A 144,179-nucleotide genomic window follows, 5' to 3' on the forward strand; every position below is an offset into this window, starting at 1 on the left:
TCGCAATGTAGAACTGTCGGTCATGGAGTGGTGAATCCAAACTCTATGAGAATCTGCTAGAGCCAAATGGTCTCAGTTGCTGCGTTAACAGTGCCTCAATACTCAGCCTCAGTCGAAGAGAGAGAAATAGCATGTTGCTTCTTGCTCTGCCAACAAATGGGGCCCGAACCAAGGTGAAAACTGTAACCAGAAGTAGACTTACGATCAACTAGATCGCCAGCCCAATCGGAGTCTATGTAACCAACCAAGCGAAGTCCTGTGCCTACTGCATAGTGAATCCCACAGTGATGTGTACCCTGGATGTAATGAAGGATGCATTTGGTGGCTTTCCAATGAAGCTCATGTGGTTCCTGCATGAAGCAGGAAACCATGCCAACTGCAAATGAAATATCAGGGTGTGTATGAGTCAAGTAGATGAGACTACCCAAAAGCTGACGATACAAAGTGGCATCAACTGGTGGAGAAGAACACTGAGCCTCAAGCTTGACTCTTGAAAGAAAGGGAGTCGGGGCAGGCTTACAATCAGCCATATGAAAGCGTGCAAGTAGATCAAGAGCATACTTGGGCTGTGATAGTGTAATCCCGGAAGGTGACTGTGAAATCTCTATCCCAAGAAAGTAGTGCAAAAGACCCAAGTCAGTCATAGCAAATCTGTCATGCAAAGCAGATTTGACCCTGCTAATGATGGATGAAGTACTCTCTATAATGATCAAGTCAGCAACATAGAGCACAAGTATCAAGTGAGAGTCATCTTGTCACAAAATGTAGACATTCGGATCAGAATGACACCTGGTGAACCCTACGGAGAGAAGAAAGGAATCCATCTTGGCGTACCAAGCCCTGGGGGCCTACTTAAGGCCATAGAGAGATTTTCGTAGTCTGCAAACCAAGGAAGTATCCTGGATGAAACCCTGTGGCTGCTCCATATAAATCTCCTCATCAAGATCACCATGAAGAAAAGCACTCTTCACATCCATCTGATGTACAGCCCAACCATGAGCTGCAGCAATAGCAAGTGTCAAATGAATGGAGTTCATCTCTGCTACGGGTGCAAAGGTCTCAGTATAGTCAACACCTGCAACCTAAGAAAAACCTTTCGCAACAAGCCGAGCCTTATACTTATCCACACTACCATTCGCTGCAAACTTGGTCCGATAGATCCACTTACATCGAACCATCTTTCTCCCCTTAGGGAGATGGACTAAATCCCATGTGTTGTTCCTCATCAAGGAACTATACTCTTCCTCCATAGTTTGGTCCCACTCAAGAACCCCTGATGCTTCCCTAAATGTCTATGGATTGGAAGTGGTAGCAATGAATGCATGTGGAAGAACCTAATGCTGTGATCAAGTTCTCTGTGTATCTGAAGGATCCCCAACAAGAGAACCCGCAGACTCAAGTGTTTATCGAGCCCAACAAGGTCTAGGTGGAGGTGGAGAACGAGGCTCCTCAACTACAAGTGGACCCTACGGAGGTGTAACCCTGCGAGTCAGAGTTGAAGGAGTCTCATCATCTGAATCACTAACATCACTATCCACAATGGAGGAAGGTGGAGGAGGTAGAGAGGCTAAGCTAGGAGAGCTTTCCTCAAAGTGAACACTCCTCTCAATGAATACCTCTTGTGTCTCTGGATCCATCAATATGTATGCCTTAATACCCTCAGGATATCCAACAAATATGCAAGGTCAACTCTGTGGTTCCAATGCCTTGCATTTCTGCAGAGGTATGCGAGCCCATGCTGGACACCTAAAGACTCTGAAATGTGTCACAATCGGTTTCCTTCCAGCCCAAGCCTCAAAAGGAGTAATACCTTGCAAAGCTTTGTGAGGAACCTGATTCTGGATGTGTGTGGCACAACTGATAGCCTCTACCCAAAAGGCGGGATCAAGAGAACGTGCATGTATCATACAGCTAGCCATTTCTTTGAGAGTTCTATTCTTGCATTCTGCAACCCCATTCTGCTATGGAGTGTATGCGAGCCCATGCTAGACACCCAAAGACTCTAAAATGTCTCACAATCGGTTTCCTACCAGCCCAAGCCTCAAAAGGAGTAATACCTTGCAAAGCTTTGTGAGGAACCCAATTTTGGATGTGTGTGGCACAACTGATAGCCTCTGCCCAAAAAGTGGGATCAAGAGAACGTGCATGTATCATACAGCTAGCCATTTCTTTGAGAGTTCTATTCTTGCATTTTGCAACCCCATTCTGCTGTGGAGTGTATGTGATAGAATGCTGAAGATCAATCCCCTCAAATGTACAAAAATCCTCAAGTCTTTTGTTCACATATTCCCTTCCATTATCTGTGCGAAGAATCTTGACCACTTTCCTTGATTGCTTCTCCACACGAGTCTTGAAGTCCTGAAATCTGTCAAATACTTCACTCTTATGAATGAGAAAGTAGACCCAAGTGAAGCGGGAGTAGTCATTAATCAAGGTAAGAACATAGCGAGCCTTACTAAATGAAGGTGCTGGAAATGGACCTGCTACATCGTTGTGAACAAGTTGAAGAACTTCCAAAGCTCTCCAAGCTTTCCCCTTATCAAACTTCTCTTCGGGATGGTTGCCCATGGAACAACCTGAACATACACCCTCTGAAAAACTGATTCGAGGTAGACCTGTGACCATGTCTTTAGTGTCGAGCTGCTGAAGATAGCAGTAGTTGAGGTGACCAAACCGCTCATGCCATAGCTTACTTTCTGAACTTGAATGAGTAAGCAAAGCCCTAGAAGGTGAACTTGGCACAAAGTGGGAGAATGAGTAAAGCCTTGAGTTGTCATTGACTTGTCCCACTGCTACCAAGGCATCATCATCAAGTTCCTTTACCACAACTCAATCTGGTGTAGATAGAGAGAAGGTTGGTAGACAAGTTAGGAACATAGAGAACATTCTCAAATGTTCCATCATCCATGTCAACTGAACCTTTCCCTTCAACCTCTACTTGAGTATCATCACCTATGTAAATGTGAGGTACCTTAGATGGCTCCAATGATGAAAACTGCTCCTTTGTACAACCCATGTGATATGAGGCACCTGAGTCAATTATCCATTGTTGTGAAGAACCTGTTGTAGCCACAAATGCTTGCCCTTTTCCCTTAGACTGTGAGGAAGAGGAAGGAGATGAATCCTTCTTTGTGTAGGCGGATGGCAAGTTGATGTTGTTTTTCTTGAGAAGATTGGTTAACTCATCAACTTGCTTTGCGTGGCATCAATGCTCATCGTGACTATACTTCTTGCAATATGCACAAGTTGGTTTATCCTTCTTAGGTGGTGTCCCCTTCTTGGAAGAGGATGAAAAATCACCTTGTGATGGAGAGGATGATTGTCCTTTTTCCTGGTGTGGCTTACACTTAGATTGCTTCTTCTTCTTCTTGGAATCTTTGCCTTGTTTTCCTTGATTCCCTTGATTAGCTACCAAAGCCTTGGACTTTGAAGACTTGAGAAACCCCATGTTCAACAACTTAGATTGTTCTAATATTAACATTTTGGTGAAAGCATCAAATAAAGGCATAACATAAGAACTCCCCACTGTCAAACGATGAGTTTGGAAGCTAGATACAAATGCTGCATATTCTGGTGCAAGCTTGTCCAACAAGTTGAATATCAACTGAGCATCCTTTTTGTCAATTCCACAATCCTTAAGCTTTGCTCTTAGCTCATTTGCTTTGGTGACATAATCTTGGATTGTATCAAAACTCTTGGGATCCAAGTTGGTGAGCTCATTGTCAATCTAATAGCCTCTGATTTCATCAACTTGTCCATACAATTTCTGAAACATATCCCAAGCCTCTTTGATTGTTTTACACTTCTCAATGTGAAAAATGAGGTCATCTGATACATACTTGCATAAAGTTCCAAGAGCCATGCAATTCTTTGTGAGCCATTCTAATTGAGCATTTGGATCATCCTTAGGATTAGGTGGTACTGTTATTGTTCCATCTATGTAATGTGTGAGACCCTTTTCCATTAATTTACTCCATACTTTAATTTTCCACGATGCATAATTATGTGGAGTTAAAGGTGGAAATTTATTAGGACTCATTGCAACAAAAATGGAAAGAGCACAAAGAGAGGCACAATCACAAAAGACACCCCCCCAAATTCACTCAATCAAAGAACCCCCCCAAAAAGTGATGATTTTGGCACTTTATAAGTAGTGCGTATACAATGGGCCACTTGCAAAAAATGGCAAAGTTGACTTCTGATTTACAATTTTACAACTGCCTCAATAAGGCCAAAAGAGACTCAAAGTGATAATGCAAGAGATCTAACTAAGATCCAAGCAATTTACAAGTACCTAATAGGCCAAATAAGACCAATATTTGAAAGTACAATTTCCACTCAAAATCTCTGAAATCTAATCATAGATTATGAAATTAGATTTAAAAAAAATCACTTTCAGAAAAAAATGGCACTTGAAAAGGAGGTTGTATGAGCTCAAATGAGGCCTTTGAAGTTGCAGAATTGAGGATTGGACAGGTACATCTAAGAGAATCCAAAAATTCCAAAAAACTTGTGAACCAAAATCAGAAAATAACCACACCACTATGAAGATCACAAAATTTTATCCCATTTCAAAAAAAATTGCACCAAAAAAGTAGCAAAAATGAGCAAGATATGGCCTTTCAAAGTTGGACTGTAAAACTGAAAAGCTCAATGGAGAGGGGTCAAAAAAATTTCAAAACGCTGTTGATGTGGTGCTGATGTCAGTAACTCACTATGTTAAATTTGACGACAGTATGACCATCATGAAAACTTTGCCTCCCTGCTGACTGGGCATCTGTACTGTACGGACTGCTGACTGGGTAGATGACTGTGCAGTACGAATGCTGACGTGGCACTGTACGGATGGACTGCATGGCACGGGTGACGTGGAGTATGGAAGTCTATGGGTGTGCTGCGTGTTGGGGTCCTGGCAACTGACTAGGCTTCGCGTTGCGGTCGTTGGTGACGGGGCGCTGTCGGAGGTTTCTGCCGGCAGCAAAGTTTGTGTCCCGGCCGACGGGAGGGGGCTGCCGGAGGCGGAAGGGAGACGGTCGCCGAAGGGTGGTCTGAACGGCTGGCAGCAGTGTCGGCGGCGACATCGGGTACAGGTACGTGGCGTAGGTCATGGTTCCGACAGCAGGTACGTCCTACAACACGTGTACTGCGGGTACGAGGGGGTCTGCGGACCCCCAAACACAGCAACAAAATTTTTTTTTTTTCTTTATCGCAATTTTTTTTTCGAAAATTTTTTCACTTTTTTTTTTTGAAAAATAAGTTTTTTTTGAAAAAAATTTCTGAAATCCGTACGATAATAGCCAAAATGGAGAAAAAAAATTTCTCACCAAAATAGGTCAACTTTATAGTCAAAATTTATGGAAACAGCCTCCCGGATTCAACGGTGATGTCCAAATCACTGTATGACGCCCCCAAAAAATGAAGATCCCCAAATCCAAAAATAGAAGCCTTCCACGATGTCTCCAAAAACCAATCAATGAAGCCCCAATAGCTCTGATACCATGTAGGATTTTGCCAAGATCAAGGGCACAATGAAAAGCATAAAAGAGATAATAGAATGACAAGAACAAACTGTATTCTCATCAATATGCAAAATGATCAACTGGATTAACCAATACAATGAATATAGGCCTCCTTATATAGGCAAGGCCATATGGATGTATGAGCACACAAATATGACATGTGGCTCAATGAGAAACAAGGGTAGGTAAGAAATACTAGGGGTAGGTAGGAGAAATAATATAATATTCCACAAGAGGTGGATGACCCACCGAATGTGGAGTGTAACAGCAAAATAAGACCCCAAAAGGTGGAATTTCTCCTACAAGCTCTATCCCTATGTGCACACTTCCCTAAGTGTCTCAAATCCAAATTACGAAGAGATGCATTATCCTAAGTTAACTTAAGTAAGTGTAATAATATCCAAAATGAATATTTATTTACACCAACAGTTATGAGATATTTTTGAAACTTTTATCAAACATTATGAGAAGGTGTTCACTACGTAGGAAAATTTCCCTAAGTATGCTCGAGTTGTGCAGGAATGCCTTACAATTCTTCCTTCTCGGCTCTCTAATTCTTGAAAAGAGTGATTTGTGACCAATTTCTCACACTTGAGGACCTTAGAGAGGCTATTTTATCTATGGTAGATGTCAAATCTCCTAGTTGTGAGGGCTTACCTTGTGAATTTTACTAAGCCTTGTGGCCTTGTGTTGACTCTGACCTACATAAGGCTTATTTGAAGGCTTTTCACTTGTAATCTTTAGGAAAAATTATTAAGAAGGGAAATATTAAGTTCATCCCTAAAGCTAGTGATCCAAAGGATATTTTCAATTGGTGACCCATCACTCTATTGAATGTTTCCTACAAGATCATTGCCAAGGAATTGGCTCTTAAATTCAGACATCTCCCTCCACAAATTGTTCACCCTAAATAGACGAGTTTCATCAAATTGATGTTTATCCTGGACAAAATTATTTTGGTCTAGGAAGGTATGGAGTGGGCTTGATGCTCTTCACAAAGAGCCATTTTTCTTAAAATTGATTTTCTCAAAGCTTATGATTGCATTGAATGGCCTTTATTCTTGCGATGCTTAAAGCCTTAGGGTTTGGACCCCACTTCATCCAGTCTATGTAAATTATTTTTGGGGATGCTTTATGTTGCATCAATATTGATGGATGGCAATCTTTGACCTTTGGCCTTTTCAGGTGAACTCGCCAGGGTTGTCCTCTTGCCCCCTCTTTGCATTTTCTTGTTGTTGAAGGCTTTGGGTATCTCCTTACTTGTGCCATTTCGGTTCGATGTGTCAAGGGGATTTTGCTGCTTGAGTCATCTTGTCATCTTGTCAATGGTTATTTCTTGGATGATTCCTTTCTCACTCTCATTGAAGGGGAGAATAATGTCAAGGAGGCACTTCATTGCTTGGACAATTTTCTCTTGTCGTTTGGTTCAACTACCAAATGGCACAAAACCTAGTGTTATAGGTAGTCTTTCCTTACTACTCCACCTTGGATTCTTCAGTATGGCTAGAAATGGATCCAACACAAGGAGATTTTTTGGTTTCTAGGCATTACCTTTTCTTTCCAAGGGTCTAATTTCTCCCTTTGGAATGCTTCATTAGCTAGAATTGAGAAGAAGCTTGTGTGCTCAATTATCAAACCTCTCTATTTGGTTAGTAAATTCCAGATTTGCTCCAAAGTGCTTGTGGCCACACATGTTTATCACTCTTCTTATTGGGCTCCTTCCAAAGCCTCTTACTCAAGCTTAAGAAACTTTTGCAAGACTTTTGTGGTCTAATAGAGATGATCGTCATGGTTTACATAGAGTCACCTAGGTTTTTTGTTGTCTCCCATGTGATTCTAGAGGGCTTGGCCTTTTATCTACCAAGAAATAAGGAGTTGCTATGTGTGCCAAATGGGTCCTTAGAGCTATTACTAGCAATTAACCCTAGAAAATTCTTCTTTCAAATTGTATTTCTTTGGGGCACCCAATTAATAGACAGGCCTGGAACCGGATTTTTCTCTCAAATCCTTCTTAATATGAAAGATGTGCATATTTAGGGCACTTTTATTGCCAAAAGTATTTGGCAAGCTTGGGAATCTATTAATCCTTAGCTCCATTGGGATGGCTTGGCTTTTTCGTGATGGTCTTTCTTTCAACCAAGACAAAAAATTTTGGTTGCCTCTCATACAAGTCCAGGGGCTTCCTCTTGCCTATGTTCCTATAATTCATGCTCTACGTTTACACAAAAGCAGCATTCGTACTCCTTGAGATTTTATTTCTTGTATCACTATGAATCTTTGTTCTTGGGAAGATTGGCAGACCCAATTTCATCTCACTCGACAAGATCGACAAACATTCAATCTTGTGATTTCTTCTCTGGCTCTAAATATGCTACACAATCTTGGTATTTATTCTGTGAGGCCTTGGTGGAAAGAATGGCATAAGTTTCCCAACACTACTTTCTACAACTATAAACTGAAGATGGGTTATCATTGGCTTGTGTCTCATTTTCCTATCGTTTGGGTCAGCTATCAAATGCAACAAAACCTAGTGTTATAGGCAATCTTTCCTACCTACTCCACCTTGGATTCTTCAGCATGGTTGGAAATGGATCCAACACAAGGATATTTTTTAGTTTCTAGGCATTCCCTTTTCTTTCCAAGGGTCTGATTTTGCCCTTTGAAATGCCGCATTAGCTAGAATTGAGAATAAGCTTACATACTCGATTACCAAACCTTTCTCTTTGGTTGGTAAATTCTAGATTTGCTCCAAAGTGCTTGTGGCACACATGTTTATCACTCTTCTTGTTGGGCTTCTTCCAAAGCCTCTTGGGCATGTGCACAAAGATGGTGGTAAGAAAAGTGGACACCACCCAAAAAACATGGAAAAATAAGCAGCGCGTGCACAGTTTTAAAATTTGAAATTCTCGTGTATGCGCTTAGGTTTGTTCTTCCCGAGCCTAGAAAAGGTAGCGCGTACGTGCTACCTTTTAGGAAAATGAGCACATACACGCTACGCCTAGGAAATTGAGTGCGTATGCATTTCTCATAGGAAAATGAGTCTGTGCGCGCTAATAATCCAAATAAAACCATGTACGCAGTGCTTGGTAAAAAAAGTTTTAAAAAAAAAGTAGGTCTCATTTACCCGTGAATAGAGCATTTTTAACTTTGTGTTTTCCCCATTTCCTCTCCTAAAACGTGAATGAGGTGCTAGATTTGTCCTCCAAGCTATCGATCAAGGTTAGTTTTTGTTTATTTTTGTCTTTCTTTTCGATTTATGCAATTTGTTTTACATTTTAAATTTAGTTTCATTAATTTTGATTAGGTTTTTTCATTTTTTGTTTTAAAAACCAGATTCTTCTAATCTAGAACAAGAACAACCAAAAGAATCTCTTGAAAACCTACAAGAACAACCAAATGCACGTCCTAAAAACACACAAGAACAACCCCCAATTCCTCCTTTTGACCGCACATCTGAAACATAGGAAGAATTAATTAATCAGTTAGGACAAAATATGTCTAAAATCAGTAGACTGATTGTTAAATTGAAAACTTCTGAACTTGACCATCATCAATCCCTCGCCACTATCCTAGAAACATTAGCTAGTGGTGCCATAGTTGTTTCTATAGAAATTACCAAATGGGGAAGCTTTAGGGATAGGTGTCATCAATTCTATGCCAATGGGCTATCATACGATGGACTAAAAAACAAAAAAATTACTAAACAACAAATATGTGCCCTTTTTATTGATCCCAAAACTGGTCAGTCATTACCTCTTAATGCAAAGAGGTTTCCCATACATTGGTGTACCAATGTGCAGATGAAGAATCCTTTTTGGCAGAGGTGGTGGATGGTCTTTGATGATCCACCTTGTAATAATTATGAGGTGCCATTATAGTTTTTGAGAAAAATATATTGTGAGTTTGTGCTCAATATGCGGCCAAACTATTTTGACATGAGAGAGTTTCATGGTAGAGGTGGTGGCTCTACCCCAGATAGACCTAGAGCCCATAGGCGATTAGCTACAGAGAGTCGCCGCCCCCTAGCACCCAAACCCAAGGTGCATCGTGTTGTCTCATAAGAGTTGAAAGAGTCGATGGAGCTACAGACTCTTCAAGCGGCCACAACATTGAATGGTGCCATCATCCAGCATGGGATGTCATTAGCACACCCTATTGTATTGGATGATGAGCCATTAGAGGGCGACAAAGAGCCCATCCAGCATGTGTGTTAGTTACTTGGGGATATGCTCAGGGATAGATGATGCAGCAGGTATAGATGGATCCTCATATCATTTGTGCATGATTTGTGGCTGTAGATGTCAGGCTCACATGATTGAGAATGTCACGCTGATAGATGAGTTGATGGACATGGTGTTTGACCATGAGCCACAGACACAGGTGTGTTGATTTGAGTTCATAACATTTTATTTATCAATCACTTTAAATTTGTAATTACATAAATGAATTTTCATTTATACATCGATTTGAATTGAGACAAATAATATGAATTTCAGGATGCAGCAATGGTATCCCATACACCTCCCCTAGTTACTATAGCTGCAACTTCGATGCCTAAGGTATAAATTTTGTAACATGTTAAAAAAGAATAGTACACTTTGAATTCAAAAAAATACAAGATATGCTAACTATCTTTAATGCTTGGTCCAATTTCTGGTTTGTAGATATTGACAGGGGACAAAATGTCCCAAATTGATGGCATCACACTCTCAGTGATCGATTTTGGCCTACAAGGCTATACAGTATCATATTTTGTATAAATCTTTTTATGTATTATTTTGATGGAATATGCAAGTCAATTCATTTAATATTTTTAAAATTATGTTTAATTTATTATCTGTACTAATATCTCATGTTAATTTTGTTTTTTTAGGGTACCCCTTCCACATCTAGGGCTCGTCCTAAGAAAACGAATTCCTCGAAGATGCCAAAACATGGGAAGAAGGTAATTGAACATATTTTTAGTTGTACAATTGTTTGAAAATGTTGAAATCAAGTATTAGCTGGGGTTTGTAGATTGATTAGTGTTTTTTGTCTATTTTACATGTATAGCCATCATTGAGCTTTGTGGATTTGTTGAGTCCACCTGATTCGCTCGCGGATCAAGAGAGGGTGGAGGTATGCATCTTACTTTATTTTCTTGATTTCATGATTATATGCACGCATACATGTGAACTTCTGATATATTATAATCTTATAATTTTTTCATATAGGAAATATCTATACCTATTTTGTCAATGGCGAACCCTCCTCCTTGCACTGGAGAAGCATCTCAAGATCCGGTACACTTTTGTTTGATATGTAAAATTAATTGTTTTTAACCTTCAATACTTATCATTATATTAATTTTATTTAATCTTTGAATATTTTTTGTATAGGTAATAGTGACAGTTTCTACATTGATGGTGAGCCATCCTCAATTCATTGGAGAAGCATCTCACGTACATGTACGTCATTGTTCTCTATATTATAGCTTTTAAGTGTTTTTTATATATTTATGTTAGTACATTGTATTAATTGTACATTTAATCTACAATAGACCCCTTCTAGGTACGACCATAATGTGGATCCATTTAAGTATGTCTTCAAGAAAACTCCTAAGAGTGACAAGGAGAGGAGAGCGAAGACATTAGCTCCTAGATCAGCCAATGAGGTAATCCACATTTCAATTGCAAAGGAATTAAAGTTAAATGCATAGGTATGTTGCTAATTGTGAACTATTTTCTACAAAAGAATTCTAACTTGGCTTTTGAGTTGTGGTTTTGTAGCCTTCTATAGAGTCGCGTACTGCATTGAAGAGGCTTGATTTTGATGATCCACCATAAGTTTAGGATCATATAGTGTTATTTTTGGTCATAGAATGAACAATACATGTAGATATATTCTACATTTTTATTGTATATCAATTTGGACATGGCATATACCATATTTTTGTAATACTTGTATTAACTTGGTAGACATGCCTTTTTTTTATATATATAAATATCGATATTCGATCCAATAAATGTGTAATGAGTTCATTATTTTGTATTTGTTGTATTTTGTGGTTGTCTTTTTATAAATTTAAATGATTATTTGCATATGTAATAAACAATATGAATATAAACAACAAAAATATATGATATAACACATTGCAATTGTGGAATATGATTTGATAAAATTTCTAAAATGTTAAATTAACCCTACAAAACTCCTTATATTCAGTTCATTATTGTGTATTTGTTGTATTTGGTGGCTGCCCTTTTATAAATTTAAATGAATATTTGCATATGTAATCAACAATATGAATATAAACAACAAAAATCGACAATATGAATATAAACAACAATGTGTTTGGTGCGAGAGAAACCTCACGCTCAAAATGGTCAAATTTGGTTCATCATGTTCACAAACCGACATCGCGAGCACATCTGGGTGGGCAGGTTTATGCTAGGTATGCCCCTATTATGCATCCCAAAGTGTCGGAACATCGAGAGTCATACCATACCGGTGTGATCGCTCAATCGCCCTAAGTCCAAAAAAGTGTCAAAATTTGACAGACTGTTCTTCAAATCTAGGATACATATGGTCAATCTATTTGATCCTGTGGGGTTGCGTGAGGCTCCTCTACAATGGCCTATCTCTTTTTTTGATGACTTAAGGCCATTTTCAATTATTAGCATTTTTTCACCTGCTCCAAAAACGCCAGTTGTATGCAATGAAAAGTTCCAAGATTGGCTAGAATTGATTCAGTTCATCGTGTACACAAACTGACATCGCAAGCGCATCTAGGTGGGTAGGTTTATGGTAGGCATACCCCTATCATTAATCCAAAAGCACCACAACATCGAGAGTCATTCCGTACCGGTGCGATCTCTCAAGTGCCCTGAGTCCAAAAAATTGTCAAAACTTGACGGATTGGTTCTTCCAATCCATGATACATACGATCAATTTGTTTGATCTTGTGGGGTCACGTGAGGCTCCTCTATAATAACCTATCTCATTTTTTGATGACTCAAAGCCATTTTCGATTAGTAGCATTTTTTCGCCTGCTCCAAAAAACTATCAGTTGCATGCAATGAAAAGTTGCAAGATTGGATAGAATTGATTCGGTTCATCGTGTGCACAAACCGATGTCATGAGCACATCTAGGTGGGAATTTTTATACTAGGCATGCCCCTATCATGCATCCCAAAGCACCAGAACGTCGAGAGTCATTCCGTACCAGTGCAATCTATCAAGTGCCCTGAGTCCAAAAAGTTCTCAAAACTTGATGGACTGTTTCTTCCAATCAGGGACACATATGGTCAATCCGTTTGATCCTATGGGGTTGCGTGAGGCTCCTCTACAATGGCTTATCTTGGTTTTTGATGACTCGGAGTCATTTTTGATTAGTAGCATTTTTTTGCCTGCTGTAAAAGTCGTCAGTTGCATGCAATGAAAAGTTGCAAGATTGGCTAGAATTGATTCAGTTCATCGTATGCACAAACTGACGTCATGAGCGCATCCGAGTGGTCAATTTTATGCTAGGCATGTCCCTATCATACATCCCAAAGTACCAAAACGTCGAGAGTCATACCGTACCAGTGCGATCTCTCAAGTGCCTTGAGTCCAAAAAATGGTCGAAATTTGACGGACTGTTTCTTCCAATCCAAGACACATATGGTCAATCCGTTTGATCCCATGGGGTCATGTGAGGCTTCTCTACAATGGACTATCTCATTTTTTGATGACTCAGAGCTATTTTTGATTAGTAGCATTTTTTCGCCTACTGCAAAAGTTATCAGTTACATGCAATGAAAACTTGCAAGATTGGCTAGAATTGATTTGGTTCGTCATGTGAACAAACTAACGTCACAAGCACGTTTGGGTGGGCAGTTTTACAATAGGCATGCCCCTTTCATGCATCCCAACGCACCAGAACATTGAGTGTCATACCCTACCGACACAATGTAGAAGTTGCTTGACAACTCTTTTGACAATTGTTTTGACAACAATGGCAATTTTTGCTCAAATTATATCTAGTCTCAATCTATGACCCCTATGACCTGATAATGACTCAAATAATTCATGATGATTATACAAGAATCAAGAACACTCATGATTGACCAGGGACACATCACATATACTCAAAACATAGTCACAAAACATTGACACATATTATTCAAAAATTTGCCTCAAAATATGGTCAAATCAGCTCTTGGCTATTTGATTATACAAAAAAATGTCTTACAAATCATCTCATTGGATTTTATACAAAATTTGGCATTACAATATGTGAGATTACAACTCATCACCATTTTAATATACAAATCATCTCATGGGCTTTTATACAAAATTTGACATTACAATATGTGTGATTCAGCTCATCGTCATTTTAATATACAAAATTTGGCATGTACATATGTACAAATCATCTCATTGGCATTTAAATATACAGAATTATGCCCCTAAACTTGTAAAATTCAGCTCATGGGCATTTATATATACAAAAAATGAATATAGAACAATTCGTTGATGATTTATACAAAATTCTCAAAATCATTATACTCTGAACCATAGAATCAATCAAGTGAGCCTTCAGGATCGGCTCTAACCCGTATTGTGTCAATTATTACCTCGTGGTTAGATTCATGAACTTTCCATAAAATCTTGTTATGAGGTCTACCACGATACTTCATCAAATGAATATTTGTTACAACAAAAAGGTTAGAGAAATGAAGAATATGTCTATGTGTTTCAAAGTCATCAGTTATGTGAGGCTCCTCTACAATGGCCTATCTCATTTTTTGATGACTCTGAGCTATTTTTGATTAGTAGCATTTTTTCGCCTGCTGCAAGTCACAGTTACATGCAATGAAAAGTTCCAAGATTGGCTAGAATTGATTTGGTTCATCATGTGCACAAACCGACATCACGAGCACGTTCGGGTGGGCATTTTTACGATAGGCATGCCTCTTTCGTGCATCCCAACGCACCAGAACATTGAGTGTCATACCCTACTGACGCAATGTAGAAGTTGCTTGACAACTTTTTTGACAACAATGGCATTTTTTGCTCAAATTATATCTAGTCTCAATCTATGACCCCTATGACCTGATAATGACTCAAATAATTCACGATGATTATACAAGAATCAAGAACACTCATGATTGACCAGGGACACATCACATGTACTCAAAACATAGTCACAAAACATTGACACACAAAATAGTCACAAAACATTGTCACATATTATTCAAAAATTTACCTCAAAATATGGTCAAATCAGCTCTTGGCTATTTGATTATACAAAAAAATGTCTTACAAATCAGCTCATGGGCTTTCATACAAAATTTGGCATTACAATATGTGAGATTAGAACTCATCACCATTTTAATATACAAAACATCTCATGGGCTTTTATACAAAATTTGGCATTACAATATGTGCGATTCAGCTCATCGTCATTGTAATATACAAAATTTGGCATGTACATATGTACAAATCAGCTCATTGCCATTTAAATATACAAAATTATGCCCCTAAACTTGTAAAATTCAGCTCATGGACATTTATATATACAAAAAATGAATATAGAACAATTCATCGATGATTTATACAAAATTCTCAAAATCATTATACTCTGAATCGTAGAATCAATCAAGTGAGCCTTCAAGATCGACTCTACCCATATTGTGTCAAGTATTGCCTCGTGGTCAAATTCACGAACTTTCCATAAAATCTTGTTATGAGGTCTACCACGATACTTCATCAAATGAATATTTGTTGCAACAACAAGGTTAGAGAAATGAAGAATATGTCTATGTGTTTCAAAGTCCTCAAACAACCAAACATCAGAATTATTGATAGGGTATCTCCAAAGCCATGTTCCTATCACGACAACAGACCCTATTGGGTACTCAATACCCTCTCCATCAATGATTGTGGTTGTCAATTTTTTTTAGGCTCAACACAACAACACAAAAAGTAATATGTTCCTTCTTCATTGTTCTCTTCTACAACAACTGCATACACATGACCTGCATTTTATAAAGTGTTAATAAATACCAAAAATAAAGTATGATGTACAACAAAATGAATCAAAAAGAATACTTGCAAAAAAATTAACTCAAAAAATCACCTAAATCCACTAGGTCAGATACATGGTCAAAATCCACTGATGTCTCCATTTGGCTCAATTGTAGTGCTTTGGGAATTTGATATGAATTAATGGGAACCAATGGTCTACAAGACCATTTGTCAATGCACTCTTGTGATTCACATTCTTCCCACAAACAATACATGCATGAAGAGTAAAAACATACCATCTGCCTCGTATAAATTACCAGTGAGCTTGAATTTGAACTCATCAATGAGTGCATGTCACTCGATCCTGCAAGTGTACAACAATCTAGATAGTTTTCAATATTAGATTCAGTGATCAACCCAAAATATCTATGAACCAACGATGTAACTAGACTACCTAGACCCATCGTAGACTTACACCATCGCACAATTGCTTCTACATCTACCAACTCAGCACTACCTTCCTACTTTAATGCTTCCCTAGTCAGGGCTCTTTTCACACATGCTCTTGCACCATTGTGCTCTCCCTTACCATGTCCAGCCTCAGTGAAATTCCAAAAATGTTGTACACTGCTTGTCACATGCATCCTTGCCAACCAATAAAACATCCTTGCATTCTTGAATTGTGCGGTGCAATTATCTGACCATATTAAGTGTTGGTTGTATCGTATGTTCCTTTCCCTTAAACTATCATAGAAAACTTTAAAGAATCCTTGTACAAACTCTGATGAATGAGTATGATCATCACTTATGTAGAAGTGATTCTCTCTTACAACCTTTCTATCCTCCTTTGTGCTATCATCTGCATGTTGGCAAATGCACACTCCAATGAGACATTGTAGATGGTTGAAGGTTTTATCATTGATGGAAACCTTACAATCCTATGACACCGGCAAGACAATCCACCAGCACTAGCAAGATCAGACTCTACACCAGCACACAGACCACTAGCACCGGCAGTGAAAGAAAGCATACCAGCACAGAAGCTGACAGGAATTTTGTTGATAATGTATTTTGTTTATTATTGTAAAATCATTGTAAGACGACTTGGCAAGTTGCAAAATGACTCTTATATAAGAGAGTTCATTGTAGAAAATTATATGAAGATGATGAGAGATGTAATTATGGATGAATGTAATTAGGCGAAATAAGGCAGACCTATTATGCGAATTATAGGTTAAGGGTTTATGTAAGAAGAAGAGCTATAAACCAGTACTGGATCTGGCATAGTAGATGCTATTTTGAAGTAGTATAAGACATTGGATTTATATAATCTATTTTGTAAGTTAGTGAGACTTCCATTTTGAGCAGTGAGCTCTAGGCACTTGGCCTTCCTGCATGTGCAGGCCCCTCTTGTAATAGTAATATTCTCTTATTGGCTAGTAAGTGAATATTGTGGGTCACAAATCCCACTGAGGTTTTTCCCACATCGGGTTTCCTCGTTAAACTATTGTGTTATGGTGTGTTTTTCATGTGGTTGTTTCTATCTTTGTTTATTGCATTAATTTTGTTTATTGGTACACAGTTTTAATTTGCTCAACATGCTTTTAAGTTAAGAAATTCAACTAACCGGTTAGATACTAATTCACCCCCCCTTCTCAGTATCTGTGGGAATCCTAACAATTGGTATCAGAGCTTGGTCCTCTATTTTGAGAAGCCTAACAGCTTGAGGAAGATCTTGACACTGGTAGAGAAGGAAAATTTGATGAAGCAATTAGAAGCAGCTCTCTTAGACTTCGATAGAGAAAAGTTAAAAAATATCAAACTTGAAGATGACCTAAAGGCATCTCAGGATATTATTCAAGCACTTTAAGAAAATCTTACCATTGCAAGAAACAAAAGAAGAGAACTCTCTGAAAAAGATGCAAAATGAGAATGATGAAAAAGAAACTCTTAATGATCAGATATGCAAGCTGAAACAAGAGAACATGACAACAAGGAATGAGATGCAGGATATAACTATGAGATTTTGTAAGGAAATTGAAGATAGAAAGAAGAATGAAGAAGCTTTGAGTAGAAGACTAAGTGATGCAACAAGTGAGAACACTAGACTTAGCTATGAAAATGACTTGTTGAAGATAGATCTGATGCATACATAGAATGACTCAAATGAACTTATGAGACAGAAAGAGATCTTAGAAAGAGAACTAGATACTGCAAATCAACATAAAGAAAAATTCAAGAAAAGCTCAGATGAATTTGGTGACTTGTTAAAGAATCAGAAACCTAAAGGTGACACTTGTGGAATTGGCTTTGATGTTGGTGAAAGCTCTGGTACTGCAAACACGCACAATCATAGCAAACTGGTAAGACAACCTACTACTTCTAAATTCAATGGCAAATGCTTTAAGTGTAACAAGTATGGTCATAGAGAAAATCAATGTAGATCTAGAAGTTATCAGAACACCAATACACCCACCAGTCAATGTTCAAAATGCAACAAAATTGGTCATAATTCTGAAAATTGTAGAATGAATGTAAGATGTTATGTTTGTGGAAGATTTGGACACTTATCTAATCAATTCAAAACACAAACTGGCATAGGATATGGAAAGGCTATTTAGAAAAATAATGTGACTTGCTATGCATGTAACAAAATTGGGCATATTGCTAAATTTTGTAGAAGCATGTCCTCATCGGCAAACAACAAAGGTCCTAACTTGAAGGGAAAAGAAAAAGTTGAAGAAGTTAAGCATGAATTTTCAAAACAATGGATCAGGAAATCAGAACTGAATGTGGACAAGAATACTCCTCCACCAGTGGGACAGAGTAGCACTCCACTAGCAGAACAAAGTAACACTCCATCAGTAGGAGTCTCTTCATCAAATTGAAGAAATTTCTTTGAGGGTTTGGCAATTAAATGTGAAATATGCTATTATTCCCTCGGTTGATGGTGAGAAGTAGAGATTACTTCTATACCGACAGACAAAGTTAAGTGACTACTTAACTAACATGCATTAAATGTGGTAGTTGGCAAATTAATATTATAAATTAGTGTTTTTGGCTCCATTTTGCTTCACTGAGCATTCAAACTTTTGAAGAGTGCGAAATTTTCAATGCTAAGGCATTTCGAGCAAAGAAGCAAAGCATTTTAGCAATCAATCTTTCCAAAGGCAGAAAAAGGTATTTATAATCATGACATCCTCTTCTGTACCTGAATTCATAGCAAACCCTACTGTAGTGGAAGTAATCAAGTGCCCTAGGCCCGTATTTCAGTTAGTTCTCGAGATAGAAAAGAAGGATGATAATGTTGGTGCATTCTCCCAAATTCCCAAAGGAGTAGTTTTTGCAGAAGACCCTAGAAAGTATATCCATTGCCATATAGAAGAATTAGGAGATGAAGAAATTAAGAACATGTACAAAACTATTATATGTGATGATTCCAGTAATCTGAAACCTGAACACAAAATTATTGAAACCCTAGGATTCACTGAAATCCTTAGCATTACGGATTACCCTAAGGAAGTTATTAGGATAGTATTGAGAAGGGTACACGATGCATTCTTTTGGCTATATTCAGTTCATAAAATTACCAAGGAAGCTGTGAAAGTTGTAACAGGGTTACCCTCCACCGGTAACAAACCAGACAAGACAAAGAAGGTCTTAAATGACCTAGTAATGAACCTAACAGGTGCAACATCCAACAAAAGATCTTTAAGGGTGAATGATGTAACTGACATAAATGTAAGATTTATTAGCATGATTCTAGGATACAAAACCACACATGCAAACAGACTGAACTCAGTTTCCAACTTATGCATAAAAAGTGCTCATGACATGGTTAAAGGATGAATTGATTGACAATCTGGGAAAGATCAAGAAGGATAAGAAAGGGACATTTAGATTTGGCAATTTACTTGTTTTCTTAATGCTACATATAACCAAACAGGTGCCCGGTATATGTATCAAAAACCTTGGATTTGACATACCGGTAAGGAAATAGTTATCTGGCTTATTAAACAACATGGGTGAAAACAAAGAAAAGAATATCAATGAGTATTTTCTAGCATTAAAGGCTAGAATGAACACTAGAGTCAGACTGTCATAGGAAATTGTGAATAAATACAAGGATGAAATATGTTTTGTGATCAAGAAGGATGAGATTTGGATGGAAGCAGTTATCCCAAGAACAATTTGGGTTACTGAAATGGGTTATGAGATCGATGACCACATCATTGAAACATATGCAAAGGCCCTTCTGGAAGCACCCAAGGAACCTAAGGAAGAAGTATTTGGTAGTGCAGAAACTATTGAAAACTAAATTCAATCCAAGAAGAGAGTGAAGAAAGTAGAAGCAACTATGAGGAGAGGTTCAAGACAGGCTAAGGCTATCAAAGAAGATGTACTTAAACAAACCAGTATCATTGAGGATGAGTTGGAAGCACTACAACCTGAAACTCACCTTTCACCGGTAGCTACTTCTTTAGAGAGTGATATGCCTGTAGCATTTAAAAGAGTTGTAAGGAAAAGGGAACCTTCACCGGTATCCACACCTTCACCTAGAAGAACCAGGCAAAAACAACAGGTAGTGAGGCCTCCACTCAGGAAGACAACTCCTAAGAAGAAGAAGTTGACACCCAAGAAAAGGACTGAACAAAATATTGCTCCGATTGATAGACTATTGGATGAAATCACAGAAGAAGGAAAACTCAAAAACATCAACAAACTATATGATTCACTATCAGTTGATGATAAAGAAAAGGTTGAAAACAGTGTTATTTTACACTTGGATATCTACAAGAAGTTCTTAATGCAAGTTATAGATGAACTACCAGATGAACTACTCAAGAGACTAGAAGTAAGAAGAGAAGTTGTTGTAGAGCTTGACAAGAAAATAAAAGTTGAAAAATTACTTGTTGTCTACCCAGTTAACTCTCTGAAAGAGATGGATGATCTAATTGCAAAGGCCAACTGGTCAGTATTTTATACTGCACACTAACATATTGCACTAATGGTTGGAAGATTAAATGAGGTTGTAGAGGAAACTGCAAATGGATGGGATATATTCCTTGTTGAGAAGGAAAAACAAGAAGAGTATAGAAACCCCAAGCCAATCAAATTTTATCAAAAGGACAAGGATAAAGGAAAAGGCAAGGTTGGTGGACCTCCAAGCTTAAAGATAACTGATAATCTACCCCCACCACCTCAAGATACTCCATCGGTAGCAACAACTGAAGATCAACCAGCAAATGAGAGTACGGATGTATCACAAGAGGATACTAAACCTAACTCTAAGGTATTATACACAATTGATGTTGATACTCAAAAAGTCAACATTGTGGTAGACAAAGACACAACCGGTAAGATAGATATGGATAGTGAGCCACTGGTAACTAATGGAACAGATAACACACAAGAAAAACTGGCAGATGATAATACAGGGCAACAGGAAGAGACTCAAATAGAAACAAAAACAGATCAACAAGCAGAGAAACAAGCTATAGAACAACAAAAGGTTAAAGCAGAATCAGTGCCACCGGCAACTAGTGAACAAGGCAGACCATTGCTTAAGAAAATGGAAACACGGACTGACCTACCAGAGGTCACTACAATCAAGGTTATTTCCCCTACCAGCGGAATTTAGAATGTTGGTTCCTCTTCTGCAGGATTCAATTCAACAAATGTAACTGAAGTTCTTTTAGATTCTATAAAGAAAATAATAGATTGTAGTTCACAAGCATATAAGGCTATAGATGACACTATTCCAATTTTGAAGATGATAGCTCCAAAATGCAATGTAGATAATAAGGATTCTTTGACTCAACTTGACACTTTGTCTAAGTATATTACTGACAACACAGTGACAGTTGAACAAATAAAGGAAGAAGCATTCAAAGAGAGGTTAGAAAAAGAAAAACATAAATTCTTTGAGGAACAAATAAAGAAGTGTACAAGGCAGTTTGACACACTTCTACCAGAACTATGCAACACACTTAAGGAGTTCAAAATTTTGTACAGAGACACTTGTAAGACAAACTTTTTGGCAATTGACATAGACAGCAAAATGAGCAAGATACAGGAGGAAATTAATAAGCTAGCTGACAATTTTATTAATTAATCTGATTCATTATCAATTTTTGAGCAAAAGATAACAAGTTTTAAGGAAGAATTATTAAAACTAGAAAGAGATAAGGAGAAAATAAAATGCAAGGCTAAGGATCTGAAATGGAGATTAAGTCCAAAGTTGGAATACCTCGCATGTTTAAGGAAAGAAATATCCGATGCATTAGTACAAGGACAGAAAACACCGGTAGAGAAAATGTAGCACCTCACCGATACAGTTCAAAGAATAGAGGCAGCAATAAAAGACAGTAAAAAGTTTCTTGAAAGCTTAAATTTAGTTTTGGCAGATCTTTTTCAAATTGTAACCACCCGGTTACAAGGTTGAGACAGGAAACCACACTCTATTGACACCTTGACAACCTTTGTCATTGATGCCAAAGGGGGAGTAGTGGAATGAGAAAATAATCAGTAAAAGACTCATCTGCTCAGGGGGAGTTCACACATTTTTGGTTCACACATTTTTGGTAACATATTTTTGGACTTCAATTTTTGGATACACTTTTTGAATTTTCTCATGACTGTTGCCATCAATGCCAAAGGGGGAGATTGTTGGCAAATGCACACTCCAATGAGACATTGTAGGTGATTGAAGGTTTTGTCATTGATGGCAACCTTACAATCCTATGACACTGACAAGGAAATCCACTGGCACTAGCAAGATCAGACTCTACATCGACACACAGAGCACCAGCACTGGCAGTGAAAGAAAGCATACCAGCACAAAAGCCGATAGGAATTTTGTTGATAATGTATTTTGTTTATTATTGTAAAATCATTGTAAGCCGACTTGGCAAGTTGCAAAATGACTCTTATATAAGAGAGTTCATTGTAGAACATTGTATGAAGATGATGAGAGATGTAATTATGGATGAATGTAATTAGGTGAAATAAGGTAGACCTATTATGCGAATTATAGGTTAAGGGTTTATGTAAGAAGTAGAGCTATAAACCGGTACTGGATTTGGCATAGTAGATGCTATTTTGAAGCAGTACAAGACATTGGATTTATATAATCCATTTTCTAAGTAAGTGAGACTTCCATTTTGAGCAGTGAGCTCTAGGCACTTGGCCTTCCTGCACATGTAGGCCCCTCTTATAACAGTAATATTTTCTTATTGGCCAGTAAGTGAATATTATGGGTCACAAATCCCACTAAGGTTTTTTCCCACACTGGGTTTCCTCATTAAACTGTTGTGTTATGGTGTGTTTTTCATGTGGTTATTTCTATCTCTATTTATTGCATTACTTTTTGTTTATCGGTACACAGTTTTAATTTGCTCAACATGTTTTTAAGTTAATAAATTCAACTAACCGGTCAGATACTGATTCACCCCCCCCCCCCCCCTCGCCCTTCTCAGTATCTGTGGGAATCCTAACACATGCATGAATGCTATGTGTTAAAAAATAAAAACTTGTGTAGAATGATAATACATGGATTGCACTTCATTCTGAGGTTGTAGTGTATAATTTTCAGTGAAATCAACGATAGAGACAATGGTGCCAAGAGGAAATGTGTTCTTACATAACTTGAATTGCTCATCTAACCATCGAGCTCTATGTGTATTCATTATGTACTCATAAACTAGTTTCTCTTGAAACATTTTCATAAATTGAGCTACACATATATCATTTTTCACTAGCTCACATCTCTTCAAATCTTTTCCATCTTTAACTCCATATGTGACTGTCTTGTATTTTCTGAAAGAAACTAGTTTCGTAACAATTTCATGTGTGCTCTCCAAATGTACACACCTTGGTAAACATTGAAAAGCACCACATATAGCACAAGAACCTTCCAAACAAGGAATCTTATAATAAATGCAACCATCATGTCTATTACATAGCACACTTGAAATAAATTCTCTTACCGACTTAGGAGGTGCTTGTATATTACATTCCTACAAAACATCGTTAGTGTGCAAAGTATAACAAATATGATGAAAAATATCACAATGCATGGAAAATTTAATATGCATCCTACAACAACACGTGGTGCGTACATGATTAATCTTAATATAAAAAGGTTTTGCCATTTCAAAAAATCTTTGAGAAATTCTTATTTGAGGAAACTTTTCAAAGAATCTTTCATAAAATTTAGTTTGAGTCATATCCAAATAGTGTTTGGCATGTGGCTCATGATTTTTAGACCCAATTCTCCTTCTAACAACATCTCTTTGGTCGAGCGATACTCTTGTGGTTTCATGCCAAAAATTTTCAATTAATGTTTTTAGTGCATCAAAAACAACCTTGTCTTTGCATGGTAGTCTACCCAAGAATGCCCAAAGAGAATTATTGTTAGGTTCCTTTACTTAATGTTGTTCTACTAATGTTTAATGACTTACTTGGTTTGCTTATCAAATGATTTTTTTTAATTTTCTTGCTCATTATGGTTGATGTAATGACACGTCGAGTAGCATTAGAATCTTTACTACGTGATTTTGAACCAGTAGATTGATATGCATCAAATAGATTTCTGACAATAGTTCTTTCACTGTTACTTTTAGATGATCTTAGGCCTAGAATTTTCATTGTCTCTCTAAAATTCAAATTTTTAATCATTTGAACAATTAATTAACATCTTATGGTTTGATTTGAGTTTTTAAAATAGTTTTGCCATATTCTTTTAACCATTGTTCTACAAGATCATTCATTCATTTTATTGGGTATTGACTTAAATATATTCTCATTAATGTCAATTAGATACTTTGGTTTCCTACGAATGATTCTAGGAGGTGTTAACATCGGTGCACTATGTACATTCAATTCATCAAGTAGAGAAGGTGTAATATGTTCATCATTTAATTGATTATTCAATGCGGTATCTTCTTTAATTGCATTAGGTTAAAATGGTAAATTATCAAATGTTTCTTCTTCAATTGCATTAGGTTCAAACAATAAATTATCAAATGTTTCTTCTTCAATTGCATCAGGTGCATTATATTTGTTTGGTAAATCAATTTGAGATGTTGAGGATGACATACCTTCTTCTCCCATTTTTCTTATGTCACACAATTTCTTCATACGTTGCCTTTGTCTTTCCTTTTGAGCCTCTCGTTGTTCCATTGTTCCTTGCTTGCTCTTTCCCATGGTTGATATCAGTTGACCTAAATAGAGTCATATTACATATATATGTAAAGAAAAGTTCATAAATAAACAAATAACCATAAATATGCATCTTATCACTATTTTTTGGAATCAAACTATTAAACAATCACAATTCAATCATTTGAAACCATGCAAAAACAAAAAACTAATAAAAACAACAATTCAATCATTTGAAATCATGCAAAAATAAAAAATTCACTTACTTTTATGTATACAATAGTGATAGAAGTGCAGATACAGTTCTAGTGGGGCCTTCAATGACCTCAAAAACTTCTTTTGAGGTCGTTGAGGCTCTTGGGCAACTAAAACTATGTCTATAAACTACGTACACGTTGTTAGACCATAAAATGTTGAGAAGCCCAACAATATTCTTTTTTCCTATTCTGGACTGATAAGTAGCGCATATACACTACTAAGCCTAAAAAATGTTATCGTAGGGAAATGAATAATGGGAATAGTACCCCATATGTGCTTATGAGTAATAAGTACCATGTATGCACTCCTTTGCCTTAAAAAATTTATGGCAGGGCAATGAACTAATAGTTTTAGTACCCCGTACGCACTATTCATAGTAGAAAATATTTGAATGAAAAGGGGGAGAGAGAGATAGAGAGAGGGAGGGAGAGGGGGGAGAGTAGGGGGGAGGGAGAAAGGAGGGGGGACGGTGGGATAGAAGAAGGGGTATGGAGGAAGGATGAGGGAAGAGGGAGAGAGAGAGAGAAAGAGAGAGAGAGAGAGAGAGAGAGAGAGAGAGGGGTATGTGCAGGATCATGGTGTGCCAAAATAGGCCCTTAAGTGGCAATGAAATTTCAGAAAATCAGAGTTATGCAACTTGACATGAAAATTTGAATAAGTTGTGAATATTATTTTTAAAATATGTAACAAGAGAATATATATATAATTGAATGTAGTTTCTAAGCTACTAGATGTTTTTTGGAAAAAAAAAAGTCCTATTTGATGAAAATTTCAAATTTCAATGTAGCGGTACTAAAATTTCAGGAAAAAAATAAGTAGTCGTATGTTTGACCACCCTAATCACAATCAAATCTTAATATTTTTTAATAATATTTATAATATAAGTATTAGACTCATGTCCAGATGTGACACATATTTGTTTTTAATTTTTTATAAATTAAATAATTATTTATGAATTTTTTACTACAGCTTTTCAAAAATTCAGAAACTCCTAAATCTGAGCACCTTAACTTGGTCAAAACCTTATGAAATTTAATTTTTTTTAATTTTTCCCTATAGTAGACGACGCATAGGATGTGACGCATGTTTCGGTTTCAAAAAATGTTATACCGTTTGAAAGTTATGAGTGTTTTTTAATCAATATATAAATCAAGACTATTGTCAGAATTCAATTCGAAAATAAATAATAATTATTTATTAAAGTCAAAATAAGACAAGCCTTATATGGTTGGAAAGCTTGGAACGTCCTTAAAAAACCCTTTTTGTTTTATCAATTTTGGCTACAAAAAAGTCATCAACCACCAGTGTAAAGTCTCGAAAATCAAGGAATACTGGAAAACACGTTTTTTCAGTTGACTTTCTAGGCTTGTCACTTCCAAGCCAAATACCAAAGCATTCCCCAGCCAAAATTTGAAATTTGAAAATTTGACTGCAAAAATCGAATATCCAATAAATCCGATATCCGATTTTATTACAAAAATTTGTGGTGCCCAAAGAATTTCCCGTTGCTGCCATTTATCTAGCAAACTGCCACATGACAAAAATCCGATATCCGATTAAATTGGATATCGGATTTTATTAGTTATATTTTAGAGAGAGGGAGAGAGAGAGAGAGAGAGAGAGAGAGAGAGAGAGAGAGAGAGAGAGAGAGAGAGAGAGAGAGAGAGAGAGAGAGAGAGAGAGAGAGAGAGAGAGAGAGGGAGAGACAGATAGACAGATAGACAGACAGATAGACACACACACACACACACACACACACACAGATAGAGACAGAGACAGAGATAGAGATAGAGACAGAGACAGAGATAGAGAGATAGAGACAGAGACAAAGACAAAGAGACAGAGAGACAAAGAGACAGAGAGACAAAGAGACAGACACAGAGAGAGAGAGGAGAGGGAGAGATAGAGAAAGAGACAAAGACAGAGACATAGAGGAGAGGGAGAGAGAGAGAGAAGGAGAGGGAGGGAGAGAGAGAGAGAGAGAGATAAGGAAGGAAGGAGAGGGGAAGAGAGAGAGAGAGAGAGAGAGAGAGAGAGAGAGAGAGAGAGAAGGAAGGAGAGAGAGAGACCATATGACCCCTAATGACACAATTTGGTGTCTTAAGGGGTCCTATGGTGTCGTTAGGGGTCATATGGTGTCTTGGGACACCATAGGACCCCTTAAGACACCAAATCATGTCATTAGGTGTCATATGGTGTCCTAAGGGGTCATATGGTGTCCTATGAACCCTTATGACCTCTTAGGACACCATATTACCCCTAATGACACCATATTGGCTCGCTTTGGATTATATTGTGTCCTAAGGGGTCATATTGTGGCCTATGACCCCTTAGGACACCATATGACCCCTAACAATATGATTTGGTGTCTTAAGGGGTCCTATGGTGTGGTTAGGGGCTATATGGTATCTGTAGGGGTCATATGGTGTCTTGGGACACCATAGGACCCCTTAGGACACAATATGACCCCTTAGGACACAATATGACCCAAAGCAACCCAATATGGTTTCATTAGGGGTCATATAGTGTCCTAAGAGGTCATAAGGGTTCATGGGACACCATATGACCCCTATAGACACCATATGACCCCTAACGACACCATAGGACCCCTTAGGACACCAAATCATGTCGTTAGGGGTCATATTGTGTCTTACAGGGTCGTAGGACACAATATGGCCCCTAACGACATGATTTGGTGTCTCAAGGGGTCCTATGGTGTCTCGGGACACCATATGACCCCTAAAGACACCATATGACCCCTAACGACACCATAGGACCCCTTAAGACACCAAATTATGTCATTAAGGGTCATATTGTTTCCTACATTCATATGACCCCTAACGACATAATTTGGTGTCTTAAGGGGTCCTATGGTGTCGTTAGGGGTCATATGGTGTCCGTAGGGGTCATATGGTGTCCTGGGACACCATAGGACCCCTTGAGACACCAAATCATGTCATTAGGGGTCATATTGTGTCCTACAACCCTGTAAGACAAAATATTACCCCTACTGACATGATTTGGTGTCCTAAGGGGTCCTATGGTGTCGTTAGGGGTCATATGGTGTCTTGGGACACCATAGGACCTCTTAGGACAAAATATGACCCCTTAGGACACAATATGACCCAAAGCAACCCAATATGGTGTCATTAGGGGTCATATGATGTCCTAAGAGGTCATAAGGGTTCATGGGACACCATATGACACCTATGGACACCATATGACCCCTAACGACACCATATGACCCCTTAAGACACCAAATTATGTCGTTAATGGTCATATTGTGTCCTACGATTGTAGGACACAATATGACCCTATCGTAGGACACAATATGACCCTTAACAACATGATTCGATGTCTTAAGGGGTCCTATGGTGTCGTTAGGGGTCATATGGTGTCCATAGGTGTCATATGGTGTCTTGGGAAACCATAGGAAAGACACCATAGGACCCCTTGAGACACCAAATCATGTCGTTAGGGGTCATATTGTGTCCTATAACCCTGTAAGACACAATTTGACTCCTAATGACATACTTTGGTGTCTTAAGGGGTCCTATGGTGTCGTTAGGGGTCATATGGTGTCCGTAGGGGTCATATGGTGTCTTAGGACACCATAGGACCCCTTAGGACATAATATGACCCCTTAGGACAAAATATGACCCAAACCGACCCAATATGGTGTCATGAATTGTCTTATGGTGTCCTAAGAGGTCATAAGGGTTCATGGGACACCATATGACCCCTATGGACACCATATGACCCCTAACGACACCATAGGACCCTTTAAGACACCAAATCATGTTGTTAGGGGTCATATTGTGTCTTATGGGGTCGTAGGACACAATATGACCCCTAACGACATGATTTGGTGTCTCAAGGGGTCCTATGGTGTCCCAAGACACCATATGACCCCTAACAACACCATAGGACCCCTTAAGACACCAAATCATGTCGTTAGGGGTCATATTCTGTCCAACGACCGAGTAAGACACAATATGACCCCTAACGACCTGATTTGGTGTCTTAAGGTGTCCTATGGTGTTGTTAGGGGTCATATGGTGTCCATAGGGGTCATATGGTGTCTTGGGACACCATAGGACCCCTTGAGAAACCAAATCATGTCATTAGGGGTCATATTGTGTCCTACGACCCCGTAAGACATAATATGACCTCTAACAACATGATTTGGTGTCTTAAGGGGTCTTATGGTGTTGTTAGGGGTCATATGGTGTCTTGGGACACCATAGGACCCCTTAGGACACAATATGACCCAAGGCGACCTAATATGGTGTCATTAGGGGTCATATGGTGTCCTAAGAGGTTATAAGGGTTCATGGGACACCATATGACCCCTATGGACACCATATGACCCTCTCTCTCTCTATCTCTCTCTCTCCTTCTCTCTCTCTCTTTCTCTCTCTCTCTCTCTCTATCTCTATCTCTCTATCCAATTTCAGTACAAATAACCAAGAAAAGCAGGGTTTGTGGGCCATTTGGTAGATTCCAATGGCCCACAGTCTGTATATTCTATTTTCTATCAAGGATCACGGGTTGTCAGACATCTAGAGACAAATTTGTGCTTTTGGGAGATTCTTAAAGTGAAAACTTACATTGTCAATCATGAAGGAGCATATGCATGGAGGGAAATGGGGAGTAGTAGTCGTCGGAAGTCTAAATGCAAAAGAAAACTTTCAAATGACCAAATTGAAGTGTATAGAGAAAGAGATAGAGAATGTCATACGAGGAGAAGACAAGGTATGTTAAATATTGCTAATGTTACTTCAACTGAAGAGGAAATTGAATTTGAAAATGTGCGACAAGTTATTGAAAATGAAAATGTAGATTTTGAAAGTGAAAATATTGACAATTTTGAAAATGTTGAAAGTGATAATGAAAATGCTCAACATGTGGAAAATTTTGACATAGGAGATGAAAATGTGGAAAACTTTAACATTGAAGGTGGAATTTCTCAACCAAGTGAACCATATGTAACACCTAATTACTTTAGAAATGAAGACCCTCTCATGGATGAAAGACAAATTCCAAATCCAAGACCTTCAAGAACCCCAAAATGGTTATTTGAAATCGATGAGAACATTATTGTGAATCTTGAAGGCAAGAGGTCAACAAGAACCATTCAGTTGTGGGCTACACGACTTTTCAACCAAAATTTTAGCAATAAGACATTGACTGAGCAATGCCAACTCTTTGTTCAATTGCTAAAGATGATAAAGATGAGACTATTGCTAAACAAATTGAAGATTCGTATGAACAAGAAGATGGAGAGAAATTATATTATTGCAAAAAATCTATTTGACGCTCTCAATTCTATTGGAAAGAATACCAAAGAAAGAGATAAGAGAGTCGCTCAAAGAGTGATTAAAACCTCCTTAGTAAGCCATCAATTGAGCAAGGCTCGTCAAATGAGACAAACTTGTGTTGATTTTAACATAAACCGTAAAACTTTGGATAGAGCACTTGCACGAAGACAAAGACTTGACAATCCACTTCAACAAGATACATGGGCATTTGGTGGGAGGCTTCTACATGTTGATAGAAAGTTGATTGACAATGTGAAGGAGAGATTCAACAATTTTGGCACTCTAATTTTAGAGTTTCACCCAATGTAAAGGATGTTTTGAATTTAAGAATCGGCAACCGAGACCACACACCGCATCCCAAACATTTCTTGGAATCAAGCCAAACACAGTTGTACAAAAAATTTTGTGAATTACATCCAACTTTGAAAATATCACAAAGGGCCTTTGAATCTTTGAAACCATTTTATTGTGTTCCTCTTAAGATTCACAATACCTATTGTTGCAAGTACCATGTGGAGTTTTCAATGTACCATGAACTTTTATGTCATATTCGTTCTATGATGCATACTAATGAGCTATTGCAGGAGTGTGGTGCAATGCTATTTCCGAGATCATCAAGAGACTTGCAAGATCTATTTTTATGCCCTAGAGATGATGGTTGCTATTTCTATAGAAATGATTGTTTGAATGAGAAGTGCTCAGAATGCGATGGGTTGTCAAAGTTTGTTTCATGTTTTCATGAGGGTAGCGAACATGAGTTTGGAAATAACTATGTTGAGAAAAAAGATACGAGATAGTGAAATATACGTTGAAAAGTGGAGGTGAAAGTTCTAGATGCGAATTAATCTCAAGAGAAGTGAGTATTGCTGAATTTATTTTGGATTTTAAGGAAAATATTTTCTATAGGTATGCAAGGCACACCCATAGGTCTCAGTGGTTGGATCAACAATTCAGGATGTGTAAAAACTCTTTCCTGATTGGCACTATTGTATCGGTGTTTGATTTTGTAGAGAACTATACATTGCAACCACAAAATGAGGTATAGTCTCAGTACTACAATTCAGTCCAGATTGCTATTTTTCTTCACATTACATATAGACATGCTCCTGATAGTACAGAAGAGGATAGGAAAATAATCAGGGAGTATCATTTTTATATGAGTGATGATAGATCACACTCCTCCAAGTGTGTGCAACATTCTTTCGAGAATTTTTTTGAGTTCTTGCATGAGAAAGATATTGCAATTGACCGACAAATAATATGGTCAGATAACTATACAGGTCAATTCAAGAATGTTTGTATGTTTTATTGGTTGAGTAGAATGCATGTGGAGAGGCGTATACCTCATATTTGGTATTTTTTTTAGGAAAGGCATGGGAAGGGAGACAATGATGGAGCAGGTGCATGTTTGAAGAGAGCTCTAGTTAAGGAGCAATTGAGGATTTCAGGTGCAAATTTCTCTAATGCACGTTTTGTTGTTGATTGGTGTAGTTCAACATTGTCACATGGAGATACTCTTGATTCAGTAGTGAGCAGATTCTTTTGGTTGGTTGAGGAGGGAACAGTGGGAGATAGATTGGATTGTCAAACAATTAAAGATTCTTCAAGTACATGGACCATTTGGACACGAGCGTTGGCTTGTTTTTGTCAAAGTTGTCTTCGGTGTGATTGGGATCAGTGCGAGTCAAGTGAGTGGGTTGATAGGTGGGTTCCCCACTATCTAACTCCTTTATCTCAAACAATATCCTTGTCAATCGATGACATGGAAAGTTCACTTGAGTATGATCGTCTATCAAATCTTGTACAGCTAGGAAAGGTTTTTGCAGTTGTTTCATCGCAAGGGAATGAAGAGAGATCAGAATATTGGTTGGCATGGTGTGTACAGGGAAAACAAAAGCTAACACAACCAGTGACAGATGATGATGGGTTCACATATCCTACAGTTTCAGTTGTTGTTGTGGGAACTTGGTTGCGAACATACATGATTAGAAAGAATGGCATACCTGCATTTGAAGACTATGAGAGACACAAAACCATTATAATGTATTCACACCTTATTATAGCTACAAATGTCAAGTTGTTGAAGCATCAAGAAAAACTGAAGACCAAAGAGCTATGGACAGTGACTACTGCTGATCATGAAGCAATACTAGATACTCTTAAACAAAGAGATGACCCTTCAGGCACACTTGAGTAGTAGGTCTTTAATGGTGCCTTATTTTTTTATCATGCATTTCATTCCAAACAATGATCATTAAACCTTAATGTTCAAGTTTGTTACGTGTATATTAAGGATGTGTTCAAAATGTAGGTCTATTGATGAATATTTTTTTTTGGCAACATGGTTTTTGCATGCACATAGCGAGTACACTCGATATAATTGGAAGGGACGTATTTTTGCAACATGACTTATTATCATGCATTTGATGAGCTTTACAATTTTTGTTATTAGACAACACTATTTGACAATTTTTTATGATATAATTATCGCATAACCTTTATGCTCATGAAGGTCTTTTTTGATGATATACAACAGTATCACATTACGATTTTTGTGTCAACATAGTGGGTTCTGTTGATATAATTCGAAGGGACATATTTTTATGGTATATAATCCCACCTTTTCATTTATTATCATGCATTTCAATTGAAGTGATTATCATAAATCCTTTATGTTCATCCTTGCATTTTATGTGTAGACTAACAATTCTTAAAAATATAGGTTCATGCTAGATCATTCGTCGTTGACGAGACCCTCTCTTGGTGATGGTACATATTCCTTTGTGCATTAATGAGATTAAATTGTGGGTCTTGTTGTGTTTATTATCATGAAGATGATTCAAATGCATGTGGCCAGGACACATCTACAGTGGATCAAATTGTCATGACAGATGATCTATTAAATCAAACATTTGACATTGATAGTCAGGTAAATAGGTTAATGTTGGGCCTTCAACATCAACACCTACTAGTCAAAGTGGTCATCGAACTTTCACTAAGGTAACCTTGTCTATTTTTATTCATTAATGGTTTATAAAATAAAGTCAGTTAGATTTTGGCAATTGAATAACAGTGTTTCATTTTCAGACGCTGATATCAGATGCACCTAATATTCTCTCCACAATGGAGCATGGTGATCTCTAGCAGTAGCATCTTTGATGCTTTTGACAATAGTATCATGGATGGTTGTCATGATATGATAACCACCAGATGGTTGTGCCTTATGAAGAAAAGATGAACAGATAATAACTAATTGAGAACATCAATTCAAATCCATAATATAGAGGATACTAATAACAGATCTTTGTATATTTACTTTTTCTAATAATGAAATAGGTATTACTGTATTGAGACAATATGAAGCTTTTCTCTCATATGAAGATGTCACATTGGAAAATTGGTCTTTATTATAATACACAAGACATAAGTAAAATCAAAACACTCTCATCAAATTCTACTAGATTCTATGTTAACTTGTGCTCATTAGTGTATGCTGGGAGACGGAAGAGTGTGTAGCTTCAGGGTACAGTTTTCGACTTGAACCATATTGCATAAATCTCAAAGCTTCAACTTGATTATCATTAAAGGTTTCTGATTGTTTACAAAATATCCCTTCATATCCCTTCATGGATGTCACATGCGTACGGTATGACCCTGAGCGTTGGATCGAGTTGGGGGGGGGAATAGGAGCACGCGTAGCGTAATAATGCCTAACTGGACATGTCGGAGCTGACGGTTCATCATCGTGACAAGAAGAACGAGAAATTGGCCACGCGACAACATTCCATTGAGTGAGACTGACAATTTTTTTGCCAACCGAAAAATTGTTGCCATAATAAAATCGTAGGGCAACTTGAAAAACCGAGATAGGCTTTTGTAGGGACCCCTCTTGTGGCTCCGTAGGTTTAAATGGATTGTTTTTAGGTGCCACGGATTCTGAGTTAGGGTCCCTCAAAGTTTGACAATTTTGAGCATTTAGGGCGCTCAAGGGACGACGCTGGTAGGGTATGACCCTGAGCGTTCAATCGAGTAGGGGGCAAAATAGGAGCATGCATAGGGTAATAATGCCTAACTAGACATGTTGGAGTTGAAGGTTTGTCATCACGACGAGAAAAATGAGAAATCGACCACACGACAACATTCCATTGAGTGAGACTGACGATTTTTTTGCCAACCAAAAAATTGCTGCCCTAATAAAACTGTAGGGCAACTTGAAAAAATGAGATAGGCTTTTGTAGGGACCCCTCTTGTGGCCCTGTAGGTTTAGACGGATTGTTTGCAGGTGCCATGGATTCCGACTTAGGGCCCGTCAAAAGTTTCACAATTTTGAGCACTTAGGGCACTCAAGGGACGACGTCGGTAGGGTATGACCCCGAGCGTTGGATCTAGTGGGGGGGAGAAATAGGAGCATGCCTAGGGTAATAATGTCTAATTGGACATGTCAGAGCTGACGGTTCATCATCACGACGAGCAGAACGATAAATCGGCCACGCGACAACATTCCATTAAGTGAGACTGACGATTTTTTTGCCAACCAAAAAATTGCTGCCCTAATAAAACTGTAGGGCAACTTGAAAAATCAAGATAAGATTTTGTAGGGACCTCTCTCATGGCCCCATAGGTTCAAATGGATCATTCGCAAGTGCCATGGATTCTGACTTAGGGCCCGTCAAAGTTTGACAATTTTAAGCACACAGGGCGCTCAAGGGACGACGTCGGTAGGGTATGACCCCAAGCATTGGATAGAGTGGGGGGCCAAAATAGGAGCATGCATAGGGTAATAATGCCTAACTGGACATGTCAGAGTTGATGGTTCGTCATCGCGATGAGCAGAACGAGAAATCAACCACACGACAACATTCCATTAAGTGAGATTGACAATTTTTTTGCCAACCGAAAAATTGCTGCCCTAATAAAACCATAGGGTAACTTGAAAAACTAAGATAGGCTTTTGTCAGGACCCCTCTCATGGCCTTGCAGATTTAGACAGATCATTCGCAGGTGCAACAGATTCTGAGTTAGGGCCCATCAAAGTTTGACAATTTTGAGCACTTAGGGCACTCAAGGGACGACGCCGGTAGGTTATGACCCCGAGCTTTCGATCAAGTGGGGGGGAAAATAGGAGCATGCGTAGGGTAATAATGCCTAACTAGACATGTCAGAGCAGATGGTTCATCATTGCGACGAGCAGAACGATAAATCGGCCACGTGACAACATTCCATTGAGTGAGACTAACGATTTGTTTACCAACCGAAAAATTGCTGCCCTAATAAAACTGTAGGGCAACTTGAAAAACCAAGATAGGATTTTGTAGGGACCCCTTTCGTGGCCCTATAGGTTTAGATGGATCATTTTCAGGTGCCATGGATTCTGACTTAGGGCCCGTCAAAGTTTGACAATTTTGAGCACTTAGGGCGCTCAAGGGACGACGTCGGTGGGGTACGACCCCGAGCGTTGGATCAAGTGGGGGGGGGGGGGGGGAATAGGAGAATGCGTAGGGTAATAATGCCTAGTAGGACATGTCAGAGCTGACGGTTTGTCATCGCGATGAGCAGAACAAGAAATCAGCCACGCGACAACATTCCATTGAGTGAGACTGACGATTTTTTTGCCAACCGAAAAATTGCTGCCCTAATAAAACCATAGGGAAACTTGAAAAACCAAGTTATGATTTTGTAGGGACCCCTCTCATGGCCCTATAGTATTAGATGGATCATTCGTTGGTGCCATAGATTCTAACTTAGGGCCCATCAAAGTTTGACAATTTTGAGCACTTAGGGCGCTCAAGGGAGGATGTCGGTAGGGTATGACCCCGATCGTTTGATCGAGTGGGGGAAAAATAGGAGTATGCATAGGGTAATAATGAATTGTATCAAGTATTTTTCATTAAATGAATTGTATTGTATTGTATTGTATTGTTGATTAAATGAATTGTATTGTTCATAAATTGTATTGTTCATTAAATGAATTATATTGTTCATTATAAAAACAACACTTATGATGAAATAAAATGAATTGTATTGTTCATTAAATAGCCATTATTAACCATTGTTAATTATTGGAATGAAGATTAAAGATTTCCATGATAACATCACGCATAGATGAGCAACAATTTATATGATCAAATATCAACTTCTGTATATATAAAAATGTCAAATGATTACAAATGTATGTCCATACACAAATATGGCATAAATGCCAACTAAAACAAAATGTATGTCTAAATACGTCAACGTATGTCCATATATAAAATATACATGCCAACTAGACATGTAAGCATCCCAAAACTATCTATAACATCCTAAGTTGTTGATGGATCATCAAAATCGATCCTCTTCGCCGCATTGCTCGGCTCTAAAGGATGCTGCACAAGAAAAACAAACCACGATTAATATTAGTTATATTATATAATTCACATTCGAAAAGTTAACATAAAAATGAACTATAATTGAACTACTCATGTTTACCTCATCTCCACGTTTTCTCTTTAGCTTTGCAGGACTCTTGATGTATGTCTTCGGTAGAGGAGGTGTGTTTTGAATATTTTCATACACAACCTATGTATATTCAAAAACATGACATTGATACAAGTTAGCATATAATTGTCACTGATAATAAAAAATTATATCTACTAATAAAAAAATAAAACAAACACACATCTACTTGAGGCATCTCTTCTTCTTCTTCAGGTATACTGGGTGTAGTCATCAAGGATGTGAAGCCAAAAATTCTCTATATATATACACAACAAGTATATGAAACTATCAATCTATGTCTAGACATGTATAATCACTATAAGTTATTTAAACTATTCATTCAATCATATTTGCATTCAATTACCTTTCCCTTGTCTCCAACTGCACTACCAAATCCTAAATCACACTGCCCCACACTCATGTTGCTTGTGCCCTAGAAGAGTAAAATAAGATATACATGCAAGTTACTACATAATCTAATTAATACCAATATAAATGATGAGCATATATGTACAATAAAATACAAACGACTAGGTACAATAATATATGTATCGTCAAGCTATCAAGGCCAAATGAAATGGCCAACAAGGTGCCCTCTTGAATCTGTCTCAACTCATCCTCGGTCATCAACTGTTAAATAGACCATGTAAATAAAAATTAGTACTTAATATTATCTAATTTATAAATATTTAATCAAAAAATAACATGAATTGTGAAAATACAAATCTTACCACTACATCATCAATGTATGATGATGATGCCTCCTCGCCTCTAGCATGTGAGGACTCCCCAGGGTATCCTCCAATCTGTGTAATAACATCTAGTGTATCATGCATCTCATGCACCTCATAATCTGCATTGTCCACAGGAGGATCGATGGGTTGTCCAACTGGACCCAAGCATACGTGCCCACACATGACACAACTATGGGGCATGCATGTGTGTGGAGCCGAGGATGACATGTCAACGCCACCAGATGCACCACTGCCATCAAGAGTAGACTGAGCTACTGACGCAGCTTGAGAAACCAAAAGGCTACTCAAAGAGTGAATAGCCAATATGGTCCATGAAGTCGCCTCACAAATGACATCAAGATGCTGCACTGCAGGTGGGGGATCAACAAGAGGAGGGGGGACATATGGGCTCTAGACTACTCTGACTACCCCGGGTCTATTTTGGGGCATACCTAAACCTACACCCTGGAAAGGTTGGATGTCAAAGTAGTTCACATGTTTGTGTAAAACAAACTCAGCATACAATTTTTTTATGAAATAGAAGGGGATATCAAGATTGTTGCTGGGTGGTTTGTCAAAAACCATCCACCAACGATCCCAACAGTTTTTCACAATCCCATCATTTGTGCACCATTTAATAAAAAGTTTTATTTTTTTGGGATCTACAGGCTGACCAGTACAGGGATTGACAAACAATGAGGTGATTTCGGCTTTGGATATCTCAAGGTCCTTGATATCCTTATACGACAAGCCATCTGCATATTTTTCCCTCATAGAATCTCGCCACAAAAGGGTGGCATTGTGCTCCTCAATCATGGTTTCCATACTTTTTATGATCAACGTGAGAGGATCAAACATTGGGTTTAGATGAGGGATCCTATGATATACTTCTACAATCCCCCTCAATTCATTCAAATTTTGTGCAATCAAATCCTGAATTAAGGGGGGTTTGGTTGTTGCAGTTGTGGTTGGTTAGTGTTTTCATTGTTATCCCCTATTTTTAACCTAATTCAATGTAAACAATTAAATTTAGTTAACAAATTTAAACAATTAGGTATTTGATTTTAAAAAACCAGTTTTCATAAAAAAAAACCATATTTTCAATGAAAAATCAAATAAACATTAACAAAAAATACAAAAAATGAATGAAAATCATTGAAAATGATAAAATTCTTACCTCTAAATCTATTTTTAGCAATTTTTTGTCGGATGGAGCGGATATCGGATTTTGATGAAATTGTGTAGCCCGTGAGTTAAAAATGGCTCACAGGCTGTCACTATCGAAATAAAAAAGTCTCAGAAAATCGGATATTCGATTTGTATACTTCAATTATTTTTAGATAACATATATAATATAATAATATATTATTATATTATATAATATGTATTGTATTATATTATAATATATAATATAATATAATATAATATTATATTATATTATATTATATATAATATTATATTATATTATATATAATATTATATTATATTATATTATATTATATATAATATTATATTATATTATATTATATATAATATTATATTATATATAATATAATATAATATTATAATACAATATAATATTATAATAATATAATAAAAAGAATCTCATTTGTCAAAGGTAAAAAGAACCACAAATTGTAAAGAAACCTAAAGCGATGGCTCAGCATTCGAAAAGCATAATTAAATCTCTTTCTCTTTGTGAAAATCCCTTTCCACTGCGAGGTGCATATCAGAGCTTTGGAAATCGTTTTGCAGTTCTGGCTAGTGATGCTAGGGCAAACAAGATGAGCGGAGTAAATTCTCAAATCATCAAGCAAGAAGCTTTTTTTGCAAAAACAAAATACTCACTGGTTGATTCGGCTAGGGCTCCCCTTCCTTCGCTCCAAGGTTGGGATTGAAATTGGCAATTGGTAAGGCGTCGAAATAACAAGGCAGAAGGGCAATCATACTATCTAAAATTAAATCCCAAACTTGGGTGGAAGGAAGGTTCTATAAAACCTAACTGGACAAACAGATCCTCAGCTTCCATTACTAAAATGTCCACTGGCAAATTACCCAAAGCCAGCATCAGTGAAATAATCATTGATATTGATTCCCAAACAATAGATATGTATCAAATGCATTGCAACAACAAAATGTTTTTTGCTCGATGGAAAGGTTGGGGGATCGCGACTGAACAAATTGCTAACTGGGTGGCATCTTCTCTCAATAACCAGGTAAAAATTGACATCCTTCCTGATCAGTTCTTAGCTATTGAATGCGGTAATCAAAATTTAAGAAATTCATTACTAAATAAGGGTTTATCAAAGTTCATGGGCTTAGGGTTTGACTGTTGGGGATTGCAAACCCTCTTTCACCCTTCGCAATTAAATTCATGCATGGTCAATAGAGTTATATCACTTGAAAAAATTCTGGTTGAATTACGAAACAATGATTTCTTAAGAATTTTAGGGAACAAAATAGGTAAATTTGTAGGAGTTAAAAAGTTAGCCTTAAGCTTCTTTAACCATCTTCTAATTGTTAACATGAATATTAACATTAAAACCATCGAACCAGTAACACTATGTTATGATAATCTATGTTTATCCCTTGAATTACCATTCTACAATGGTCCTTTCAATTTTGAAAGACTAAGGAAGACTCCCTTTAAAAACGCTTTCCCTAAATCAATCTTTGAGTCAAGAATAGCTCCAATCAGATTTGTGGATTGGGGGGGTTTCTCCATTAAAGGTTTTAATAATTCTAGCACTAATCACCCTGCTAGGTCTCTGTGTCATCAATCCCCAATCAAAACCCTATGCTCCTCACCCCAACCACTTCCCTCTGTAATCTCCCCAAGAGCTGATCCTTCTCACAAGGTTAGCAACTTGGAAAAGGGGGAAATCTCTGAAGGGCTCCCCCAGAAAGAACAGCTCGGTATGACAAATATGTTCCCATTGTGCTCTCTTACACCACTAGAGAGAGTGAACTCCTCAAAAACTTCCCCTCTATGGAATCTCATCACCCTATTGCCATCAAAAGAAAAGGATATTTCTCCCCTAGATCTAGATCTAGAAAAGGCTTCTCGGCATTATCAACAATTCTCCCCAGACTCAAATCTTAAGACTCCTCGTGGGGAGGAGGCTTACCTTGCTTTGCCACGGGCTAACCCTGTTTCAACTATAATTTTTGAGAATGGCCAAGTGTCTAAGGAAGTGGACATCATTTCCAATTATATAGGGGAAGAAGTAGTAAACGACCTCATGGATCAACTGGTTGATGAAATCTGTGATGATGAGGAATTGGAAAGACAAAGGTATTTCCTTGTTAACAATCTAGTAAATATTACTAGAGTTAACTTAGACATAGATGAACTCTTCATAGCCTCAGAGAACTTGGAAAATCAGCAACCTGACACTCTTGGCATTCTCTATTCTGGTAAAAGCAAAGACTCTCCAGATTGTGCTAAATTCAGTAAAAGAAGGGGTAGAAAATCCCTTGCTGAATTAAGACTAAAGGATGGAGAGGCTAGAGGCCAATCCAAAATATCTACTCTTTTTAATGTAGGGGAGGGGAAGTTCCTCCCCATAGAGCCATGAAAATAATAACATGGAATGTTAGGGGATTGAATGCCCCTAACAAACAATGCATCTTAAAGCATTGTATCTCTGATTCTAAACCTGACTTAATGTTAATTCAAGAAACAAAAATGAACGCATCTAAGATTTCTCTCTTTGAGCAAAAACTAGGGGTTAGACAACTAAATCATTCCCTGGCCACAGGTGCTTCAAGGGGATTAGCTATCATTTGGGATCCTAGAACCCTTTCGTTCACACCATTAGAGATCCAGTAGAACTAGATAGGAGGAGAGGTTGTAAGCTATAAAAATATTCTTAGATTCAAACTAATTAATGTTTATGGCCCCATCCAGAACAAGGATAAGGTGAAAGTGTGGATGGATCTTGAGATCTTTCTTAAAAGCTTCCTGAACGACCTTAGTATCATTGGTGGAGATTTTAATGCCATCACTAAAGCTTCAGATAAGAGAGGAGGAAGTAGCAAGCTTCCCCCTTCAGCTATAGATTTCAATCTCTGGATCAATAGGAATTCCCTGTTGGAAATCAAGATGGCAGAGAATGCCTTTACCTGGAACAATAGAAGATCTGGTTTTTGTAATATAGCAGAGAAACTTGATAGGTTCTTTATCTATGGTGGGCTCTCAGAGCTGAATTACTCCTTGAAGGCAGAGCCTCTCCCTTTATCTGGATCAGACCATTTCCCACTCCAATTAAACTTATTATCTGACAATACCCTTAAAAAATGCCCCTTCAAATTTGAGAATATGTGGTTTAGATCTGACAACTTTCTAAACTTACTTGAAAAATGGTGGAGTAGCTCCATTTTCTTAGGTTTGAAGATGTTTATTGTTGCAAGTAAGTTAAAACTTATAAAAAGGAAGCTCTTAAAGTGGAATAGGACCAATTTTTATAACATCTTTGACAAAAAAACCCTAATAAAGAATGATCTCAATATGGTTAACACTGAGGTCCTTGAGAAGGGGATGGATGAGCATCTTTTCCTTAAGGAGAAGGCCCTACTCTTAGAGTATGAAAAGATACTATCCTACGAAGAGATTTTTTGGAAACAAAAATCCAGGGAGACTTGGTTGAAGGATGGGGACCGAAATACCAAGTTCTTCCACAATAGCACCAAGAAAAGGAGAGGGGTCAACCAAATTTCTAAAATTATGAACAAACAAGGTTCCATTCTATTTGAACCAGATAAGGTTGCGTCTAAAGTAATTAAGTTCTATGAGAATATCTTAAACAATCTTGAAGGCTCTAACCTTAAGGGCCAACTCGATATCATTAGGAATATCCCGAAACTTATTACCAATGACCACAACCAAATCATTTTAAAGAAATTCTCATTGGAGGAGGTTAAATCTTCCCTCTTCAAGATGAATCCAGATAAAACTCTGGGCCCGGATGGCTTCCCCACTAGCTTTTTTCAAAAATGCTTGGGTTTTATGGGAACAGAAATCATGGAGGCCTTGGAGGGGGTAAGGAATTTGGGAAAGATTCTTAGAGAAGTCAACAATACCTTCCTTGCCCTCATCCCGAAAAAAGAAAACTCAGAGAGCTTCAATGACTTCAGACCAATTGCTCTCTACAACACTCTATATAAACTTTTAGCTAAAACCTTAGCAGCCAGAATCCAAAATCTCCTTCCCTTAATTATTAGTGAGGAACAAACTGGCTTCGTAATGGACAGATCAATTTATGATGGGGTGATTATCACCTAGGAAGCTATCCATTCGGTTCAGCTTAACAAATCACCAATCATGCTAATCAAATTGGACATAAGTAAAGCTTATGATAAAGTCGATTGGTGCTTCCTCTGCAAATGCTTGGAAACCTTTGGTTTTTCCAAAACTTGGATCAACCTTATCTTCGAATGCATATCCATCCCTAGATTCTCGGTTCTAGTTAATGGCTCCCTAGAAGGATTCTTTAGTAGTTTGAGAGGGCTTAGATAGGGTGACCCTATATCTCCCTTTCTTTTTATTATTATGGCTAAAGCCCTAGGCAGAGCTATTTCGATGGCCAAAGAGAAGGGGAAGATCCAAGGTATTCCCATCACCAGTGGCCTCCCCTCCTTTACCCACCAGCAATTCATGGATGACACAATGCTTTTTGGACAAGGTGACACTGGGGATGCTCGTTCCTTTAAAAATATTCTCAATTCCTACATGAAGGCCTCAGGTCAAGAGGTTAATCTAGCTAAATCTATTGTCTTTTTGTTCAACATAGATCCCCTTCTAGAAAAAGAAATGTGCAAAGTCCTGGAAATTAGTATAGGATCCCTTCTTTGCAAATGTCTAGGCATTCCCCTTGACAGAGGTAGGAGACCCTCTAATTTATGGGACAACTTAGTGGATAAGATCAAATCTAGAATCAGCACTTGAAAAGGGAAATGGCTCTCCTCGGCTGGCAGGGCCACCTTGGTTAAATCAGTCTTATCAGCTATGCCCATTTTCCATCTTTCCTTTCAATGGCTGTCCTCTTCCAAACTTGCTGAGATCAATAAGCATCTTAGAACTTTCTTCTAGCAAGGAACTGATAACAACCACAAAATCTCACCCATTTCCTGCGACAAGATATGTTCACCCAAAGAGGATGGTGGTATTGGCATCAAAAACCTTCGAGACCAAGGTAGAGCATTGGGGAAAAAGTTGGTCTGGAGATTATTTAGATTTCCACACCTCAAATGGGAAAGATTACTTAACCTCAAGTACCTTAATGGAGATGATCCATCCCAAATCTTCAGGGAGCCCAACCCTCCCAGAGGTTCCTGCCTTTGGAATTTTATGCTTGATTGTAGGAAGATCATCTCAGATAGGCTAACTTGGAACCTGGGGTCTAGCGACAAAGCCCTCTTCTGGTCAAATTCATGGGAAGGATATAAAGCCATTTAAAACATCCATGACTTTGGGAATACCCCGAGCCCTTCTTGAAGCAAAAAGAGGCCCCCTGTTAAATAGTTATCTCTCCCCTTCAAAGGAGGGGATCGGTTGGCAATGGATCGAAAGGGACGATGAAGCCATCTTGGAGGGGGACAAGCATAAAATCTTGTTAATTCTCAATTTTAGGAACTTTGTCCTAAGTTATGATGAGGACAAGCTCGTATGGGAAGGCTCCTTAAAAGGAGAATACAATTCCAAGGATGGGTACTCTCACATATCCAAAGCAGTTTTAAGACCTAAGGTAGAACTTCCATTGAATCTTTCCTGGGATAGAAATTATCTGCCCAAGGCAGGCATTTTTTCCTGGCTAGCAATCCAAAGCAAACTCCTCACTGCGGACAAATTTAAGCATATGGGCTATGCGGGTCCTAGTAGATGTCCCCTATGAAAAGTAGAGGAAGAGGACACCAATCATATACTCCTTAACTGTGCCTTTGCTCATCAATGTTGGATCTGGTTCACCAACAAACTCGAATGGTCTGCAGCCTTCCCCAACACCATCTTAGGGATGCTCATGGCTTGGCCTCTCCTTAGGTGTGGTTGTCTCTTTGAAGGTTTATGGAGAGCTCTCCCATCATCCATAATGTGGGAACTTTGGAAAGAAATAAATAGGCACATCTTTAAGAATGAAAAACTAGATGTCCTAAGAATCATCAATAAGATAGAGTCAGTTGTCACTGAGCTTGTAAATAATAGACTCTCCTTAGGTTCACTTAAAAACACTTCTATATCTTATTGGGATGAAAGGATTAAAAAATGATGGAAAGGCTTGTCCTTTCCCCCCTTTGTAGGTGAAGGCCCTCCAGCCAGCCTCCAATCTAGAGCATCATGCAGATGGCAACCCCCTGGTGAAGGGTGGTTGAAGTTAAATTTTGATGGGGCTTCTCGAGGCAACCTAGAGCAAGTAGGGATAGGATGCGTTGTGCATAATTAGGAAGGAAAGGAAGTAGCATCCCTTGCATCTCCGGCTGGCATCAATACAAACAATTGGGCAGAACTGTTGGCCCTAGTGGAAGGCTTGCTCTTATGCAGGAAACTTGAAGCTAAATGCTTAGATATTGAGGGAGATTCGGCTATAGTTGTCAATGCTCTAAGAAAAGGTAGCATGCCCAATTGGAAACTTAATACCTTGCTATCAAAGGCTATGGACCTATGCAAAGGTTTTGATAGGTTTACAATTAATCACATCTATAGGGAAGGTAATAAAAGGGCAGATGAGCTTGCCAACATGGGGGTTGATGGCATCAAGCTCCTGTCTTTGCCAACCTAAGACAAGTTTTGTCTTCACTCACTCTCATCTCGCCTGTCTGGACCTTAGTCTCCTTGGTTTAGCTCCATATTCAAACCATCCCTTGAATCATGTTGTTCAGAGAATCATTAATCTCATAGATATATCTAGGCATACCTAGAGAGTTCTCATTTCCATATTTAGATCTATGAAGAGATTTTGGGCGACCTCAAAACTTTCTCCAATATATATATGTGGATATTTGAATATATATAGTATATATATACATGTTTAGATATATATGCATGTGTGTATATATACTAAGATACAATTACATACATACATTCATACATTAATACATATAGATAGATATATATACATATATGTATGTATGTACGGATGTATGCATGCACAAATGTATGTATATATAGATAGTCACACATATATTTCTTCAAGTTATATATATACATATATATATTCATATTTATTAAGATTTAAACTTATATATATAAAAACATAAATTTCAAACTTATTTATTTCTAAGACAAGTTTGGATCCCAGCAAGTCTATCTTTAGATTTAGAGTCAGCCCTAATTGCTCAAATCCTCCACACTGCTTATCCAAGACCCTCAGAGCCAATGTTTAAATATTCAATTATTTAATTAATCCTCGAGGAATTTCTCCTTTAACCTTACTCAGATAGGCTCTAAATCATATGGATAGTTTGTGATGTAATTGGTATCATTTTCCCTTCTTTCTAGGCTACACCTAAATTTAGCTATTGCTTCGATGTCATGCCTAGATAAGCTTGAGGATTAGAAGAAGACTAATCCATACATTAAATAAGTATAGGATTATAAACATGATTTCATATCTCATCTAAGTATATGTGGCATGGATATAAAGCTAACATTATTAATGTAAGGATAGCCTTCCTCTAAGATTTAAGCCTTTCTAGGTATCCATAGCTATATTTTCCATTGTCCGAACCCCTTTAGCTGGAGAGCTTTAGTGGCCGTATGAATCATTATTGTTGATATCACACGTCAGCTTCCTTTCTCGATCAAAGCCTTTTTTATGGCTAATAGCGAAAGGTGAGTTTATGTCTCCACAGTGATGGGACAATTGAGTTAACCTAGGCTTGATGGCTGCAAGGTTAATATTAATGATCTTTCACCTTGAAATTCACACTCCATGTTTGATATTTACTATTTAGTAATTGCTCATTATTTAGCTTGTAGAGTGCGAGTCCTATTTTGGAATGCTAAGTTTCTTCCTGCTAAGCAACAATGGATACAATGCTCAAACTTATAGGGTTGAAACATCATATGGCCTTTGTTGGTGAGATTAAGGATGAGAGGCTGAAAGGTATTCTTGTTCAACATAACCCTTTGATTTCTGGAGTGGTAATGAAATTTGTTGGGAAGGATTTCATTATGAACAAGGATCAAACTAGAGCCAACTCAGATATTGCCACAATGTTTCTAGCCCTGGCAATGTATTTTGAGAGGGATAGGGATACGGTGGCGAAATTATGTAAAAAGGTCTTCATTAAAGACATTCTTGGTGAATTGGAACGGGTTATGGTTAATATAGATGAAGAACTTATAGCTCCCAAGCCACGGGACTATGATGTCCTAATCAGGAAAAATAACCCGGTTCCTCGTTTCCCTATTCTGGTTATTGAAGACCCAATGGCTTTCGAAGCTCTGTGCTCTGTCAGAAGTAGGAAATTCCTATTTCTCTCTTGGATTCTCCAAGTAAAGAAACCCCCACGGGAGAAGTGGTTGCAGAATTATCTGGAGGCAGAAAATATCACGGTCGTCCCTAATCACATGCCTATCCCTCACTCCCCTATTGCCCTCTCAGCAGAAGCACCAGAGGGCTCTGGGCCTTGTTCCCCCCACAAGCCGAGAAAGAAAGGATAATGGTCCTGGAATGGCATTCTTCAAGGATGAGGTCTCATTATTAGATATAATCTTTTTTGTTTTTAGAAGTTAAAGAATACTTAGAGACATTACGCTTAATAGCCTTTTTTGAAAAGGAACGTTGCAAAGTTGATCTATCAAACTTTTAGACTTGAGATGGTTTTTTACTTGGCTATTTTTTGATTATGAAGAAATTGAGCTATTTAGCTAGGAGGAATATAAAGAAAGTGTTTACACAAAGGCAAAATATGGATTTCAATCTTTTTTTTTTCTGAAAGAATTCTACTTTCCTGAGTCTTTCTTATGTTTCTAGGCTAAAAAGGGGAAGTGTCAATTATGATGTGAGGCTGCATTTTTATAGGTTTTTTGTGCTTTGATACGGGTACTGGTAGTCTTAGTTTCTAGGATTCATCCTAAGGCCCTCATTAGCACAAATCTCTTTCTACAGATATATACACATTCATATCCTCATACCTATCTATATATATAAATAGATATATAAAGATATTCATATTTATTCCCATATATATACAAACATATTTTCATATATATATATTTATAAACTCATATTTAAACTCATTCATAAATCCATTTATCGGCATATTCATATTGTAGACGTCTAAAAATGGTCAACGCTTGCGGAGTCATACTTTACATTTGCGCATTGCCTTATTTTAGGGTTCTTGCGTCGCATTAACATTTCTTCTATGTTGCGCACTTGGTCTTTATCATTTGCGAGCATTGAGTCCTTCTTCTGCATTCCTTATGTTTATCACTTTCGCATTTGGTCTTGTCGATAACAATCTTCAGTTATGATTTTGGTCGATCTTATCTTGTCGCATCAATGTGCGTGCTCATTTGTCATATGTTGGACACCATCAATCCTAATCAATGATAGAATTAGGGTTTTCTCCTCTTGTCAATCTTGTCATTTTGTGATTGATTCGCCATCGATCCTTGTCCTCTTGTCAATCTCGTCAATTTTGCGATCAATTTGTCGTCGATCGTTGTTCTTTTCAATCGTGTCAATTTGGATCAATTATTGTTCCTTGTCAATTGGCGCCTTTCAATTTGGTCTCTTTATCAATCTTGGTCAATTCATCAGCCAATCTCAATTGTTGGTCTCTTTATCAATCTTGGTCAATTCGTCAACCAATTTCAATCATTTATCAGCATTGATCCTCTGTCAATCAGAATCATGATCGAACCTACATCAATTATCTTTTGTCAAGACCTAATTGTCATCCTTGCATTTCTAATTCATCTTCTAGGGTTTTATGATTTATTCATTTAATCTTGTTTGTCATTTTCCCTCTAGGTTAAATAATTTATTTATTTATCCTTAGTCTTCTTGTCACAATTAATTTTTTATTTAATTGGCTAATTAATTCCTTCTCTTTTTGTGAATTAATTAATGAATGAAAAAGTATTAATTAACTCACCTAATTTTCTAATTTCTCCTAAATTTCTAAATTTCTATTTCTATTTCAAATTCTTGTCATAACTCCTTGCATAGCAATTTGTCATACACTTGTCATAATTTTGCTATTCTTGATTTGAATTTCCATTCGAATCAATTTCATGCTAATCTTGTCTTTCTTCCAATTTGTCTATAAATTGGATGAATTTCTTCATTCAAGGATCCCAATTAATTACATTTTTGAATCGATCCCAAATCAATCATGCTTCTAGTATCCTTATGCTATCATTTCATCTTGCTTTCATACTATGCCTTTGCATTTGTAGGTGAGATCCACAAACAAAGCAATTTGAAGGAGAAAGAGGGACAATGGAGAATCATGAAGGAGATATTCACGTTTTTTATGGTTTGCATTTGATTTGAATGTCTTGTTTTCATATCTTTGTTGAATGTTTTTAGGATTGTTATCATTGCAATCTAGTTTTTTGTGATTGAGCTAGTCTAATTTCTATTGCTTTGATAATTTCCAAATTCCTGTCTACACATATATATACATAGGTATACATGCTAACATACGTATACATATTTATATATATATATAAATATGTAGATTCTTATATATTTATACTCATATACTAATACAGATATACATATTCATATATATATATATATATATATATATATATATATATATATATATATACTCTCGGCCATCTTTCAAGATTATTCTTAAGCATCAGCCTATATTACTATATTTACATTTAGTAAGGTAAATTTGTAGATTCTTGCCTTCTCTTAGTATGCAGCCTTCTTATTCTTACACTTTTATCTTCAGTCTTAATAAGGTATCACTCTGGATAATAGATAAAGGTCACTGTGGCAGGCGATAATTTCTCCACTAAAATGTCTGATTATATTGGTTTTTTAAGTTGTCTACCATCCCTAGTAAAATAGGATTTTACCTATAGTTAACTGTGAATGAGGCAATATAGTAGTGAGCATTGATACTTTAAGACAAATATATACATAGTCATAATGTAGCATTTTGCTCTGCAAACCCAGTAAACTGTATATTTACTTTAGACATTAGCAAAGCACTTGATCATATGGATTTTCTGGTATTTACTACTCTGATGATATTTATTTCAGAATTTATTTCTATGTGAGTATTCTAGCACCACTAGCCAATCATATCTTAAGAGTATGGTTCCGGGGAGTTAATTCAGGGTCTGGATAGAAATTTATTTCCTGTAGGGTGTAATCACAATCCGTCATCCTCTTTGCTGAAATAATGGGGATAGGGAGGGGAGACTGACTAAATCCCACTTACTTATTATTGTTATTGTAGCCTGGATCTCATCCTTCTAAGGAGCACATCCAGGAGCATTAACAAGAGTGGTAAGATGGCGATTCCCTAATTAATAAAATTCTGGCCATACACTCAGTTCCGAGTTTTCCATCTCTTATGCATATTCTATGAGGATAGGTTTCACAGAATATTTTACTAAAGAAATCTCTCTAGATGGACACTTAAAATTTCTTTCATGATAAAGGATTGATCGATACTAACATATCTGCCTAGTGTTTTAATTACTAACCATGCAAGCCAAATAGGCATGTTTTTTGAGCTATTTAAGGATAGTATTTACAATCGAAGAATATATTCAGTGCCATGCAGAAGGAATTGAAGGGACAAATGATTTCTGAAATTCAAAATCTGAAACTTGTAAATTAGGGCTTGTAAAGGAGGGGTAAAATAGAAACACCCCTCCTAATCACCCTGGCCCAGGGAAGTGTTGTATCAAAATTTGGAATTTATTGTATTAAGTTAATACTAGCTGGACTATGGTCCCGGGCAAGGCCGGAGGTTTTCTCACCTCCACTCTTTCCTACCGGCGCTCGCACGAGTGGAGCAATGTAAATTTCAAATAATTAATAAAAAAATTTGGCCTCGGCCTCTTACCGATCAAAAAAAATATATTATATTATATTATATAAAATATAATATTGTATTATATAATATATTATTATATTATAATATAATATAATATAAAAATATATTATATAATACGTATTATATAATATAATAATAGATTATATATTATATAATATATAATATATAATATATTTTTTAAACTAAAATTACAAATAAAAATCAGATATCCCATTTGCATAGGCAATTACCAAGCCAAGGTGTACTGACACCCAGGCCAAGCAAAAACTCAACACGGATTTTTCGTGTTTTTAGGCGAGTGAGGAAGGCTATTTTTTTCACATCGCCACTTTTTGGCCCCCCTTGATCCTGCACTAACCCATGGGTAGAGGGAGGGAGAGAGGGAGAGAAAGAGAGGGAGAGGGAGAGAGAGGGAGAGGGAGAGAGAGGGAGAAGGGGTATGGAGGAAGGGAGAGGGAGAGGGAGAGGGAGAGGGAGAGAGAGAGAGAGAGAAGGGGAAGGGAAGGTAGAGAGAGAGAGAGAGAGAGAGAGAGAGAGAGAGAGAGAGAGAGAGAGAGAGAGAGAGAGAGAGAGAGAGAGAGAGAGAGGAAGGATGGAGAGGGAGAGAGAGGGAGAGAGAGAGATGGGGGAGGGAGAGAGGGAGAGGGAGATAGAGGGAGAGGGGGAGAGAGGGAGAAGGGGTATGGAGGAAGGGAGAGGGAGAGGGAGAGAGAGGAAGAGAGAGAGAGAGAGAGGGGGAGGGAAGGGAGAGAGAGAGAGAAAGAGAGAGAGAGAGAGAGAGAGAGAGAGAGAGAGAGAGAGAGAGAGAGAGAGAGAGAGAGAGAGAGGGAGAGAGAGAGAGAGGGTGTGGGAGAGAAGAAGGGGTATGGAGGAAGGGAGAGGGAGAGAAGAGGGGGGAGGGAAGGGCGAGAGAGAGAGAGAGAGAGAGAGAGAGAGAGAGAGAGAGAGAGAGAGAGAGTGAGAGAGAGAGAGAGAGAGAGAGAGAGTAGGGGGGGAGGGAAAGAGGAGGGGCTTAAGGGGTCACAGGATACCATATGACCTCTTAGGAAACAATACGGCCTCTAATGACACCTAAGGGGTCATATGGTGGGCTAATAAAATGATATATTAAATTTAAAGTTATGAATAGAACATTATACAATGAGACTCCAAGTGAACAAACAACGAGGCTTCACTAAAAAGCAAGTGTAAGAGCTTGACCTAACCCTAAGAGTACTACCTAAGGTGTAAAACATATGATGCTATTAAATTTGCAAGGTTATAAGACTAATCTCGATTGTGACTATAGGAATTACACACTTGATTGTTCCTTGACAAGTGATGATCGTCATATACTACCACTGCCATGCATACAACAAACTTTAATTTCTTTAGGTGACAGGCGTTGTGTAACAACATGGGAACTCTCGCATACCCACCACTATCATTCTACATGATGTCATCTATGTTACTCTCCCTCTTTCTCTTCCTACCTATTGTTTCCTTCTGAAAAACATATTGCAGGTACTCTGACTCATCATGTTGCTTTGTTGGTCCATTATTTCCACATATGCTCTTCTCATTAAAAACACATTCAAGAATAATATTGCTATAGGTTTCCTTGTTTGTCACAGTAATACACCCGTGGTTCAATTTCAAACTCTATTCCTCCTATTCAATATACACACACAAATCCATCAGTCAATTTTTTTAGGAGAGGATACCTAATAAAAATCAAAGAGGAAGTTGTAGACAAGAAATAAATTCACTTACTTCTATAGAAGTGCAGACATAGTTGCAGTGGGGTATGGAGGGAGGGAGGGAGAGAAGAAGAGAAAGAGGGATGGGCAATGGAGAGAGAGAGAGAGAGAGAGAGAGAGAGAGAGAGAGAGAACACACTTACATGTGTATATGTTTAATATATTATATATATACGTATATTATATGTATATAAACATATTATATATACAATATCATATTATACACATATTATATATTACATATATTATATGTATATACACATATTATATATAGAATATCATATTATACAATAGCACGTACACGTTGTTTATAGTAAAGCTAGCACGTATGCGCTGCTTACACTATAGGTACCCCGTACGCGTTGTTTAAACCATAAGTACCCCATACGTGCTTTTGACTGTTTAGGCTTGGAAATAGGCCTGGATGAGAAAGCTACGGTTTCAAAGTTTGATTTCCCTCCATTTCTCTCATTTTTGACATGTTTTATTTTATCAACTTTGTCATCATTAGGTTTATACTTTATAAAGTGGGTATTTCTAAAATTTCCACCATATTTTCACCCATCTTCTGAGCTTTCTTAGCATATAATTTTTTTTCAATTTGAACAACAATAACATATTATTATTGAATTTCTTTTACCAGTGTCTCCATAGTTCTCACTGACATAGGTGGACCATTTTTTGAATAACTTTTGTTATACTTGTCCAAATTTAAAAAAATTTATATATTATTATATTGCACTTGATTCTTTACAATTTTAAAAAAATAAATTGTATTTTCAATTTGTTTAGTGCAATTTATGCTTCGTGCACGAACAAGTACCTAATTTTCAGGATGTGCTCGATTGGAAAAATCATAAAAAAAAACTACTCAACAAAAAAATATAAAAAAATACACATCTTCTAGTGCTCACTCTTAGCTATCTTTTTGCCAAAGGATTTGTCAAAATACTAAATCTAACTATGACTTTTTTGATGCACACGTTAGACACTATGTTATTTTTTTTAGAAAAAATCAGGGTCATTTTTTCGTGCGTGAAGGATTTGACCCCCTTAATCTTATCCAATTTTGAAAAAGTTAAGTAGTTGGGAAACTAAATTCAGAGTACTACAATATTGTTCTTTTATTATCTTCATATCTTGCATGGATGACTTTCAAATTTTGCCTCCAAGTTCAGGTTCACCTGATTTCAGAAAAAAAAAGTGTCCACTTATACCCCCCTTTTTGACCACCATCTTTGTGCACTTACCCTCTTACAACAAGCTTGAGAAACTTTTACAAAAGTTTTTTTGGTTTTCTAAAGCTCATCATCATGGTTTACATAGAGTCAGCTAGGATTTTTATTGTCTCCCATGTGATTCTAGAGGGCTTGTCCTTTTATCTACCAAGAAATAAGGTGTTTCTCTATGTGCCAACTGGGTCTTTGGAGCTATTTCTTGCAATTAACTCTAGAAAATTATGCTTTGAAATTGTATTTCTTTGGGGAACCCAATCAATAGGTTGGCCTGGAAGGGGACTGGCTCTCAAACGCTTCTTATTATGAAAGATATTGTGCATATTTAGGGCACTTTTATTGCCAAAATTATTTGTCAGGATTGGGAATCTATTAAGCATTAGCTCCATTGGGATGGCACGGGTTTTTTGTGATGGTCTTTCTTTCAACCAGCACAATATTTGGTGGTCTCCTCTCATATAAGTCCAAGGGATTCCTCTTGCCAGTGTTTCTATAATTCATCCTCTACATTTACACAAAAGCGACATTCGTACTCCTTGAGATTTTATTTCTTGTGTCACTATGAATCTTCGTTCCTAGGAAGATTTATAGACCCAATTTTGCCTCACTCGACAAGATCGATAGACATTCAAGCTTGTGATTTCTTCTCTACCTCTAAATATGCTACATAATCTTGGTACTGGCCTTGGTGGAAAGAATGGCATTAGTTTCCCAACACCGCTTTCTGTAATTATAAACCGAAGATGGGTTGTCATTGGCTTGTGTCTCATTTTCCAATCGTTTGGGTCAGCTATCAAATGCAATAAAACCCTGTGTTATGGGCAATCTTTCCTTCCTATTCCACCTTGGATTCTTCAGTATGGCTGGAAATGGATCCAACATGGGGATATTTTTCGGTTCTAGGCATTCCCTTTGCTTTCCAAGGGTCTGATTTTGCCCTTTGGAATGTTGCATTAGCTAAAATTGAGAAGAAGCTTCCATACTTGATTACCAAACCTTTCTCTTTGGTTGGTAAATTTCAGATTTTCTCCAGAGTGCTTGTGGCCAAACACGTTTATCACTCTTCTTGTTGGGCTTCTTCCAAAGCCTCTTACAAAAAGCTTGAGAAACTTTTGCAAGAGTTTTTCTAGTCTTATGAAGCTGATCATCATGGTTTACATAGTCACCTAGGATTTTTGTTGTCTCCCATGTGATTCTAGAGGGCTTGCCCTTTTATCTACCAAAAAATATGGTGTTTCTCTATGTGCCAAATGGGTCCTTAGAACTATTTCTTGCAATTAACCCTAGAAAATTTTGCTTAAAATTGTACTTCTTTGGGGAACCCAATCAATAAACTGGCCTGGAAGGGGATTGGCTCTCAAACTGTTCTTATTATGAAAGATGTGCATATTTAGGGCACTTATATTGCTAAAATTATTTGGCATGTTTGGGAATCTATTGAGCCTTAGCTCCATTGGGATGGCTCGAGTTTTTCATGATGGTCTTTCTTTCAACCAGCACATTATTTGGTGGTCGCCTCTCATAAAATACCAGGGGCTTCCTCTTGCCTATGTTCCTATAATTCATACTCTACGTTTACACAAAAGTGGCATTTGTACTCCTTGAGATTTTATTTCTTGTGTCACTATGAATCTTTGTTCTTGGGAAGATTTACAGACCTAATTTTGTCTCACTCAACAAGATCGATAGACATTCAAGCTTGTGATTTCTTCTCTGCCTCTAAATATGCTACACAATCTTGGTATTTATTCTGTGAGGCCTTGGTGGAAAGAATGGCATTAGTTTCCCAACACTGCTTTCTATAATTATAAACCAAAGATGGGTTATCATTGGCTTGTGTCTCATTTTCATATCATTTGGGTCAGCTATCAAATGCAACAAAACCTAGTGTTATAGGCAATCTTTCCTTCCTACTCCACCTTGGATTCTTCAGTATGGCTAGAAATGGATCCAACATAGGGATATTTTTTGGTTTATAGGCATTCCCTTTTCTTTCCAAGGGTCTGATTTTGCCCTTTGGAATGTCGTATTAGCTAGAATTGAGAAGAAGCTTGCATACTCTATTACCAAACCTCTCTCTTTGGTTGGTAAATTCTAGATTTGCTCCAAAGTTCTTGTGGCCACACATGTTTATCACTCTTCTTGTTGGGCTTCTTCCAAATCCTCTTAAAACAAGCTTGAGAAACTTTTGCAAGAGTTTTTCTAGTCTTATGAAGCTGATCATCATGGTTTACATAGAGTCACCTAGGATTTTTGTTGTCTCCCATGTGATTCTAGAGGGCTTGTCCTTTTATCTACCAAGAAATAAGGTGTTTATCTATGTGCCAAATGGGTCCTTAGAGCTATTTATTACAATTAACCCTGGAAAATTATGCTTTGAAATTGTATTTCTTTAGGGTATACATTCAATAGTCTGGCTTGGAAAGGGATTGTCTCTCAAATCTTTCTTATTTTGAAAGATGTTGTGCATATTTAGGGCACTTTTATTGCCAAAAGTATTTGACAGGCTTGGGAATCTATTAAGCCTTAGCTCCTTTGGTATGGCTCCTTTTTTCATGATGGTATTTCTTTGAACTAGCACAATATTTGGTGGTCACCTCTCATAAAAGTCCAGGGATTTCCTCTTGCCTGTGTTCCTAGAATTCATGCTCTACATTTACACAAATACGACATTCGTACTCCTTGAGATTTTATTTCTTGTGTCACTATGAATCTTCGTTCCTAGGAAGATTTGTAGAGCCAATTTTGCCTCACTCAACAAGATCAACAGACATTAAATCTTGTTTCTTCTCTGCCTCTAGATATGCTACACAAGCTTGGTATTTATTCTGTGACGCCTTGGTGGAAATAATGGCATTGGTTTCCCAACACCGCTTTCTGTAATTATAAACCCAAGATGGATTGTCATTAGCTTGTGTCTCATTTTCCTATCATTTGGGTTAGCTATCAAATGCAACAAAACTTAGTGTTATAGGCAATCTTTCCTTCCTACTCCACCTTGGATTCTTCAGTATGGCTGGAAATGGATCCAACACAGGGATATTGTTCAGTTTCTAGGCATTCCCTTTACTTTCCAAGGGTCTGATTTTGCCCTTTGGAATGCTGCATTAGCTACAATTGAGAAGAAGCTTGCATACTTGATTACCAAACCTCTCTCTTTGGTTGGTAAATTCCAGATTTACTCCAAAGTGCTTGTGGCCACACATGTTTATCACTCTTCTTGTTGGGCTTCTTCCAAAGCCTCTTACAACAAGCTTGAGAAAGTTTTGCAAGAGTTTTTATGGTCTTATGAAGCTGATCATCATGGTTTACATAGAGTCACCTAGGATTTTTGTTGTCTCCCATGTGATTCTAGAGGGCTTGTCCTTTTATCTGCCAAGAAATAAGGTGTTTCTCTATGTGCCAAATGGGTCCTTAGAGCTATTTCTTGCAATTAACCCTAGAAAATTATGCTTTAAAATTGTATTTCTTTGGGGCACCCAATCAATAGACTAGCCTGGAAGGGGATTGTCTCTCAAATCCTTCTTATTTTGAAATATGTTGTGCATATTTAGGGCACTTTTATTGCCAAAAGTATTTGGCAGGCTTGGGAATCTATTAAGCCTTAGCTCCTTTAGTATGGCTCCTATTTTTCATGATGGTATTTCTTTCAACTAGCACAATATTTGGTGGTCGCCTCTCATACAAGTCTAGAGGCTTCCTCTTGCCTATGTTTCTAGAATTCATGCTAGATACATTTACACAAATGCAGCATTCGTAGTCCTTGAGATTTATTTCTTGTGTCACTATGAATCTCCATTCCGAGGAAGATTTGTAGAGCCAATTTTGCGTCGCTCGACAAGATTGACAAATATTCAAGCTTGTGATTTCTTCTCTGCCTCTAAATATGCTACACAACCTTGGTATTTATTCTGTGAGGCCTTGGTGGAAATAATGGCATTGGTTTCCCAACATGTCTTTCTGTAATTATAAACCCAAGATGGGTTATCATTAGCTTGTGTCTCATTTGCATATAGTTCCCACTTTGAATCTTAGATGGAACTTGCAGTCTTCACAAAGCACATGGAGTCACAGATTTCTTACTCTCTGGTATGCTATTGCAGAGCCTAAAGTGGCTCATCTTGCATGGTGTATTCTTTTCCAAGGATTTCCTTTGGGTTCTCATCTAATGCATCTGGGGGTTCCTAACCCTCATTTTCCCTTTTGTGTGTTTCCTAAGACCTTGATGCATCTCTTCTAGTTTTGTAGAAGAGTTCAATAGCTCTGGGCATGGATATATAAAAATTTTATGCCTTTTCAACCCGAGCCCTTCTCATGGCATATAATTTTGCTGGGATAATCTCCTTGTCTCCCTTTCAAATTCAAGAAGATATGGCATGCTTTCCATATGGAAATCCTCTTCAATTTATGGAAAGACAAAATTATTGTTTTATTTTTTCATACCTCTTTTGATATTCATGTTTCTTTGTATGCTAAAGCTTTTATTTGCAATAATGTGATATTACGGTTTTAAGTGCAATCGAAAAAAGTGGCTCTTGAGGTGTCCCACTTGCAAGTTCTACTTGATCACTAGGGTAATGCCCCTTGTACCATTGCCAAGATTCCATTGAACCCTTCTGCCTCCGACAATTGTTCTACAGTCTATGGTTGTTGGCGTGGTCGTAGTTCTTTTGTTGATGGCTCTCACACGCCTCACCCTCAAGCTCCTTGCCACCACTTTGGTGGAGGGAGGGACTTTCCGTGTCACTTCTCAGCCTCTCCACCTCAGGGTGGCTCTACCTATGGGTGGCCTGGGGGTGGTGGTGCCTCTTTATTTCTAGGTGGTTTTGGTTCACTGGATTTTGGGTGGCCCAGTTCTTCTAAAGGGTTTACTTAGCTTTCTTTGGTAATTTCTCTGGTGAGGTAAGATAAAGATGAAGAAGAAGAGGTTGTTGAGGATGAGTGGTCTCTTCTAGACCCTCGGTGACCCCCTTGATGTATGGGGTAAAAAGGATGACATGGATCCACCTCCTCCTTTTGTTGCTACTACCCTAGCTGCTTAGTATTTTTAAGTTCTTTTTGGATTTTTGGGTTGTGCCCATGTTTTGAGTAGCTTTTTTTGGCTATTTTTGGGCTTTTCTCGAGTGACTTTTGGGGAGTGTTTTATTCCTCCTACCCTTTTTTGTGAATAGTGTACTCTTTTATATATTATTTAATGGAAATGTTATTCATAAATAAAATATATATGAATCAGTTTTTTTTAATTGATTTGAGCTTGTATATTATCATTAATATTATTTTATTTAAAATTTGTTTATATCCCCGACAACTCTTATTTAGTTGTAAATGTAGTTTGCAGTGATTTAATATAATTATTTCTTAATAATAGAGTAATTTGTATGGATTTGGATTTATTTTTTATTATATATATTTTTATACATTTGTTTTGTCTTATTTTATATTTATATTTTTTATATATTTGATATTTATTTCATTATTATGTTTAATTATTTATTATCTATATTTATATTTAATTGGTGTGGGTCAATCATTCAGTGTACAATTAGTCCAACAACATGTTTGAAAACAAAAATTCAACAACATATTCTTGCATATCTAAATATTTTAACCTCTCCTAATAATACAAGTCTACCTTGTTCAATATGATTGATCAGTAAACTAAAACCTATTTCTATACAATTAAATTCTCAACTCTCGACTCACAACCCCATTAATCAAATATTAAAAAATCTAACCCTAATCAAAAATCATTAAACCATTCTTAACTAGAGAAAGAACTTCAATTTTTAAACATAAATTGACAATAGCCTATCTACCCTAAAAATATAGACAAACTACAACACCTATAGATCATCTAAACATACCTGATAATATTTTAGAAAACATAGTGAAGTTCTAGTAGATTTTCATTTCAATTAAATTTGTGGAATCAACTCTACTATCAATCATGGGAAGAAGTAATCTTCCAAATATAGTTTGACACATGAACACAATTAATAATGATTTAAATATTTTTAAGGTGATTCGATAAATATAAATGATTGGATTTGATCTAGTAAAAATCTTAGAACTACTCTACTTCTTGAACCTTACAAGTTCTTAGGAAAAACTAAAAATGAACTAGAAAATTATTTTAAGAGAATCAAGTTTTTCAACATTACCAAAAATAAAATAATTATACATTTTAAAATAAATGGAAATAATCTTTCCCTACTTACCTACCACCAAATAGTACATTCATTGACTATATCCAAATTCTATAATTAACTTTCTACTACCTTCAAATGGACCAAATTATTCATAATAAAGCAACAAGCATGCCTCTACCATTATCTAGAACTATGATAATTTTGGAATGTAGCAAATCTAGTTATAATAAATGATTGATAATCTCAAAAAAATAAAAGGAAAATATTTTACTTTATGAGGCATCTTTTACCATAATAAATTATTGTTGATGCTATTTCATATAAGAAAAAGGTCAAATTCTTCATGTATCCAAAATTTTAGTATAAATTTATAAAATTTCTTAGTTATTAAGTTGTATATGATCATATGATGCCTAATTTAAGATATTAAAGCTTGTCTTAACACTAACAAATTTTAGTTGAATAAAATCAAGGTTAATGTTGTAAGTAAACTAAATAAAATTTATATGTTGTCAGCTTTAGATCCAAGAGTTCAATAACATGTAGATATATAAGTTATTGATATTCTAGATGTTTACAAAATGTGATTGAGTGAAAGATAATTAAAAAAATAAATTATTTTTAAACAAAGAGGTGAAACCCATATATTAATATTAAAATAAATGAAAATAAAAGTATCACTAGCTTGGACCAAAAAGACCCACTCCCCAAAACAAATGAAAATAAAAGTATCACTAACTTGGACCAAAAGGACCCACTACCCAAAATAAGACAAATATCTAGATAAAAAATGTCAAAATTGATCACTTCCTAACTTTGATCATGACATCCCAGATCAGATCAGAAACGGAGACACAACTCAAAAGTGCCTCACCTAAGAACACCCAAAAACCTGATACATGAGTTAAATAACCATCTAGAAAAAAAGAATTGCATAAATCACAAGATATCATCAAAATCTGCCCAAGGGAGTACCCAAATTTCAAAACAGCATAAAAGGCCTCCTTACATAAAGCAAGTTAACCAGTATAATCTTCAAACCATATAGTCAAAAGCGACCAAGAACCCCGGTCCCACTAGAAGGCATAATTATAAGCAATGGAAGTCTAGTGTTGGGTCGATCCATAAGTAGAGCCTCTATTCTCTGTTGCCCACTTCCTTGGAGCTATGTTGCCAGAAACGAGAAACCAGAAACGGAAACGGCAACGTAACGAGAAATGGGAAATTTAAAGGTTGCGTATAAGAAACGGATATATTTTTTTTAACAAATATTCTTTAGTAAATCATAATCTATATATATATTAAAATTACTTTCTAAATTAATTATGAAAAAACAAAAATGAAAATTTAAAATAACTAATAGATTTCTCTGTATTAATTTTAGAAAAACTTTAAAAATCAAAACTCCCAAACTTCTGTGAATATTTAGAAAGTTGAAAAATCTGCACTATTTGATGAATATTTAAAAAACATTAAAAAAAGAGATTATAAAAATCCTCACTGTGCAGAAATTTTCAACAAATATTTAGAAAAAGTGAAAAAAGCAATCCCTAATGCCTGGCACCCCTCAGAAACCGGTTTCTCCAGCGTTGAAACGGGAACGGCAGGCTGCCGTCCCGTTTCTGGTAACAGAGCCTTGGAGTACACATAGGTTTGCACAATGTATGGCTCTCCAGACTTGTTGAATAAAAATTAGAAATCGAATTCAACATGCTGCTTACCTTGCAAAGACATATGGAAGGCTGTGACACTACCTGCTGAGTCCCCTGCAACAAGCTTGATTTACACATTTGCCTTGCCGAAAGTGCACCAGAGATGTTGTCGAGCCTCAGCTTGGGCATTTGTTCCTCATACTTGACAAGATACTTTACCCAAGTCGAGTAGGAAAAAACAATTTGCGCCTCCCACACTCACTAAGAGAATGAGGGTAAGGAAAAACCAGAAGCATACGCTCTTCCCAAGATAATCTAAAATATTGAATGAGTACATAGTAATTGAATTTTTCCATACATGGCCACCTTAGTATGATATCTCAAATCTAGAATTAAGAATGAGATTAGACTTCAAAATTAATCACTAAGAATAATAATAAAAATACAGCTATCGATGTTAAATTAGGGAGAATATTACATCTTGAAAATAATAATAACAGTACAACTATCGATGAAAAATTAGAGAGAGAATTTTACAACTTAAAAATAAAACAAACAAGATCAGAAGAATGTGTCTTCCATGATGAATGTTAATTCAAAAATATCTAAAAGTGATTTGCGTAGTCTATAATTGTATGGATCCAAATCCATGTAAGCTATTAGAACCAGTGTTGAATTAATAGATCTCCAAGTAAAAAAATATCTTGTGGCTTATAGACTACAATTTGAATGTGTACAAATAACATAATTGAATATGATGCTCTAATCCATGGTTTGATATTTTCTCTCGAAAGAGGAAACACCATCAGAACTTCCCTCATTCCCCACGTCTCATATTTTTTTGCGAATATCACACATATAAGAATCAGAATTTCATATAAAACATTTGTTCAATGGTAACAGGCAGTACTATCACCGCAGAAGCCAATACCATTCCCACACCAATTAAGGTAAGCGTCGCAACAAACACCGTCAACACTCGCACAGTCCCCGTTCGATTTGCAGTGAGCATAATCGTATGATTCTCTTCTAAATGACTCCACTGCTGCAAACATTGCTATTATAATTAGGGTTATGAAAAATCCTGCTAAAAGATTAACAGTTGTTGCTTTCTTTCCCATGTCTGGCTTGTATCAAACATGGAAGAGGCTGAACGTTTAAACAACAGCAATTCCTCTGATTTGCACGCTTTCTTTGTCTGATTAACGTGGTGGCGTTTTAACATAGGGTTGTTTCTGTCTTCTATGTTTGATTAGCTGGCCGACCTTAATATTATTATTATCGTTCAATAATACTTTTGTATGAACCTTGATTTATTCTTCAATTTATTACTCTTATCTCCTTATATTATCTATTTTATTTTATATTTGCATCTCTTCATATATCTGACATTTAATGTAGTCTTATGATTAGTTATTCATTATTTATCTTGATGTTTGCATTTTATTGTCTAGGTTCAATCCGAGATGTAAAATCAATCTAACATCATGTGGAATAGATCTTTCAAATTTAAAAATTTGTTTACTTCATGGTAAATGTTTCACGTGATTTACTATCACAAATTCTAGTAATTCATTACATTCAATGTACATTCAATTAACATTTTCAAGCTATTAAAAATATTGTCTAGGAGCACTATTTAAGGAACCAAAATTTGCATCACCACTCTAAAAATAATTCTTGAGGAAAATATTTTACAAAATAAACTAGTAGTTCTTGGTAATGGTAGGATGAATCAATAACTCAATTATAATGAAGTAGCTCACACATATAAGACTCAAAACAACAAGCAAGATTCAAATATGATCTTCACAACATGTTGGTAAGGAATATGATCTTGTTGAGAAACCTCATGCTACTCTAGCTAAGATATCCCCTTGTGATTCCATTCAAACTTCACCTACATACCACATAATGCTCCAAGAAGCCATATAGAAGGTGGTTGTCTCACCTTCTACTAGATTGAATGATGTAGCTACCATGTTAGATCATATGAATTAAACAAAACTAGATATTTTGTTCTCACCACATGAATTTTCTCCTTTGGAAGTTTAAAATCAATAATGATCCCCTCATTATTATTGTGCTCATCACAGTAATGTGAGAAAGCATACCTTATTTAATAATGGCTCAATTCTTAATAGTTGTAGCATATACTTATTGCATGAAATTAAAGTGCACACCTTCCTCATCCAACCTAATTCTATCTCTCTGTGTGGTTTTGATAATGTTGGTACACAATCGTTGGGTACAATTACATTACCTATTAAAGTTGGTCCCGTGATCTTACCCGTACCTCCAGGTATGTCATGCTCGATATTGTCACATACAACCCTATTGTAGGTAGACCATAGCTCCATTCTATGAAAATAGTCCCTTCTACTCTTCATCCTAATCTCAAATTTATTTACAACAATAAGATGTACACTCTAGAAGGTGATAAAAAATTGTATAGTGATGTCCAAAAAGAGGTAGAATCTATATCTTCCTTGAACACAATGATTCCTTCTACAACACAATATCTTATCGATGATGATTTCTTAGAGAAAAACTTGGGTACTTTAGACTTTGTTACCCCTAAATTTTTGCTCGTGCCTAAAGCCTCATAATCAGCTAAAAAATAGCTATTGCTAATGTTTTAATGTTGAAAGTGTTGGTCACTTTTGTTCAAACTTTCAAGCACCCTCTTGAACATCCTCTACCTGCTAGTCACAAAGAAGTCATTGTTTTTCAAATTTTGTGAAAGATGACATAAAATCCTTTTGCAAAGATAATTTTAACATCCTCTTCTCCAAAATGACTAATTTTTATGGCCAAAATCCATGTCGGCTGAGAGATTTTAATTATTTAATTTTGGGGTTGCTCATATGCCCAAACAATTAAATCTCAATTTTTTATGTGTCATATGAAAAAATTATTTATGGGTTATTCTCTACTCAGCTTATTTATTCTACAGTTAAAATTTCATAAGAAATGGAGCTCCCAGTAAAACGTTATGCAATTTTTTCTATGGCAGCCAAAAAGAACAATTGTCATTGAACTTGAACCTTGAACCTTTTCAAGTTCAAAGTTCGGGTTCAAGTGCAAATTTTGAATTCAACTGGAGCAGAATTTGTAATTTTTGTTCATTGAACTTGAACTATTGAACCTTTTTGGTTCAAGCCCGCAGGTTCAAAAAGTTCAAAGTTCAAATTTCGGACTTTGTAATTTGTGGTCATTGAACTTGAACTATTTAACCTCACAGGTTCAAGGTTCAAAGTTTGAAGTTCGCAGGTTCAGAATGTAGAAAAATCAGTCTCGGTGCGGGGGGCATAACTTCTAATTGCATCGTTGGAATGGGCTGAATTTTTGACAGGTTTTAGAAAACCTAGGTTTCTAAATCCTCACTGGACCGTTTGGACAAATACTATCGCGTTCTAAAGTTATTGATCTCTGAGTATGGGTCTATACAAATTTCTGAGAAAATTATTATTATGAGAAGCTCACAGTGGAGACTTGACTTTGAAATGGAGATATAAAAGAAATGACCACCTGTCAACACATAATTAGATGTGTCTAATTTACATTCTCTTCAAATATTTTTCAAAAAGGAATGGAGGATAAAATATTTGAAGCAAAATTAAAAAGAGTTATCGGAAGAAGATAGAAGATAGAGGAAAAGATTAATTAATAATCTTTTCCAGAATCAATTATTGATAACTGAAATTCTTAGCTATATATATGTAATGAAAGAAATGAGAAAAAGTTCGGATTTTTTTTTTCTTTATCTTTCTGCTGTAAAAAAAAAGGAAGAGGCAGCATTGTTTTCTGGACTGCACAGTTTTATTTTTCAAAAAAATTGACTTTGTGAGCTCACATTTTTGGCATTGATAGAATAAAGAAGATTTTGTTGATATGTCGATTTGTCAATATTTTCTTTTGATTACAATGAACTTTGTTTCTCTTGTGATTACCTTTCATTGCCTTTTCTGTTACATTAAAAGTTGTGTATGCATTTAATTCTGAAACTTGGATTTTAGAAATAATTTGTATTTGAAAAGAAATCTATTGTTAACTCTTAGTCTGGGTATTCTGATCCCCCTTGTCCTTTGAGGCATGAGAGAGACTCGATCGGCATCTAGAACATTTTGACCTGTTGGAAAGGGCATATTCATGGGTGTGGATAATTAAACTATTTTTTACTTACCTTCATTCACTGCATTATAAATCTATTATTCACATCTACTTTCATGGTTATGGGTAGATGTTAGTCTTCCTTTATTGCTTTCTAGTTAAAAGCATATTCAGAAAATATATATTTTTATCCAACGAAGGGAGTTGTACATTCATATCAAAATTCAGAGTACTTGCACTCACCATTGCAAGTGACTCAACTGTTGGTTCTTGTTTTGTCTTTCAATTTGGGCATTTGAGAGTCATTTTTAAAAAGTATTTAAGAAGGACAAACTTGTTTACCAACAAATTTTTGGCGACTCTGCTGGGGATTTAAAATCAAAAGATTAGTCATTTTTGTTTTTTCTCCAAGTTTTAAAGACATCTCTGTGTGCAAGGAGATTGGTGACTCTGTTTATGTCTGGTTGAAGAATTCCAGTCTGAAATCATGGCTTTGGCTGTAGTACAGCCATGGGGGACTCATTTTGGTCCATTTACTCTACCATAATATTCAACTTTGCCTAAAAGATCAATCGAATGCTTTCCAAAGTTTGTTGGAGATAAGATTCAAGATCCATATGATCATATTAAAGCTATTACTATTGCCTATGAAATTATTGGAGTGCAAGAAGAAGATGTATTTGTGAGATTGTTTGTTGGAAGCCTCATTGAAAATGCTGCAAAATGGTTTCAGAATTTAGAATATGGATGCATTACCCGCGGGAATGATTTAAAGGTAAAATTTCTTGAAAGATTCAAAATTGTGATTGATACATATGATTTGCTACTTAATTTCTTTCAAATACAAAAGAAAGAAGATGAGCCAATTAGAAGTTTCATTGAAAGATTTAATCGGTGTGTTGGAAAGATTCCTCACGGGTGCCAACCGACTGAAAATAATCAATTATGTGTATTTATTGGTGCATTACATTCTGAGATTCAGTTATTTTTGAAATGTAAGAAGGTGCAAAATCTAAAAGAGGCACATAAAGAGGTTGTTGAGATAGAGGATGATATGATTTTGAGTGGGATGAAATGCATGAATAAATGTGTTGTGAAAGTTCCAGAATCTGAAATTTACTTTCATAATCAAAATTTTTACCCAAGAAAGAAGCCTTTACAAAAGAATATTGTCATGAAAGAAACAAAGCCAACAGCATCTATTTCTTGTTGTCAAAACTTGACAGTTTTTAATGAAAAGGATTTTCGAGCATCTTCTGAAACCATATGACCCCTAAGGGATTGTATGGTGTGCTAAGGGATCATATTGTGTCCTAAAGATTCCTAGGACATCATATAACCTCTCAGTACACCATATGACTCCTTAGATATTGTTAGGGGTCATATTGTGTCCTAAGGGGTCATATGGTGTCTCATGACACCATATGACCCCTAAGGACACGATATCATGTTGTTATGGGTCTTCTTGTGTTCTAAGGGGTCATATGGTGTTCTAAGGGGTCACATGGTTTTATATGACCCCTTACGATACCATATGACGCCTTAGGACACCATATGGTGTCGTAAAGGGTTGTATGGTGTTCTAAGGGGTCATATGGTGTTCTCTGGGGTCATATGGTTTTGTATGACCCCTTAGGACACTATATAACATCGTTAGGGGTCATATTATGTCCTAAGGGGTCATATTGTGTCTTATGACCCCTTAGGACACCACATGGTGTCGTTATGCGTCGTATGGTGTTCTAAGGGGTCATATGGTGTTCTATGACCCTCTAGGAAATAACATTATGTTGTTATGGGTCGTATGGTCTTCTAAGGGGTCATATAGTGTCCTATGACCCCTTAGGACACCATATGACCCCGTGGGACACCATATGGTGTCATTATGTTTCATATGGTATCCTAAGGGGTCATATGGTGTTATATGACCCCTTAGGACACTATATGATCCCTTAGGACACCATATGGTGTCGTTAGGGATCGTATGGAGTGCTAAGGGGTCATTTGGTGTCCTATGATCCCTTAGGGCACAATATGGCCCCTTCGTACACCATACAGTGTCCTTAGGGGTCATATGGTGTCCTATGACTCCTTAGGACATAATATGACCCCTTAGGTGTTGTTAGGGGTCATATTATGTCCTAACTAGTTATATGGTGTCCTACAACCCCTTAGAACACCATATGGTGTCGTTAGGAGTTGTATGGTGTGCTAAGGGGTCATATTATGTTCTAAAGGTTCCTAGGACATCATATAACCCCTTAGGGAACCATATGACCCCTCAGTTATCGTTAGGGGTCATATTGTGTCTTACAGAGTCATATGGTGTCTCATGACACCATATGACCATATCATGTGGTTATGGGTATTCTTCTGTTCTAAGGGGTCATATGGTGTTATATGACCCGTTAGGATACCATATGACCCCTTAGTAAACCATATGGTGTCTTAAAGGGTGGTATGGTGTCGCAAGGGGTCGTATAGTGTCTTAAGGGGTCATATGGTGTCCTATGATATCTTAGGACACTATATGACACTGTTAGGGGTCATATTATGTCCTAAGGGGTAATGTTGTGTCTTCTAACCCCTTAAGACACCACATGGTGTCGTTATGGGTCATATGGTGTTCTACGGGGTCATATGATGTTCTATTACCCTCTAAGACACCATATTATGTTGTTATGGGTTGTATAGTCCTCTAAGGAGTCATATGGTGTCCTATGACCCCTTAGGACACCATATAGTGTCATTATGCATCGTATGGTGTCCTAAGTGGTCATATGGTATTCTATGACCCCTTAGGACACCATATGACTCCTTAGGACACCATATGGTGTCATTAGGGGTCATATGGTGTGCTAAGGGGTCAAATGGTGTCCTATGACCCCTTAAGACACCACATGGTGTCGTTATAGGTCGTATGGTGTTCTAAGGGGTCATATGGTGTTCTATGACCCTCTAAGACTTCATATTATGTTGTTATGGGTTGTATGGTCCTCTAAGGGGTCATATGGTGTCCTATGACCCTTTAAGACACCATATAGTGTCATTAGGGGTCATATGGTGTCGTATGACCCCTTACAACACAATACGACCCCTTAGGTGTTGTTAGGGGTCATATTGTGTCCTAACAGGTCATATAGTGTCCTACAACCCCTTAGGACACCATATGGTGTCGTTAGGGGTTGTATGGTGTGCTAAGGGGTCATATTGTGTCCTAAGGGGTCATATTGTGTCCTATGACCCCTTAGGTATCGTTAGGGGTGGTATGGTGTGCTAAGGGGTCATATTGTGTCCTATGACCCCTTAGGTATCGTTAGGGGTCATATTGTGTCCTAAGGGATCATATGGTGTCTCCTAGCACTATATGACCCCTTAGGACACCATATCATGTTGTTATGGGTCTTCTCGTGTTATAAGGGTTCGTATTGCGTTATATGACCCCTTAGGATACGATATAACCCCTTAGGTGTTGTTACGGGTCATATTGTGTCCTAATAGGTTATATGGTGCCCGACGACCCCTTAAGACACCATATGGTGTCATTATAGGTTGTATGGTGTGCTAAGGAGTCATATTGTGTCCTAAATGTTCCTAGGACATCATATAACCCCTTAGGACACCATATGACCCCTTAGGTATCGTTAGGGGTCATATTGTTTCCTAAGGGGTCATATGGTGTCTCATGACACCATATGACCCCTTAGGACACTATATCGTGTCGTTATGGGTCTTCTTGTGTTCTAAGGGGTCATATGGTGTTATATGACCCCTTAGGACACCATATGGTGTCGTTAAGGGTGGTATGATGTCATATGGTGTCCTAAGGGGTCATATGGTGTCCCATGACCCATTGGGGCACTATATGACATCGTTAGGGGTCATATTATGTCCTAAGGTGTAATAGTGTGTCTTATGACCCCTTAAGACACTAGATGGTGTCTTATGGTATTCTAAGGGATCATATGGTGTTCTACGACCCTCTAGAACACCATATTATGTTGTTATGAGTCATATGGTGTCCTATGACCCCTTAGGACACAATATAGTATCAGTATGCATGGTATGGTGTCCTAAGAGGTCACATGGTGTTCTATGACCCCTTAGGACACCATATGGTGTCATTAAGGGTCGATTGGTGTGCTAAGGGGTCATATGGAGTCCTATGACCCCTTAGAACACCATATGACCCCTTAGGTATCGTTAGGTGTCATTTTGTGTCGTTACAGGTCATATGGTCTCCTATGAACCCTTAGGACATAGTATGACCCCTTAAGACACCATATGGTGTTCTAAGGGGTCATATGGTATCCTATGACCCCTTAGAACACACTATGAACCCTTGGGTGTTGTTAGGGGTCATATTGTGTCCTAACAGGTCATATGGTGTCCTACAACCCCTTAGGACACCATATGGTTTCATTAGGGGTTGTATGGTGTGCTAAGGGGTCATATTATGTCCTAAAGGTTCCTAGGAGATCATATAACCCCTTAGGACACCATATGACCCCTTAGGTATTGTTAGGGATCATATTGTGTCCTAAGGGGTCATATGGTGTCTCCTGACACCATATGACCCCTAAGGACACCATATCATGTCGTTATGGGTCTTCTTGTGTTATAAGGGGTTATATGGTGTTATATGACCCCTTGGGACACTATATGGTGTTATGGGTCGTATGGTGTCCTAAGGGGTCATATGTTGTCCTATGACCCCTTAGGACACCATATGATCCTTTAGGATGCCACATTGTGTCATTAAGGGTTGTATGGTGTCCTAAGGGGGTCATTTGGTGTCTTATGACCCCTTAAAACACCATATGGTGTCATTAGGGGTCTTATTGTGTCTTAAGGGGTCATATGGTGTTTTATGACACCTTATGAAACCATATGACCCCTTAGGAGACCATATGGTGTCGTTAGGGGTCATATTATGTCCTAAGGGGTCATATGATATTCTATGACCCCTTAGGACATAATATAACCCCTTAGGAGACCATATATACTAATTTTCAAATAAGGAGAGATATAAGGGTGAAGAGAGATGAAGAACTAAAGAGAGGGAAAATAACTAAAGGACAAGGACATAAATAAAGATATAGATATTAAGGAGTATGAAGTGAGAGGGAGAAAAACTAAAGGACAAGGATGGATAGAAAGAGGTAGACATATCTAGATATTGAAAATGAGAGAGGAAGATAGAGATAAAAAATGAAGATAAAGGGAGAGGGAGGTGAATAGATATAGAAAAAGAGAGAGGTAAAGACAAAGATAAATATATGAAGAGATGGAGAAAAATGGATAGAGAGGGGTAAAGCGAGGTAAAAAAAGGAAGAGATATAGAGATATAAAGGAAGAGAAATATTGATAGATAGAGATATATAGATAGTGAAAAAGAGTGAGAAAGAGAGATAGAGATTATAGATAGGGATAGATAGAGAGGGAGAGAGAAAAAGAGGAAGATATAGAGATATATAAAGGCACTATAGAGAAGGATGTAGGGAGAGAGAAAAAGATATATAAAGATGGAGTAAATAAAGAGATAAAAGTAGAGAACGGGAAAGATACTTCAAGAGGGCGATAGAGGAAGAGACAGAGAAGTAGATTAATCATGTATAGAGGAATATATAGAGAGATAGAGGAACATATAAAAAGAGAGATTGATAGGGAAAGAGATGGAGATGTGAAGATGGAGATAGATATGGATAGAATGAGATAGAGAGAGTAAGACAAATGGAGGGAGAGATGGAGTGAATAAGTGAGATTTAGAGATAATGAGATATAAATATACATGAAGATATATCTATAGGGATATAGAGAGAGAGGGGACAAGATAGGGAGAAAAAGGAGGTGATAGAGACAAGTTATATATAAGTATAGGTAGGATAAGGTAAAGGAGGGAAATAAATAGAGAGAAGGGAGATTATTAGAGAGAAATATAGAAATAAGGAGTGACAATGATGGAGTGGGAGAGGGAGAGATATGAATAGAAAGATGGAGATATATGCAGAGATGCATGTAACTTCGGAATTTATTTATCTACATGGAATGAAAAAATAAGTGACATAAGTAGAGAAGAAAGAGATATATAAAATATATTATATAAGTATATATAGACAAGTGATAGATAAAGGAGGTGATAGGAAAAAAAATGAGACTTTGTATGCAAAATTTGTGAGTATTTAAAGTTTTAAAATTGAAGGACTAACTTCAAATGATTAAAATTAATTTTTGGTCCATAATATCATCAAAATAACTAATCCATTTGATAGGTCTATGAATTACCTTTCCAACGCTTGTAAAAAATCAAACTTTCGATAAGAAACGCAAAAGTTATGCCCATTTTACTAAACTATATTTTTTATGTTGAGAAAATCGGATATCCGATTTGAAAAGTATGATATCACAATAGTGACATCACAAATCGGATATCTGATAATATCGGATCTGATTTGGTTTGGTATTACCAAACCAAATACAAATTTCTCCCGACCCAAACAAAAAGTCAAAGTGGATTTTGGCGTGTTTGGGAAGGTTGAAAATGCATTTTTTTTTTCCATTGCCACTTTTTGGCCCCCGATGATCTTTCACATACCCAAATACAAATGCATGCAAACCAATGCAATGAAATCTCTTACAAAGTGGGGAAAGAGAGAAAAACCCAATGGGAAAAAACCCTCCCCCAAAAGAGAGATGAAAACTATACAAGAGAACTCTCATAGAAGACTGTGAGGAACAAAACCCCATGTGAGGAAAAAGTCCCCCCCATATGAGATAAGAAGAGAAGCTAGGTACCCCCCCCCCTCCAATGTGGAATCTGCGCCAATGATAGAAGCTCGATGATGTATGAAGAAACTGCACCACGAACGTCGAACCACGTTCCTCCCCTTAGGAAGAAACAAAACCAAAGGTGTATCCATGAAGTCTCCCCAATCATGAAGGGAAGATGTATAAAAAAAACTCATGATGAAAGGAATCTCTAAAAACTGCTCAAGTGTCCCCATGTCAATGCTGAAAGATACCCCCTCCAAAGGTGGTAAACTGCTCCACACTACTGAAAAAGGCACTCCAAGATCTAGTGGAGATGAATGGAGAACAATATCCAAAGACTCACATGTGGGTAAGTACACCAAGATGGTGAACAAAAAAGTGGCCACATGCAAAAAAAATGAAATTTCTCATAACCCGTGCACGTTCTATGAAATTCAAAAACGTGCTAGGCTTGGTAACACCAAGCCTAGCCAAAAATAATAAAAATAAATAAATAGGTCCTCAAAACCCATGCAGGTTTTGAGGAACACTATTTTTAATAATAAAAAAAAAAGTTCCTCAAAACCCACGAAAAATTTCTCATAACCCATATAGGTTATGTATAACTAGGAACCAAAGAAGAAGTGGAGAGAGAGAGAGAGGGGGGATGGAGAGAGAGAGAGAGGGGGGGTGAGAATAGGATTGAGAGAGAGAGAGAGGGGGGGAGAGAGAGTTAGAGACAGAGAGAGAAGGGGATAGGCACTCATCGTCGGGATTTCCGACGATGCCATTTGCATCGGTCGTCCGACGTTGTTATGAACTCTTGCAACGGCGGCTATATCGGCGGATTATCATCGGATTTCCGACGGATATTATGATTGCTCCTCAACGACTGTCTGACATGGCAGTGATGTCGGATATACAGCATCCTTGTCGAATGTTCCATTAGTTGTCATCAGAATTCCGACGACGAGAGGTGATGTGGGTCAAACGGCTTTGCCATCGGTGAATGAAAGAATTGAACGAGTTCTATTTTTAAAAATTGCATTAAACATTTTAATTTATTTGATTCAGTGTTATTTGCAAAAAATGATTATCAATGATGTTTCCTTTCTCCAAGAATTGTCTAGGATCTTTCTGTTAGATAATATGTAACATCGAATGACTAAATTTTTTCTTTACAAATGCTTATTTAATTTAATTATTATCTGAGCATGAATTAAAATTTATATCTGTATGAAAGTAGAACATACAAGCTTTAGAGTCATGTGCAAGAAAATTTCCTAAAAGAAAGCAAGTAGGCATTATCTTGAATGACATAGAAACAAGCTCATCAGCTGCCTAGAAGAGAGCAATTGGAGAAAAGAAGAGGAAAGTGTTAAAGGGTGATAAATAGATAGAGAGTATGCAATACAAACAAACAATGTCTGGAGTGTCTGATGTGATGTCTCTAAGTTATATCCGGAGGAACTAACTAGTTTTGGAGTTCCTACGAAACCTATTGGGCCACGCTTCAGAGGAAATCAATGTGTTCATGCAAGGAGCACCTTTTTTCTATTATGAGAATGATGGTTTTGGACCGAAGGATATTTGGAAGTCAATATCCAAAAATTTCTATAGTGTGGAACAAGAGTTGGCAGACTTGAAGTATAATTATCAACTTTCAGAAGATCAAGAGGTTATGTACACAATCTCCCAATAGAAGAGTGATTTCAAGAATTACCTCTCCCCCCCATGACTATTCAAGAAGCACTTCCTCAGACAAAGGACTATTGGCCTCCATGGGATCAAAGAAAAAAATTGAAGCATAGACTCTAGACGATGTGGTGGTGTCCTTCGTGAAGAACTCTACACTATAATTGAAAATTCATGAGGGAAACTACAAGATAGTGAAGAGAAATACAATCTTGAAAAGTGGGAAGAATGGATCTTGGTTTGGGTGGGGCCAAGTCAGGTGGCTCCCCTAGAGGTTGATGAGATACAAATCATATTAGGATTTGAAAAAGATCACACTCATGGAACTTTGTGTGTGAGTGATCGATTGTGGTGTTTGGGTAATGCATTCCAAATAGATACAGTTGCATTCCAAATGGGTAATGTCTTGATTAAAGACTTTTATCCTGATGGCATGCTTCAAAAAGTGTTCTCGCATTTGAAATACATAAGCATCCTCACAATGCAATCAATGCAACAAATATATTTCCATTTTGATCAGTTTTATTTGCCAACGTACTCTCTACCTGTGCCAAAATGGGAGCTTTGGAACAGAGTATGGGCTTCCATCAAAGAAGAAGGTAAGGGCAATTAATATCAGATGCTTATGGTTAGAAATGCTCTGTTTGACATGTATGGAAAATGTGGAAGTATAGACATGAAAGTGCATGAACTATTTAGTGAGATGCATCAAAGAAACGCAATCTAATGGAATGCTATGATTGCAGGATATGCACAAGATGTGTTTGAAATGGATTTAGAAACTTCCAACCAAATGTGACTAGTGAGTATAGATGTTGTAGTGCAACTGCCCATGTACACATGCATGCAAAATATGTAAGCTTAGATAAGGCACATGAACTATTTGACATAATGCCTCAAAGATCACCCAATATCCAATGATGGTTGGGAGAAAGAAAACATCAATTTTTTGATAATCTTAAATATTTCTTTATTCATCACTATAAATCTATTATGAATTTAGTCTCAATATTGCAGAAATTTAATCTATTATGAATGCAATATTTAGGGATGTAATTTTTTTTATTTTTTTTTAATTAGGAAAAGGTCCTAATAGAATCCCCAACTAATTAATCTTGAGAAAGATGCCACTAAAGAAAGAAATCCAATCCTCACCACTATGGTCTTGAAGGCTTTTAAGACACTTGGATTCCTATTTAGGCCCGCTTTTCCTTGACTCTATGTTAAGATAGTAAACTAGTTTGAGACAATCTATTGGGTGGGAAATTGTGTATGGTTGCAATTATTTTCATGCATGGAAAGTGATTTAAAGTTTGGACCAATAGAGGATAAGTATTTCTTGAACCTTCAAGGACATGTGTAGAGCACCGCATGGATGTTTCTCCATTATTGAACTCTTTGAATATGTAAGTAAATTATTTTTGGTTCATGACACAGTAAGTGTGGTATTTGTCTTTTCGATATGTTGTGGATAATAATCAAATATGGAAATTTTTTGATGCTATATACACTATCTTTTGGATTGAATTTAGGTAAGCTAAGAGGTAATGGAAGAATAAAAGAGGTACACAAAGGAAGAAGAGTGAAATAGATGGTTTGGGATGGAGGTTACAAGTATATATGATAATTTGTATGGATAATTTGTTGTATATAAAGAGGCAAATAAGCTATCACAACTTCAACATGAATGAATGCCTCATCTACAGAAGCAAAAGGTACCTCTAATGGTTTCAAAAAATTTCAAAATAGTTATGATATACCAAATAATTAAGTGGAATATCCTTTAGGTAACTAATATTATCTTCAAACTATTTATTTTGATTTTCATCATATCCTTTCCATGTCCATTTCCCTTGGTTGTAGTCCCATTTTTTCTTTATTTTATTCAAAACAAAACAAAATTTATAGATGCCTCTACTTGTCTCACCACTCATTAATTGTTTGGGATTTTCATTCCATTCACCAAGGTTGGCATCTATTCTAAGACTTTGTGTCATGGCCAAGCTAAATGATTTGCCTCTAGTTTCTCTCCAATCTAGTCACCTAGTAGCATGTGAAATCTATCTCTTCCTAATTATTATTCTCTCCATCTTGTTAATGACCATTTCATTAATGAATCCTTCCTCATAATTTTGGATAAGTGAGACAATGTTAGCTCAAGGAATCTTTTCAATCCTCTTTCAAGATTCTTTCCCAAGTAATAATCTTGCATATTGGAAAATAAATTATGCTTCTATTTTTTGAAGCTACTCTTCCTTATAATGTTTAGATTTATTCTAAAGTGCTCATTGTGACTCATGTTTACTACTCTTCCTATTAGTCTCATTCCAATATCTCCTACAAAAATATGGAATGATTACATTTATATTTTATTTGTGTCTCCTAAATATCCACAAAATTTGGAACAATAATACAATTTTTTAATAATATTTAATTGTAAAAGAAAGGATTAAAATGGAACTAAACACTCTAAATAAATTAATCAGGGTTAAAGGGATAAACTAGGATCAATTCATGAAGGCAAGATCTGTTATCTCAAAATTAATAGATTCATGCAAGAAAAGAAATATTAAATCTAGAGATAAAATTCTTGAAAACTTTAGCTAGCTAAAAGCGAAAGAAAGCTGTCAAGCTCTCATTTTCGCACAGAATGGCAAAGGTTGTAGAGGAGAAATCACTATTGAACTTACCCCTGTCTCATATAACCCTATGTTGGCTAGGCCCCACAATAATTAGAAGATCCTAATTACTACTGTCCTAAACCTTGCACTGACCATCACAATTTCATAGTGAATTGAGTTAATTAGTCCATTAGCGAGATTGGAAAAGAGTTTGGTATTGAGTTAGGTGTTGGTGGAAGGTTTAAGGAGGTACACTATCATCATAATTAATGTTAGAGAGTGTTGTGTGAAGAAGAACAACCATGAAAGGAGTGACTGTCCTAAGTGCTTGAGACTATCACAAAAAGTGAGTGTTGCAGCAGTGAATCTTCCTTCGACCATTGTGTGTTTGGGAGGGTAAATACCCATGGTGGTATATGTTGAGTGGTTGGGAGGGTAAAGACCCACATATCAACTATCTACTTTGACATCCTAGCATGGTGTCCACCTACTCTAAAACCTTGTGGGCACTCTTTGTCTAATACTAACATATACATAACATGTGCCTCTCATATAACCCTATGTTGGCTAGGCCCCACCATAATTAAAAGATCCTAATTACTAAAAACACTAGATTCTCCCCTAAAAGGTTGTTGAGTCATAGAAGGCCTAGCTTGATAGCCCTATAGTCTCTCATACCTAAAATATCCTTGTGTCTATGATGGCCAAATGTGACTACCCTATGGCCCCTACTATGCTCTAGTAGACCTTTGTCCCTAATATTGATACTATTGGGTTTTTCTTTATAAATCATATAGTAAGTCTAAATTATCCTTTGAAGGATGGGGAGGCCTATGGACACTTTAGTCCCTTAATCAAGGTTACAAACTTCTCTCATGCCTCTTGTGTCCTCCCATGTACCTCATTTTCCATAAGAGACTTTGCCATAGCAACCCTAAAGTCATTTGGATTGGCCATGTGTAGGAAAACTAAAATTTTGGGCTTTCCACCCCTAATGAAATAATTGACAAGTAAATTGTCTTGAATGTAATCTACAAACTAAAAGAACTCCAAAAACTAACTCTCATGCTGAGCCACTATGAAACCTTATTATGTAAATTGTGAAACTCATATATGCATCTCTGTCAAAAATACTTTGAAATAGAACACACTTTGAAGCACTCCAAAATGGTATCTGGAGAGGGCTTCCAATATGAGTTGGTACATTTTATCCTCCCAGTACCACAAGGTGGAAGCAATTCCTCTCAAAAATTGCATTGAAAATAGAGATGCAACCCAAAGAATAAGTCCAAGCTAATTATTAAACAAGACTTATCCTCAACCCCATTTGTGGATCTTAAAAATGTAGAGGATTGGAGATGAAGCAACTCTCGAATATGATCCTTTGGCTCATGATATGTGCTTTCTATAGTCTATACCTCTTGTATTTATGCATGATGAGGCTAGGTAATGTGTATTGATCAATATTCTATCTCCTCTATATATATTTCCCAAATTCAAGGTGAACTCCTAATAAGCTCCCAAGATGCAAGTATATGCTCCTCTACTACAAGTGGATCCTCATGACTTGTAAGATTTGAAGTCCATACTCGGGCTACTCATCTTGGTGAAAACTCTCAAAGTGATATGACCCTTCCTTCCATTTCCTACACCCTATTTTCTAACCCACACCTCATAACCTGTCACGACTCGAATTAGACCTTAGTTAGATTTATTTATTATGTCAGATACCTTTTGATTAACTTTTAATAATGATAGATGATATTGTGTGGTTTAGTGACAATGATGATGGTTAGTTATTTTATGATGATAATGTTTTAATGATACTTTACTCTTATGATTAATAATACATAATAATGATGTTTTATTGATATGATGTCGTTATTTAATGATGATAAATAATAATGTTATGATGTTAATATTTTGCTAGATTTTTATGTAATGGGATCTGACAATTTTTTGTCAAGTATAAGTTGCAGGGTAACCGTCGAAGGCGGACATATGATCGAGGAGGGGTTTTTCTAGCTTGCCAGTAGCAACCTAAGTATTGGAACCTTGTGCAAAGTACCCAATTAGATAAGTAATTAGTAAATTAAATTAGGGAGTCTAAAATATATTGATAAAATAAAAATAATAATAAGGATAAATTATTAAATATACAAGTATTTAATATTACAATCAAGCTAGAAATAATTATAAAATAATTATTTAAAAAAGAGTAAATAAATTAATTAGTTGAGTAATTAAAAATAAAATTATTTGATAATTAAATTATAAAATATAAAAGATATTTAAGATATAATATCTTATAAATACTAAAATTAGAGGACTAATTAAGATAAATAATGAGATTAATTCAAGAAATTAATTAAAATATTAATTAATAAATTTAAATAAATGATCAAGGCATGCAAAAAAAACAATGTTGGAGTAAACTTATGTACTAAAAATATAGACAACATGTGAGAGCCTAATAATTAATTATTTTCTTAAAAACTAAATCTTTAACAAATTGTAATTTAATAAAATCAATTAGCTATTTTGTGAGTTCTAATTTTAATAATTAGTTTTATTTTAAGAATTTAATCATGCAAACAATTAAATTTTATTTTTACAAAATTCAGTGTTTATAAATATAGGAATAAACCTATTATTTGATCATTCCAATTCTTTTTGAGCTTCTTGATTCGTGTGATTGTTATGAAGTTGACAAGGTAGATTGAAGAGATTGCCTGAAATTTGGGAAATGCCTGGGATTCTTCTTTCTCACAGTCAGGTTCATTTATTTTTCATATTTAATTTGAGTATTAATTTGATCTTTTTCTTTAAAAATTGGATATTGTGGATTTAATGCTTGTTTGTTTGATGTGTCAGTTGTGTTGTCAATGCCATCTTCTCGATGTATCTTAAAAAGTAGAAACTGGGTTTTGGGCAAATTTACTGGGTTTTTGCGTTTCCAATATTTTTAGTTACTATGAAAATTTCAAAGAAATTGGGATCTGGGTGTTTAAGAAAATACTGAAACATTACGACTGTATTTGGAAAGTCTTGATAGTGATAAATTCTAACTTAAATAGAGATTCTTAATTTAGAATTATTGAAAATATTAAAATTTAATTTTGATTTGAGGAAATTATATTATAAAGGGAAAATTTATAAAAATCTATAAAGAAAACATATAATAATATTAATCTGACATTAATCCGCGGAGGGTTAATTATTTTTCTGTCTATGAGGGATGATTATGGAACGAGAGTGCTTGTTTATGGGCTAACCAGGGAAGGGTGATTATCTTCACCTCCCCAATAGGGTAATGATGGCCATCATATTTATTTATTTATTTTTCTCCCTACCATAACACATGTAGTTAGTTCAACCAGGATGGGTTGTTAGTTCTACATGATGGCACAGGATTCCTTTACTACCAGTTGGTACCGACTTGCTAGGATACTCCATCATGAGGGACGAGAGCTTATCAAGAGCACCAGGAAGCTTATGCTTCATTTGGTTGGGCGGATAAAATGCCTGGGTCATATGTCCGTCATCTGGTTTGCGAGAGGAGGTTATCTAGGTCAAACGGAGGCGACACATCCGGAGACAAAGAAAGTCAGAGATTCCAGATAAAATTTTATGTAATAATTAAAGATGTATATTTTATTTCATTGTAAAGACCAGAATGGTCACATGTAGAGGTTATGAGAAAGGACCTATAAAGGTCACATGATGTAAAGCGACAAGAAGTTGCCATGCAATGTAACTAACAAATAAAGAAGAAGAAAAAGGGCTACTAACATACTAACCCACTAACATGCATGATTGAATTTCTTAGATTAGTTTTCATTTACGCATGCACGCATATTTAATTATCTGGTAGATTATTTAATTATGATTTTTTGCATGTTAATTTAATTCGTAATAATTTCATGCATATGATTTACACTACTCATGCGCACATGTAACTTGACATCGTAACTAATTATGGTTTGCATTCTATTGGACCTCATACGTAATTTTAGATTGTTATTGTTCGCATGCACATTTAATTCCTACATGTTATTTATGAGTTGCATGGTTGTTCAGTTACTTATCTATTACTTGCATGTTAATAATTATTGCTTTTGCATGTGTAATAATGGTTAATTTAATAATTAATTAAAATAGTGAGTTTAAGTTTGGTTTAACTAGGGTTAGGACAAGCAGGTCCTTCAGAGAAATTGGGATCTGGGTTTTTAAGAAAAGACTGAAACATTACGACTGTATTTGGAAAGTCTTGATAGTGGTAAATTCTAACTTAAATAGAGATTCTTAATTTAGAATTATTGAAAATATTAAAATTTAATTTTGATTTGAGGAAATTATATTATAAAGGGAAAATTTATAAAAATCTATAAATAAAACATCATTATTAAGTATTATTAATCATAACAGTAAAGTATCATTAAAACATTGTCATCATAAAATAACTAACCATCATCATTGTCACTAAACCACATAATATCATCTATCATTATTAAAAGTTAATCAAAAGGTATCTGACATAATAAATAAATCTAACTAAGGTCTAATTCGAGTCGTGACATAACCTTTACCTCACTTCCTATCATTATTACCTTCCATCTACCTTTCATATCCCCTATCTTAACCTCCTCCACTTTCCTACATCATATCCTACACCTTAACCTCATACACACTTACTTTTACTTCACCTACCTAACTTCATTCCATCCTTCGCATCCTTTTATCTCACCATCTCTACTATTGCCAATTAATCTAATAAATATATAATAAAATTTGAATCTAAATATTTGAATATGTATAACAATGAATTTGTTGATTATACCCTACCTTTTTCTTGCAGTGATTAAACCCACAGGGAACTATGTCTACCTCCCTCCTTCATGTTCATTGGGGGACGGCCCCTACCTGCATGTTCCCTATTGTGATCCCCATTGTGATCCCCTAATATGCCTTGAGACAATGCGAACTAAGATACCTTGGGAGGGCCTTTAGGTAGGCACTCGTTCACTCGACTGGGAAGGGACACTTACGCGAATAGTTGTGGTTGAAGCCAGCGAAGATGGATAGAGATTCAATAATGAGTGTCTGCCTCCACTTCCACCGAATCATACTCCATTGCCACTTCCAGCCTGAGCTGCAGAACTGGCTGGTTTCACACCAATGATCTTCCCCACCATGATTAAACCCACAAGTTCACTACAGAGGCAGGACGAATGAGAGGCGGGATTTATGAAATGACTTGGTCTTTTCTTTTTTTTTTAAGTAATGCACGCGGTCATCAGAATTTCGACGAACGCGGGCACTTTTTCTAAAAAAACCCAAATGTCATTACCAATTCCTTCTCCGTCGAAACCAAATGTTGCATTATCGTCAGAATTTCGATGAAATTGGGTACTTTTTCAAAAAAAAATCAAGTTTGATCACAATATACCTTCTCCGTCGAAAACCTCCGTCAAAATTTTAGGCTAAATGTATTAGTGAGGAAGAGAGGGAGAGAGATAGGGAAAGAAACAGAAGGGAAAGAAAGAGAAGGGAGAGAGGGTGAGAATAGGATTGAGAGAAAGAGAGAGAGAGGGGAGGAGGAGGGAGAGAGAGAGAGAGAGTAGGGGGTAGGAAGAGAGGGGTAGGGATAGAGAGTTAGAGAGAGAGAGAGAGAGAGAGAGAGAGAGAGAGAGAGATACGATAAGGAGAGGGGGAGCAAGTTACAGAGAGAGACAAAGACAGAGACAAAGATAGAGACAGAGACAAAGACAGAGACAGACAAAGAGAGATAGAGAGAGAGAGAGGAGGAGGAGGGAGAGAGAGAGAGTAGGGAGAGATATAGGGAAAGAAAGAGAAGGGAGAGAGGGTGAGAATAGGATTAAGAGAGGGGGAGGGAGAGGGAGGGAGAGGGAGGGGGAGAGAGAGAGAGAGAGAGAGAGAGAGAGAGAGGGGGGAGGGAGAGAGAGCTAGAAACAAAGAGAGAAGGGGATACAAAGAAAGGGAGACAGATAGGGAAAGAAAGAGAAGGGAGAGAGGGTGAGAAAAGGATTTAGAGAGAGAAAAAGAGAGAGAATGGGATAGGAAGAGAGGGAGAGAATATGATAGGGAGAGAAGAAGGGAGAGAGAGAGAGAGTATAGGGTAGGAAGAGAGGGACATAATATGATAAAGAGAGGAGGAGGGAGAGAGAGTTAGAGACAAAGAGAGAAGGGGATGGCAAGAGAGGGAGAGAGATAGGGAAATAAAGAGAAGGGAGAGAGGGTGAGAATAGGATTAAGAGAGAGAGAGAGAGAGAGAGAGAGAGAGAGAGAGAGAGAGAGAGAGAGAGAGAGTAGGGGGTAGGAAGAGAGAAATGGAATAGGATAAGGAGAGGGGGAGAGACACACACAGAGAGAGAGAGAGGGATATAATAGGATAAGGAGAGGGGGAGGGAGAGAGAGTTAGAGACAGAGAGAGAAAGGGATAGGAAGAGAGGGAGAGAGATATGGAAAGAAAGAGAAGGGAGAGAGGGTGAGAATAGGATTAAGAGAGAGAGAGAGAGAGAGTGATAGTAGGGGGTAGGAAGAGAGGGATAGAATAGTATACGGAGGGGTAGGGAGAGACTTAGAGAGAGAGAGAGAGAGAGAGAGAGAGAGAGAGTAGGGGGAGAGGGGGTAAGATAGAGAATAGGGAATAAGAAGAGAGGGAGAGAATATGATAAGGAGGGGGAGGGAGAGAGGGGGAGAGAGAGGAGATTGGGAGAGAGGGAGAGGGAGAGGAAGAGAGAGAGAGAGGGTGGAGATGGGGAGAATAGGATAAAGAGAGAGAGAGAGATAGAGAGACAGAGAGAGAGGAGGAGAGAGAATAGGATAAGATAACAAGAGGGGGAGGAGGAGAGACAATAGGATAAGATAATGAGAGGGGGAGGGAGAGGGGGAGAGGGAGAGGTAGGGGGAGAGAAAGAGAGAGAAGGGGGAGAGGGTGATAATAGGATAGGATAACAAGAGAGAGAGAGAGAGAGAGAGAGAGAGAGAGAGTACAGGAGAAGGAGGAGAGGGTGAGAGACATGAGGTAGAGAGAGAACAAGAAGGAGAAGAGGGTGAGAGACTCAGCAGAGAGAGAAGTGTGAGGGGGAGAGAGATGAGATAGAACTCAAAAAGGATAATTAGGGCTCAAAATAGACAGAGATGGTGATGGGGGAAAGAAGACGAGAGAGAGGAAAAGAAGAGAGACATGCATGTATGCATGTATACATGTATACATATATCTATATAAATATATGTATATAACACTATAGATATGCATATATACATACATAAACACATATTATATATGTATGTCTATACATATGTGTAGTATATGTTAAGTTTACAAGCATATATTTTGATGTCTTCATAACCCGTATGGGTTTTGTGAAACTCAAAATGGTGTTTTTCATAGCTCGTACTGGTTTTGTGAAAATCAAAATAATAGTTTTTCATAACCTGTATGGGTTTTGTGAAACTCAAAATGATTTTTTTCATAACCCGTATGGGTTTTGTGAAAATCAAAATGATGGTTTTAGTTCTACATAACCCGTACGGGTTATGTAGAACTATGAATGGTACTTTTTGTTTTTCAAAACCTGAGCGGGTTATATTGCACATCAGAACCATTGCGGGTTTTGGCTTGGTAAGAGGGTTGGAAAACAACCCTAAGGCTTGCAAGCCCATTTTCCCTCCATTTTTGCCCCTTTACATGTTTTTCCATCTTCCAACATGATTTCTCGACTTCATCATCAAGTGGGTATCTCTAAAATTACCACCATAATCTCAAACGTCTTCTCATCTTTCTAACCATATAATTTTTTCTATTTTTAGACAACATTAGCATTGTAAACTTTAATTTTCTTTACCAGTGCCTTGACAATCCTCACAAACATACGTCTACCATTTTTTTTAATAACTTTTGATATACTTGACCAAATTCAAAATAAATTACATATTATTGTTCTACATTAGATTCTATACAATTTTTAAAAAACAAGTTTTCATTTTCAATTATTTTGATGCAAGTTATGCCCAGCACACGAACATGTACCAAATTTTCAGGATGCGGTCACTTCAAAAAATTATAAAAAAAAAAGTCAACAAAAAATTACAAAAAAATACGCAACTTCTAGATCTCAATCTTACCTATCATCCTACAAAAGGGTTTAGCAAAATACTAAATCTAATTATATATTTTGTGTAGCGCACGAAAAGAGCTATGTTATGTTTTTAAAAAAAAATCAGGAACATTTTTTCGTGCGAGAGAGGTTTGACCCTCTTAATCTTATCCAACTTTAAAAAACTTTAGTAGTTTAGAAACTAGATTCAGAGTACTAAATTTCATATTCTTTTCTCAACTCTTAGTTTTGAGTGTGTGGCTTTCAAATATCTCTTTGAAGTTTAGGTTTACCTATTTTCAAATTTTAAAAAAAAAAAGTGCTCACTTATACCCCCCTTTTTGTTCACCATCTTGCTGCACTTACCCATCTCTCCTCTAAACATAAAGAGACCTCCTCCAACTGTTGTACATAAGTATCCACAATCATGTCAACCTCGAAAGAATGATCATGTAGAGAATGAACAAGAGGTTGAGAGTGTTCCCTCGCAACAATCGAAGAAGGATCATCTTCATCAAAGAGAAGATGAATGTCATCAATGATGTCTCCCAAATCTGCAATGTAGGATTCCACAAACAAACCTGCAATGTCTGTCAAGTAATCATCCCATGAATCTGAAGCTAGAAGACAAGATATATCCTGTTGCACTAAATCACATGAAGGCAAAACTGTCGCACTATCTGCATCATCAGGTGCAATAGGCGATGTGATATCAATATGAGGAGATGACATACAAGGCTCAAGAATGGGGTCACATGTGAGAATCCCCATGTTCAAGTGCCCAAAGTTCTCCTCAAAATCTAATCCATCATAAGAAGTGTGATCGTCATGTGTAGAATCATCAAATGTGAAATCATCATCATCAACAAAATCTGAAAAGGAGTATAATAGAGATGCATGATAAACCACCCCAGTTGCAATGATAGCTCTAGTCTCCAAGTCTCTAATGAAAACTGACTTAGGTGTGAACTCCACAACTCTCTTAGTTGCGCCATGTGGTATTTGATATATGGAAAGGAGATTGTTTGTCAAGTGGGCTACACACAACACATCATTGAAGGAGTTATCCCCAATGGCAATAGATCCTTTCTGAATCACATCCATGTATGTATGATTGCCCATCAAGATCTGCGGCATGGTGCAAGGCTCAAATGTAGAGAACATAGACTACGAAGAAGCCATATGATGAGAAGCCCCTTAATCTAGAAGCCATCTCTCTGAATCATGACTAGTAGTAGCACAAAGAGCTTTTCCTTTTCTTGTCCCAAAAGAGTGAGTCTTCTAACTTGTAGAAGCCATGAATGCTTGCCCTTTCCTTTTGAATGTGAGGAAGTGGAATTTGATGAATCATCCTTCTTGTAGACATTAGGCAAATCAATGTTATGCTTTTTGAGGATATATGTGAGCTCATCAATCTTCTTAGAATGGCAACGATGCTCCTCATGACCAGAATTTTTACAATAGGCACAAGTAGGTCTCTCCCTCTTTGGTGAGTTATCCCTCTTGGAAGAGGATGAATCTCCTTTTTGCAGAGAAGATGATGCTTTGTCCTTAGGATTTGATTGCCATTTCTTCTTGTTTGAGTTGTCCTTTCCTTGATTTCCTTTGTTCCCTTGATTTGCCACTAATGCTTGAGACTTAGAAGCCTTAAGAATGCCCATGCTTATCAACTTAGTTTGTTCCATCATCAACATTTTAGTGAAAGCATCAAATGTAGGCATTGTGTAGCTTGAACCCATTGTCATCCTATGGGTTTGGAAACTAGAAACAAATGCTGCATATTCTTGTGGAGGCTTGCCCATCAAGTTGAAGATCAATTGAGTATCCTTCTTATCAATGCCACAATCTTTGAGTTGTGCCCTCAACTCATTTGCCTTAGTGACATAATCTTGTATAATATCAAAGTTCTTGGGATCCAACATGGTGAGATCACTATCAATTTGATATCCGCTAATCTCATCAACTTGACCATGCAAGTCTTGAAACTTTTTCCAAGCATCCTTGATTAGAGAACACTTCTCAATATGAAAAATGAGATCCTTTGATACATACTTTCTTAAGGTACCAATTGCCATGATATTTATAGTGAGCCAATCCAAGTGACCAACTGGATCAACCTTAGGATCAGCAGGAGCAACAATAGTTCCATCAATGTAATGAGTTAGTCCTTTTTCCATAAGTCTACTCCATGCATCAATTTTCCAAGTAGCATAATTATGAGGATTTAATAGAGGAAACTTAGAAGAACCCATAGCAGAAAAAAAGAAAAAAAAGGAAGGAACACAAGAGCACAAAATCACAAGAGACATCCCCCAAATTCACTCAATCAAAGTACCCCCCCTAAAATGATGGTTTTGGCACTTTATATGTAGTGCGTGTACAATAGGCCACTTGCAAACAATGGCAAGGTGGACTTCTGATTTTTTTTTACAACTGCCCCAATACACTGAGAACAACAATGCAAAAGACCAGCAAGATAGATCTATACAATACAAGTGTCAAATTGGCCAAATAAGACCATATGATGAAAGTATAATTTGTACCAAAATTTTCTCTAAAATCATAGCATATTATGAGATTAGATAAAAAATAATGCACTTTCAAACAAAACCACACCTAAAAAGGAGTTCGTATGAGCCCAAACAGAGTCCTGGAAGTTGCAGAAATGAGGATTGGACAAGTATAGTCACCAAAAACTGATAATTTTGAAAAATATATCCATCAAAATCAGAAAATAATTCCACCATGTCAAAGTACACAAAATTATAGCCCATTTCAAAAAAAATTGCACCAAAAACGAGGCAAAAATGAGCAAGATATGGCCATTTGAAGTTGGACTGCAAAATCAAAAAGCTCAATGAGATGGGCCTACTAAATTTTTTTCAAAAATGATGACATAAGAAAACTGGGGGGTTAAATTTGACATTGTATGATCATTGCAAAAACTTCACAACTGATTGGGTGTTGATGTGGCATGATCTGACTAGCCAAAAAATTTGACTGGGTGGTACGGTCGCAGCGATTGGGCAGGTGATGTGGTAGCCAACTAGGCTGTTGCATCTACTGACATGGTACTGATGTGGTGGGGTCCAGGGGTCCGGGTGGCAGTCAACGAATGGGTTAGGGCCCGCCAGAGGGCTGAATGGAGTTGCCGGCAGGAGGCGCTGGCAGCGAGGTGCGCCGGCGGCGGGGTTGGCAAGGCCGATAGGGGCGGGAGGCGTCGATGAGGCCGGCGAGGGCAGTGCAAGCCGGCGAGTGGCTGCTGGTGGCAGCAAGAAGAGCTGCCAAGGGAGCTACGCGGTGGCGACGCTAGGTGGAGCTGCAGCGGGGTGGTGCAGGAGGTGTCGTCGATGGAGCTGCAGAGAGCAAAGGGTTACGGGGGGGTCTTCGGACCCCAAAACAATTTTTTTTTTGATTGATTTTTTTTTAATTTGTTTTTTGACAAAAAAAAAATCCGCGTAATTTTTTTCAGAATATTTTTTTTTTTTTTAATTTTTTTTCGAAATTCATACAAATATAGTAAAATTGGCGAAAAAAATTTCTCACTAGAATAAGCTGACTCTATCACCAAAATTCATGGAAACGGCCACCTGGACACATTGACGAGGTCAGATCTAGTCTAGGGCGCCTCCAAAAGATGCTTCTCCTCAGATCTGCCTCTTGATGTCGCAATAATGCCTCTTCAAGATGAATTAATGACGCTCTAATGCCTCTGATACCATGTGAGATTTTTCCAAGATCAAAAGATCAATGAAATGTACAAAATAGAGACACAATATAGGACAATAATAAACTGTATTCTCATCAATAGAAAAAGATCAATAGTTGTTGTTACAATGAATATGAGAATGCTTATATAGGCAAGGCTATATGGATATGTGAGCACACAAACATGACATGTGGCTAAATAAAAAACAAGGGTAGGTAGGAAATATGTGTGGGTAGGTAGGAGAAACAATAAAATATTTCACATGAGATGGATCACCCACCTAAGGTGGAATTATCACTCCACAATAAGTGGATATGATAAAGTAATAACAAGATCAACACCATAAAAGGTGGAAATTATCCTACACATAGTATCCCAATGTGGCACAAACACCCAAGTGTCTCATACCCAAACTACTATGAAATGCATTTCCTAAGTAAACATAAGCAAGGTGTAATAATATCCAAGATGAATAATAATTTACACCAACATAATTAATTCAATCATTTAATTAATTAAATCAGTTATCTCTCCAATCTTTATTTCCATCTTTCAGATAGCTTTTTCTAAATTAAGCTTTCTTTGTCATCCTCTTAATTTTTTGCAATCATTCTTTTTCCTTCCTTCAGTCATCTTTTTCTCAATCAGTTAACTCAATTAATCTATTCAATCTATTATGTTTTACTCCTACAATCAGAAGTTCAACTATCAATCAGCATGTGAGCTCACCTGAGTTCCACCTCTTGATCATTTTGTTCCACCTTTCAATCAATCTCATCCAAAAATCTATAAATCGAGCATTCAATCCTCACAATTCCTCAGAATCACAAACTTTGAATCTGTGTCACTTGCAAGTTACCAGCGCAATATCTGAGAGCCATCATACCACAGAGAAGAGAAGAGCAATGGAAGTTATACGCAGTCACAGAATAGGGAGTTTTTAATTGATTTCATTTATAATTCTTATTTTGCTTGATTGTGTTATTTCATTGTTTGTTTGTTAGAATTCTTTGATTAGATAGGGATTCATGATTTCCCTTTGATTTCTAATTGATATATTGTTATTAAGATGAATTTTATAGACGATAATATGTACATTGCATAATCAAGTGTAGAATCCAACTAGACTTAATTTCTTACTCGTTATCTTATGTTTGGTAGAAACTAGCTCTTATTTCTTGAACGCTATTTTTTTATTTTATAAATTTTAAAAATTGGAGTTCAAGTCAAATAATCTTAATGGATGAAATTTACACATGTTTCATTTATTCAATGTAACTTTAAGAATGCAAAATTAAATAAATTTCATTAATTATATTTTGTTTGTTAAGAACAAGGAAAAGTAACTATATATTTTTTTAGTTCATAGTTTACAAATGAATTCTATTTGCAGAATTAACTCTAACATTGTTTTTGATAAGTATATATATGTATAGATAACTTCTAGAATTTAAAATAACTTGAAAGGTGCACGCAAATATGTTTTTTTATTATAATGGTACATTTGCATGTTTATGTTTTTAAGTTCAAAGCACAAAATTTTAAAGATCTGAATATTTTTGCAATGGGGAATAAGAGGACTAGATCAAGGTTGTATGATCGTAAAAGGGATGATAATATGAAAGGTCATACAAAATGTAGTCAACAACAATCTGTTGGTGTTCAAGGTCAACATGATGATGTTCAAGAAACATCTACTCAGGTACGAGATAAAATTGATAAAGGCTCAAGTTTGAAATTTTTTTCAACTATGAAAAATTTGATGGATATGGATGAAGATAGCCTTTTCAATAAAATTTCATCTGAAGATATGATACCTAAAAGCACATTAAAATTGCATTGTAATAAATTGTGAGATGATTATTTTAAAAATAAGTCCATTATTGGAAGAGCACAATTATTTACTAAGTTATTTAGGAAAAGGGAAATGAACCATATTTTGGACTTGTTGGTTGTTGATAATAAGAAAAGATCTCTAGATACATTAGTAAAATAAACTATAATTGAAAATTTACAAAAAGCATTGAATTGTATTGACAACACAAGTCGAGGTGTTGAATTAAGTGTTGCACATAGAGCATTGATGACTATGATTATTAGTAAGAAATTGACTCGTAGAAATCAAGTTAATGCAATTTCTCAATTAATGCATGTATCTAGAAAACTGTTCAAAGATACATTAGGAAGAGAAATATGTTGGATGAAAACATTTAAAAGAATTGGGTAAATATCTATAGGGTTCCTAGAAAAGATATAATTTATGAAGATGTAAAAAGACAGGTCATTGATTATTGGACCAACCACTCTCATGTTTCTTCCAATAGAAGGGACACTATATAGATCATAGATGAATATGGTAAGAAGATTACACATTCAAAACATTTTCTAGATACAACACAAAGTGAATTGTTTGAAGCAATCAAGCAAGAATTTTTAGATGTAAAGATTTGCCAAAGGATGTTTGTGAGATTGCGTCCTTGTTTTGTATGCATAAATAAGGTACATGAAACTTGTTGTTTTCTAGATCATGTTGTATTTCATCTACACTTGCAATCATATAAGAAGTTCATGGCAACAATTAGTCCAAATCTAGTCATACCTACAAGTACAACACAATTTGTGAAGTCTATTTTATGTGATAAATTAGAAGAATCGGATGATTTCAACATACAATGTATAAAAGTTGAATGCAGTGATTATGGAGTTTTGAGTAAGTTTTTGTTGCAAACTAAGAATATTGATATTCATGCACTAGTTATATGGAAAAGATTTGAATATGAGACATACCAAACTAAGTCAGGAACTGAATCCAAAAAAGTTATGTTGAAAGAGAGTGAATTGTTCTATATTCATTTTATAGATATATTTTGTAATATGATATATCCACATATCCAAAATTGTCATGGTGCAAGATGGTAGGCTAAACAGTTTCGTGACTCAAAAAATTGTTTTCCACTAGGTTGTATTCTTTCAATTGTAGATTTCTCCAAGAACTATGCATTTAGTCCTCACACAAATTCAAATTCAATATTATCATTCCGACCCGATCAAGCTACAATATTTGTACAAGTTTTCTATAGACATGCACAATTTTAGGTGGATGGTATAGAGAATACTGAAAATGAACGTATTATCATCAAGGAGGTTCATGTGTATATCAGTGATCATACGTGTCATGATAGGAGCTATGTAGCACACTATTTTGGAATGTTTTTTGAAGATATTAAAGATCCTGGGATAGATTGTACACAAAATTGGACTTGGTCAGATGGATGTGCCGGTAAGTGTTAGATTTGAAATTGATAAGTTAATTTTTTTCTTATATATGATTTGATTATATAATAGGTCAAAAGTTAAAATATATATATCTTATTCATGTCAGGGCAATTTAATTCTACAAAATATTTTAAGTAGTTATCCCTACAACATACTCGACATAGCATAAAGTTCTTGTGGCACTTCTATGAGAGTGGACATGGAAAAGGAGAGCATGATGGAGCAGGGTCATGTGTGAAGCGTGCACTTTGCCAAAATGAACTTGCAGGTAAATTCTCTTAAGATTTGTGTACAATTTTAATTTCAAAGAATCTAAGAATGATATATATGTACACATGGGTTTTCTAATTTTCTAAAGTGAGAGCTTATGTACAGGTAACACCATATGTAATTCTAATGATATTATTGAATGGTGCAAAAATAATTTTGCTAGTCGTGATACAACTTACAACAAGCATTATTTTTGGGAAGTTAAAGGTACATATAAATATTCTTACATTCTTGAGTGTTCTTGAATTATTTTTAATATATATATATATGAAATGAACTAAAATGGACTCAATAATTTGTATTATCAGATATTGATCACTCAAATCCTTATAATTGTCAATTAATTAATGGTATTAGAAGTTTTCATCAAGTCATGACTATGAGATTTAGCAAGCCTTATGTTATTCTTGCAAGAGGAAAATCATGCTTTTGTGTTGATTGCATTGCGAACAACAAAGATACTCATTGTCAGAATATCACAGATGGATATGTTTTGCAATGGGAAATGAAATAATTTAACACGATGCCTCCTGTAGACACCTAAAATTGTCATGTCTAATTAATTAAATATTTTATTTATTTAATTATCTAAGCTTAATTCTGCTATTAATTAAATAAATCTTTATTTATTTAATTAATTCATTTATCCTCTTCTAGCCTTATTTCTCATTTAAATAAATACATTTATTTATTTAAATTATCCTTTTCCTAAATTAAATAAATATCTTATCTATTTAATTGATCCCACTTCTTCTATTAATTGAATAAATCTTTATTTATTTAATTAATTCATTAGCCTTTTCTACCTATGACACATGTCATTCATCTCTTAATTCATACACTACCTACCCCTTTCATTATTTTATTATTTCCTCTACCTACCCTTTAATCATAGCCGACCTCCTTTTACACCTCTCAATCTTATCCCTCCATTTCTTATTGTGTCTTCTATATAAGGAGATGCTTCCCTCATTATCTAACCCTAATCATCTTTTATGCAATTGACTACACTATGATCCTACTTACAACCACATTCCATTCTTTGTTGAGCTCTTGTGCACATAAAAGCTGAGAGCAAATATATCAAGCAAGATCAATGGAGATAGGAAGAATGGAGATTCAAACCCTATTGGACATGTGATGGTATAATCTTTGTGATTTCATTTGATTTGCATTGTCTTAGGTAATCTTCATATGTTATGGTGAATCTTTGTTGTTGTTAGGCTAGGGTTTTTGTGGTTGAATTCATTTAGCCTTTCAATATTGTTATTATTGTTATCCATTTTCACCATATACATTTTGGCATGCCCGGTGGGACTCTTGTCCCTTTTTGCATTTAACATCCTTGTTGCAGATTTTGTATTTTGAAGTTGCAGATCTGACGTTTTCGGCAGCATTTTGATATTCCCATGTCTGCGCACTTTCGGATCGGGTTTTTGTTTTTCTGGCACGCCTGTGACTTCTGTAATCGCATCTATGTTACTGGCATCGCATCTGGCAGTATTTTATTTTGCAGGTTCCAGGAAAGCGTGTTTGTGCTATTAAGTCGCGTCTGTGGTGTTTTTAGCCGCGTCTGTGTCCAGAAGTCGCGTCTGCGTTCTGTAGCCGCGTCTGTGTCTCACAGAACCACGTCTGTGTCATGAAGTCGCGTCTATGTTCACCAGTTTCAAATTTTGGGATTTTATTGATTCAATTTTCGGATTTTGCATTTAGGGTTTCAGATCTGGTTTATTTTGAGCTAACATTTTCAGATCTAGCTAACGAAATTGGTGCAGCTTGTCTTGAAAGCTAAATCGTTTGGTTGAAGGCCCCTATTTTCACAAAGTCTTTTGGATTTAAAATTTACCTAACTTGTGTGCTTGCAGGAAGGGGTGATCATTTGAAACAATCCAAATTACTAACAACTCTTTGTTGCAGGTCCTTGGCAAGGGTTTTTGGATTTTTATTGTGTGCCTTGTTTTCATAGACTAGCAAACACTTCAATTGGTGCACTAAAATTGAATCATTGTCTTTTGTGTTTTGAGCAATAGGTTCTTTTTGTTTAATCTTTAGAGGGCCTGTCTTCCCGTGTAGTCATTAAAACTACTAGTGAGAAGAGAACGACCCAAGTGGTAGCGAGGAAAACCCACCTCTTCCAAACCACTATAAACAAATGTATTCATGGTGAAAACTATGGATAACGTGTGTTGATTAGTTCATACCAACACTATGTCTCCCCATAAACCTGTTTGATCAAATTTATTTGATCAGTTGTAGGGCGTAACCCCTACCGGCTGGGAGCCTTCTATATTTACAGAGCTGAAAGTGCCGCATGTATGGCCACGTGAGCGGATGCCATTACTAGCACCTTTTTGTTTTAGAAGCCCAAATCCTTCTAGTTGTTGGGGCAGGAGGTCGGACCTCTGGTAGTGGCCCACATACATACGGTTCTAAGTAGAGATACAAAGTTTGCCACAGGGAGTTTTCATGGGGACTGATGCTTGGCTGACCCGAGAAGTGAGTGCTGAGGGTGGAGCCAGTGAGGTCAAGCATCTAAGTATCCGCTCTGAATAGCGTAGCCTCGGGGGTAAAACCCCATGTGGGATCAACAACTATTGTCTTGGCCAGGCATAAGAATTGTGCTTGACTTATTTTAAACATTCAAAACATTCAAGACCAAACAGCAAAACATTGTGTCTTTTATGTCTTCAAGTGTATGCAAAACATTTTTACATCAAACAACACACTTTTATTGGAGTCATTTTTGAGTCTAGACACTTGCAAACATTGAGTCCTCATCAACACTATGTCCTCTTGTCACGAAAAACAGTCAAACAGTCAGATTTGGTCACAACAAAACAACTTTACAGACTAAAAAAAAATTTGCAGTAACGCATCTATGTCTGACATAATAGCGTCTGTGTTGTATAACCGCATCTGTGAAGGTAGAAACGCGTCTGTGTCCCAGAATCAACATTGCAATTTGCATAAAATCTCAGAGGTGCATCTGTGTCAGGAAACCGTGTCTGTGAAGTGTACAAGCACGTCTATGTTCAGAATTGAAAATAAAACTTTTACAGTCCAGCAAACAAACGTAGTCAGTTTTGGAATTCTTGAGCTTCCTAGGTCATTTCTCCAAGGTTTCATTTAGCAGTCAACCTATCCTTGGGTCTCACAAAATCCATCATTGCCTCACACCTCACATTACATTCACATTTGTCTAAACTTGAGTCAAAAAGTCACTTGCTTGTCCTCATCATACTTTGTCAACATACTACATACAACAACATTTTGCTAGGTGGACCCTCATCAAGGTTTCTTACCTTTGGGTTTCATTTGGTCTTACTTAGAGTCAAGGTCAACTTACCTCATCAAAAGAAACTATCCTCTCTTTGGAAGCCACACCTACTCTACTACATACATACTTGGTCTTACACTTTGGACATTGCAAGTACACTTCAGATTCATTTACATTCCATCCAACTCTTGGTCTTCCATACTTTTTCCATTTTTCATCTATTCTCACATATCTCGGTCAATACCTAGTTCATGGTTGAAACCCGTTCCCAAAAATCTAGGAGAGAAACTAAAGAGGCTCAAGAGTCCACAAACATGAGTTCTTATGAGTATGAGAATGATATCTTTTTCAATTCTGATCATACCACATTACCTGACATGGATGCCTATAGAAACATTCCAAATGTTGAGAACATGGACACTACAAACAACAATGCTACACACAATGACAATATCGACAACTTTTCCATACATTTAGCAGATGTGGAAGAATCCATTATGAATCCCCATTTCAATCGATTGGTTGAGGAAATAATGAGGAGGGATAGACAATACTTCTTACAAATGATTGCACAAAGTGGAGCCAAGATATCTCATGATTTTGACATGTCTCAAATCATGGAAAATCGACCTTTGCAACAAACTCACTCCAACATGGATCAAGGAAGGCCTAATAGTGGAGGCAATAGAGGACCACATATGGTACATGAATCACCATCATCTCTATTTCAAAAACCAAAGGTCCCATACACACATGGTCAAGCATATGATACTCACCTTCGCAGACCATTATGGAGGTCTTATGCAGATAGATATGCTCAATCACATACCAATGCTAAGGATCAACCATCAAAGCAATTGGATAATCAAAGGCATGCTCAAAATTTGGACACAAGGAAACCCCGTGTCAAATTTGGGGGCAACACATTAGAACATGACATGCCTGTAGAGTATGGTATACATGCACAAAATAGATATGGTGTTCCTCAACATGAATCTATACCAAGTGGTCCATATACGCAACATCACTATACACCTCCTCCATATGAACATGTGTATGATCAATATCATCCATATATGTAACATGCACCTCCTCCAATTGGTGCCTCAAACATGGGGTATGGTCCAAGAAGTCGATCTCCACCTAAGAGCAATTTAGAACAACAAATCGGGGACTTACAAAAGAAAATGGAGGACATAAATACACCGAAGCCAACATACACAATGAGAGACATATGTCCTTATCCATTTGACAAGAGCATTCCAATGCCTCCTTTTCCTACACACTTTGTGATGCCTAAATTTGATAAGTATAGAGGAAATGGGGATCCTAAGGCACACATAAGACAGTTTTTCACAGTTTGCATTGAGGTAGCAGCAGAAGAGACATATTTGATGAGATTATTCCCACAAAGCCTAGGTGATCAAGCTATGGAATGGTTCTCTCAACTCCCACCTGGAATTAAGTCTTGGGGTGATCTAGCAGAGGCATTTATTCAACATTTCTCATACAACATAGAGACAGACATATCAGTCACTACCTTGTGCAACACCAAACAAAAAGATGGAGAATCTTTTTCATCATTTTTACAAAGATGGAGAAATCTAGCCAGCAGATGCTCTTGTGAAATTCCACAAAAACAAATGGTAGAATTGTTCACCCAGAATGTTAACAAAGACATTGGCTATGATCTAAGGAAAGCTTGTTTGTCCACCTTCAAAGACGTCATTGAAAAGGCTTAGCAACAGAGAAGGTCCTAATTGAACAAGGAGTCATTAAGATATTCAAGGAAAACAAAGATGACTTTAAGGGAAAAGACAAGCTGACATTTTGGAATAGAAATAAGAACACAGTCAATGATGGTGTTGTTGATGCCAACACAGTGCAACCCAAATTCATCTTTTCGGGATCAAGTTCTACAAACAATCAAGTGAATACTCAAACAACTTCCAAATCACGAAGGAAGTACACTCCATTGGGAGAACCACTTGAGTCAGTTTTCAAAAAGCTAGTGGCAAACAAGGTAATCACAATTCCAGATTTTCCTCCATATGAGCCAAAGGTTAAGCCAAATTTGGTGGAATGATGATGAGTATTGTGAATTTCATAAGAGCAAGGGTCATAAGATAGGAAATTGTCATCGACTGAAGAACATCATACAAGATCTTATTGATAGAGGTGATATTGAGATTAAGGGACATTCGTCTAATCAAGAACATGAGATGTTTAAGGAACCATTCCCAAAACATGACAAAGGAAAAGCTAAAGCCACAGATGACCAAACCAACTATACCAGAGCATCCTACAACTATGATTCAACCATCAATCACATCTCGATGGACAATTATGTTTCTACCATTATCATCAAGGACAAAACGTCTGAGAATTCTACCCAAAGACCCAAGATTGTCCTAAAAGGTGTTGGATCTTCTTTCGAACCTACCTCTGAATGTCATGTTACAACCCGTCAAGGTAAAATCACTTTGCAAGGTGCTCCAACTAAGACACGGCTTCCTCATCAACCAAACTTGAGTATGACCTTTTAGAATAGTTAGGGAAGACACTCGTGCTCATCTCCATCCTTGAGCTATTATGCATATCCCCCGCTCATAAAGCTATTCTTGACAAAATCTTGAGAGATACTACCATTCCTAATGATCTGAACGTGGACTAGTTTCAAGCCATGGTGGGATGCCTTTCTGTTCCACACTCCCTTACATTCACAGAAGCTAACGACACCTTTGTAAGTCAGCCACATAATGCACCGCTACACATTGAAGCCTTCATACACAAACATCGAATAAAAAGAGTCCTGATAGATGGAGGAGCAGGTCTAAACATTTGCACACTAAGCACTATTATACAATTGGGATATTTTGATAAAGCTGTGAATTCTACAAATCAAATCACCATTAAGGCATATGATGATGAAGAGCGTTCATCCAAGGGCATAGTCACCTTACCTCTCAAAGTTGGGCCAGTTACAAAGGATGTGGTTTGTCAAGTCCTGGATTTAGATCTCACTTATAACATATTACTAGGACGTCCTTGGATTCATGAAATGAGGGCAGTCCCATCTACATATCACCAATGCATTAAGTTTCCTCATAATGGAGTGGAAGTAATAGTTAATGGCGATCCTAATCCATTCATATATTGCAATAACCTAAAATCAAAAACTGAGACCATCATTCCTAGTAATCGTGAGGTTGTTCCTTCGTCGGCATACATTGATCCTGAGTCATTAAAACCTTCGACATCAAAACAAGGTGAGCTTAAAGGCAAGTTTTAGAGAAAGGGCATGGGGGAATACACCTTAAATCAGACCATGTACTTACGACAAGTCATGAGTTCCCCAAAAGAATATGGAAGACCACATCCTAACAAGCAAGTATCCATCATGATACTCCAATGGGACCCTACTACCTTTCAGAGATGGGGTGAACTAGAAGAGGAAGATTTATACAAAATGCTTTACAAAGACATTAAAGATGACACACAAGACCACATTAGTCTACCATGTGAGAAATATGGCAAAGGCTTCAAAATTCTACAAAAATTTGGGTATGATGGAAAAAGCCCTCTTGGGTTATGAAAGGAAGGCATCATTGAACCTTTACAACTTGAATTGACTTTCAAAAAGGAATGCTCAAAAGGACTTGGTTTCTTAACTTCCAAGGTCCACACCCAAAGGACAGAAGAAGCCTTGCAAATCAAAGCTACTAGAATTCAACAAGAGGATTACTATTCCATAGATTCCAACAAATGGGAATGGGGTTCAGACAAGTCCTCCAGTGACTACGCGCTCACCGAGATATTCAAAGAGCCAGATGAACCCACAGAAGAAGAGGAATTTTATAAAAAGTTCAAAGTTGGTCAAGAAACAACCCATGAGGATTCCACACAGTCCTTATCTCAAGGTCCTAGGTTGAAATCACATAGGATGAGAACACCTGTCCCAGAATGCGCTACTAGTGATGATAATCTAGATTCGTTCACGATCGAGACTGATGAGAAGAGTGCCATCGATGACCTCGATAATTTCCTTGACATACCTGAATATAACTGCATCTTCACTCTTAGCCCTGCTAACTTCGAAGACATTAATGGCCTTTCCCTTGTTCACCACCAACTCATTAACTGGGATCATGAAGGACCTGCACAGTTTGACACATTCCAAAATGATGAAGCTTTTATTGACTATCTGGGCATACGAGATGATCTTCCTCTTGGGGACCATAAAGTGGGATACACTATAGAACTCAACAACATGGCATATTTTGGTGAGGGTGTCAGACCTTCCAATCGCAAAAATGTGAAAATAAGAACAAATCAAGGGTCTTATGGTGAAAACCACACTGTGGCGCTGTCTAACCCCAAAAAAGTAAAAAGAAAGGACGTATCTAAGGGCGAAAACCTCTCTGAGGCACCTGAAGATGGAAGGCTCGACATTCTCACAGCATCATATGAGGAAAAGTCATCCATGTTGGTAGAGGAGACTATCAAAACAAACATTGGTATAGAAGAGGTTCCACACAACATATTCCTAGCTCAATCGTTGACAGAGTCAGAAAGGTCAAAATTCATAAGTTTCTTCAAATAATGACAAATCAACTTTGCCTGGTCATACGCTGATATGCCTGGATTGGATCCGGATTTGGTAATGCATCATTTGACAATCAAACCGGGGGCAAAGCCAGTAAAACAGAAATTAAGAAAAATGCATCCACAAGTGGCATTACTAGTCAAAGCAGAACTTGAGAAATTATTAGATGTCGGATTCATACGCCCAATTGATTATCCCGAATGGATCTCCAACTTAGTGCATGTCACTAAACCAGATCGCAGCATCAGAATTTGCATAGATTTCAGAGACATCAACAAAGCTTGTCCAAAGGATGACTTCCCATTACCAAATATTGACTTGATTGTTGATCTCACAGTAGGTCATGAAATGTTATCATTAATGGATGGATTCTCTGGTTATAATCAAATAAGGATCACGCCCGAGGATCAACACAAAACATCATTTACTTGTCCTTGGGGAACTTTCTGCTAGAATGTCATGCCCTTTGGGCTAAAGAATTTAGGTGCTACATATCAAAGAGCCATGACTACTATCTTTCATGATCTCATGTACGTAACCGTGGAAGATTATGTCGATGACCTCTTGGGCAAATCAATAGACAGAAATACACATTTGGACATACTTTCAGTCATCTTTGATCAGTTGGAAAAATACAAAGTAAGATTAAACCCTAAGAAATGTGTCTTTGGAGTAACCTCCGGGAAGCTCCTAGGATTCATTATATCCAAAAGAGGAATTGAAGCTGATCCAGCAAAAGTCAAGGCCATCTTGGAGATGCAACCACCAAGAAATATCAGTCAGCTTTGATCCTTACAAGGCAGACTCCAGTCCATCTGAAGATTCATAGCACAACTTGCAGATAAGTGTAATCCTTTTCAGCACCTGCTACATAAAAACATCAAATTCAAATGGGATGACAACTGTCAACAGGCTTTCCAGACGCTCAAAGATTATCTTCTAAATCCACCAGTTCTGATGCCACCAGTTCTAGATCAACCAATGTTACTATACATATCAGCTACTCCAACAGCACTAGGGGAACTCTTAGCAGAATAAATTGCTGAGGGCAAAGAAAAAGCAGTATACTATATCAGTCGCACATTGGTGGGATATGAGCTAAACTACAAACCAATTGAGCATGCATGTCTCGTTGTGGTCTTTTCTTCGCATAAATTACGACATTACATGCTCACTCATAAGACTAAGTTAGTTGCAAGGATTGATCCATTGAAATACCTTCTCAATAAAGCAACACTTACTGGGCGACTAGCCAAATGGGTAATGATCCTGAGAGAATTCGACATAGAGTATGTGGACAGAAAAGCAATAAAAGGACAAGCCATCGCAGATCAATTAGCAGATGCTCCCATGATAGATGATGTTCCTCTAAGTTCTGAATTTCCAGATGAATCTATTTTGACAATGTCACATGCAAAGCCATGGCAACTGTACTTCGACGGCTCATACACACAGCATGGGGCAGGAGCTGGCATCCTCTTTATAACTCCTCAAGGGGATTCCATACCAAAATCATACCGCTTATCATTTCCTTGTACTAACAATATAGAGGAATATGAGGCATTAACAACAGGATTATGAATTGCAGTTTAGTGGAAGATCCAGGAACTTCGTGTTTTTGGGGACTCCCAACTTGTCATCCGTCAAGCAACTAATGATTACCAAACAAAAGATGAAAAATTAATGCCTTATAAACAAATGGTGGATGACCGGAAACAACACTTCACAAAGATAGACTTTGAGCAGACACCAAGAGAGCAGAATCGTGCCGCAGATGCCATGGCTACAATTGCTTCACTGATTGATCTACCTCCAAACGAGACCCGCTATGAGTTCTTGGTGGATAACCTTTTGGTTCCTTCATATGAGATCATTCCTACTGAGACGATATGTGTTGTCGGTCCCGAATCCCAGTATATGATTCCATTTTCACATACCTACGTGACAATACTCTACCTCCTGATCTATCAAATAACCAACGTCGCACTTTCATTCACCAATCCTCTCGATATGTCATTTTAGCTGATATCCTATACCGGAAAGGTCTAGATGGCACTCTTATTAGATGTTTAGAAAGCGACGAAGCTCAGATTGCATTACGGGAAGTGCATGAAGGGATATGTGGTCCACATGCTAGTGGTCCTACCTTGGCCAAGAAACTCATCAGGACTGGATATTACTGGCCCAATATGGAAAAAGACTCATATCAGTTTGTCAAGAAATGTAAGCAATGTCAAATTCATGGAGACCTCATACATGCGCCAGCACAAGAACTTCAACCAATTGTGTCTCCTTGGCCCTTTTGTCAGTGGGGACTCGATCTCATAGGCAAGATTCACCCTCCTTCGTCCAATGGTCATAAATTCATTATCATTGCCACAGAGTATTTCACAAAATGGATTGAAGTCGTGCCTCTCACACAAGTCACTGGAAAACAGATTGCTACATTCATCCTCAACTATATCATTTGCCGATATGGTATTCCTCTTTCCATTATCACTGATAATGGGCGTCCCTTCAAAAATCAGGATGTTCATGATCTCTGCGACCACTTCCATATTTCCCATCATTTCTCCACGCCATATTATCCCCAAGGTAATGGCCAAGCTGAGGTGTCTAATAAAACAATCCTTAAAATCCTAAAGAAGATAGTCGATGATGCTGGTCGTAATTGGCATATCTAGCTGAATCCTGCACTTTGGGCTTACCGCACAAGTGTCCGCACACCTACAGGAGCTACACCCTATTCACTTGTCTATGGCGCTGAAGCTATCTTGCCTATTGAGGTCGAGCTACCCTCTTTACGGGTCTCTTTGTAAAACATCATCAATGATGAAGCCTATAGGGTCTCTCGCTTACATGAGCTTGAATTACTGGATGAACAAAGACAAACTACTTTTAATCATCTCAAAGCTTACCAACAACAAATGAGTCGTAGTTACAATCACAAGGTCAAACCTCGCACATTTGAGGTAGGTGATTTGGTTCTCAGAGAAAATCCCAAAAATCAGCAAGACAAAGAGAAGAAGGGCAAGTTCGAACCAAATTGGCTTGGTCCTTACATCATTACAGCAGCATATGGATCTGGGGCATATCATCTCTCAACTACAGAAGGTGAACCTTTGGAGGATCCTATCAATAGTATGCACCTTCGCAGGTTCTACACATAGCTCTTCAGAGTATCCCAATTCAAAAATACAAAAAAAATTAAAAATTTCAAAAAATACAAAAAAATCAAAAAATTCAAAAATACAAAAAAAATTATAAAACAAAAAAAAATCGTTACTTGGTGAAAACCTGGCAAACAAGCACCTTGTGACACAAAAAAAATCAAAAAAATCAAAAAAGTAAAGAGAAATAGTTTCGTTCAATAGTGAAAACCACTTCGGTGTTGCCCTGGGCAAGTACCATGGTGAAAATTGGGTCACCAGCGCCATACGTAGAGACATTGCTCCTCCCTCCTTCAGGATTCACTCTCATCCTTTCACTTTGCACACACTCACAACCTATTCGTTCATAATAAACTTACCCATTCCCATCATGGCTTGTTATTGATCTACCTAAGATTGGTTCGCCATTCATAATAAACCTCCCTTTTCACCTCCCTTTCCATCCATAATAAACCAGCTCCTATTTGTGGCTAAGGCAAATCCTACGTCTAGTGATGGGTGTGGAACTAAGAACATCACATGTTTCGAGGAGTATAGTTTCTTCTAGCTTCCTTCAGTCTATCCGCGCACAATCCGCAATAAAGCAACATTTGCTTCACAGATCCGCAATAAAGTTTCATCTTCTCTACAATAAAGTATTAGTTTCATGGATTCAATTAGTTTCAAATGAGACACAGCAGCAACAATGAGCTTCAACAAATCAAATCTTTCAACAGACGCAGACAACATATGGTTCAGTGCTATCTATCCTTTCTGTGAAAGTAAACATTGTAACCACAATCAAATAAGACTTATACAAGTGACAAGAGACACTAAACTTGAGGACTATAGTGGATGTTGGTGTCGAGTCTTGGTTTTCTTTTGATTTTATCTTTTGGTGACATGTCTTTTAGCTTTTTCGGGATGTCTCTGACTAGAGATTCAATCTCCAGGATGTCTTTGACTAGAAAGGCAAGGATGGGGTATCGTCACCTATTTGTACTTGCTGTCTGTGGATTGTCTCTTAGTAATGCTATGACTTGTCCAAGGATATGAGGACATTGTGAGTCTAGTATGAACTGGGGCATTCCTTGTTTGTGATTGTCTTATCTCCATGCAAACAGGTACAATGACTTTCTGGGTCGAACATATGCCTCGATTGTTATAACCTACTTGCCATAATAAAGCTCAATGATGATAACGCACAAGAAGCTCTTTCACTTTCATATCTTCTGTCTTCCATCCCCCTTTCTTGATTGACGTCCATTGTCCTTCTCGAGTCCGCGTAGCCTGCTATCACATGACTGAGTATAATGACATGCCAAAAACATTTGAATTTCATGTAGTTGCACCTGCATTACCACATATAAGCATTTCATACATACATATAGATATCACAATTGCATCACATCCTGCACACAACACATATTAGCACAATTTACATTTGCATTATCATAATCATCTGCATTACATACATTCGCATTTGCATCATGCATATACATATAAAACATAAAAGAGCAAAAATACTGCATTGCATCATATACATATTTGCATCCATAAACATAAAACAAACATCACATAAGAACATCTCATCATATAGGTACACATGCATATAGCTCCCGCAAAGATGAATCATCTCATATATATAATCATAAAGTGTCATGATACAATGATGTCAAAATCATATGGCTACAAAAGCACCTGCAGGTGTCTACATCATCATACAAAAATGGTACAATACTGATACATAGGGAGCCCTCTATGGCTATGATGAACTCCCTCCCTCGGAGCCGCCTGGCCTCGATGGAATCTGAGCCCCTAAAGGACCCGCCCTAGGATCATCCTGCCTGTCCCCTCTATCTGGTGGTGGTGGAGGACCCATAACCCCACCACTCGATGTCTGTCTCCTCCGGCTCCCTCCCATAGTTGTCGCTATATGCGAAGGTCTATGGAAGCTCCTCGCCCACTAATCCGCTGGCACTGCACCATAATAGAGATCCCGCCAGTAGGCAATCTCCTCCCCTACCCACAGGACATAAGCATATCCGACCCCTGTGTCCTCCGCTGCCTATCTCCCAGCCTTCAGTGCTGTCTCAGCCTCTGTATAACGTTGAATAGCTTGATCCCGCTCCTGCTCAGTATCTCTGAGCCTCCTCCTGAGCCGATCCCTCTCCCTCTCCAACTCCTGGATCTCATCTGCCTGTCCTTGGCAGATCTCTCTCAACTCTATCAGCTCATCCTCCTCTGCGTCAGCCCCCTCCGCCTCTGCCTGTGGCTCCCCCTGTATGGGTTCCTGTCCTTGTGCCTATGCCTGTACCTATACTGGTGCCTATACTAGTACCTGTCCCTGTATCTGTCCCTGTCCCTATACCTGTACCTATCTAGGACCCTGTGCTGCTGGCACCTGTAGCAGCAATCCACCACGACCCCTCACCACTCGAGCCTATCTCTCCTCTCCACCCTCCCTCCGTGGTGCAACCCTCCGCTCTCCAACTGCTCCCCTCCTCCTCCGTCGGCCTCTGCCCCCATCACCTCCACCATCATCATCATCCCCACCCCCATCTCCATCCAATGGCTCTCCCGGATCCGTCAGGCGTGGGAATGGATGCTCTGCCCAGTATGTTGTGTACTCGGCATCCATGCCGACATCCTCAATCTCTAGCCACATGTCCCAGGGTAGTGGCATCATCTCTACCAGCTGCATAACTGCGTGATCATATGACAACAGGGGCCCAAACTATGCCTGATCTCTCATAGTCCGTGCATACATGCCTAAGCCCCGTGGCATCCTCTGGATCCTACCAAACTGCCGGCCAACCCTGTCCACTAGCTGCCTCTCCAGCACATAGGGCGTCTGCCCAATCAGATACCTGCTCCAGAAGGTGTAAGGAAGCTCAACTACATCATCCTCCCACTGCTCGCATCCCAGATATGGCCTCCATACGACCACATCAATATCATCTATCACTCGCCGCTAGTGCTCTAACCTGTCAATCCATGGCTGTGACATGATCATGTTATATAGGTGCACAAAACTGCGTCCATGACCCCTGCCTTTGAAGTGTATCGGCCTCGTCACTGGCAGATGCTTATAAGCCCACACCTGCAGCAATGTCACCCCGTAGCCTAATCCCACTGATCCATGGTATACGAACTGATGCAACTCATAGTAGAGGTGTGCCAACACACACGATCCCCAAGCATATCTGGTGTGTTGTGTCACCAGTGTCTCCAGTGCTCCTCCCTAGCCTACAGCCAACCCCCGTGTCACCCTATCCGGATACAGGAACCCACTGATCGCTCCTCCTACCACTGCTGGCAGCACTAGCCCTGTGGCTGTCATAGTGTCCCACGCCACATGTCCTGCCCTCATCTCCAGTCTTGGGTCCTGGAACACTCATCTCAGGGCCTCTCTATCTCCATCTCGATCATATGGGATCAGCTCCCCATCGATCGGTATCCGCAGAATCCTGTATACATCCTCAAGGGTGACTGTCATCTCACCCATCGATAAATGGAAAGTACATGTCTCGGAGTGCCATCTCTCTGCCAGCGCAGTCAGCAATCCCATGTTCGCCCGAAACTCAGGCACATATAGAACATGTCTCAATCCCATCGCCTCAATAGCCGCTTGCTCCTCGGCTGTCAGCTCAGGTCGCGATCTCTGAGTAGACGGGAATCTCTCTCGTGACTCAGCATCAGCAAATACTCCTGCAGTCAAGCAAATCACTCATGTCAGTCATAGTGGCATTCCCTGTTTATCACAAAATGCTACTTTTTATCTAAATGCATATGGCTATCTATCCTAGTGACACTCACTATTCATCACGAAGTGTTGCTTCTATCCTAGTGGTACTCCCCGTTCATCACAAAGTACTACGTGTGTGGCACTCTCTGTTCATCACAAAGTGTTACTCACATTCGCACTCACTGTTCATCACAAAGTGTTGCTCATATCTTAGTACTCCTTGTTCATCACAAAGTACTCTATCTTGGTACTCACTGTTCATCACAAAGTGCCTTGATCTATCCTAGTCTTCCCTAGAGGACCTGCTTGAGTGTATCCTCTCAACAGCTTATCCAATCGACAGCATATGTTCATCACAGAACTGTCGATTTGACCTAGAAGACACAAATTCACATTTTTGGACACAAACGTGCTTATCTGACATAAACACGCTTAAAGACTGCACAGACGCGCCTAAAAAACACAGACGCGCCTGACAAACATAGACATGCCTATGCTCTGCACAGACGTGCCTGGGCGACACAGACATGCCTTCTTGGTACAAACACACTTGAACATCACAAATGCGGCCACATTGGACACAGACGTGTTTTCAAACACAGACACGCCTAGCACAAACATAGACGCGCCTCACGAGCATAGACGTGCCTGGCACCAACGCAGACGCGCTTGAACATTTTTGGACATTTTTTGGACCCTAGTCTAAGCGCATTTATTGCCCTATCTACCATGCATTAATGACAATATTAAATGCGTCAAAGTACGAGGAGGTTTGGTGGTACTTACCGGCTCTCCTGCCTCTACTGGCCTATGATATCAGCGAACGCAGTCGAATCTATGAATGGAGGCCATCGCTGCTGACTGGTGGTGCTCAATTTTCGCTCTGCACTCTGCTGTCGTGGATGTGTAGATGACAATGAGGATGTATTTCCCCCGTGGTCTATCTTATAGCCTACCCTACCCCTAGCCCTCGTTTCCTGAGTCAGTCTTCATTATCCCATGACTCTATCACTTTATCCGGTCAGTCCATTCTATCCCATCTTTCTTATTGAGAGATTGTCTGCAATCTTTTCTGACATTTTCATCCAATCTCTCGAGGGGGCAAATCATTCCCATCTTGGGGCAACTTTGTATTAGTTCATCTTATCTTCTTTGAAACAACGCGACAAGCCGTATTGTCTCAAAGAAGGGCAAAATGTAGACACCTAAAATTGTCATGTCTAATTAAATAAATATTTTATTTATTTAATTATCTAAGCTTAATTCTTCTATTAATTAAATAAATCTTTATTTATTTAATTAATTCATTTATCCTCTTCTAGCCTTATTTCTCATTTAAATAAATACATTTATTTATTTAAATTATCCTTTTCCTAAATTAAATAAATATTTTATTTATTTAATTGATCCCACTTCTTCTATTAATTGAATAAATCTTTATTTATTTAATTAATTCATTAGCCGACCTCCTTTTACACCTCTCAATCTTATCCCTCCATTTTTTATTGTGTCTTCTATATAAGGAGATGCTTCCCTCATTATCTAACCCTAATCATCTTTTATGCAATTGACTACACTACGATCCTACTTACAACCACATTCCATTCTTTGTTGAGCTCTTGTGCACATAAAATCTGAGAGCAAATATATCAAGCAAGATCAATGGAGATAGGAAGAATGGAGATTCAAACCCTATTGGACATGTGATGGTATAATCTTTGTGATTTTATTTGATTTGCATTGTCTTAGGTAATCTTCATATGTTATGGTGGATCTTTGTTGTTGTTAGGCTAGGGTTTTTGTGGTTGAATTCATTTAGCCTTTCAATATTGTTATTATTGTTATCCATTTTCACCATATACACCTCCTTATGAAGATAGTGACATTATTGATATTCATGATCCTCTATATTCAGTTGATTATGATTTTTTTTATGATTTAGTTGTTATAGGTGCGTGCGTGCATATTTATAACACATGTGTGACCCCTTAGGACCACATACAACCCCTTGGGACACTATTTGGTCCAACATGGTCAAATTAGGTCCTAAGGGATGCATATGTGTCAGAAGGGGTCAGGCATGTGTTAGAACACCTGTGTGACCCCTTAGGACCATAAAAGACCCCTTGGGACAATATTTGGTAAAATGTGGCCAAATTAGGTCCTAAAGATTGCATATGCAAGTCCTAAGGGGTCGTATGTGGTCCTAAGTGGTCACACATGTGTTAGAACATATGTGTGACCCCTTAGGACCACATACCACTCCTTAAGACATTGTTTGGTCCTACGTATTAAAATAAGGTCCTAAGGGGTGCATATGTGTCATAAGGGGTCATATGTGGTCCTAAGGGGTCACACATGAACACATGTGTGACCCCTTAGGACACTATTTGGTCCTACATGGTCAAATTAGGTCCTAAGGGGTGCATATGTGTTGGAAGGGGTCATATGTGGTCCTAAGGGGTCACACATGTGTTCTAACACATGCGTGACTCCTTAGGACCATAGATGACCCCTTAGGACACTATTTGGTCTTACATGGTCAAATTAGGTCCTAAGGGATTTATTAGACACAGTAAAGTGCTATAAGGGATCGTGTGTGGTCCTAGAGGGCCACACATATGTTACAACACATTTGTGACCCCTTAAGACCACACATTACCCCTTATAGAATGTCCTAATGTGTATGTATGTGTATGTATGTATGTGTATGTGTATGTGTATGTGTATGTGTATGTGTATGTGTATGTGCATGTCCTAAGGTATATAATTATTTTATATATATGTATGTATGTGTATGTATTTATGTATTTATATGTATGTATGTAGGTATATATTTATATGTATGTATGTATGCATGTATGTATGTATGTATGTATGTATGTATGTATGTATGTATGTATGTATGTATGTATGTGTATGAACGTATGTATGTATGTTTGTGTATGTATGCATGTATGTATGTATGTATGTATGTATGTATGTATTTTACTAATCAACCATTAAAAAAAACCATTTAAATATTCAAAAATATCATATTACTAAACATAAAAATATTAAGTTAAAATATATTTATAACATCTTAAAAAAAAACCTATAAAAAAAGAATTTATCAATAAACTACACATTTACAAAAAAAAAAACGCTTACCTCTGAAACTATTCCAGCTAGATCCCTGCCCCTTTTCTCTCATCTCTTGCTTATTTCCAAGCCGCTCAATGCAAAATTAGGGGCTTATGGTGATTTCAGGGTTTATATAGCGTAGGGTTGTTCCGACCAGAATCCTTACAGCCGGGCGTGGCAGGCAAATCGGTCCAGCCAGAACACGTAGGGTTAGCCCCAAGTGCCAAACGAATCCATACGATTACCCTCCATTAGTCTACAATTAGTGAGTAAAATGGAGCTATTTAGGTAATTATATAGTTTAAATTAGAGAATTCCAAGTGGTAGAACTTTAGTGACCCAAATGATAAATAGCTAAATAAAAACAATGTATTTGGAAAAATATCACTTTCACCCCACCACATGAGCAAGAGTGTGTTGATCTTGAATATTCATTATTGCAGGCTTTTACTAAATGTTATGTGCACCTACCATGTTATAGGTTATTTAACATTACAACATATCTCTCTAAAGATGATGTGTAATATTGAACTAAATCAAAATTGATACATCTCATTTCCTAGTTATCGTTCTAGTGATAGAATTAATATTTGAACTTATTCAATCTTAATTATTATCATTTAGCTCAATGATAATATACATTTGAGGATCATAGTGAAACAAAAGTAAGGAAGAACTTAGGTTGACTTGCAAAGGAAAATTATTATTCTTATAATGCAATATTCTTTTACTCCATATAAAATTAATAAAGCCTAATTGATGAAATAAATGGTTTATTTTCTATTATCCTTAATTGGGTTCTACAACTGGTTGGGGGCCTAGTTCGATTTGTGAGAGATTCCAGTGGCGAAGCACGAGATCACGAGGTCTAGTCTCCCCCCAGCCCATGTGGTACTGGAGGACCTATCGTGCCAGCATCACTTGTCACGTTAACAAGTTTACTTGATGCATTGCAGTTTATAGGGGGGGGTGCTATACTTGAATCGTATAGTCTAAAAAAATTTAGGTTTACAAATGGATTGAGATATTATTATATGTCTTACCTAACCACCATTTCCTCTCATTTAACGGTGCCACATATATCTCAACAAGAATAAAGTTGACAAATAATCTTCAATATATAATTTCTCTGCAATAAGCTAATCTTTTTTTTATCTTTATATGAAGAAAGATTAAACCTATGAAATGAAAGAAAAAAATAATGTCAAAAGATCTTGTTTAGAATACATACTAAACCTCCTCTCACTTAAAAGCATTGACTATAACTTTGTTACCCATGGATCATCTCATACCCTCTAATTCACATGCAACATCTAGTGCAAGATATGTTCATGTTTAGAGTTATCAAATATCTCTCAAATCCCAAACCCAAATATAATATTTTCTAACTACATCCTATTGGTGTTGGAAATAAGCCACACCTAGACCGACGATGCACTGGTCCAAGAGGGGCTAGTAGCTTAGTGGTAGAGCACTCCAGCAGTGTATGGAAGGTCCTAGTTTCGAGTCCTAGCTGGTCTATGTCTCAACATGGTAGCAGAGCAATCTGAGAGAGTGATACTGGTCTTTGGGATCTTATTGATGCTATTTATTAATGGAGCAATCTAAGAGAATGATAAAAGGCAGTGACTACATCTACTAATACATCGATCATAAAGGGAAAGATAAATGGTGTGTGAAGACATCATAATCAGAGTAAGGAAGTATGTGAAAGAGATGACGAACACAACAATATCAAGAAGTGGGCCACTTTTTATTGAGCAGCCACAAAACAGAGTTTCATGGAGTCCATGGTTGATTTTAATGAAGGAATGATCCAACATATTGGATGATATCGTATCCATGTTCTATTTATCATATTTAGCACTAACATGAAGTTTACTATTGTCGGAAAGGAGGTATAATACTTTGTGGGAGGTGCTTCTGATTAATACACCCAAGTTGTCAATGTTTGGAGGTTCTATTTAGGTCTATCAAACATCATCCAATCAAAGCAAGAACCGATGTCCACATATACATTGACATTTAGAAATTAGTGATTATGGAGTGAACATCAAATGGTGATATGTCAGCGATATTGATTCCTACTATTTATTTCAGAAGGAAATAATGCAATTGTGGATATTGGAGATCATGTGATACTATAAACTTCAGCGATAATATTTTCTTGTTAATTAATAGAAGAGCATCGATTCAACTAAGGCGACGATTTAGGTTAATGGAATATATTAAGATTAATAATCATCGACTAACAACAATGATTAGAGAAGAAGACTAATCGACACTCTTTAAATAATAAACCAATTGGTATGAAATGACACGTTGGGAAGGAGACGTGCCTTATCAACATGGAGGGATGCAACTCCTCCCACTTGCAAGCTATTAGAAGGTGCTCAGTCACATTTCAATCGGGGGGGGAATAAGGATAAAAAGAAGATCATTAAATTTTCAAGGATCATTCAGAACGACACCGTCAGCAATAAACAACTATTACACAATGATCAATGGTCAATAAGGCACTCATCAGAAATAATCGATCAGATTCTCATTGACTGATTGAGACCTATTCTAAGAAATATCTAACAATTTGAGTAATTGTGTTGGTGGAAAATTCTAGGAAAGATCAGAAAGGTGACATTGTCTAGCCTAAAATGTGAAGAATCTATATTATTATGACTTTAATCGCTGAGTAAAATGCTATGGGATTGATAATATCAAAGGGAACCGACCAGCATCTAATAAATAAGGGCAAGAATCACTATATACATAGTAGTGATTTTCATAGAGAAGTAATATTATCATGGTAATCAAGAGATGGATTAATAATCAGTTTGAAATAAAATGAAGATAGATGTTAAAAGGCTGCGATTAAGAAAAAAGGCATTCTTTTGCATTTCTATGAGGAGGGATAAACAAAGAATCAACATTTGGTCAAAGAGATACAAACCAAAGATTGTGATTAGAATAAAGAATTGACTTATCAAATGAGAGAGATATGAAAAAATAATTGTATATCCTATATGGGGACATTACAAGTGGATTCATATTTTATCATTAGAAGAGTGTGTTCAATCAAAGAATAGTTAATAATTATTAAATAATATCGAAATCTTCTCTCAAAGGGACGTAACTCTTAAATGAAACATCACTCTTTAGAGAAGCAGACAATTCAACCTTCGTGCATCCTTGGAATGGATTTCCTTTGCATTTTTAGGAAAAGTAAAGTGGCTGCATCAAAATCAATAAAGAGATAGGTTTTCTTTTGGTTGAATAATGTTCAGGAATTCAAATTTCTTTTTTGTTAATTCATGCAATTACATTATGTGTTTTATTTGTGAAACAACTTTGTCAGTAGATGTTCGCTTACAATAGCTGCATTTGGATATCTTGTGATTTAAATTTCTTCGATTTAGGACATCCTTAGAATCATGGTTTGTTGTTTTTTAAGGCTATAGAGTTTTGAAGTTCTATTTGTGATGAAGAGATTAAAACTCAGGAGGAATATGTAGAGGACTTTAGTCGAGATTCTGAGATTTTGAATTTCCATTTTTTTATAAAACAAATATCTACCTGGAAAGGTGCAACGGTTCTCTTGTGAAAGCCATAGAGGCACTTGTGCTAGTAATGATAGCATCTAGGGTTCAGAGCCAAGATTAAGACAAGAGGGCTCTCTCAATGAGAGGGAGCATATTGAAAGGGGATTTTGTTCTCAATCTCAAGATGATCATACTCCTACCTAGGGCTTGATCTTATTACAATAGATCCATGGTGGTTTTTGATCTAGCACTTCCAAACGTATGAGGATCATATCAGATAATTAGAGTCTCCTAAAGAAAGACATCTTCCATGAGTGGGACCATGCGACCAAGGGATGCTTTCCTGATAGAGGGACCAGTTAAGAGGATGTGCTTCTATTAATATCTGAGGATATTGGCTATATTGGTTTAGAGGGAGTGGACCATGTCAAGATGGTTTCTCTAGTGATCAGTCAAAGGACTATGATTCATGGGATGGAGTTTTATGATACCTGGTGAGCTTGGAGTGATGTAGACTCCAACCTTGCATTTCATGATAGATCAAAACATGTGGAGATCAAGTATCACTATGTTAGAGACATGGTGGAAAGGAATATTGTTTAGTTGTGCACTTTTGAGACAAGCTTGTATGGTGGAGAATGAAACCCTACTTGAGATAGAGTCGCAGCATCATTGATCTACTATAGTGTACCTTAAAGTATTTCTCTTTGAGAGAGACTTAAGGTGAAATCCCTTATCTACACCCTTTGATATGGTTCATGGTGGATGTCATGTGTGCGACTCCATGACAATTTTGGTTCAATGCTTGATGAGCCCCTATGAACATTATTGTGAGGTGGCGATCTCTCAATAGTGAACACTTGTACATCTGATCATTATCGTAAGGTGACGATCTTACGATATTGAGTGATCGTACCATTATGATAGATATCATGGGACGTGATATCTATGGATATGTCATAATAGTTTATATCTCTAGTAGTAATATCTATGGATATGCCATAATGGTGGATATCATGAGACGTGATATCCATGGATAAGCCATAATGGTGGAATAAAGAGGTATTCATGGTGGATTTCATTTGACGTAAAATCCATGGACATGCCATGTAGTAATATTTTTAGATATACCTTAATGGTGGATATCATGTGAAGTGATTTCTATGGATAAGCTATAATGGTGGATATTACATAAGGAGATATCTATGGTGGATATCACATGAAGTGATATCTATAGATATGCCATAATACCTGATATCACTGTGAGGTGATATGATATCACAATGAGGTGATAAGCTTCCTACTTGCTCATGAGTACATTCATTGTGTTGGTCATCTCGATGAGGTGATATGTCTTATGCAACTGGAAGTATCCTCCCTAGCTGACAGGGAGTGTTGAAGATTGGCAGCATCAGTCATTGCTTCCAGCCTAAGGAAGACAAATATGTAAGTGGCCTAATCAGCCTTATCGACTAAGAGGGAGTGTCAATTCTATGGTCGGAATCCTTCAAGCTGACATAGACTACATTAAGGTTGTGATAATATTGTGATTATATAATTATATTATATTATATTGTGATAACATAATTATATTATATTTTTTTTGATAATATTATTATTGAGAGATAATATAATTATATTATAATTATATTATATAATTATTATACTATTATTATGAGATAATATAATTATATTATTATTTGATAATGTAATTATATTATAAATATATTATATAATTATTATATTGCATAATAATATAATAATAATTATATTGTTATTAATAATATTATTATTGAAGACTAACCTGGAAGAGTGGTGACCTTGGTGAAGGGGCACCATCGATATGTATAAAGGAAGAATAAATCTTCCTCTCTAAAGAAATTGATAAAAAAATTAAAAAATATATAAATAATTCATATACATCAATTTAACATGGTATCAGAGCCAGGTCCAGACTAGGAGCCCCAAGCACACAAGAGGTGTGGCTTAAGGGGGGGTGTTGGTGTTGGAAATAAGCCACACCCAGACTGACGATGGACTAGTCCAAGAGGGGCCAGTAGCTCAGTGGTAGAGCACTCCAGCAGGGTATGGAAGGTCCTAGGTTCGAGTCCTAGCTGGTTTATGTCTCAACACATCCTATCGTCTAAAGTCTCATGTCAAGAAAATTAAAGTTTGAGAACCCATTGGTCAAGGGTTGGTGAATAAATCCAATCTATTTGAGTAACTATATAATCTAAATCAAAGAATGACAACTCTTAGACCCTTAGTAACAAAAATGAACAAATAAGAATCATTTGTTTGAAAACATATCACAATCACCCACCACATGATCATGACTGCCTTGATCTTGACTATTTATTGATATAAGAATTTATTGAATGGTGTGTACCTACCCTCTAGTTATTATTTAGCATTATAACATATCCTTCTAAAGATGATGTGTAATACTTGAACCCAATTGAAATTGATATCTCATTTACTAGTAATGGCTCTATTCATATAATTAAGATTTGACCACATTCAAGCTTAGTTGTAATCATTGAGCTCAATGTATAGATTACAGAATCTTAACGGTAAATGCCCTGAATAGAGCGAACGAGTAACTAATACTCCTATTATACAAATACATCCCAACGACACAAAAGTAAGCAAGAACTTAGGTTGACTTACCAAGGAAAAATATTATTCTTCTAAGTTAGCAATCTTTCATTGTATATTAAATGAATAAAGCTTGATTGATTTAATAAGTGGTTTGTTTCCTATTAACCTAAATTAGGCACTACAAATGTCTTGTGATTATGCTAAAATATCTTAGCTTGGCACCATTCTCTCTCATTCAATGGTGCCACACATATCTCAACATGAATGAACTTGTGAAATAATCTTCAATATAAAATCTACTTTATAACAACCTGACTTCTTCTATTTTATATACTTATATATGAAAAATTTAACTTAGACTAAATATTTTCTTATAAGAATAACTAAAATGCAATGTTGTTTAATGAGCATGTTAACGAATCAAATTGAAGCACTTACATTAATAGCCATAAATATTAAAATTGAAAGCTCTTTATTTAGCATATGATGTTCAAATCACCACCACAAACATAGACACCATCAGGATGACACATATCAATAAAGAAGTAGAAATTGAAGTGAATCTTGGCTAAATATATCAAGTTGACTATGCAGGGCAAGTCTACAATCAGCAAACTGCTAGTAGTATGAATATAAAAATTTCACCATTGATCATGCACAAAGTTCTTTCATTCATCTAATTATCATTATCTAACTTGAAGATCCAACACAAAACCTTACTATTTTATAAGAAACAACACATTCCACCATAACTTCAATGAAAAGAAAGTTTATTTACAACTTTTGCAATAATTTATGCCTTCTCTTCCTATTCTACCCTAGTTGTTCTCTGCTACTAAACTATTATTGAACTACTAACTATTAACCATTAAAATGAGAGGCTTGAGCCTTATATAGGGAAATAATTACAATTCAAGGGCTCAGATCGATTTGAGATCAATGACGAATATTTTACAGTAAAACCCTAATTAGGGTTTGTTACAACAAACTTCCTTCTAACCAATGAAATAATTACCTAATAATGGACACATGTCCATCTTGATTTCTCACCAACAGGAATTAGGGTTAGGTATGTTGAACGAACTCCAATGCAATACCATGTGTCACTATCTTCATGTTTAGATGAATCATGATCAATGCACCTAGATGTGTCAACTTGTCACAACTTAAATGGTTTGAAAGTGAATAGGATGTCACCTCATCTTATTCCTGACTTCTTTTAGTTCAAAATGTATAGCTTGATGTAGTTCTTGATTTTTCTATAATCCTTATGTTGCAAGTTTTCCTTATCCTTGATGTACTTGAATAGTGGAACAAGTTGCAAAGGTGTAACTTGATATCTCCTTTATTGATTTCCTTGATCCTCTTCATTACGAATGACTCCTCATGTTCTTGATAGATTCCATCTTGAACTATTTCAACTTGTTGACTCTTGTATTGCAACGTTGAAAATGTGGGATGTAGGTGTCACTTTTCTCCTAGCCTTTAAGTCTTCATGTTGCCTTGGGATGAACCCTTGATGTCAAAACTACTTCTTCACTCCTTTGGAATTACTTCTTTGTGATTCCCTTCATGTTGTTCATTCTTTCATCCAAATCCTTGAATGGCTGGATCATGTCCTTGTATTAGTGAATCTTTCCCATGCCCTTGTGAAGTTCTCTCAATCCATCAAACCTAAAGGACAAAAGATTTAACATCAAAACATTAAGCAATTAATAAGAATAATACTAATACTCTAGAAAATTACTCTTCCTAAACCCCTCCCAATGTGGAAATCACATTGAAAAATCAGAAAATACAAATATGAAAATGCTCCTTGATGTGTCATCTCGAAATCCGATTGAATTTTGGATAAGATTTGCTAGAAATTTTCTTTCAATTAGGCTTGAATCATAATGTGATGTGCAAGGTAGTGAAGCTGGAATAATCCTCACTAGATCAAGTAGAATTAATTCTCATTCTAAGGCAAGAAACTCAGTTTTCTTAGGGCTGATTTTAAAGGTCAAAACTAGGTCTACTCCAGTTTGCTCCAAAACTAGCCTTAAATTAGGCAGATATTTTCCCTTGTTCAAAGATTATTACGTCTTAGTAACCTTCCTAATTCCTCTCATGAACCTAGAAATAAATTTTTAAACCTTGGAAATGATCATTTTGACTAGGAAAGAATGATGAAAATTGCCATCACTCGGGTTTGATCTAAAAATCAGAACTTGGGCTGTCCTGATTTGCACTTAGGGTTTATAAAATTAGCTCAAAATCTCCTCATAAACTTGTTAAAATTCTCCTTAAATGAAGTTTTATTTGAAATACCTTTGCATAAAGCAATGAAGGTTGGAACAATCTTACACAAACTATAGATAAATTCACTTTAGGCAATATCTACTCTGCTACATGTTTCGCTCAAGTCTGATAGAATTCATCTCATTCATGTCGGCCTCTAATTCACCTTCTTCTTCTCTCAATATCATTTTGAAATGAATTGAGATGATGATTTAATAACCTCCCTATATAGGGATCCAAGGGTAAAGTCACAACCCTTTCAATTCAAAATAAGGCCGACTTGGCTTTATTCTTTAAAATTTTGAATAAAAACTTTCTTCTTCTTATTTGGGCCCCTCAAATTGGCTGGCAGTGAGACTTGTCTTCCTCCTTTGACGTAAATTCTAAGGGTCAAGTTGTCAACGGTCTTATTTTTTAAATGAAATACCTCTTCTCAAGAGTGGGCCCTCTTTATCCTTACCGGCGCTAATTATTTGTTCATGCCTATCGGATTCTTAAGATAAGGGAGCACATGCCGCAGTAGTAGAGGGGGTGAAGGATGTGGGGAAGTAAAGGTGTCGCGGTGGAAGGAGTGTGGGGAAATGTTAGAAAAGGATATGTGGGAGAGGAGTGAGCAGAATGTAAAAGGAGTATGTGTCGAAATGGGAGATAGGTAAGGAATATAAGGAAAGAATGTGTCGTGGGAGAGGGGGTAGTGAAGGATATGAAGATAAGGAGATGCCGGGAAAAGGGGGTTGTAAGGGATGGGGATATAAGGGATATGCCACGCGGAGATAGGTGTGAAGGATATGAAGTAGAGGATGTCAGGGGATGTAGAGAAGGAGAATAAGGAGTTGGCGGTGGGTAGAAAATGGGAGTTGCGAGGTATAAGGAATGGAAAGTGTGGGAGGTAAAAGGTAGTGAAGGATGGGATGGGGGTATAAGGGGATAGTGAAGGAAGTTTTGGACATTTTTGGGTGAGATGGAAGGATAGGAAGGTAGGTGGGTAGTTTTTGAAAGGGTGGAAAGGTAGGAGGGATGAAGGGAGGGAGAAAGAAAGTAAGAAAATAGTAGGAAATGGAAGTGGATGGTACGAAGGTAAAGGGGATGATGAATGGTAGGAAGTGGTGAAGGGATAGAATGTTAGGAAAGTGAGGTGGAAAGGGGTTGGAAGGGTAGAAAGTTAGGAGGGATGATATAAGACAGAAAGAGAGTAAGGAAATAGTAGGAAATGGAAGTGGAAGAAGGTGAAGGGGATGATGAATGGTAGGAAGTGGTGAAGGGGTAAGGTTAGGAAAGTGAGTTGGAAAGGTAGACATAAAGAATATGAAGGATGAATGTGATGAGGGATGTGGAAGGTAAGAAAAGGGGCAGGGAGAGCAGGTGAAAGTGTTGGGGATGGTAGGTGAAGATAAGAAGGAAGATGAAAAGAAGATGGACGATGGATGGAAAGGATAGATATGTAGAATGTGGCGAAAGATATGGATATGAAATGGAGGATAAGGGATGGATGGAAGCATGAAAGTGGATGAACAGAAGGATGGAGAGGTGGACTAGCTCTCATGAAGCAACTGATATTTCAAGTTTCGCACTTTCGCACATCACTTACCTATCAATTATCATTATCTATTGAAATACAGATTTTTTTGAAGATTATTCAATCACCTTGAACCTTCATCATGGAATTCATGCCTGGACACAACCTAGAAATTGCATTACATCCTCTCTCAAGTAAGAGGCTAAAATCTCCAAAACAACTACTAAGATAGGCGACTAAACTAAAACAACTACTCTAGAAAGCAAAAAAGTAGGGGTCCCCATTTGCAATGGGGTGATGTGTGAAAACGTAACAACACCCTTTAAGGCAAGTTTTATAAACTTCCAATCCTTAAGGACACAATCATCCAATGAAGTAAAATAGAAGTTTTTTATTTTATGCTTAATAGTGAATTCTTTGACTACTTCTAAAATTGAATTCTCAATATAAAAATTAACCTCATCAATCTTTCTTCTTTCATTCCTACAAATTCTTCAATTCCTCTCCCACCAAATATTCCAAAATAGAATTGCAGGAGCAACTTCCAATAAAGCTACAAAAAATAATTTTTTGAATGACCTAGGCCAAGATTCAAAAACCAATATTAATATGGACTGAAGAGGGGAATACCATCTCAATTCCTAAGGAGTTGGAACCTTGATTATTGATCTAACACTCCAAACTGAACATCTAGAGCCTCAAATGATTGATGTGATACTACATCTTCAACACTTTCTGTCATAACTTCATCTGCCAATACTACTGTCCTTTGCATGTATGCCTTGAAGAACATCTTTTCAAATAGATGATCAACTTTCCCTGCTAAAAAGGTTCTTTACAAGAAGATAAATATTTCTTATCCATCTCTCTCTTTGAATATTCGCCACCTGTTCTTACAATACTACTTAATAGGGGAAGAAGGAGACCAACTGATGATAAAAGATCTGGGGATAATTTGAAGATAATACCATCATACACCTTTGATGAGAAAAAAATTACCCAATCAATGTTAAATCAACCTCTCCTTGGAAAAATGCACTATTCTCAAGTATGAAGCCTTGAAGATTGACAACCATCCCAACAAATTTTAAGAAATCTGCTAACCATCTAGAAAAAATATGCGAGGCTTGAATGGGAGAAACGACAAAGAATCCCCCTTGGGAGACATGAACAATCGAATCAAGAAAGGATACTTCATTTGCGCAACTTTTTCCTGATCCAACACCCACAAAATAATTCCTAATTTTAGAGCATAACTTGGAATTAAATACTGTCCCTCCTAAACCCTGACTTCCTAGTCGTTTCTAGGATTACATTATAATGCAAAGTGATATAAAATATTTATATTTGTGTCTACCATCATTATATCTTATAAGGAAATTATCTGAGAAAATGACCCAAATTTACACTACAACAGTACGAATTTGGGAAAAGCTTTTTCCAAACTCATCAACATGCATAGACAAGTTGGAATCTCCTTGTGTTCAAAAGGCCTAAGTTCATGCTTAAGAAATATGCCCATATTATTTCTCAAAGTTTTTAATAAATCCAATTCTCAATACTTTACAAGTAGTGTAGGGAAATGAAACCAAAAAGCAACATACTTGATAGATTCAAATTTGGGTTTGAAATTCAGCCTTCACAACTATGTATAGACCATACTCGTTAAAGAACCTGGAATTGTTTTTATGAACCCTGAATCTTTTATATTTACTAGAAAATATTGTTGTAAATAAATAATTATCATTATCTATATAAACAATTTTCATAACCCCAACCCAGGTGGCACAAATCTATGAAGAAGCAAATTAATATCTAGTGAAGAATTCTAAAACTTACCAATTATAGACCTATTATGAAGCTACATTACTTGATACCCAAAAAGAATTCTTTGAAAATGTCACCTTAAGCACTCCATCACCATGAGGATGACCAATATTTTTAAAGCCTTGAACTTCTTCAAAAAATTAATGATTTCTTAGGCTCTTTACCAACCCATTTCTTTAAAATGGGATTTTTTGTGGCCTAATCGTAGTATTTTCCCTATCAAGGTTTCCTATTAGAGAAATGCCTAAATCTTTTGATGCCCTTGTTTTTCTAGCGTGACCAAAACTAAGGCTTCCCACTGTTGACCTTAGGGCCTTTCTTGCATGCAACAATATTTGGATTGAAGGGATCTCCCCCCAAAGGAATATTATTAGGAAAATTGTTAAGCCTAGGTGTAAAGCGGAAAATCGTGATCAAACCCTAGTTGTTCTCCCCTCTTCCAACTTCGAGGAGAGAGAAGGGAGGTTCGCTAGGATTCGATGGTTTTCACTTAGGGGAGAGACTTTACATTCAAAAGAGGGGTTGAAACCCACAAGATCCAATCCCACGCAATGCAAGATTGGATGCTAAATGTGTTTCAAGGGTTAAGACAGCAAGGCTACCCTCTTTTGTAAAGAATGTTGATAGGAGAATTAAGCTAAGCATGCATAGAAAGTGATAAAGATTCGCTTATAAACTGAGATAGGAATACAGTATGAAGCTGCGGACCTGGAATTAGCAGTAAAATGTCGATACGGCGCTGTCCTGCAAATTTGAGCAAAAGTTGTCGGGACGATGGCGCCCGGCGCCACGGTCCTCCGAAAAATCCACGAAACGAAGGGAGATCTGTTCGTCTCTGCACAAGGATTCCAGATCTTCAATTTCAGCCGCGTACCTGCAACCTACACACAGAAAAGCGAAGACGATTGGGGGGTTAGGGATTAGGGGTTTGCCTTTAGGTCAAACCCCGGTTTTGGAATCAACCAAGAAATGAGCAAGAGCTGTAAATGTAAATGACTGTAAAACAAGTACTAATACCTTGTTCTAAGGATGTTGGTATCCTTATGTGCGAAGGTTTAGATGTTGTATGTTGTATGTAACATGTAGTATATGATCTCCTCTTCAATGGTTGAATCCTTGTCTTGAATGCAACACTTAGCCTTGAATGGAGACTTGAAATGATCAATTGCTTGAAGGAATGCTTGAATGCTTGAATGCTTGAGTATAATTTCCACGCCTTTTCCATCATGTCGAATGAAAGAAGAAAATGTAGTTTATATACTTGTCATTTAGGGCTGATAGACTGATTTTCCCGACCTTAGGCCGACCAGGAAAGTTAATTTCCAAATTGCAAACAAAAAGACCCGAGACCCCTTAAGAGACCGGGCCCAAAATAGGACCCAGGGACCAGGGCGCTGGGCGCTCTGGTCCCACCTCCCGGGACAGCAGGGTGCAAGGAGGTTCAAGCCAAGGTGCTTGAAAAATGCAGTTTTCAGTGTCGTGAGCAAGTTTCAGGGTCTCCATTCAGGTTGCGTGTTGCGTCGCCATCGTGAAGACCGAAATGCAGTCGAAATTGCAAGTGTCGCAATTTTAGGACGCTACACTAGGTCTCTTCATACTGATAGAATTTGAGAAACATGTTGGAGTTTTTAGAAAACAATAGATCTATGAATGTCTCACCTCCCGACACTTTGCTTACTAGCTAATGCCTCGTTTATTGTGTAGCCCTCCTCAAGGTTTCCAAATATGGCTCTAGTTGAAATTTTAAGAATGTACCATTTTGTGGTGGCTGCCAATTGTGGACCACAATAACATCATTAAAAGATTGTTCCATCAATATTATATTATGATAATTATTTTTATTTGGGTTTTTTATTATTTGTTAATAGAAAGTCAGCTAGGTTAATTCACTATTTGGCTTATATAATAAGTCATTATGCATTAACTTTTTCATTGGTTTAAGAATAAAATGATGATAAAATCACATATAATGAGGAAAGATTCCTATAGAAAAAAGGTGAGGCATAGGACAAATCAAAATGAATACATAAATCTTAAGTATATGAGATGATATACAAAATTTAAATGTCCTGAGTAAAAATAACTACTCAAGTTTTAGAAGATCCTAAAACTAAATGAAATAAGAGAAACCCAATTCACACCAATAGAATATAGTTAATTAGTTCTAAATGATTTGGTTAGGTAGTTATTACTTTTATATTATAGGTGTACAATAAATTTTTGTGTCTTAACTTATCTAAAAATAAAGGGACTAGTTGACAACGTAGACAATCTTTGACTCTTTCTAGGATGGTGTAATAAGAGAGGTTGATACATCAAAGGATAAAGGAAAATATTTAAAATTAATTTTAATTTAAGATAGAGAGAGAATAGGCTATTCCAAATAATAAACTTATATGACTATATAAACTCCCAATGCATGGTTATAAGAAATCCTAAACCAATATTAGCCTAATTGATTGAATATGGCCTATAATAGTATTATATTCATTTCTAGAAATTGAATTCTACTATGGATTGTGGGCATCCTAATCACCTATAGTACAATTATATGTTGAAGTATACACAAGAGCTATTTTACTATTTCATAAGTCGTTTTGATTAATTTCAACAAATCTGATCTTACCTTTGAGGTCATGATCTATTCTTGGTAAATAATTAATAGATTCTTATATAGGTAAACTTATAAGACTAATGAAATCAGATTGTAAATATTTTAACAAATGCATTCATATATATTAATAAATAATTGAGGTATGTTTTTTTATTAAGGGAAAAGCAAGTTTTGAGGGAACCTGAAACCCCAAACAACAAGTTTTAAGGGGACCAGAAGCCCCCTGGATGAGCTGGCATCTAGAACCTAGCAAGAAACAATTGATCAATAGATATACAATGAATCCATAAAGCCAACCTCCAATGAAATGCCAACCTAAGGACAATACAAAACATAACATACTAGGCTAGACCTAAGCAAAGAGACAAGACTTTGAGGGTTTTGACTAGCTCCCACAATCAAAGAAGAGGGATTTAAATAGGCTCCCACAACCTGAAAGACACTCAGGGTTTTGATAGGAACCCACAACCATACATGAGGGTTTTATCTAGGCTCCCACAACATGATATTAGACTCCCAAACCCAGTCCACCTTAACCAAAAACAAGAACCAGAAGAAACCAAGGTGTGCCCTTTAAAAATGGTAACAAACACCCAGTTAGTCAAAACAATAACTAATGGAGGAAGGTTTTTATTGGCTCCCTCAACCACGAGAAACAAGAACATGGCTGAAAATCGAAAGCTCTCCACAATCACCACCTCAATAGGAATCGAAGGAGGAAGAACAATATATAACACATACTCAGCCATCAAAATCCTGAGATCCATAAAAATGGGTTTTGACGGTCTCCCATAACCTGAAAACCTAGCTCCCAGTGAATTCCATCTAACAGAAACCAGCCAACTAATCCCCCTTCTATAGAAAAATGACCCAACTCAATAGGGCAGCATGAGAAGACTTGAGAGATGCAACATGACCAGAAAGTGAGCCTAAGGCACATCCACCCTTCAAGAGAACCACCGGCAAGTCTTGAAGCCACAAACAAGAAAACCCCCTTAACAGAAATTTTCCCCAAAAATAGAACGCCGCTCATCGCAATGGAACCCACAAATCCCTCGACCCCAACAAGATCTTTGGCAGCGCCTTCAACCACAACAATCCCAGGCAAACCCCCACCTTCAAAAGTACAGATCTGAACAAAAGTGGGTGAGGAAAGGAAAAAGTCCTCTTCGCAGAAAAACCCACACAAAGCAGGTCCAAAGACCAAAGGATGCCACTCAACCAAGGCCAAAACGACGATGGCTACCAAAACCACCACGTCGGAGTCGTCCTCCCCACTGCATAAAATCTCCAACCAGCAAATAGAGACTGCGAAGGATAGAAAGCATCGGATACCTACCAAGAGGAAGGGGCTCACATCCATGCCATCTGTCTCACCGTCCTCCTCGTCCTCGCCAAGGTCCACGACCACTGAAACCCTAGCTCGCCCTCCGACTCGCCCGTTCTCGCTTATCTCCAGGTTGACGTATTTCCTTCAATCTAATGTTCTTGCATGTGTAGTTTGAAAATAACATATAATCAATAATAATTGAGGTATGTTATATGAATAATATTTCAAGCATAGATAATGTGTTAACAAGTCAATAATTGAGATCAAATAATAAGATTCTTTCCTACAAAATCTAAGCCTCATGCCAAAAACTAAATTATGCTTAACATGGTATTTTCCCTACAATACATATCCCTTGTACAGAGGGGATCAAATAGATTATGCTTCAGAGATAAAGTTTAAAATATATTTATCTTTGTAAATTCTAAATAATAATGTCATTTATCCTATCCATTTAAATGGAAAGATAATTCTAGAAAATAGATTTTTCAATTGAGATTATTTATTTCCATTAATTTATTAGAATTGTCCATAGGTTAACATATTCATTTTCGATATGGGATCATGTCACTTAAATCTTTTTACATCCATGTATTGACCAAAAGTCATGTTAGAGGATTCTTTGCTAACTTATCACATATGTCCTTCAAGGAAGTTAACATGATTAGTATAGACCGAAGAGCCCTATATTAAGTGGGATATACAAAGAGTCTTACATCTATGGAGGTGTTAGGTAAAATATTTACCATAAAGCTCATTGATGTATTCATGATTGTTAATATGCTAGAATAAATCACATAAATCAAGAAGAATTTTAAATTCATTCATTTATTGATTTTGATATAAACATAATATATATTCATTACCATAAGGAGACTCACATCTCCTACAATCCTTGTGGCTATTGACATGGTAAGTGCATAACTATGTTCATGGATAAACTACATGTTACATGATATTTAACATCTGATACAATTTGTGCTTATGTTTGGTGGTGTTGAGTATCTCTCAAAACCCAAACCTAAATAAAATATTTTCTAAATATATCTTGACATCTAGAATACAAAGAAAGATCAAGTTTGAGGTCTCATAGAACTTAAGCTAGTGAATAAATCCTAGTTAATGAAGTCTTGAATTTGTGGGTAAGTATATGTTCTAAAGTAGAGAATGCCAAGAGTTAGATCTTAAGTGGCCCCAACAATAAATGGCCAAATATAAACCATATGTTTGGAAAAATATAAATTTTCCCATACCACATGATCATGAGTGCCTTGATCTTGACTATTTATTGTTGAATGAATATATTGAATGGTGTGGGCACCTACCCTATTTAATTGCTTGACATTATAATATCTCCTAATGATGTGTAATGCTTGAACCCAATTAAAATCGGTATCTCATTTCCTAGTCATGGATCTAATGATAAAATAAAGATTTGAACTTATTCAGTCTTAATTATGATCATAATGATAATATAGATTTAAGAATTCTACCGATACAAAAGTGTCTTTGAAGAACTTTGTTAACTTACCAAAGAAATCTATTATACTTACAAGACCGTGCATTCTTTCACTCGAATTGATTAGATAAATGAATTTTGTTTCATACTGCCTAATTGATTAAATAAATGGTTTTTCTTCCTACTGCCTAATTGATTAAATAAATGGTTTTCTTCTTACAGCCTAATTGATTAAATGCTATACAAATTCTTTGAGATTAAGACGTACAGGATACTACAAATTCTTTGAAATTATCGTACCACATATATCTCAACATGAACCAACTTGACAAATAACATTCGATATAGAATTTTCTGTACAACAACCGGAATTTTTTTCACCTTTAAATGAAGAAAGACAGATTCTGTGAAATGAAGCAGAAAATAAGGTCAAAAGCTCTTTATTTAGAATATACCCTAAACCTGGGATTATTCAAAAGAATTACATATAACTTTGTTACCCATGGATCGTCTCATACCCTAAAACTGCCCAATAGTATTGTAAGACAATTATACCCTGCAAACATAGAAAAGAGAGAAAAATGTAAAACGTATGACTCCATTTCTTTTAATGGATCTTAACTTATATATCATGGGACATGGTGAATCGTAATCAACGTTAATAATCTTTTATTCTAAATTTGTTTATATATGTGTAATGCTGAGATTTGCATATCCATGCCGACTAGTATGTAATTTAGTTATTGATTTTTGTCGGAGTGAGTGAATATAATTTTTTCTTAATAATAAAATGATTTTGTATGGAGTTGGCTTTATTCTTCAATATTGCTTAATCAATTCAACTACAATCTTTTCACATTTTCATGTATCTTTCACTTTATCTCATTTTATATTTGTATATTCTAATATACATTTGATATTTAATGTATTATTTTGTTTAGTTATTCCTTCTCTATGGTGATATTTACAATTGATTCTTAATATTCAAAAACTTAATTTCAAAATCTCTTTCCATTTAACCATTTAATTTTTTCCATGAACTGACGTAGAAAACATTTCATATGATTTACTCCTGTACACTATTATAAAATTTCCAGGTATTCAATCTGCACTTATTTATTATTTGTAAATTATTAAAAAACTTATCCATCACAAATATTCAATCAATCTTTTATGTTGAAGTACTAAAAGAACCATAATTTTGTAAAACATTTGCATGAGTGAATGGTCTAATCAATGGGGGTTTACATTAAGAATAGGACACTTGCAAATTCAAAATGTCACAAGGTAAAATCAAATAGTGTTAGTCCTTGGTACTAAATGCAAGGTATGATTAAAAAAAAAAACTAAGAATTATATAATTTCTCATATTAGATTTGTGAGTCACAAACAAATATGTGTGAGCATGAGTGACTTGAAGCCACGTACCAAATTCTTGAACATGTGGGTAGAATTATGATCCTAATATATTTTTCATGCATTAAAGATCTATTTCCAATTGAAATGGAATGAGATTTAATTCAGCACCATAACATTTTCCCACATTTTAATCCTAGAGATTTTCATCTTAATCATCTTTTCATTTTATCTTGTATTTAAAATTTAATTATTCAAATTAGCTCTTCTTCCCCACCAATTTAATTAATTTAGGTTAAGTCATGTTGAAATGTTCTCATTTTATTTGATTATCTTGTATTAAGTTTCAAAAAAGATTATTTTGCCTTACATTTTTGTAACCTATATGCTCTTACACCTCTAGTGTTTGACATTAGGGATTTAATCTTATTCCTCTTATGATTTATAGATCTAATATAAGTTTGATTTCATTGTTCACTTACATATTAATTAGGTCTTTTTTTCTCCTTGCTCACCTAATCTTGTTTACCATCAATAACACACATTTTATTACATGTGTACTTGTATTCCATTGACGTCACCTTCTATCCATGTGTATATGTTATAAATAGTGATATATTTCTATGTTTCATAACTTATGATTCTATTATCCTTGATATTTTTATATTATTTTATCATATAGATGGAGGTGTTATTTCATAATGTGTGTGATTTTTTATCTTTCATAGACCTTGTAATTTCTTATTATTACATGTAGTCTACTACTTACTTCACTAGTGATGCTAGTATGCATAAATATGATGTAGTATTACCTTTTCAACATCTCCATCATATGGGTGTCTGTTGGGTTTTGTTATTTTTTGGTAGTTCACATTCTTTTTTAGGGCTCTCACTCCTCATGAGACCATGGGTTTCTTCGCTTTAGTGGCTATGTAATGGTTCAGACCTCTCCCACTTCAATCTAATTAAAGCATCTTCTTCCTATGTTGATAATAATTTCTCTCTAACTTTTCATATTTAATACAAGTATACCTTCATTGTTGGCATTATAACAGACAAGAAGAAGGTTGGCATTCCAATTACAATGAGAGATTGTTGGCATTTCAATAAGGATATTGAGAAGGTTGTTGATGATTATGGATATAACTGATTAAGGATGATTATTGTCTTAATATTATTATTTTGTCATTGATGTCAAGAAATTGATTTTCTAATTCAATATGATGTTGCCATATCTTAAGAAGTATGATTTGATGAGTATAAAGATGTCGGTAAAAGACACAGAAAGAATATGATGAATAAGGGGATAAGTTATTCAATGGGCAACTATTACCGAGTTAGACAATGATGAGATCATGATGTTTAGATTGTTTTGATATCCTACATATGCTATTGTTTGAAAGGTTAATACTATACTATGTTACCGAGCAAAGAACCTAGTCAGTAAACCCTAAGGAATCTAGTCAGTAAACCCTAAGGTTATCGCTATCGGTTAATGAAGGCAAAATGTCTACTAAGTGAAGTTTAGTATTTATCGAGTTACAACCGAGCTATAATAGAATGCATTAAATGTTTACATGTGATATTTAATGAAGGAAGCTGATGAGCTGGAGCGAATTAAATGATTGGTAAGCCGTGTATGAAGATTGTTAAAGAATCTATGGTAAAGAGAGATTGGCAGGAAGATCTACAGCTCAGATTGAACCGCAATACCCTAACACAAGTTCCAAGGTGAAAATGCAAGTTCCAAGGCGGGGTAAAACATTTTCAGATCGAAGGATACATTGAACCTAGACACAATTGAAGATTTGATGGCTATGATTGATCATGGGAAATGTGATCAACGAGATTAAATAGTTAGAAGAATGTTTATAAATAGGAAACTGTTGATAAACAATGTATGCGGGCAAGTGTATGCACAGGGATGCTACATAGTGATTATCGAGCACAGAAGCTTGAAGACCTATTTTGATAATAGAGTATAGAGCCCAGCAGATAGACAAGATTAGTTCTATGTCTAGATTGTATTGAGCAAATAAGAATCTACTTTAGCATTTTTAGATGTGAAGTTGCAGACATATTTTTATTACTGTTATTTTAAGAAGTAGCAAAAAATCTCTTAACTGAGTGGACTTAATAGTCTTATTTGTAAAATCCTCTAGCAAGGTGACATTTTGATTGAGTGTTTGAAATCCTTTAACAAGGTCACTTCTAGCAAAGTGAAGATCCTAACAGATCTGAGGGAAATCCCTTAACCGGGTCACATCTAGCAATGTGTTTGTAATCTCTAATAGGATTTTCTTTTAACTGAGCATACTCTAGAAGAGTATATTTCTTAGTGGGTCTGAAATCCCACAGTGGTTTTTCCCTATTTGGGTTTCCACGTTAAATCTAGTGTTATGAGGTTTATATTGTTCATATGCTTTTGAGTTTGCATGTTTGACAGTTTTGGTTATATGATTGATATATATGTTACCGAGGTTGAATCTGTTGTTTTTATGGATGATTAAGTTTGTATGATTCACCCCCTCCCCCTCTCATCTTGTTGGCTATTGGATCTATACTTATATTAAGTATCAGAACTATCAATTGGTATCAGAGCTTTGGACTCTGGAAGAAAAGTTTAAAGGCACTTGAGTTAAAGATCCAAAGATGTATAAGAGGGATGCACCGAAGCTGAACAAGTCAAGTTTCTCTACATGGCAGAAAAGGATGAAGCTACATCTATCAGGAATTGGAGAATATGTTGTATACTATCTGGAGAATGATTTTGTTGCACCAAGCACCTATCCATTGACTATGGAAGAAATAAGGGCAAAGCAAGAACATATTCAAGCAATGATTGAAATAACATCTGCATTGACCGACTCAGAGTTTAATGATCTAGAAGGATGTACTGATGCAAAGGCAATGTGGACTAAGCTTATATCTGTATATGGAGGAGATGAACATGTTCAAAGAGGAAAAGTGGATAGTTTAAGATGAAAACTTGAATCTAGGAGGATGAATGAAGGTGAGAACATAACCCAGTATAGTACAAGACTAAAGGAGATTGTAAATCAAATCAAAGGAGTAGGAGGAACTATTGAAGAAAAAGATGTAACAAGTAAGTTGTTAAGAACCCTTCTACCTGCCTATGCAATCCGAGTCTTTGCAATCAATAAATTGAGGTATGTATCCAATATGCCAGTTTCTTTAGATGATACTATTGGTAAGCTACATGCATTTGAGTTAAGTAACTTTGATAACAGTGGGTCATTGGTAAATAAAGTTGAATCTGCATTCAGTTCTTTTTCTATTGATGAAACTGATAATTACAATGATAGAAAGTATAAGTACTCTGAAGGGAATCATAGTGGAGCAAGTGAAAGATTTCACAAAAACATGGAGGAGGTACACAAACTGTATGAGGAAATCAGAAAGCAAGAAGAGGTTGAAGCACTATTAGCCAGAAGGCTACCGAGAGGAAAAGGTAAGTATAAAAGAAAGCTACCTTTAAAATGTTTCAATTGTGATAAGATAGGACATATGGCTTCTAACTATCCTAACAAAGAATCTAGTGAAAAGAGAGATTACCAAGATGACAGACAGAAAGATAATCATTACAGAGGACACCGAGACTTCAGGAGAAGAGATAAAAAGACATGTCTAATAGCTGATGAGGAATCTAATGATGATAAATCAGATGAAACTGATATAGAGGAAGTTGTTTATGTGGCTATTAAAGATGGATCAGATGAAGAAAGGTATGAAGAAAAAGCTTTAATATCTCATATAAATACTAATGATTCTTGGATCATAGATAGTGGTTGCTCACATCACATGACAGGTGATAAACACAAGTTTATTAAATTAGATGATTATGATGGAGGCTATGTAAGATTTGGTAATGATGCACCATGTCCGGTAAGAGGTAAAGGATCCATAACACTTCTTGACAATGCTAAATGTAATGATGTTTATTGGGTTGAAGGTTTGAAATACAATTTGTTGAGTGTAGCACAGCTGAACAACACAGGTTACCGAATAGAATTTGAAAAAGGAATTGTCAAAGTTCATGACAAGCATGGAAAGTTAGCTGCTACCGAGACACAAACAAGAGCTAATACATTTCATCTTGACTCAACTCGGAATAAATGTCTATATGCAAGGATAGATGATACCTAGTTATGGCATAAAAGGTTTTGTCATGTTAATTTTGATAATCTGATCAAAATAAGTAAGAAGCACTGAGTAAGAGGTCTACTAAGTCTTGAAAAACCTGAGAATGCTATGTGCCGAGGATGCCAGATGGGTAAGATGACAAGATCAAGCTTTACAAGTAAGTCCTACACTTCTAAGGGAATTTTAGATCTTGTGCATACTGATCTTTGTGGTTCTATGAAAGTTCAAAGTTATTATGGTGATAAATATTTCATATTATTTGTGGATGATTACTCAAGGATGATGTCAGTAATGTTTTTAAAAGAAAAATCAGAAGCTTGTCAAATTTTTAAATGGTACAAGGCTAGAGTTGAAAATGAAACAAAAAGACAACTGAAATGTCTCATATCAGATAGAGGACGAGAGTTTACATCTGATGAGTTCAATTTATTTTGCAATGATCATGGTATTAAAAGACAAGTCTTTGCACCGAGAACTCCACAGCAGAATGGGATAGTTGAGAGAAGGAATAGATCTATTGTGGATTGTGCCAGAACCTTGATGATTGAAAAGAAATTTCCACAAACATTTTGGAGAGAAGCAATAAGCACAGCTGTTTACACCTTGAACCACGTTCAATTGAAGAAAGGTACTTTGAAGACATCTTATGAAATCTGGTATGACAAGAAACCTAATGTAAGTTATTTTAAAATCTTTGGGAGTAGATGCTATGTTCATAAAGATGATAGAAATGGCAAGTTTGATCATAAAAGTGAAGAAGGAATGTTTCTAGGTTATTCTTCTAGAAGCAAAGCATTTAAATGTCTGATCAAATCATCTAACAAAATAGTAGAAAGTGCAAATGTGAAAATTGATGAATTTGCAGAAAGAAATGATGAAGGAAACTCCAAAGAACCAGAAGATTATGAAGGATTTGTCTATGTGCGACCGAGAAGTCCTACCGAGATAACTGTTGAAGAAAATGAAGAAAATATCTAGTTACCGAGTGATGAAGAAGATCATACAAAGCCTACCGAGCCTGTATTAGCCAAGTATGTCAAAAGACATCATGCACCAAGTCAGATTATAGGAGATAAGGATGATCCAGTGATGACAAGGAACAAACTGAGACAGGACACATGTTTGATATCTGAATTTGAACCGAGAATAGTGAAAGAGGCATTTAACAGTGAAGAGTGGATAAATGCTATGATAGAAGAGATTGATCAAATCAAGAAGAATGACACATGGACAGTGGTCCCAAGACCTAAGGACAAAAATCTAATCGGTACAAAGTGGATCTTCAAAAACAAGCTAAATGAAAAGGGTGAGGTCATTTGGAATAAAGTAAGACTAGTTTGCAAAGGTTATGCCCAAGAAGAAGGAATTGATTATGGTGAGACTTTTTCACCTGTGGCAAGACTTGAAGGAGTAAGAACATTGTTGGCATATGCTTCTTACAAGAATTTCAAGGTATATCAAATGGATGTCAAATCTGCATTTCTGAATGGTATATTAGAAGAAGAAGTTTTCATTGAACAACCTGAAGGATTTGTTGAAGGAGAAAATAATGATCAGGTATGTAAATTGAACAAAGCTTTATATGGTCTCAAAAAAGCACCTAGAGCATGGTATGAGAGATTGCACTCACATTTGATCAAAATTGGTTTTATAAGAATAAGTGAAAACAACAATATGTACATGAAGAATGATGAAAATGGAATACTGATCTTAGCCATATTTGTTGATGATATTATCTTTAGTGGAAATGACTCTCTATGCAAGAACTTTGGAAATGAAATGAGTAAAGAATTTGAGATGTCATTAATCAATGAGATAAAATATTTTATAGGTCTACAGATATTGCAAATGAAAGATGAGATTTTCATTACCCAATCCAAGTACATAAAGGAAATCTTGAAGAAATTTGGAATGGACGATTCAAAACCAGTAAGTACTCCTATGACTACCAATTGTAAATTATCAAAGAATGATGAATCTGCATCTATTGATGAGACACTTTACCGATCTATGATTGGAAAGTTGCAATATGTTGTTCACAGCAGGCCAGATATAGCACATGCAGTAGGTATTGTTGCAATATTTTCTGCAGATCCTAAGGAAACACACATGAAGGCAATCAAAAGAATTTTTAGATACTTAAAAGGCACTGAAGATTATGGTTTGGTATATCAGAAAGGAAATGAGTTTGATTTAAAAGTTTATACTGATGCTGATTGGATAGGCAACATTGATGACAGGAAAAGCACAAGTGGAGGAGCTTTCTTTTTAGGAGAAAGACTAGTGAGTTGGCTTAGCAAGAAACAAGGATGTGTTTCTCAGTCAACAACAGAAGCTGAATATGTTGCTGTAGCACTGAATTGCACTAATATAGCATGGATTAAACAACTATTGGAAGGTATAAATGAGCAAGTTACCGAGCCAGTAACTATATTCTATGATAACACTAGTGCCATTAACATTTCAAAGAATCCTGTTATGCACTCTAAGACAAAGCACATCTCTATCAAATATCATTATCTTAGAGAAGAAGTTCAAGAGAAGAAAGTGGTGTTGGAATACGTTAGTGCAAAGGAGCAAATAGCAGATATCTTCACCAAGCCACTGCCAAAGGACACTTTTGAGTATCTCAGAAGTTAGTTAGGGGTCCTACCCCTATCTTCCATTCACTGACCGAGTTCGGTGAAAGCATCAATTCGATGACTCTACAGAATATCCTTTAGGAGTTGATGTTGATTTACACAATTTAGGAGGTTTTTCTAAAGGTGTGCAGGAAACAATAAACAGGGAATAGGAATTGAAGACAAATGCTCTGACCGAGACTCAGTTGATACACAACAGCAGGAAATAACTTCTTACAGAAAGCAACTATGTTTTAGTTCTTTACTTTTTGGCATTGTTGTCAAAGGAGGAGAAGACCGATATAAGGGAGAAGACCTATCAGACCAATATAGATTGGAAAGACGATTGAATGAGGAGAAGTCTAATGTATGGGGGAGAGCATTTCAGCATTTCAGAATTTCACAGCAATCTGAATTCGACTCAATAAAGACAAATCAATTGGTTTTGCCATCAATGCCAAAGGGGGAGATTGTTGGCATTATAACAGACAAGAAGAAGGTTGGCATTCCAATTACAATGAGAGATTGTTGGCATTTCAATAAGGATATTGAGAAGGTTGTTGATGATTATGAATATAACTGATTAAGGACGATTACTATCTTAATATTATTATTTTGTCATTGATGTCAAGAAATTGATTTTCTAATTTAGTATGATGTTGCCATATCTTAAGAAGTATGATTTGATGGGTATAAAGATGTCGGTAAAAGACACAGAAAGAATATGATGAATAAGGGGATAAGTTATTCAATGGGCAACTATTACCAAGTTAGACAATGATGAGATCTTGATGTTTAGATTGTTTTGATATCCTACATATGCTATTGTTTGAAAGGTTAATACTATACTATGTTACCGAGCAAAGAACCTAGTCCATAAACCCTAAGGAACTTAGTCAGTAAACCCTAAGGTTATCGCTATCGGTTAATGAAGGCAGAATGTCTACCGAGTGAAGTTTAGTATTTACTGAGTTACAACCGAGCTATAACAGAATGCATTAAATGTTTACATGTGATATTTAATGAAGGAAGCTGATGAGCTAGAGTGAATTAAATGATTGGTAAGCCGTGTATGAAGATTGTTAAAGAATCTATGGTAAAGAGAGATTGGCAGGAAGATCTACAACTTAGATTGAACCGCAATCCCCTAACACAAGTTCCAAGGTGAAAATGCAAGTTCAAAGGCGGGGTAAAACATTTTCAGATCGAAGGATACATTGAACCTGGACAAGATTGAAGATCTGATGGTTATGATTGATCATGGGAAATGTGATCAAGGAGATTAAGCGGTTAGAAGATTGTTTATAAATAGGAAACTATTGATAAACAATGTATGTGGGCAAGTGTATGCACAGGGATGCTACATAGTGATTACCGAGCATAGAAGCTTGAAGACCTGTTTTGATAACAGAGTATAGAGCCCAGCAGATAGACAAGATTAGTTCTATGTCTAGATTGTATTGAACAAATAAGAATCTACTTTAGCATTTTTAGATGTGAAGTTGGAGACATATTTTTATTACTGTTATTTTGAGAAGTAGCAGAAAATATCTTAACCGAGTGGACTTAACAATCTTATTTGTAAAATCCTCTAGCAAGGTGACATTCTGATTGAGTGTTTGAAATCCTTTAACAAGGTCACTTCTAACAAAGTGAAGATCCTAATAGATCTGAGGGAAATCCCTTAACCGGGTCACATCTAGCAATGTGTTTGTAATCTCTAACAGGATTTGCTTTTAACCAAGCATACTCTAGAAGAGTATATTTCTTAGTGGGTCCGAAATCCCACAGTGGTTTTTCCCTATTTGGGTTTCCATGTTAAATCTGGTGTTATGAGGTTTATATTGTTCATATGCTTTTGAGTTTTCATGTTTGAAAGTTTTGGTTATATGACTAATATATATGTTACTGAGGTTGAATCTGTTGTTTTTATGGATGATTAAGTTTGTATGATTCACCGCCACCCCCCCCCCCCCCCCCTCTCATCTTGTTGGCTATTGGATCTATACTTATATTAAGTATCAAAACTATCATTCATGTGATGTCAATATATATAATTAGGCTATCCTTTTTGTTGGTGTAAATAGTGACTTTAATTAATATTCAAATTCTTTTTACTTCAAGATAGAAATAGTAAGTCTTTTCATAAAGAATAGACTTCTATGATTATATGAACTATCCTAATGTATGGTTACAATAATTCTTGAACCATTATTAGTCTAATTGATTGAAAATAGTATATAATAGTATTATAGTCATTTCAGATATTGAATTCTACAAGGGATTGTGGCAATCCCTAATCACCTATGTCTTGAAGATAATTTTATGCTAATGTATATATAAGACACTATTTCACTACCCCTTAAGGAATTTTGATAAAATATCATTGAAGCCAATCTTAGCTCTAAGGTCTTAATATCTTCTTGACAAAGAATTAGTGCATTCGTTTATATATTAACTTGTATTTCACTAATAAAATTATGTTGTAAATATTTAAGCAAATCAATCAAAATTTATTAATTAACCACTGAGTTATATTAAAAAGATAATATCTCAAGCATAGAAGATATGTTCAAAGATTTATTGTTAGGGTCAACTAACATGTTTCTTTCCCACAAAAGTAAGCCTCGTGCATAAACCTAAATTTTATTTATGAACTTATCTTCTCCATAATACATGTCTCTTGTAGAAAGGGTATTTACTAGATCTTGCATCAGACATAGTGTTTAGAATCTATTTAAATTTGTATAATCTATATAATAGGATCGTGTATGCTAACCATTTATTTTCAAGGATAATCCTAGAACATTATTTTTCAAGATGATTTAATTCCTTTAATTTATTAGATTCATCCCTAGGTTGGCATCTTCATTTTTAGTATGGAATTATGCAAGTTGAATATTTCTACCTTCACATATGGACCAAGAGTCATATAAGACAATTTCTAACTAACTCATTACATTTAGATTCCCTCAAGGAAGTTAACTTGATAAATCTAGACCCAAGAGCCCTATATTAATTGGGAACAATAAGTCTTAAATCCAAGGAAGTCTTCAGTAAAATATTGGTCCTCAACCTCACTAATGTATTCATGGTCATTAATATGCTAGATTAAAGTTCTATATGACACATGTTCATGAATCAAAAAAAAATTGAAATCCTTTTATCTATTAATTTAAATTTAAACTCAATATATATCTATTATCATAAGGAGACTTATATTTTCTATTCTCTTTGTGGCTATTGACATCCTAATTGCAAAACAATGTTCTCATATAAACAACATTTTACATATGAGATGTAACGTCTGATACAAGTTATCTTTAAGTGTAGTGTTGCTACCTAAATTAGTTAAGTATATAGTCTAAATTAGAGAATGCCAAGTGTTATACCTAGAGTGACCCAAATGATAAATAGCCAAATTAAAACCATGTGTTTCGAAAAATATTATTTTCACCCAACCACATGATCATGAATGCTAGGATTAGAAATATTTATTGTTGTATGAATTTCCTGAATGGTGAGTGCAACTACTCTCTAGTAGGTTACTTAGTATTACAACATCTCCCTCTAAAGATGATGCATAAAAATTGTACCAAATTGAGATTGATATCTCATTTCCTAGTCATGGATCTAGTGATAGAGTTAAAATTTGAACACATTGAAGTGTAGTTATGATCATTTAGATCAATGATAATATAGGTTTGAGGATCCTAGTGACATAAAAGTAATGAAGAACTTAGTCTGACTTAGCAAGGAAAATTATTGATCTTATAATACAAAATTATTTTATTTTAATACAACCTAATTGATGAAATAAATGGTTTGTTTTCTTTTGTCCTAAATTGGGTGCTACAAACACCTTCAGATTATGCTAACATGTCTAACCTCACCACCATTCCCTCTTATTCGATTGTGGCACATATATCTCAACACGAATCAAGTTGAAAAATAATCTTTTCTATAGAATTTACTCTACAATAACCTTATCTCTGTTTTACCTTATATAGAGATAGATAAAAGCTCTATAAAGAAAGCAAAAAACAATGTCAAAAGATCTTTACTTAGAATACACATTAAACTTGGGTTCACTCAAAAGCATTGACTATAACTTTGATACCCATGGATCCACTCATACACTACAACTAACATGTAAAATCTAATACAAGTTATATTCAAGTTTAATGTTAATGGCTCTCTCTAAAACCCCAAACCTAAATATATTCTTTCTAACTATATCCTTGCATTTAAAGTGTCAAAAAATTAAAGTTTGAGAACCCTTTGGTCTAGGGTTGGTGAATGAATCCGATCTATTTAAGTATATAGTCTAAATCAAAGAATGTCAAGTGCTAGACCTTAAGTGACATAAATGAATAAATAAGAATCATGGTTGAAAAAATATCACATTCACCCACCACATGAATATCAGTGCTTTGATCTTGACTATTCATTATTATAGAAATTTATTGAATGGTGTGTGCACCTACCCTCTTGTAATTATTTAGCATTATAACATATCCTTCTAAAGATGATGTGTAATAGTTGAACCCAATTGAAATTGATATCTCATTTCCTAGTCATGGCTCTAAGGATATAGTTAAGATTTGAACACATTCAAGCTTAGTTATGATCATTGAGCTCAATGATAATATAGATTTGAGGACACCAATGACACACAAATAAGCATGAACTTAGATTCTTACCAAAGAAAATTATTGTTTTTATAAGATAGCATTCTTTCATGGTATATTAAATAAATAAAGCCTAAATGATTAAATAAATGATTTGTTTCCTATTGACCTAATTTGGATGCTACAAATGCCTTGCAATTATGATAAATGTCTTAGCTTGCAACCATTCCCTCCCATTCAAATCTGCCACATATATCTCAACTTGTGAAATAGTCTTCAATATAAAATCTACTCTACAACAACCTGAATTCTTTTACATACTTATTTATGAAAACCTTAACTTACATTAAAGATTTTTATCTTAAGAATAATAAAAGTGCAGAGAAACGTTGCTTAATGAGCATGGTAACGAATCAAATTCAAGCATTGAAAGTAATACCCATAAATATTAAATCGAACCAATAAACAAATAAATATCAAAAGCTCTTTATTTAGAATATATGCTAAACCAGGGTTTACTCAAAAGCATTGATTATAGATAACTTTGGTACTCATGGATCCTGTCATACCAGAAAACTGCCAAATAGTCTTGTAATACAATTATACCCTGCAAACATTGAAAAGAAGAAAAATAAGAGAGCTAAGATTGATCGTGCTAGGTTATAACATAGGTTTAATAACAGGCACCAGTGGTGTCACCGCAGAAGCCATAACCAATCCCACACCAACTAAGGCCGGCATTACAGCAAACACTTCCTCCTAGACCTGCTTTGTGACAGTCCGAGTCCGTTTGACAGTGATAATATTGGCACGCATCCTGGGCAACTGTCTCCACTGCTGCAAACGTTGCAATTATAATTAGGGTTATGAAAAACCTTACAAAAAACTTAACACATACTGCTTTCTTCCCCATCTCTGAGTTCTACCAAATGCTGAAGAGACTGCACGCTTAAATAACATCAATTTCTCTGGTTTGCACGCCAAACACAGAGCTCATGCCGCCCTATTTGTCTGTAGAATGTTGTAATTAACGTGCCTTCCTTTGTACGACAAAATGTTCGAATAGCCGGTTATCCCTAACGTGCCGGCAGATATCGTGGCAGATATTGTCTTATTATATGAAATGAAGCTCAGTTTAGAAGAAGTGGAAAACTTCACCGTGTTTTGTAAATTGTGGTTTGGCCTGTTCCATTGTGGCGACGGGGCTGTGGGTGGCCTTGGCATATATTGGATAGTGAACAAGGTCCCGGTCAATTCTATCAAATCCCTAACAAGGTTTCTATCTATTCTATCAAATCCGACCATAATTGGATAGCGTGCTAGGTTAGAAGTTGAAACGGTCAGTTTTAGATGACATACATTAAGCAATATATTACGTCTAGAGAATATTAGTCAATTCTGATTGTTTAACACTTTGAAGTCAGAAGTGCATTCTTAGTGTGACCAAATACATTAAGCAACATATTAAGCCTAGAAAATGTCAATCAACTCTGAATGTTTAACACTTTTAAGCTTAAAAGTGTAAGCTTAGTGTGTGCAGTTTAAGTCGTTCCATCTACTATTGGTTCCAAGATAAAAGGTCTCCAGAAAAATGACTTTATCCTAGGCAAGGACTTTAATGTGATTCTTAATCTAAGAAAAAAAAGTAGTTGTCTAAATAAACTAAGCACAACAATTTTGGACTTTAGATGTTCTATAGATGAGGTAAGGACAGAGGACTACGTTCCAAAAAAATGGGATGCTTACATGGACCAATACGCATGTTGGGTTCACAAGCATCTAGAAAGATTGAATCGCTTATTTCTTTCCCAAGATTGGCAGGCTAGTTGATTCAATGTATAAATGAAGATTCTATCCAGAGTAGTCTTGGACCACTTTTCAGTTCAATCGGAGCTTAAGTTTAGACCACTTTCTAGTTCAGTCGAAGCTTAAGTTGGGAGAGAAGTCTATTAAGAGCTATTTCAAATTCAAAAATATGTGGTGGTAGGATGATGGTCCGGTTTATCTCCTTTATTCATGGTGGAAATAAGCCAAGCATCAAGTGGTACTTTCAATTTTAGGTTTTATGCAAGATTGAAGGAATGGACTAGGAACAAGTTAAAAAACATATTTAAAGAAAAGAAAGGATCAAAATGGAAATAGAAGACCTGAATGAAAAGGTTATCAAATTAGGCATGTATAAGGATGATTATGAGAAGGAGAAATGTTTTTGCAATGAGAATGCAGAGATTCTAGTTCATGAAGAAATCTACTAGAGAGATAAGGCTAGGGAGTTGGTGCAGGAGCACCTAGCTTCATTTCATCAAAGGTTTGATTTTTATTAGTCTTGAGTTGGAAAGTTTGTCTAAGATGTTTTTGAGTTGTTCTAAGTTGTTTGGATGAGTTTTGAACTCATTGTGTGGTCATGTTTCCTGTTTTCATCTTTTTGCTCAAAGTTTCCAGTTTGGAGTTGCCTGGCAAAATGTTGGGAAAAGTGAGTTTTCAATGTGTTTTTGTTTTGAAAAGTTTTTAGACATGCTTTGTGTTTGGTTTTTAGGTGTGAGTAGTGTTCTTAGGTGATTGGTAGTCTTTGAGATCAACCTTGCATCATCTAGGCATTGAAAGTTGTCATTTTACACATGAAAATGTCAAATTTGAGTGCTCTTGGACATGTACCTATCTGTACAGGAGGATAACTGACTTGTAGAGGTATTTATTCTCCTACTTTAACCATTGTAAGGCTTGATTTTGTGGAGATATGAAGCATTTTGAGAGTTTGCACTAGTTTTTATCTTGTTTTTCTCTAAGTTTTAACTCCACGTGAGCAGCAGTCCATACACTTGCTATACTTGGCCATACTATTCTTACATTTTCAAGTTCTCTTATGTTTCCTAAAACTTTTCCCTTTGGTGGCATCAAATTTCATTAAGTTTTGAGTTCTTAGCAAAATTAATTGGTTTTGATAGTTTCACTGCCTTGTCTAGGAATTTGGCAAGGATGCTTGACCAACTTGGCTTCTTGAAGCCCTAAATGTTCATGGCTTCCCAAGAACCAGTTGGTCAACTTGTAAGATATGTAAATACATGTTTTTATTTCAAAAATGCAGGTGCAAGACGTTTTGTTGACATGGAGCCCTAGGAAAGTGTGCCATTTGGCTAGGGTCTTTAAAGAAGTTTGATGTTTTGCTCTTCTATAGAAAATGCATTCATCAGGTGGACAGACCTATCTTGATGTTCAAGTCGTATGTGAAAGTAAAGAGGCTTTCTAAGCCATGATAAAGATAGTTGCACTTTTCAATTTGTGAAAATTGTGTAAAAAACAGTGAGCCACTATTTTGGTGTTGGTTTCCACTTATTTGCTTACTCTCCACCATATATTGGTGCTTGTAAAACCTTGTAACTCCTTTTATTTGTTTGCAAACAAGAACAAGGAGTGGCCTTTGACCCTGCCCATGGGTTTTGAGTTTGCCAAGGTCAGTTAATGATCCTTTAGGCAAAGTTGTAACACCCAGCTGGCTATAACAATCAATTGTGACTGATTTTTGCATCTTAGTGAGTTGTTTATGCAATCTTCCTCTTCTAAATAGCAAGTATGAATGTCAACAAACATTCAAAGACAGAGCATTGATCAAAGGCATCAGACAGACCTTTGAAAAAGAGTTTTGATAGTGGTAAATGCAGGTTGAAGTGAAAATGCAGTGAAAGAGGAAAAGTGCAGTGATAACAAGTTTTGACAGTGAATGTTTCATTGGTTTGTAATTGCCTAATGCCTTTTTGTGTAGGGTTAATGTGGTTCTCCTTTGTCACTAATGTTAGAAATGTTTATATGTTTTGAAAGTAATTGGTACTCATGCAATGATATGTTTGTGGAAAGCAAGAAAGGAAAAAGTTGTAAATGTTGCACACTCCTTATGAGCATCATTTGTAAAACATTGTTCTCTAACCTTTGAAGGTGTAAAACTACTTTATTGTGGCCTAATTAGCATGTGGAATGGTAGAACTAAGGTTGCATGATTCACATTGAAGGTTTCTAGCTTGTAAGTTGATTCTTGCCATCAAAACCCTAGCAAACCCTTCTTTTTGCACCCATTTTTGGGACAATCATGGAGGAGGCCTAATGGACCCTAAGACTTAGAAAATCCTCAAGAACCTCCAAAAGGGTATCAGAATATAAGATTTTTTTTGTCTGGAAGTCCATCCTTGGAGCAGGATGAGCACAAAACCCCCAAAAGAGGGCTAATTCCTTGTAGCCCATTTTAGGCCTAAAATATGGTTTTTTGTCAAATCGGGTACTCAAAGGAAGGTTGTAAAGCATAAAACCCATCAAATCAAGTTGAAACAAGTTAATATTGCATGCATTTAACACATTTGGTGAGATAGGGTCCATAAGTCGGTTTGTAGCACTTGTGAAGGATTACTACACTCCAAACCATAGAAGACCAAAGACACCCATGGGGGTAGAACTTGACACAAACTTGTAATTCATCAAGAGGAGACCTTGTGCAGTCAGAGAATAGGTCAGGGATAGAGGAAAT

The sequence above is a fragment of the Cryptomeria japonica genome, chromosome 5, assembly GCF_030272615.1.
Source record: "Cryptomeria japonica chromosome 5, Sugi_1.0, whole genome shotgun sequence".
NCBI lineage: Eukaryota > Viridiplantae > Streptophyta > Pinopsida > Cupressales > Cupressaceae > Cryptomeria > Cryptomeria japonica.